The 125375-nt window shown below is 35.5% G+C and overlaps 3 protein-coding genes across 3 annotated transcripts; 2 read left to right on the top strand and 1 right to left on the bottom strand.

Annotated features, from left to right (window-relative positions):
* Positions 1-7277: 7277 nt before the first annotated feature.
* LOC100367567 (ubiquitin conjugation factor E4 A-like) lies at positions 7278-33841 on the bottom strand. The gene is made up of 18 exons (XM_085499369.1): positions 33737-33841; positions 30283-30574; positions 28996-29093; positions 28632-28787; positions 28293-28437; positions 27057-27259; positions 26328-26513; positions 26115-26232; positions 24570-24776; positions 23418-23672; positions 21683-22094; positions 21292-21484; positions 18449-18562; positions 17507-17681; positions 17317-17393; positions 14898-15146; positions 14105-14262; positions 7278-9471 (listed from the first exon to the last, which is right to left on the bottom strand). Exons 2-18 carry the CDS (start codon positions 30557-30559, stop codon positions 9285-9287), a joined length of 3210 nt encoding a protein of 1069 aa, XP_085355495.1. The 5' UTR covers positions 30560-30574; positions 33737-33841; the 3' UTR covers positions 7278-9284.
* Positions 33842-34047: 206 nt separating this feature from the next.
* Positions 34048-47290, top strand: LOC100367717 (26S proteasome regulatory subunit 6B). The gene is made up of 9 exons (XM_085499368.1): positions 34048-34126; positions 34350-34451; positions 40326-40512; positions 40857-41003; positions 41628-41831; positions 42912-43079; positions 43541-43617; positions 44355-44579; positions 47010-47290. Exons 1-9 carry the CDS (start codon positions 34094-34096, stop codon positions 47121-47123), a joined length of 1257 nt encoding a protein of 418 aa, XP_085355494.1. The 5' UTR covers positions 34048-34093; the 3' UTR covers positions 47124-47290.
* A 4236-nt stretch (positions 47291-51526) lies between these two features.
* On the top strand, positions 51527-122299 carry LOC102801859 (E3 ubiquitin-protein ligase CBL-B-like). Its single transcript, XM_085499366.1, has 11 exons — positions 51527-52045; positions 57554-57832; positions 61904-62041; positions 84503-84722; positions 88164-88184; positions 109318-109482; positions 110944-110991; positions 113511-113766; positions 114261-114527; positions 118302-118441; positions 119430-122299. Exons 1-11 carry the CDS (start codon positions 51531-51533, stop codon positions 119688-119690), a joined length of 2310 nt encoding a protein of 769 aa, XP_085355492.1. The 5' UTR covers positions 51527-51530; the 3' UTR covers positions 119691-122299.
* The last annotated feature ends 3076 nt before the right edge of the window (positions 122300-125375 follow it).

Here is a 125375-nt window from a genome sequence, read left to right as displayed (position 1 = left end):
CATAGACAGTTTGAAACTGCATTTGTCCAAAGTATTCATGAATGTCTATTTGTTTCACAATCTGACATGTAATTCTTTGTTATCCAAAATGAAGTGTGTTATTGTACAACACTTTTTACAATCTGACATATAATGCTTTCTCATCCAAAATGAAGTGTGTCACTGTACAACACTTTTTACAATCTGACATATAATGCTTTGTTATCCAAAATGAAGTGTGTCATTGTACAACACTTTTTTACAATCTGACATATAATGCTTTCTCATCCAAAATGAAGTGTGTCACTGTACAACACTTTTTACAATCTGACATATAATGCTTTGTTATCCAAAATGAAGTGTGTCACTGTACAAAACTTTTTACAATCTGACATATAATGCTTTGTCATCCAAAATGAAGTGTGTCATTGTACAACACTTTTTACAATCTGACATATGATGCTTTGTTATCCAAAATGAAGTGTGTCACTGTACAACACTTTTTACAATCTGACATATAATGCTTTGTCATCCAAAATGAAGTGTGTCATTGTTCAACACCTTTTTACAATCTGACATATATTTCTTTGTTTTCCAAAATGAAATGTGTCATTGTACAGCACTGTTTACAATCTGACATATAATGCTTTGTTATTCACTGCTCACAATCTGACATATAATGCTTTGTTTTCCAAGATGAAGTGTGTTATTGCAGAACACTTTTTACAATCTGACATATATTGCTTTGTTTTTCCGAAATGAAGTGTGTCATTGTACAACACTTTTCACAATCTGACATATATTGCTTTGTTATCCAAAATGAAGTGTGTCATTGTACAACAAATTTTACAATCTGACATATTTTGCTTTGCTATCCAAAATGAAGTGTGTATTGTACAACACTTTTTACAATCTGACATATATTGCTTTGCTGTCCAAAATGAAGTGTGTATTTATTGTACAACACTTTTTACAATCTGAGATATAATGCTTTCTCATCAAAGATGAAGTGTGTCATTGTACAACACTTGTCACAATCTGACATATATTGCTTTGTTTTCCAAAATGAAGTGTGTCATTGCACAACACTGTTTACAATCTGACATATAATGCTTTGTTTTTCAAAATGAAGTGTGTCATTGTACAACACTATTCACAATCTGACATATATTGCTTTGTTATCCAAAATGAAGTGTGTCATTGTACAAAACTTTTTACAATCTGACATATATTGCTTTGTTTTCTAAAATGAAGTGTGTCATTGTACAACACTTTTTACAATCTAACATATATTGCTTTGTCATCTAAAATGAAGTGTGTCATTGTACAACACTTTTTACAATCTGACATATATTGCTTTGCTATCCAAAATGAAGTGTGTCATTGTACAACACTTTTTACAATCTGACATATATTGCTTTGCTATCCAAAATGAAGTGTGTCATTGTACAAAACTTTTTACAATCTGACATATATTGCTTTGTTATCCAAAACGAAGTGTGCTATTGTTATTCACTGCTCACAATCTGACATACAATGCTTTGCTATCCAAAATTAAGTGCGTCATTGTACAACACTTTTTACAATCTGACATATATTGCTTTGTTATCTAAAATGAAGTGTGTCATTGTACAACACTTTTTACAATCTGACATATATTGCTTTGCTATCCAAAATGAAGTGTGTCATTGTATAACACTTTTTACAATCTAACATATATTGCTTTGTTATCTAAAATGAAGTGTGTCATTGTACAACACTTTTTACAATCTGACATATATTGCTTTGCTATCCAAAATGAAGTGTGTCATTGTACAAAACTTTTTACAATCTGACATATATTGCTTTGTTTTCCAAAATGAAGTGTGTTGTTGTACAACATTTTTTACAATCTGACATATATTGCTTTGTTTTCCAAAATGAAGTGTGTTATTGTACAACACTTTTTACAATCTGACATATTTTGCTTTGCTATCCAAAATGAAGTGTGTCATTGTACAAAACTTTTTACAATCTGACATATATTGCTTTGTTTTCCAAAATGAAGTGTGTCATTGTACAAAGCCTTTTACAATCTGACCTATATTGCTTTGTTATCCAAAATGAAGTGTGTCATTATACAAAACTTTTTACAATCTGACATATATTGCTTTGTTTTCTAAAATGAAGTGTGTCATTGTACAACACTTTTTACAATCTGACATATATTGCTTTGTTTTCCAAAATGAAGTGTGTTATTGTACAACACTTTTTACAATCTGACATATATTGCTTTGTTTTCCAAATTGAAGTGTGTTATTGTACAACACATTTTACAATCTGACATATATTGCTTTGTTTTCCAAAATGAAGTGTCTTATTGTACAACACATTTTACAATCTGACATATATTGCTTTGTTTTCCAAAATGAAGTGTGTTATTGTACACTGTTAAAAGTAATTCACGTAATATAACAATTCATCATGAGTTTATTATATTTTAATAACAATAAATAAAAAAAAGCAAACTATACCCTAATATGTTGACTCACATTTAATCAAGCTTTTTTTCAAAATGGACGATTACATTGATTACAGATTTTCATATTTGCTACTGAAGAAGCGGGTAAAATATATTTTGAATAACATTATTATATATATATTATCAAATCGTACAATAGTGAATTGAACCATTGTGTTCACGCGCCAGGTTGCATCAAGGCAGGGTGACGAGGTGTGGTGTCCCCACTGATACTTTATCTCTGAATAATCTTCTAACAAAACAAGCTCCGTATTACTGATCACGGTAGTGGACATGCGCTCTTTGGAAGAATATATACCCTGCAAGTAAGACAATTCAGGGAAAAACTAGATCACGTGACGTCATTTGAGGAAAGAAATGAGGATATGGATTAATGCTACTCATTTGAAAGTAAGAATAATTTTGGCATATTCCAAGATGGCGACTCCTAGGTTACAGTGGTGCATGTGGGAAAACTGTTAGTGCAGGAAGGATGTAAAATCAACAAAGATGTTATCATCGTTTATTTGACGAATTATGAACAAGACTTGAATTTGAGTGACAGCCAAGTTGACATTTAGTGGAAGTGTTAATTATAAAATACTCATAATATAGTTGTGTTTTGATATAACCCTCTACTAATCATCGGACTGATAGTAAACTCACATCATCATTTGCATATTATTTCGCTTTGTAATCTTCACTGGCGGATCCAGATATTCGATAAGGGGCGCGCTTCTTCCGAAGGCCACGTCCGCGCAGTGGCGCGCACCTCCAGTGGGCTGTTTTTTTTCAATTGTTTTTCTTTTTTGCGGGTTGTATCCGCGCGTGATATTTTAATTCTATGTGTGTGTGTGCTTGCTAACATTGTGTGACGTAAAACATTACCTTGGCATAAGGTTGTAACCAAGCGACAATATAAACAGCACCTTTGAAATTATCGATGCGGAAAGTGTTGAATTCAAGAAAATCGATTTAAAATCCCATGTGTTAATAAACAAACAATTCACTTAGCAGTTATCGCAACAAATTATATTTTGTCGATTTATCATCTGTTTTCGATTGACCACGATATAGCACTTCATCGTATAAAATACCGTTTCGGAATACGTGAGAAAACGTTAGATTTGTTTGAGGATTATTTACATGACCGTGTACAGTGCCTCCTTGTAAAAATATTTTTACATTGGGTTATAACAAAAGGTGTTATTTATAATATACTAGTTGTGAGAGGGCGCTACTCACTACCCAGATATAATCTTGCGTGATATGCTCGCCCTCAATGATGGAAAAACAGAAATAATTAAGTTCTCCTATATTTTTGCATTGGACCTTGTGTTGTTAAAATTGGCAATGTTTATATACATCATTTTCCCATAAAACCCAGCCCTGCGATATTAATGAATAGATTTTCTCCAGTGTTGCCACAGATTAGATGACCAAACAAGGTCACTATTACACACAAATGCTACTGCAGTATTCATAGACGTTCGCACACTTGTACACAATAAAATGCTATTGCTGTTAGAAACAAACACAGAGCTAGCACTGCAGTCAAACATATAGCCAAAGAATTTTCGAAAGACATTGTTATAACAGACAGTGAGGGCGTTAAGTGAAGAATTTTAAAAAATACACCATGTGAGCACTATATGCTGTAAAGTATAGAGGGCGCAAACACGGCTTGTTGTAATCGAAGAAGCGAAACGAAATGGGATTACACACATAATGAAAATTAAACTGTAATCAGTGAAAATGGGTTTATATTCACCTTTCAGTCGTCGTATATAACGTGATAAAACATTATTATTGCTGGGTTTTGAACCTAGATTGAAATATGGTTAAAATTGTGGGTTACAAGGGTGCTGACTTTATATAATGACCCAGACTGAAATATGGTAAAATTGTGGATTCCAAGGGTGCTGACTTTATATATGAACCTAGACTGAAATATGGTAAAATTGTGGGTTCCAAGGGTTCTGACTTTATATAATGACCTTGACTGAAATATGGTAAAATTGTGGGTTCCAAAGGTTCTGACTTTATATAATGACCTAGACTGAAATATGGTAATATTGTGGGTTCCAAGGGTGCTGACTTTATATAAGGACCAGACTGAAATATGGTAAAATAGTGGATTCCAAGGGTGCTGACTTTATATATGAACCTAGACTGAAATATGGTAAAATTGTGGGTTCCAAGGGTTCTGACTTTATATAATGACCTTGACTGAAATATGGTAAAATTGTGGGTTCCAAGGGTGCTGACTTTATATAATGACCTAGACTGAAATATGGTAATATTGTGGGTTCCAAGGGTGCTGACTTTATATTTGAACCTAGATTGAAATATGGAAAAATTGTGGGTTCCAAGGGTTCTGACTTTATATAATGACCTAGACTGAAATATGGTACTATTGTGGGTTCAAAGGGTGCTGACTTTATATAAGGACCAGACTGAAATATGGTAAAATTGTGGATTCCAAGGGTGCTGACTTTATATATGGACCTTATCTGAAATATGGTAAAATTGTGGGTTCCAAGGGTTCTGACTTTATATAATGACCTAGATTGAAATATGGTAATATTGTGGGTTCCAATGGTGCTGACTTTATATATGAACCTAGACTGAAATATGGTAAAATTGTGGGTTCCAAGGGTTCTGACTTTATATAATGACCTTGACTGAAATATGGTAAAATTGTGGGTTCCAAGGGTTCTGACTTTATATAATGACCTAGACTGAAATATGGTAATATTGTGGGTTCCAAGGGTGCTGACTTTATATAAAGACCAGACTGAAATATGGTAAAATTGTGGATTCCAAGGGTGCTGACTTTATATATGGACCTAGTCTGAAATATGGTAAAATTGTGGGTTCCAAGGGTTCTGACTTTATATAATGACCTTGACTGAAATATGGTAAAATTGTGGGTTCCAAGGGTTCTGACTTTATATAATGACCTAGACTGAAATATGGTAATATTGTGGGTTCCAAGGGTGCTGACTTTATATTTGAACCTAGATTGAAATATGGTAAAATTGTGGGTTCCAAGGGTTCTGACTTTATATAATGACCTAGACTGAAATATGGTACTATTGTGGGTTCAAAGGGTGCTGACTTTATATAAGGACCAGACTGAAATATGGTAAAATTGTGGATTCCAAGGGTGCTGACTTTATATATGGACCTAGTCTGAAATATGGTGAAATTGTGGGTTACAAGGGTGCTGACTTTATATATGGACCTAGACTGAAATATGGTGAAATTGTGGGTTACAAGGGTGCTGACTTTATATATGGACCTAGACATATTTATGATAATATTGTGGGTTCCAAGAGTACTGACTTTATATAATGACCTAGACTGAAATATGGTAAAATTTCGGGTTCCAAGGGTGCTGACTTTATATATGGATCTAGACTGAAATATGGTAATATTGTGGGTCCCAAGGGTGGTGACTTAATATATGGACATAGACTGAAATAAGGTAATATTGTGGGTTCCAAGGGTGCTAACTTTATATATGGACCTCGACTGAAATATGGTAATAATGTGGGTTCCAAGGGTGCCAACTTTATATAATAAGCTAGACTGAAATATGGTAATAATGTGGGTTCCAATGGTGCTGACTTTATATAATGACCTTGACTGAAATAAGGTAATATTGTGGGTTCCAAGGGTGCTAACTTTATATATGGACCTCGACTGAAATATGGTAATAATGTGGGTTCCAAGGGTGGTGACTTTATATAATAAGCTAGACTGAAATATGGTAATAATGTGGGTTCCAAGGGTGGTGACTTTATATAATAAGCTAGACTGAAATATGGTAATGATGTGGGTTCCAAGGGTGCTAACTTTATATATGGACCTAGACTGAAATATGGTAATAATGTGGGTTCCAAGGGTGGTGACTTTATATAATAAGCTAGACTGAAATATGGTAATAATGTGGGTTCCAAGGGTGCCGACTTTATATAATAAGCTAGACTGAAATAAGGTAATATTGTGGGTTCCAAGGGTGCCGACTTTATATAATAAGCTAGACTGAAATATGGTAATAATGTGGGTTCCAATGGTGCTGACTTTATATAATGACCTAGACTGAAATATGGTAATATTGTGGGTTTCAAGGGTGCTGACTTTATATATGGACCTAGACTGAAATAAGGTACTATTGTGGGTTCCAATGGTGCTGACTTTATATATGGACCTAGACTGAAATATGGTAATATTGTGGGTTCCAAGGGTGGTGACTTTATATATGGACCTAGACTGAAATAAGGTAATATTGTGGGTTCCAAGGGTGCTAACTTTATATATGGACCTTGACTGAAATATGGTAATAATGTGGGTTCCAAGGGTGCCGACTTTATATAATAAGCTAGACTGAAATATGGTAATAATGTGGGTTCCAATGGTGCTGACTTTATATAATGACCTAGACTGAAATATGGTAATATTGTGGGTTCCAAGGGTGCTGACTTTATATATGAACCTAGACTGAAATATGGTAAAATTGTGGGTTCCAAGGAGGGTGCTAACTTTATATATGGACCTAGACTGAAATAAGGTACTATTGTGGGTTCCAATGGTGCTCACATCATGTATAGACCTAGACTGAAATATGGTAATATTGTGGGTTTCAAGGGTAGTGGTGTGTTACAGTGTGGCTCATATTGCCGAAAACTTATCTTGAAATCTTGTGGATAACTTTTGTGTAGACACCTCATGCCACATTATCAGCTACTAAACGTAAATCTAAAAAGCTCAATTTAAACAAAAACAGCAAGACTGGATAACATTTTAAGTTTATCTAAAATCACAAAAATGAATATGTTCTCTGAATACAAGTATTTTTTACAGTAAAATTTAAGTTAAAAACATTCCATTCCTATTCAGTTCAAGCATCAGCCACATAAATCCTTATAAAGACATAATTACCATATAAGGAAAGATTTACCATATAAGGACATACTGACCATACAAGGACATATTTAACATAAACACATGTCACAGTGATACATCAATATTCATACAATTATAATATAATTCTACTTATTAAATGAGATATCTTGCACAAGAATATAAAGAGACTCGCACTAAGTGGTCAGAATGCGGTCTTCTTGTGGTTGTGAATAAAACTCATTATTGACTCTGTGTCAATCATGAAAATCTGAAGACCATGATTCCTTTTGTTGTAGTGTTTAGACCCTCAGAGAATCGACCATGGCTGCACTTCTGTCAATAATGTCCTTATCAGGTCATTAAAACTGAATGACTTTGTTTATTATTCAACCCTCACTTGACAAATGCATACAAGCCTGCACTTATGAATCAGAATCATTTTTACTAATCTACAAGATATAGCAAAAAATTTAAAATCCGGATTGATACGAGTGGAATGAACAAAATATGACTGACCAGCGGGAAAATGGTAAAATACTATAAGAGATAAAAAAGACAAGAAACTTTAATATCCTGTGGCTAAGCATTTTTGTACTGCATCCCACCAGGGTATTTCTGATATGAGCATTACTGTAGTTCGATTGACTAATGGTAACGACTCTAAACGATTCAAATTAGAACAGTCACTCATTTATCAACTCTGAGTGCTTACACCTGGTGGCATGAATACCCAATTTCAGGCTTTCCATGTGATATATTGCCCACATGGTTCTTTTGTCTGTTTGTATAGCATTGTATTCCCGTTTCTTGTCCAGTTACACTGACGAAGAGTTGAACGCGAAACGTCTGTCTCTTTTTTTATCTCTTGTAGTATTTTACCATTTTCCTCTGGTCGGTTATATTTTGTTCATTCTGCATTTTTATACTGCTGGCAGCATCACATTTTATTGTGTGTTTTTGTGTCTAGTTTGATACGAGTGGAAGTATACACATATTTATATTTGACATATCAAATGTTTATAAATTGTAAATGGAGACTGAAAACAACCAATTTCAGCAAATGAATCACTAATTTTTTAAACAAATTAGATGGGATCTACCTTTTGCATTCATGGCAGTGAATCATCCAAGCATTGAATAAACTTGCAAAGACTTGTGGGTAATGGGCATCACCAAATAGTTTCTATAGCAAAGCGCAGACATGTTTCATCAATATTTCGAAATGTCCATGAAACAAATTCATGCCGAAATGAAACATGGTGTATCTGTACATATCATTAATAAATTTGGGGCTTAATCCATGATTACAACAAGGGATACATGTCATCAACACTGACACACACAGCTGTCAATATAAGGAATATATTCCTGTCTGTAAGACTATGATCATCATTCATGTTAAGTCAAGTCGGTATGAATTTTCTTTGGTTATATTGGTCAAATGGTCAATAATACAAGAACATATTCAAATCATATTCAAAGACAAGAACATATTCAAATCATATTCAAAGACAAGAACATATTCAAAATATATTCAAAGACAAGAACATATTCAAATCATATTCAAAGACAAGAACATATTCAAATCATATTCAAAGACAAGAACATATTCAAATCATATTCAAAGACAAGAACATATTCAAATCATATTCAAAGACAAGAACATATTCAAATCATATTCAAAGACAGAGCTTACGTTCATATCCACATAAATATATCACCAAAATTCTGAAGAATATTGACTGTTCTATAATATTAACTTGAAAATTTTGCTAAAAAAGTTGGTTGGGATTCACTGTAAAATTAGTTAACAAGAATACATTAGCATAGATGTGTATAAATAATTAGCATAAATTAATGAAACTGATTTAGCTCATTGCTTGACCAATAATAATTAGAGTCTCTCAGTTTCATCATTGCTTGGAGCAGAGGCACCTTCTACCACTACCATATCTTCCTGTCCTGGTTCTTTGTTTGTTTGTTGGGCTTGCCTCCACTCAAATATTCTGGCTTTGAGTTCAGTGTCTGGTTTTACTTGATCCATGGTCAGAGGGCTTCGATTAAATGGATCTGTCATATCACTAAAAGAAGTTTGCAGAAAGCAAATTTATTTTCAAAAACAAATATGAGACTATATACAAAACCATGTAATTTGGGAAATGAATGGTGGGTAGTGATAAAATGAACGGTGGGTGATGAGATGATAAAATGAACTGAGGGTAATGATAAAATGAACTGTTGGTAATGACAAAATGAGCTGTGGGTGATGATAAAATGAACTGTTGGTAATGATAAAATGAACTGAGGGTAATGATAAAATGAACTGTGGGTAATGATAAAATGAACTGTGGGTAATGATAAAATGAACTGTGAGTAATGATAAAATGAACTGTGGGTAATGATAAAATGAACTGTGGGTGATGATAAAATGAACTGTGGATGATGATAAAATGAACTGTGGGTAATGATAAAATGAACGGTGGGTAATGATAAAATGAACTGAGGGTAATGATAAAATGAACTGTGGGTAATGATAAAATGAGCTGTGGGTGATGATAAAATGAACTGAGGGTAATGATAAAATGAACTGTGGGTAATGATAAAATGAACTGTGGGTAATGATAAAATGAACTGAGGGTAATGATAAAATGAACTGTGGGTAATGATAAAATGAACTGTGGGTAATGATAAAATGAACTGTGGATGATGATAAAATGAACTGTGGGTAATGATAAAATGAACGGTGGGTAATGATAAAATGAACTGTGGGTGATGATAAAATGAACTGTGGGTGATGATAAAATGAACTGTGGGTAATGATAAAATGAACTGTGAGTAATGATAAAATGAACTGTGGGTAATGATAAAATGAACTGTGGGTAATGATAAAATGAACTGTGGATGATGATAAAATGAACTGTGGGTAATGATGAAATGAATGGTGGGTAATGATAAAATGAACTGTGGGTGATGATAAAATGAACTGTGGGTGATGATAAAATGAGTGGTGGGTAATGATAAAATGAACTGTGAGTAATGATAAAATGAACTATGGGTAATGATAAAATGAACTATGGGTAATGATAAAATGAACTGAGGGTAATGATAAAATGAACTGTGGGTAATGATAAAATGAACTGTGGGTAATGATAAAATGAACTGAGGGTAATGATAAAATGAACGGTGGGTAATGATAAAATGAACGGTGGGTAATGATAAAATGAACTATGGGTAATGATAAAATGAACTGAGGGTAATGATAAAATGAACTGAGGGTAATGATAAAATGAACTGTGGGTAATGATAAAATGAACTGTGGGTAATGATAAAATGAACTGTTGGTAATGACAAAATGAGCTGTGGGTGATGATAAAATGAACTGTGGGTAATGATAAAATGAACTGTGGGTAATGATGAAATGAACTGTGGGTAATGATAAAATGAACTGAGGGTAATGATAAAATGAACTGTGGGTAATGATAAAATGAACTGTGGATGATGATAAAATGAACTGTGGGTAATGATAAAATGAACGGTGGGTAATGATAAAATGAACTGTGGGTGATGATAAAATGAACTGTGGGTGATGATAAAATGAGTGGTGGGTAATGATAAAATGAACTGTGAGTAATGATAAAATGAACGGTGGGTAATGATAAAATGAACTATGGGTAATGATAAAATGAACTGAGGGTAATGATAAAATGAACTGTGGGTAATGATAAAATGAACTGTGGGTAATGATAAAATGAACTGTGGGTAATGATAAAATGAACTGAGGGTAATGATAAAATGAACGGTGGGTAATGATAAAATGAACGGTGGGTAATGATAAAATGAACTATGGGTAATGATAAAATGAACTGAGGGTAATGATAAAATGAACTGAGGGTAATGATAAAATGAACTGTGGGTAATGATAAAATGAACTGTGGGTAATGATAAAATGAACTGTGGGTAATGATAAAATGAACTGTGGGTAATGATAAAATGAACTGTGGGTAATGATAAAATGAACTGTGGGTAATGATAAAATGAACTGTGGATGATTATAAAATGAACTGTGGGTAATGATAAAATGAACGGTGGGTAATGATAAAATGAACTATGGGTAATGATAAAATGAACTGTGGGTAATGATAAAATGAACTGTGGATGATGATAAAATGAACTGTGGGTAATGATAAAATGAACGGTGGGTAATGATAAAATGAACTATGGGTAATGATAAAATGAACTGAGGGTAATGATAAAATGAACTGTTGGTAATGATGAAATGAACTGTGGATGATGATAAAATAAACTGTGGGTAATGATAAAATGAACTGTGGGGGATGATAAAATGAACTGTGGGTAATGATAAAATGAACGGTGGGTAATGATAAAATGAACTGTGGATGATGATAAAATAAACTGTGGGTAATGATAAAATGAACTGTGAGGGGTGATAAAATGAACTGTGGGTAATGATAAAATGAACGGTGGGTAATGATAAAATGAACTGAGGGTAATGATAAAATGAACTGTTGGTAATGATAAAATGAACTGTGGATGATGATAAAATAAACTGTGGGTAATGATAAAATGAACTGTGGGGGATGATAAAATGAACTGTGGGGGATGATAAAATGAACTATGGGTAATGATAAAATGAACTGTGGGGGATGATGAAATGAACTGTGGGTAATGATAAAATGAACTGTGGGGGATGATGAAATGAACTGTGGATGATGATAAAATGAACGATGGGTAATGATAAAATGAACGGTGGGTAATGATAAAATGAACTATGGGTAATGATAAAATGAACTGAGGGTAATGATAAAATGAACTGAGGGTAATGATAAAATGAACTGTGGGTAATGATAAAATGAACTGTGGGTAATGGTAAAATGAACTGTGGATGATGATAAAATGAACTGTTGGTAATGATAAAATGAACTGTGGATGATGATAAAATAAACTGTGGGTAATGATAAAATGAACTGTGGGGGATGATAAAATGAACTGTGGGTAATGATAAAATGAACGGTGGGTAATGATAAAATGAACTGTGGATGATGATAAAATGAACTGTTGGTAATGATAAAATGAACTGTGGATGATGATAAAATAAACTGTGGGTAATGATAAAATGAACTGTGGGGGATGATAAAATGAACTGTGGGTAATGATAAAATGAACTGTGGATGATGATAAAATAAACTGTGGGTAATGATAAAATGAACTGTGGGGGATGATAAAATGAACTGTGGGTAATGATAAAATGAACTGTGGATGATGATAAAATAAACTGTGGATGATTATAAAATGAACTGTGGGTAATGATAAAATGAACTGTGGGTAATGATAAAATGAACTGTGGGGGATGATAAAATGAACTGAGGGTAATGATAAAATGAATGGTGGATAATGATAAAATGAACTGTGGGTAATGATAAAATGAACTGTGGGGGATGATAAAATGAACTGTGGATGATGATAAAATAAACTGTGGGTAATGATAAAATGAACTGTGGGGGATGATAAAATGAACTGTGGGTAATGATAAAATGAACTGTGGATGATGATAAAATAAACTGTGGGTAATGATAAAATGAACTGTGGGGGATGATAAAATGAACTGTGGGTAATGATAAAATGAACTGTGGATGATGATAAAATAAACTGTGGGTAATGATAAAATGAACTGTGGGGGATGATAAAATGAACTGTGGGTAATGATAAAATGAACTGTGGATGATGATAAAATAAACTGTGGATGATTATAAAATGAACTGTGGGTAATGATAAAATGAACTGTGGGTAATGATAAAATGAACTGTGGGGGATGATAAAATGAACTGAGGGTAATGATAAAATGAATGGTGGATAATGATAAAATGAACTGTGGGTAATGATAAAATGAACTGTGGGGGATGATAAAATGAACTGTGGATGATGATAAAATAAACTGTGGGTAATGATAAAATGAACTGTGGGGGATGATAAAATGAACTGTGGGTAATGATAAAATGAACTGTGGATGATGATAAAATAAACTGTGGGTAATGATAAAATGAACTGTGGGGGATGATAAAATGAACTGTGGGTAATGATAAAATGAACTGTGGATGATGATAAAATAAACTGTGGGTAATGATAAAATGAACTGTGGGGGATGATAAAATGAACTGTGGGTAATGATAAAATGAACTGTGGATGATGATAAAATAAACTGTGGATGATTATAAAATGAACTGTGGGTAATGATAAAATGAACTGTGGGTAATGATAAAATGAACTGTGGGGGATGATAAAATGAACTGAGGGTAATGATAAAATGAACTGTGGGTAATGATAAAATGAACTGTGGATGATGATAAAATAAACTGTGGATGATTATAAAATGAACTGTGGGTAATGATAAAATGAACTGTGGGTAATGATAAAATGAACTGTGGGTAATGATAAAATGAACTGTGGGTAATGATAAAATGAACTGTGGATGATGATAAAATAAACTGTGGATGATTATAAAATGAACTGTGGGTAATGATAAAATGAACTGTGGGTAATGATAAAATGAACTGTGGGTAATGATAAAATGAACTGTGGGGGATGATAAAATGAACTGAGGGTAATGATAAAATGAATGGTGGATAATGATAAAATGAACTGTGGGTAATGAAAAAGTGGACTTTGGCATTAAAATGGTTAAACATAACGATATACCTGAGTAAGTGTCTAGCAATAGTTGTTCTGTCTACAATATGACCAGATGTTGGTAATAGCACAGGGTCTATCATTAAGGTGTCCATAATAGGGTCAAGAAACTCCTCTGGTATTTCACCAAATAACTCTTCCTCCTTTTGTTGTTCAGTTGCAAACTCCTACAAATGTTTTTTTTTAAATTCAGTTAAATATATATTAATTATTGTCATTAAAGGGTTTACACCAAATCTCAGGATGTTATTCCAACCAGTTGATACAAGAAAGCCTCAAGAGATGACAGATCCTTGGCTTCTTTTTTTACAAGCACTGATTGAACGTCTGTATCTCCAATAGTGTTCCAGATTTGATAGTTGAGGTCACATGACCATATGTGGTTAATAATTATGTTGATCGGATTTAGTGTGCAATGTCTTCAATAAAGCACTGGTTGAATGTCTCTATCCACAATAGTGCCCAAGATATATTTATGCATTTTAATATGGTCATATAACCATATATGGTCATTAAACATGTTGATCAGATCTGTGTGAATGTTTTTATTTACAATGGTGCTCCTGACATGACTTTGTGCAGACATACAGTTGTATGGACGGATGCTGGTAACCACTATATCCCCCATGCACACTTGATACAAGGAGATAATAAACTCACCAATTTATAAATGAATTAATAAAACACAGACAATCCATGCATGGGTCTTGCTCAATAATTGAATAGTAAATTCTGTAATTACTAGAATCATCACAGTTGAATAATCATGATCAGCAGGTCATATGACATACATAATTTTTACCTTGACTTTCTTTGCCAGAATTTCCACTTCAATCACCAACTCAAATTTACCAATTTTTCTGAGTACTCTGATAGCTCTTGCAAATAAGTTATCACTGTATGACCTGCCATCACCTGATACAGCAGCACAGAAACTGTCTGAGTTACCAAGATTGATGTAAATTTGACAAATATCTGACACCAGTACTTGAGGTTTGAAATCTAGCTCACTGAAATCTTTTACTTTCAAGGACCCCATCTTCGGACCAACCTGAAAGAAACACAAATCAATAAGCTATGTATGGCACAGTCCCTGTTAGTTATCAAACTTAAAATATATAGTTTTGTTTATAATAATATAGTTCTAACGTAAACATGTCAGAGATATGGATCCAGAAGCTGATGGTTGATTATATTGATTTTTTTACACATTGAAATAATTGACATTCAGTCATCTTGTATCTGATCGAGTACTTGTCCATATTGAGAAATATTGCTCTGGAACAACATTAATTAAAACAAAATCAGCCATTTTGAATACATTTGTATATCTATAACATGATGTATAATGAATATATAAAATCTGAACATAATCAGTCAAATCATGTCAGAGATATGGCTCTAGAACCTCATTCATTAAAACAAAATCCAATTTTAAATCGACCTGAAAAACAAACAAAATGATGTGCCCAAGGTCCCATTAATGTCCAATATATGTACCAAGTTTGAACAAAATCCATCCATAATGCTTGATTTTGATGATTTTTCAGCACAAAAATGGCCACCATTCGGCCATCTTAAATCAGATCGTGAAACAAATTGATGTGCATATGTATAATATTAAGTATGTTGTATGTGGGAAGTGTAATCGGTCAAGTTATGTCTAAGATATAGGTCCGGACACACAAATGGATGCACACACGGAGGTTAATCCATAAGTTCTCATTTTCGGACTGTGTCCGAACGAGGACTAATTAGAGGTGATTAGAAGTAAACTACTTTTCACTCAGGCAGTATGATGATATGAGGTTATTATAAGACCAAAGGGTATGAAATATTGCCATATTGATAGAGGTATATGGGTATACCACTATACAATATTGTCATATTACTATGTTTATATCAAGTTATTACAACATAGCATCGTGCATTGTATTAAGCGAAGGTTTGAATCAAACCAACAATGGACTAAATCAATCAAGCAATGATCAAGAAATTATTATGCATACAACAAGTGACTGCCCCTCAAGTGACTGCCCCTCAAGTGACTGCCCCTCAAGTGACTGCCCCTCAATTTTGAAGCAAAATATCAAACTAGCAGCCTCTCGGTTGAGATATCTCCGCTGTTATCAATGCACATTGCAATTAAAGAACTGAAGATAGAAAATGAACAATATGTATAGTATTAAAGCAATCAGACTTTTTATAACTTTTTATCAAAAATATTCATTAAAATGAGATAATTGAAGAACAAAATCATCACAAAATGAACAAATCTGAAAGAGGTCTACCTGTAGTACCTTTGTAGTTTATCTAATATCAAAGCAATTAGACTTTCGGTTTTTAACAAGAAGTCGAAAATATCACTTTTTACCAAAAATGACAAAAATATTCATGAAAATTAGAGAATTAAAGATATCATCATGAAATGAACAAACCTGAGAGAGGACCACATGTAGTACCTAGATATGTAGTATCAAAGCAATTGGACCTGCAGTTTTTAACAAGAAGTCGAAAATATCACTTTTTACGAAAAATGACAAAAATATTCATGAAAATTAGAGAATTGAAGATATCATCAAGAAATAAACAAATCTTAGAGAGGTCCACATGTAGTACCTAGATATGTAATATCAAAGCAATTGGACTTTCATTTTTTAACAAGAAGTCGAAAATAACTGAAAGGGAACATCTTTTTTGGACAAAAAACATGTCAATACAAGATGGAATGCGATACAGACAAAGATTAAACATTACTGATAACAACCAAGAGGCTCGAATCAGGAAGGCTTGGCTATTATAAACTTCGTAAATAACATTCTTTTCAAGCGTAGACTTTATTCGAGTCTAATAAACGTAAATGAAATGTATTTTAACGAGTAATAATACGCAACAACAATTCGTATACAGCATTGGTTTTATTGGAGTTTTATGCTTTTCGACTTCATAGTGAATTATTTTTAGCGTCATATTTGAAATAACGCGCTCGATACAAGATGTCGGACAGGACAATTGGGGTCTGTAAAAAGTTTGTAGGTTCAGTCAGGCAATGTGTGGACCAAAACATCGCCCACTATTTGAAACATCGCCCATGGGCGGGGTTTAGGACGGACGGGGTATCAGCCGAATCCGGTAATATTAGTACTGATGCATTTTTATGTCCAAAAAAGCTAGCACTTTAAAAAATAAGAGGATGCAAAAAGGTTGTGTTATATTCTTACCAGATGCAGCAGGAAGTAATTGAGCATTGATGCCACTCTGTCTACCATTGTGGTATGGGTAAATATAGACTTGATTTCTGAAAACAACAACAAATACAAATAAAGTATGCTATGATGATTTGACACTTAAGATACTCTATTAATACAGCTATTCATTACTCAGAATAGGTATCATCAAGACAGCTATTACCTCTAGTAAGATAATCCAAAGTGTGCATTGTATCATTAGACATAATGTTGTGAAATCTAGCCAGCTGACCATAGCCATGAAGCATAGAATCCTGGCGTTGACGCTCTTGTCGTCCAAGATTGTCCCATTCTCCAGAATCATGAGCTCGTTGCATGTCTTTAACTTGAGTTAAAAACTGAAAAACAAGAAATCAATATAAATGACATCTCTATCTCTATGTCTAAATGACACATCTTAAGATATATGGTTATGAAAAATGGCACAAACCAATACTAGTGGTAAGTCTAATTGCAACAGTTTTTTAGATGGCATGGAAAAGAGACGGATCTGAATAGTGAAGAGTCTGGCATAGAAAAGAGGTGGGTCTGGGTGGTCCATAATCCCTTACTTGGAGACGATGGCGTGGAAGACAGATAGATCTGGGTGATCTTACATAAGGTAGCAAGCATAAAAGAAAAATGTCACTAGACATCCAACGACCCATTCTGAGGTTAGAATGGTAGATGACTCTGGGGAGACAACAGCATTTAGATGAGGTTGGAATGATTGAGAGTGCTCTATAGCCACATACATGTTACAAGGAAGAGGTTGCCATGAAAAAGAGATGAATTTGCGTGCATCATATACCCTTAAATGAGGTCAGCATAGATAAGAGATGTATCTGAGCACTCAATTAAACACTTTACAAGAGGAAGTCAGCATTATGAGATAATTATGAACAATACCATACATAAAAGAGAGCAAAGAAATAGAAAAGAAATGGCTCTGGGCACTTCACACACCCTTACAAATGAAGTCAGCTTAGAACAGATTTAAGCTTTCCATGGAAGAGAGATGCCACTGGGTACCCACAATCCCTTACATAAGGTTGGTAATATAATGAACAGAAACACTACACATGATATGGCACTAAATGTAGTGGCAAATGTAACCTATACATACCTGGAATGCTTCATCCAATAGGTAGATAGAATCATTCAGTAATAAGTTGATGAACCGTAAAAAAAGTGGAGCATTTGTATCTTCAATGTTCTCCTCTGCATATTTAGCTAGTTCCTATGAGAAACAAATTTACATAACAAAAACTGTTATTGGTTAAAATCATGGCTCCGTCTGTTTTCAGTATGTAAATGACACTCAAGGGTGAAACACCACTCGGGGGTGCTCAGCAAAATCACTCTTCTTATTTTTATCGATCTAGGTGAACTAGTTCAGTTACAAGAAAATGAAAAGATGAAGCTGTGGGTACTGGCCTGGATTAGTTCATTGGCGGATGTGAAGGGCCTGGATGGTCAAGATAACAGCGGGGTTCGTTCAAGGAGCTCATCAACAAATACATTCCCGGCAATATGTTGAGTGTGCTTTTCGAATTCAATATATGGCGCAAAAAATGTTACGTTCCTTGAAATATATCCCCGCAGTGAAATGATTGGGCACAGACAACATTGCATAAAAAAATATGTGCATGTCCGTGTTCAAGACCTTTTTGTAACGTATAGGTTGTGCATATATTCGTGTATATTGGGCATCAGGCAACTGAGTAAGCCCATGCCACACAGCCGTATCACAAAGTTTTTGTTTTGTTTTTTATTTTGTTGGCACCTTTTTTTCACATTGCATAACGTCATTATTGCCGAGCCGACAACCCGCATTATGGCAAATGTTGTACTGTGCGATAACTACATTGTATAGGTCATTCAAATAAACCACAATTATTTATGACGATGCAGTTTTTCATGCAAGCAAAGAGCTAAATAAGGAGCTCCATGATGCAAGTAAGAAAATGCTTTCAAAAGATTGCTTGGGCCCCATGAGCGTTTTACAATACGATTCAATAAGTCCTTTCAAATCGGATAATAGCATAATGCATGATGTTAGCTTACGGAATTAACACCTTTGGTTGAAATGATAACAACTGTGTACCAAGTAAACAACTGGGCAGACCATGCAAATTACATTTCCTATGATGCACTGGTGCAATCCCTAGGATTGCAGAGTCGTGCTTTAAAGGCTATGTAAACATAATTATAAGGATTTTTATAGTATATTATGAAAACAACTTATCACTAATATAACTAAAATAACTAACTTATTATTATAAATTTATCAAAAAAGCTGAAAATAAAGCAATGAAATTTCAATTTGCATAATTCCCATTAGGGTCACCACTAACAAAACTACTGGTAGTCTCAATATGATCATTGGACTCACCTGAAAAGCGTACATCTCCCTGATCACTGAATCAAGTCAGGACTACCGGGTTTTTAAGGTGAAATGAAGGGAAGATAAAAGGATCAAGAGGCAGATGGAGAAATAGAGAGGCATATGAAGAAATAGAGAGACATATGGAGAAATAGAGAGGTAGATGGAGGAATAGAGACAAATGGAAGAATAGAGGCAGATGGAAGAATAGAGGCAGATGGAGGAATAGAGGCAGATGGAGGAACAGAGAGGCAGATGGAGGAATAGAGGCAGATGGAGGAACAGAGAGGCAGATGGAGGAATAGAGGCAGATGGAGGAATAGAGAGGCAGATGGAGAAATAGAGGCAGACTGAGGAACAGAGGTAGATGGAGGAAAAGAGGCAGATGGAAGAATAGAGGCAGATGGAGGAATGGAGAAGCAGGTGGAGGAATAGAGGCAGGTGGAGGAATAGAGGCAGATGGAGAAATAGAGGCAGATGGAGGAATGGAGAGGCAGATGGAAGAATAGAGGCAGATGGAGGAATAGAAAGGTGGATGGAGGAATAGAGGCAGACTGAGGAATAGAGGCAGATGGAGGAATAGAGAGGCAGATGGAGGAATAGAGGCAGATGGAGAAATAGAGGCAGATGGAGGAATGGAGAGGCAGATGGAGGAATGGAGAGGCAGATGGAAGAATAGAGGCAGATGGAGAAATAGAAAGGTGGATGGAGGAATAGAGGCAGACTGAGGAATAGAGGCAGATGGAGGAATAGAGAGGCAGATGGAGGAATAGAGGCAGACTGAGGAATAGAGGCAGATGGAGGAATAGAGAGGCAGATGGAGGAATAGAGGCAGATGGAGGAATAGAGAGGCAGATGGAGAAATAGAGGCAGACTGAGGAACAGAGGTAGATGGAGGAAAAGAGGCAGATGGAAGAATAGAGGCAGATAGAGGAATAGACGCAGATGGAGGGATAGAGGCAGATGGAAGAATAGAGGCAGATGGAAGAATAGAGGCAGATGGAGGAATGGAGAAGCAGGTGGAGGAATAGAGACAGGTGGAGGAATAGAGGCAGATGGAGGAACAGAGAGGCAGATGGAGGAATAGAGAGGCAGATGGAGGAACAGAGAGGCAGATGGAGGAATAGAGAGGCAGATGGAGGAATAGAGGCAGATGGAGAAATAGAGGCAGATGGAGGAATGGAGAAGCAGATGGAAGAATAGAGGCAGATGGAGGAATAGAAAGGTGGATGGAGGAACAGAGGCAGATGGAAGAATAGAGGCAGATGGAGGAATAGAAAGGTGGATGGAGGAACAGAGGCAGATGGAGGAATAGAGAAGCAGATTGAGGAATAGAGAAGCAGATGGAGGAATAGAGAAGATGGAGGGATGAAGAGGCAGATGGAGGGATAGAGATGCAGATGGAGGGATGGAGAGGCAGATAGAGGGATGGAGAGGCAGATGGAGGGATGGAGAGGCAGATGGTTGAAGAAGATATTGTAAAGCAGATGGCAAGATGGAGAGACAGACTGATGGGCTAACTAGTATGTTAGACCAATTATATTCACATATAGTCTAAGTGAGAGACATGATTTATTGTTTACCTTGAAATTATTTTGATGCACATCAATGTTCCATATGTAGTCCATGATGCGGTACATTGGTCGGCGATAGTTAAATTTCTGTTCAAACTGGTTTGGATCACCAGTACACTCGATTGACACAAATACATGTATGAGGGCAGTAGACAACATCTTTGATAAACTATGTTCTTTGAATAACATTTCTGACTGGTAACTAGGAAACAAAATTGTTATGCTGGTTACAATGATAAGATAACATAGCTAAAATATTTTAATACCGACAGTGTGATAAGAAATGGAAAGATGTACGAAGACTTTAATGTCTACAGCAGAGATATGAAATAAAACATATTTTTGGTTAAAAATTAATCTTTCATTTTGAAGAAATTCCAGAAGATATTTAAAGACTTACAAAGTTGCTGCTATTCCTCGTTTGTTTTCCATAGGCATCAGTGCCTCCAGTGTCTCAGCAAGTTTTGCCCTCAAGTGTGGATTTTTCATTCGTTCTTGACTCCCCATGTACAGGGCAATGAATGACATAATGTGTCCTAATGAATCACCAGCAGTTGATAAAATGTTGTTATTGAATCGATGTATAACAGTCATTGAATCAACAATGTTGTCCACAAGCATTTCTGGAACACAACTAAGTATTCTGGGTACAATTTCCGGGACTGGTAATGTTGGTGCTACTAATATATCACTACTGTCAGTCACAGCAGAGTGTGATAAAAGGGCAGAAGTAGCAAGTATAAGGTCAAAGGTCATTTGTAAATATTGAGGTTCTAATAAAGCAGCTTTGGTACTCAGGAAAATCGTCATTCCTAAAAAAAAAAAAAGTCAGCCATAAATACTCAATAACAGAGAAAATCCAAATCTCAGGAATTATGTGAAAGCCTGTGATTAGTAATCCACCATACAGGTATCTCAGGAAGTATGAGTGATTAACATTTAAATCCCAGATTGATAATAATAAAGACAAATCGCTGAAATTGCAAATCTGGACTAAATTAGAAAATTTTCCAAAAATATTGTTTTCTAGTCATGTGAAACATAACTTCTGTAAGTACTACCTCATTTAACAGAGAAAAACAACAAATAGAATAAATGTATGTTAAATTCATTGATGGTGACAAATGTTTTGTGACTCACTGAACCCAACACATATATACAGTGTGTACATATGTGCCGATACTATCTTTGCCAATTGCATATATTACTTAATTCAAACAAATTTTGATTCCTAACTGTGCTTGTGCAGTAAACTAGTCATTGTCAGTGAAACAGTTCTAGTCTGTATTTAAAAGTATTTGATATAAGAACGCAAAGGGGAAACAGAAAAATAAAGAAAATTTTCTTAGAACAAAAACAATTTGCATGCACATAAAAACCATTATGTCTTGCCTTTGTGCCAATTTAAACAAAATCTGTTAAGTTTGTCAGAGAAAAGGCAGAGGACAATTATACAACAAAATGGTTACCAGATCATTGGGTCCCAAAAACAAAATTACGGGTAGTAAAAAAGTTAAATGGCTGTCAGTTGGCCTATTTGAATCAAAATGCCAAATAATACATGCATTAATAACGAAATCTAAGTGATTAAAATTCTTGTTGACGTGCTTTTTTTTAGACAAAAAATTATCTTCAGGCAAACAAATGAAAATGCATCAGTGATTCATCAGTGACTCATCCTATTTCATGTTCATACTGATTATTAATAACATCGGCCTAGGCATGCCCCAAAAATGGTTGATGATATGATTTTGTGATTTTATTTTTTGGGGTACAAAAATGGTTGCCAGTCAATGGTAACATAATTTTCTGTACTCAAATTATTTTGCTGAAAATTGTTTAGAACTGTCTTCTGAAATGCTGCCATATATATGCTGAAAAAAGTCTGAAAATGCAACTTTCTGCTTTTGTGTGCTGCTCAACAAATCAGATAAGCCACTACTTCTATTACTACAACACACACTCACAATGTACACTTACCACCTGTCAAATCAGAAAAGCCACCATTTCTATTTCTACAACACACTCACAATGTACACTTACCACCTGTCAAATCAGATAAGCCACAACACCTACATGTATGCCTACAACACACACTTACCATGTACACTTACATTGAGGAAGAGACAACTTACCTCTATCCATATCATCTCGTATATTTTGTATAACCGCAGGCTGAGCAGACTGTCGGCGTGCATCTTCATAACTGCGTTGTATCCGATTTAAATTACGAGCCAGTCTATTGAACTGGCTGAAGACACGATGGTATCCCATTCGTAAGCAGTGATGAGTCATCATAAAGATCTCCGTAGTAAAATTGTACAAAGGTTTTTTAGCGATAGGATCAGTGTTATCTTCCAGCTGACACAAACAAGTTTCTTTTCCTAATTCTGAAACAAAAATAAGAAACAATAGTATGAATGAAAATACAGAATTTTGGTGTCAGGATAAAAAAAATTTCCTATGGTTGCTTATACTGTGAATGACATAATTTTAGATGGAATGCTAACTAAATACTGTGAATGACGTAATTTATAAATGGCTGGACATATGTATCTGAAGATTTGTGGGAAGTTTGAGTGCGATTGGCTCAGTAATGTTAAGATACATGCACAGAGGCCAAACTATAGACGCAATACCAAATCTACAAAGTCTAGTAGAATATCCTAAATGTTTTTCACCTTGAAATCAGCTACAATATATGGAAATTCAGTGCTTATGGATCAGTCAATATATTGACAATGTGTATAAGCAAATCATTTATGAGGGTCGGCAAGGGGTATTTTCATAAGCTGTAATCAATTGTTTTTATTCTCTTAATGATGTAATTTAAATAAATAAAAAACGTAAATTCATAGACATGGGCAAGGTGTAAAATGTAATCAGCTGTTTTATTCGTCCGTAATTTGTACAAAGATATTAATTTTTGTAAGCATATAAGGCATTTTCCAAATTAAATGTTGTAATTCGTATGCAATTTCCAATTTTGATTCTTAAACTCAAATTATCAGACTGTGGGAGATAGAATAAGACTGAATATTTATTCAGCATGTATCCAGAAGTTGCCCTAAACAGTCAGTAGAGTGCGCTGTTTTGTGGTATCACCTTTTATCTGGCTAAAAATCCTAAGACCAGGACAGGATTCATGTCTTGTGAATAAACCCAATTTGTTGATTAGATAAATCAATGATGGGAATGACATAAGCTGTTGCATTGTGGGATGGTTTATTCAGCTATAATTGGTAACCAAGCATCTATAAACAATTTCTTCACTGAACTGATGTTACCTTTCATGTGTATGCCCATTTCTTTCCTTCGTACTTCAGTTTCCATGGTAGCAAGAGTATAACTAAAGTCAATCTTCAACAAATTCTGGTTGATAGAAGCTGTGAATGGTTGGCACAGTCGTAAAAGTACAGCTCCAAGATTCAACATAAAACTGTCAGACACAAATCTATTACGGCTCATCATTACCGACCAGATTTTTGTACGATCTAGGGATAACAAAAATCGTACTTATAACATAGCATAATTATTATTTGCCCATTGATAATCTAGATTTTATCAGAGGTACATTACTTGAGGTTTGCAACGTGCATAGTTCTGTAAGGTGACATCATATCAAGTCTCATCTCGTAGATAGCGAGACTGATGCTATGACCTTCTGACATGACATAGATGGTTTGTAATAAAACAATAAAACATGTATTACCACATTCATAGTGAACAAATGTAATACATCAAAAATGTACAGAAAATATAGTTCTTGTAATCTGTCATATCGTGAGCAGCTATTTTGATCCACCTGGACCTATCCAGTATCCTAACCAGTATCCTAGTTACCGTGGGCATGCACATTCGCATTTTTCTGAGTTAGGAACGCTTATGCGAGAGCAAGATTGAAACGGGATCTTGGTATCATGTCATGCTACTTGCCAACCCCAAGTAATGTACTTCTGATATTATAGAACAAATATGGATTCAGGATGGATACAAACTAACAATGCTGTATGTTACAATGTATTCCTTGTAATGCAAAATTGAGAATAAAAATCCTGAAACAATACAATGTATCTAAACAAAATTTAACACGGAATATACTAGCTAAATTTTAGATGAACAAGAACAATTAGGTCATCATAATTACAATTAATACTACATGTACTGTATTAATCTAAATGTTCCTTATATTAGTCAGGAATCAACATGGTAATGAATAAAAACAAAATGGCCACCAGTCAGCCATTTTTATTCGAAAAAATATGACATGCACCTCTTAGCCACATGCATAATCATAACACAATTTTTGAATAAAATGTTTATCTCTGAGGAACCGCCCCTGTCAAGTATCAGAATCCAGCAAATTTGAGGATCAAAATTGCCGCCAAACAGCAATTCTTGATCAAACTGTAACGGCAATTGACATGCATATGTACGTCATCATACATAGTCTTTGTTCTATGTGTGAATGTGATCGGCCGGAGAATGCAGAGATGTACGGAACTCAAATTAATAGGTCTCTGGTTTCCAACTTGATCTGGCATGGGGATAAAAATTACATGAATCAAAGTATGTGCCACATTTGAATAAAATGACTAACTAAGATCAAGTTCCAGAATGACAGAAATTCTTGATTTTTGATAATTTTTAGCACAAAAATGGTCAATATTCAGCCAGGTATTGCAGTTGTGATGTTTGAATGTGATCAGTTGAGGCATGTCAAACATGCATGTAAACATGGGTGTACACTTAGAGGTCATTGCTTTCAGACTGCATTCAAACAGGAACTACAAATTAAAGATTACTGAAATGTAAAAACAAAATGAACTCACCAACATTAGAGTGCAGACAGTTTCCAATCCACATCAAGAATTCATCTTTTATTTCAGATGAACATTTCAACATAGATAAAAATATCTGATATACTTTATCATTCATAACACTTAAAGGCTGTCAAATAAAAGAATAAAACAATTTTTAATTAAAGATTGTCACATGTCGATATTTTTACATTCGCCACGTTACTTACAAGCCATGTTACTCACCATCCATATACTGGCTTCTGTTGCCTGATGCTGTTGTTGTGATGAGCTTGAAGGTTTATCAAAAAACTCATAAGGTCCTGATTCATTATCAACGAGACATGATAAGTTCAATAATGCTCCAATGCAGTTTTTTTCAAAATCTTTCCCTCTGGTAAGATCTTGTGGGTTGATATGATCCAGTAGGACCTATGATATTTAAATCATACAGAACATGTATTATTCTTTGTTGTGAAAATAACTGCAGCCAATAAAACAAACAATCTCAGAAATCATACTTTATGATGTAACCAAAGAGAGTTGTTCAGTATATGAAACACATCAAATGCAGATAATAACTATTATATATTTGTCACCGTAACACCATAAGTTATGGCGTGCCGTAATTTTGCGGTATTTTATGGGGTATTTTCATCCTACCATATAAGGAAAAGCGCGTCAATCAATACTTCAGCTGCACTGTCTTTGTGCATACTTTGAGGTATTCTCGTAATAACCTAATACTATTGCAATCCTGACTGTTTACTTGAACATGAACCACATAGCATTGTAAAATAAGCAATAGAATACTGATGGTGAATCAATCATAGATTACCTGACTACCTAGCAACAGAACAAACTACATCATTCATAAAATACAATACATTATTAGCCGTAGTAATGCCTATATTGGATAATTTCCTGTATAAGCTATATGTCTATATGTTGTAGAGATTGTATAATTACACGTACCTTAGCAAGTAGAGGCTTCATTGTGAAGCATCTGACAATCTCACAGTAAATATAATTATTAGAATTAATCAAGGTCTTGAGAGAGGTGATTCTCTCATGCGTAATTTTTAATATTGGTAGAAACACATCACTGCATCTGTACTCTTCATCTGTTACTATAGCAGCACATACTGCATCCAGAAATGAAGAAAATACATCTAAATCTGCAATATAAAATATCTGTCAGTTAGCTGCAGCCATGCAAGGTAAACAAAATAGCCACCAGACGACCACCTTGAGTCAAATTTACAAATCAAAGTGACATGCATCAACTATCTACAATGGTTAATCCTTCCACCAAGTGACACACCTAAGATCATGTCAAAATTTGAGTCATTTTTTTATATCATTGACTGAATCACGAAATCACCCACGTGCATGCATAATTATCAGATAAGGTATTAAATATGTGTGAGGTTTGAAATGAATTGGTCCAGGGGGCCAGAAATACAGCTCCAGACACATGCATGGATGCACGCACGGATGCATGCACACAAAGACACACACAGACTTCATTCGACAGGGAATAAACATACTGTTGGGGGGACAATTTGATACTGAATAAGTATCTGGGACTCGTCGTTAAACTTGGTCCCCACGCTAGGTTCGAAATATTTAACTTGGGGTTTCACCTGGAATACTGCCGCAATGGACAGTTCGCGAGTTGACAGAATCACGATCACAGCGATAACACTGAACTCGACCACTTTATTATCACAGAATTCTTGAAGGAACCAAACACTAACACAATGTAACACAATGTCCAGTAGCAAGTACAAATCTATGTAGGTTTACAATGTAAAGTTCCAGGACAAAACTTACAGCAGACAGCTCACTGGTAAACAATAACACAACTCTCGAATTCTACCTTTTTTTGAATGGGGGGGTCCCCTATTGAGAGTAAAAGCCCGCAAAGAGTTCTGATTGGTTAAACAGCGATCACTCTCACATCATGAATAAATGGAACAGTAAAACGATATAATCGATGTACTATGTAAAAATACAATAAATGATAACGATATAAATGATATATTATTGATTGCAAATATTCTGAATGTATTATCGATAGTCTCAACGACACATACACAAAAAATAGAATATTAAATATAATCATGACAACCACAGCAACACACTAACACACATTCCACAAGTACCCGAATAGGACTGTGTGTGACAGATACTAATTACAATACATACCACCAGAATGGCACACATCGCTGAATAAACTGGCCATCTGTGAGTGAACATCAGTAATGCCAAATACTTCTGGTGTTGTTAATGCTGTCACAGTATAAGATATTATCAGTTTACAACATTTAGAAATCATAGCTGAACCTATAATCTGCAAAAAAAACATTGAGGTAGGCATAAATTAATTGCGCTAATTTAAATACTTTGCTTTTGCTTCTCTTTTCTAGTGATCTTTAATTTAAATACCCTCCTAACCTCCCTCCTGCAGTAACTTCGAATTTAAATACCCTCCTAACCTCCCTCCTGCAGTAACTTATAATTTGTATACCCTCATAGTAAGAATACCTTTTGTTTCGTTTCCTGTTGTGATCTTTTGTAACAAGACAGCAGATATCTCAGAGGTGACAATTCCTTAACATCATCTTCAATTTTTTCGACGGCTGTGCAAGTACGTACAAGATTCTTTTCCGGGTCATCCATTAACAGTCTTTCAAATAATCCCTAAGCATAAAATTAACACGGTATAAGAACCAATGTTTCTAACCAATATATAATAAAATGTTAATTCTTATCCAGAAATAAATAATCAACTAAATTCTGGTTGCCAGGAATGAATGAGAACACTGGCTATCGCTGCACTGATTGATATATATGATTATGTCCAGATAAGATATATACATTTACATATATACATTTAAGTATTGCTTACCTGGTCAAGATTGTCCCAGTCTAACCAGTAGTTTTCTATTGCTAGGTCAGGTAGATAGATACAATATGCCGGCATATTCTGGTCAGTGACAGGAGGATCTAAGTACAAGTCAAAGCACAGTCAGTCAGGTTTGGTGCTTTAACTACCAAGTCAGAGCATGACCAGTCAGGTTTAGTGTTTTGTTAAGGAGTAAGTCAAAGCACGGTCAGTCAGGTTTAGTGTTTTGTTAAGGAGTAAGTCAAAGCACGGTCAGTCAGGTTTGGTGCTTTAACTACCAAGTCAGAGCACGGGCAGTCGGGTTTGGAGTTTTGTTAAGGACCAAGTCAGACCATGGTCAGTCAGGTTTGGTGCTTTAACTACCAAGTCAAAGCATGACCAGTCAGGTTTGGTGCTTTGTTAAGGACAAAGTCAGACCATGGTCAGTCAGGTTTGGTGCTTTAACTACCAAGTCAGACCATGGCCAGTCAGGTTTGGTGCTTTAACTACCAAGTCAGACCATGGCCAGTCAGGTTTGGTGCTTTAACTACCAAGTCAGACCATGGCCAGTCAGGTTTGGTGCTTTAACTACCAAGTCAGACCATGGCCAGTCAGGTTTGGTGTTTTGTTAAGAACTATGTCAGAGCATGGCCAGTCAGGTTTGGTGCTTTGTTAAGGACTAAAGTCAGAGCACGGTCAGTCAGGTATGGTGCTTTAACTACCAAGTCAGAGCACGGGAAGTCAGGTTTGGAAATTTGTTGAGGAGTAAGTCAAAGCACGGTCAGTCAGGTTTGGTGCTGTAACTACCAAGTCAGAGCACGGACAGTCAGGTTTGGTGCTTTGTTAAGGACTAAGTCAGAGTATAGCCAGTCAGGTTTGGTGCTTTAACTACCAAGTCAGAGCACGGGCAGTCAGGTTTGGAGTTTTGTTAAGGACCAAGTCAGAGCATAGCCAGTCAGGTTTGGTGCTTTGTTAAAGACTAAGTCAGAGCATTGCCAGTCAGGTTTGGTGTTTTGTTAAGAACTAAGTCAGAGCATAGCCAGTCAGGTTTGGTGCTTTGTTAAGAACTAAGTCAGAGCACGGGCAGTAGTGAGTAAATGTAGAGAAAGATGTCCTATAAGGACATGGTGCATGACAAAGAAAATAAGTTTTCTTTTTAGCAATAAGACAGATGAGTACAATGCTGAGTTGTGCAAAGAAATTGATGAGACTGACACAGAGTCCCTCATTGTTGCTATAGAACATAGGAAAAGTTGCTCTGCCAATGAATATCACACCAAGTGTACGGACAACGGATGATTAATTTCTTACCTTTGTCAACTGTTATCAGGAATATCTTCTGTATAGAATTATTAATTTCCAATTTTTCAGTCGCGACTGCTTGTACTCCAAGTTCTATTTCACTACCATGTTCTGATATATTAATTTTCTCAGAGTCAGCCTCTGATAACAAAGTGCTCTCAACACTTTCATCCATACATTCTTCTAATGACTTTGCAGTGCCAGCTGTTGATGGTTGCAATAACGCAGCAAATGGGTTACTGGACAGGTCAATATTTGGATTTGGTAGTGGATAGGATGGATTCATATTGATATATCACATCTGCAATGTAACAACAAACAATATAATATTTAAATGTGACATTAGAATTTGTTTGTGAATGTTTGAATCACTCTGAGTTCAAACCACAGTAAATACATATTGAGTTTGGAGATTATATACATCATTTCAATTGTAGGTTTATGATAAAAGTATAGCATTTTATTCTTTCATTTCCCCTATGGCTATATTTTTTCTCTATTGGATATTATATTTTGTAAATTGTTCAACTTCACTTATAAGGGATTTTCTCTCACTCATGTATAGTTTATGTTTTAGCAAGAAATGTATTTCCCGCATTGCAGTCAAGATAGTTCAATGTTGATGCATTGTTTCTAATTAATATGTAGATTACTTCTACAACAAAAGAGGTGTTACCACTGCAAAACCAAGTGAGATTTATTTTGTCTGAGGTGACTGAACTTAATGTAAACATACTGATTAACTTATGATTACTACCTTATACTAAAATATGTTTGGATATTTAGAGTACTAACAAATTCCCACTTCCGATCTGGTTAGACTTCAAAATATACCACGAATACATGTATTTACTTTTGCGATATAATTTTCGGTAATGTGATGGTTCTTGAATATTTCAGCTTCGTCGTTCTGTACTTCATTTAGTAATTCAGACTTCCAAGATTGTGTAAGAACGAATAATTTCGTGATTTTGACACAGAAAATGCCTGGGCGAAATTATTTGCTGAAGGAAGGCTGCTTAGATATGTGCATTCTAACTTGCGGCTCATAATGTTTGTGATGCAAAGTCCATTCTATAAATGGTCAAATGTTTTTTGGTTGAAGTAAGAAACTAGGGGGCACTGACAGAGCATGGGTCTTATTTACGAACTCCTGAGCAACTACACAAATCATAAGAACAAGTTAACAGCTCCTAAGGTTGGTATACCCAGATTAACACCAGTTGTTAATGTCACATAAAACATTAATTCTCAACTCTGATGGAAAGAACCAGCTAATGCAACAAATCCCTACTCACTGTAATAACTACTCACTATGAAAGCCACTCACTGCGAAAGCCACTGCAAAGCTCATATTACTAACATCTGGTTCTCATTATCAGCAGTTAATTGCCTTCATTCTGTCCACTTATTTCTAGCTGTAAAAACTGTTTTATTTCATCGATTGATGAGATTCCAAAATTTGAAAATGATCAAATAAAAATTGTTTCAGTTATTTTAACCACAAGAAGAAGACAACTTTATTGAAATTTAATGATTATCTTGAAAATTAATCATAGAACACATAGATGCCAAAATCACATTTTTGCTAACAGAATGAATTCAAAATTGTAATATTCATTGTAATATTAAATGAAAGTCATTACATTCACCAAAACCAATGGCACATACTACTACCGGTAGATACATGTACTGTAAAACACGTCTTTTTCGCTAATGACTTCATTATAAATTCAAAATGGCGGACAAACAACGCCTTTTTCTCCACACACACACTTTGCAAACAACACAGAAAACGTAATAAACTGAAGTGCTTCCTTATTACATTTGACAGTTTTTCTTTGTTTTTATGGAGGTGATAACTGCGCATTTGTTTTGGCAGGTGACAGATCAGTATTGTGAAAACAGGAAATTAACAAAGACAAGAGATTCGCTAAAACAACATTTCGCTATTACGTCATTTTACCATAATTCGCTAAGATAGTATGTCGCTTTTTTTAACACGTCTTACAGTATTACGGTAAGCTATCTGTTTTTTTCAATAAATGTAAAAAAGTATTTTTGCAAAATAAGAACGAATGGACAATTCTTATATCAGATAAGCGCAAACTATGAACTCTCGAAAGCTGTGGTAGCATTAGCAAAAGTCATGACAACTTTTTTTGGAAGAGACTGACAATTAATTGATTAAGGTTATCATGTTTCTAATTTTCTGTTGGTTTCGCATATTAAGGAGTTTTATCAGCAAAATGTAGGACATTGTGTGGATACAGCAACTATCCAAAATTAATTATGTGATATAAAAGATGAATTCCACTTCATTACATTTTTCCCATTTATAAACAGCAAAAACAATAGCTATATCAGGGGTTTTTCTAGAAAAAAACTGCAAGAGGGAGCACTGCAATTCTGCGGCGCCATCAAGTAGGGGGAGATAGGGTTCTCCCGACCAGGATGTGGCGTTTTTGATAATTCAAAGTTAAAATGGAGCATTCTATGGTTTCCTTGTGCCAAAATTACTATCAGACAGGTCACAGTTTAAGACTATAGCCACATGTGACCCCTGGTCAATCAGAATTTTTTGGTTGCCAGAGGATCTGCTCCCCAGGGTAAGGGGGCGCATGGCCATGACATGAGAGTACTGCTCCCATGTTTCCTTGTTTAAAAAAATCCCTGTATATGAAGATGCTTCAAAATTCATCCTTAACATTATGAATCAAGACATGAAAAGAAATTAAATTTATTGTGATAATGATTGAAAATGACACATCTAGTGAAAAAGCTCTATTTATTAAACTTTAGTGACTTTATTGCCGATCTCTTCAAGGCAGTGTTGTGTCTATAATATACTTTCATTCTAGGTAAGCGGTGGAGAAAATGACATCACCAGCACCCAGAATTCAGGGGCGACAACTATGAGTTTAATCCAAGCATAGACCCGCAGCTCCTTGGCCCACAATAGCACTATCACTGATAAAAGGACTGTGCTTAGTCGTAATGTCCAACATCACGGTTAAACATGCAAGACAAGATTAAGCCAGCTTTATGCAAGTCGAGATCAAGCCAGCTTTTTGACTTTGAGCGAAACTAGATTCACAGTCTATACATCCCAATTCACTTGTACAGAAGTAAAGTTAGCTGCAGTACTGTAGCTCTGGATTTCGCTTGTGTCTGTTTTTGGCATTTTGTGTTGCATTTTGTGTTGCATCGGTTGATTCATTCGAACGAGCGAATCAACATACCGATGCAACAGAAAACGCCAAAAACGGACACCAGCGAAATCCAGAGCTACAGAACTGCAGCTGGAGTAAAGTGCGCATGGTGAAATTACTTCAGCTAAATTACCAGCTGTTGGATTCAATAACATCACTTGCGTCGACGATTTACTTTACACGACTTATAATAAAATAGTATTTGTTGGTTATACGCTACATATGTATGTGGTTCCAACAATCTTACCTACCTATAATCACGTTATCTTAAATAGTGACGGACATCTAAAACATATCAAGAACGTACGAAACCAATCTATTTGAAAAAACACGTCAAACTATGATCACCCGGAAGTAAGTTTAGTTTATCCTCTTTCGCAGAATATTAAAATCGGACAAGGCTCACTGGGCATATACGCTCTCTCATTACTACGATTTTTAAAATCCACATTTATTGCCATTATTATTATACTATATGAATGATATCAAAACAATCCGAGCTGATTGAACCTATATCAATTTCGTTTTAAGATTTAGATAAAAAAAATTGTAGGTTGAGTCTAAACATTGAGTCAAAGGTTAGAGGTTATTATCCGAGTCATTCCAAGATGGAGGAAATAGGAATTGTTGTCGCGGAGAAGGTGAGATGATGTATTATCTTAAATGTTCACAGCATTTATCCTCGTTCGATTGTTCTTGGTGTCAACATAAAATCCGATTAATAAGCAAGCTTACTTTGAATGCACGTAGTGTCGAGCAATTTTTTTTTTAAAAGAAGCAACTTTACTGTTTGTTGATAATTTGCTTTGTCATGTCACATACAACAACCACATGTTCAGATACAAATCTCGTTATTCGTTGTAGGAAGATACATCATCCACTATAGATACAAGACCAACAACTGCATTGTCAACAGAGACTACTTCAGATCCATTTGAAGCAGATGATTTGTATTCAAAATACAAGGTATGGTCACCACTGATGGTCATAGTTTTACACACACTTATTCACAGTTTCATTATTTTAATATGCATTATGTAAATATATCCCGGGTGCTATAGTATGATGGTAATTTTTATAATACTTTGTATCCCGCACGCCTTACTTTAACCCTCATCCTAACACTTAATTAAATTGTACAGTATATGCCTCAGAGGCAAAATACAATTGGCGTCAGTGTAGAATAGGGGTCCGTAGTAATCTCTTGAAAATACTGTTTTCGTGATACAAATTGTACATACCAAATACTTCCTTGATGATAAACTTCACAATGTTCTTAATAATTTAAAAAAAAAACTACACTAAGATTGACTAAACATGAAGAAAATGCCCCGATAGTCTGAATGAGTGAATTAGTAAATATGGGATTACTGTCATCATGGATGCTCATTATGTTACGTATGCATAAACAAATTATTGAAAAAGTTACTTTTGTACCCCCTAACCCTACCCCTACCCTCCAGCACTCCCCATTTAATTGCACATGCCCCTCCTAAGGACATCTATAGTTATCTAGAGGGGCATATAAAAATGAATTGGGTATCTGAGAGGGAGTTAGGGTTAGGGATGAGGGTACAAAAGGAACTCTTTCCCAAACGATGACGTCATGGTAAGTTACTGTTTGATAATTTTGAATAGAGTGTCTTTGCATTAGGTTTAGGAAGCAGGTATAAGGTACATACAAATAAAATATAGATTGTCAACAATCAGTGGTCCATACCTTCCCTAACCCTAATTTGTAATACATGTTGTGCATTGAATAAAAAAAAACAAAGTAATTCACAATATTGTTGTAAGAGGGCAGAACAAGTTTCAACCTCATTGTTGCCATTTTGGAGTCGACACAATCGAAGACAAACTTAGTTTGGTAATGTTTTTTTATTGACGGATACGACTTTGGGGTAGCCTTGGTCAGCAGGTGCTTGTGTTCACCTTCAGTCTTGACCTTGTTGACACCAGGATAAGTGCATTAAATTGCCATAACACCATTATCAGTGTTCCCCAGGCTTTTTGGGCATCATGGCTTGTGACTGACACTTGAACCACCAGTTGCTTTCGCTCCACCCATGGCACTTGAAGTGTGTCTGTCTCTTTAAAGTGGGAGTGTAGTCACCTGCACACGTGCGGGAATCGAGTCCCAAACGACACTAAAAACGCTTGTTTGTACAAAATGACACGCTTTGGCCATCTGATGCATGTGCAGGTGATGACTCCGCTGCTTTAAGTGAATGACGAACACATTTATGCAAATGTAAAGATGGGTCAATAATGTCTAAATGGTCTGAGGCATTGTTGATGGTGCCTAGTTTAAAACGGCATTGACACCTCTGGATTACCATAAATTCATTGATTGACTTTTTGTTGAAAACCACAAGTTCGATTGCTTTGATGTTATACATACACCGGATTCTGTCATAAATTCGCCCATCCGAAAAATCGCCCTGAGCGGTTTTACGGCTGGTGGAACCATAACCCATTGACACCTCTGGATTACCGTGAATTCATTGATTGACTTTTTGTTAAAAACCACAAGTTCGATTGCTTTGATGTTATACATATACCGGATTCTGCCATAAATTCGCCCATCCGAAAAATCGCCCCGAGTGGTTTTAAGGCTGGTGGAACCCTATCCCCTTATTTGGGGTTCAAATTTTTCAAACATTATCATCAAATATTTTTAGGGGGCTTATATTTTCATTGAAAAATTCACCTACGCCGACTCTCAACACCGGCAGTTGGACCATTCAAAAAGAAAGAAACTAAAATGGTATACATTTTTTTCTAGCTGGATTAATAAGTAGACAGCGCATCTTTCTCCAAAAAAATCACATCAAGGAACATCGTGCGCCAAATACAATTATTTTGTTTCATTTTATTAGTAACGAAAGTATATTCTAAAAGAAGTTTCAAATAACAACGAACGCAACTGCATTGCTTAGTAGCGAATGATCGTGGTAGTGCAAACCGGTCATGCTGCGTTTTACAATTGTTGATTATTACCTGGTAATGATTATAATAATGTGCAAAAAATAAATTCGTTGAATTGTTATGAAATGCAAATAAATTTCAACTTATTTCATCGTAAGCGAATGATTCCGATCGCATTTTCAACGCTCGATGCTGTAGAAATGAATATCCACCATGTTTTGACCTGGCCTGACAGGTCAAATTGATAATTAACTAATGAAAACGATGGATGATGCCAACGTGTTCAAATTACCATAACACATTTAAATATGTTAATGTTATTGAACCCAGCATGGAAGACATTTGCCGATGTTGTTGTACGATCTTTTGGCTTGGATTATGATGGGAAAGCGGCATGATTTGTTTTTAAATAAAAAAAATAGCTGTTTTCAAAAGATAAACTGAGCATTTGAAGAATAATTTAACATTATTTACAGCGATAACAACTCATTGTCGAAACGAAGCTAACCCATTCACGCTAGTCGCAATAAACATCAATACTCTTGAATAGACGTCAATGACTACGGCGAAACTTTTAGGCATCACAAAAGATTAAAATAACACCTTAAAAAACTGCAGAAAAATCACCCTGAGCGGTTTCTTGATCTCTATTTATTTTTTTAAAAACCCGAACTGCGTTTAACGGCCCTGGGCGAATTTACGGCAGAATTCGGTACAATGTGGGTATTACATGTAGACTTCTCTCAGATTTGTTTATTTCGTGATATCTTCAATTCCCTAATTTAGATGATTTGTCATTTTTGGTAAAAAGTGATATTTTCGACTTCTTGTTGAAAACCACAAGGGTGATTACTTTGATTTCCATTGGACCTGTTCAGTCGTCCTTTCAAGTGTTTGTCGCGTAATTTTGTACACCATTTTCCCATTTCAAGTTGAGTTATCAATCTATCGCAGTATTTCTTTACTCTGCCAAATAGATATTAATGCGCGTACCTCTTCGTCAAACCAGAAATTACAAATGATGTTGTTTCTGCCATAACTGAAATGAGAGGTTACTTGAGAAAGATGCTTGAGGGCGTTATTTCGGCCAATCCTATCAGAGCTAAACACCAAGGGTTTATTGGAGCCAAACTTGGCTTGAGCTGAATGCGTATACACAGCCATTTTTGCTGGCTCAAGCCATAGTGCTCTGATAAAATGCTGTTGTGTAAACGCATCAATATTCCAGCATGATAATAGCATGAACAAGTCATTCACTGCCAAGTCAACAAGCTACACGTCAAGTCCAGGCTGCACACAACCCATAGAAATTGATCACCGGACGCAGTAACTCTCGACGCATCTCCCTTTAGTATGTGGTATGCAAGCAATGCATTCGTGGGATAGACATGACTTTAACAAACTTTCACCATGCCTTTCAGAAAGGCGCTGATCGGGTGTAGAAAGTGTGCTGCCAGGGTTTTCACTGCATTGGTGCCATGATCAGGTGATTGTTCAGTTTGAAGCCGATGAGGATCAATATGCTAAATTGCGACGGAATACTGATGTCGCCGGACGGGAATCGCTTCTCTAAATTGCTGACCAATGCGTTGATGTATTTTTCATGGATCTGCTCTTTCAAGTATTTTTCGTCATCAGTGCGCTGTTTCACTACGATGGCAGACTTCTCAAGATTTGCGATAAATTCTGGCAATTTCTGTAAATTATCCACATCTACTGTCTTCATCTGTTGTATTGTAGAAATCGTAGACGTCACCAGTGGTTTTAGTCAACTGTATTTGAATTCCTGTGCCTGGAATGCTTTGGAAAGACGACTGACGTGGGGCAGCAAATCACACAACAGCAACATTGTAGCAATAAATTGGTAACTGGACAAGAGGTGGAAAGAAACGGCAGCTTTCACGTCACCTCATTCTTCTCCCTCTCAATCCAAACTGACCATGATACTGACTTAACCTTTTTTCAGTCTAGTTGTCGACATCTTGATACTTAGCCACCAAGTTGAAGACGGTTGGATGGGCTTCAGAACTTTTTCTCCTGGTGTTGTTGGAACTGCATATAGACCGGCCATATGTACTGCACTGTTGTCATAGTAGTCGTACAACTGCCGTAGAATTGTGTTGAATTTCTTGACAAATTGAACTGTGTTAGCTACTTGACATGATGCAAGTTGGAGGCAGTGACCGGAACAATGAATGCCTATAGCAGTAGTTGCAAGATCCTGGAGTTTCTTCACAACACCGTTATTTTCCCCGGTCATTACTGCTGCGCCATCAGTGCCAATCCCAACGAGTTGGTCAGCGCTAAGTTGTTTGCGTTCAATGTACTCGGCCACGTGTCTGGCGATCGTTGATGCATTGAGAGTGACGGTAGATGGCGGCTGGGCGATGTCACTTGACTTAAATGGCTCTATCATTTTAAGAAATCTGACACACAGTTGCCCAGATTCATTCAAAAATCGACATTTCAAAGTTAATTGTTCACTAATGCTGACGTTCGTCGTTTTGTCTAACATGATGGCAAAATACTCTGATTTCTTCAGATGTTCAATGGTGCTTTCTTCAATTGTGGATAATAATATTGCTAACATTTCCTTGATTGACTTGTCGCTGCAATACATCGCATTTTTGCTGACTCGTAGATTTTTCTTCACTGACAAACCAAGCTGTGAAAGTAGATCGAGTACTGGCTCGAAGTTTGTTGTGAGCGGGATACGTTGTTTTGCCAGGAAATCTAGAACGATGAAGGCCGATGTGATGGCGTCTCTGTTGACTTCAGGTTGAATGATTTCCCCAATGTTTTGACTAGCAGCGGCTGTCACCTCAAGTTTTGTGGCATCTCGATGACCTGTTTGTCTGTTTGTGCTCTTTGACAGTGCACAGTCTGATACGCCTGAATGGAGTTTTATTCCATGTATCTTGATCGTATGGACACATGTTGTACTTCTGACACAATTTTCAGTACAGTACCTCTGACCCACTTGGTTTGAAAACTTGAAGCTTGTTTACGTCAAGTAGGAGTCATAGATTTTCCACTGGCATCGTTGACTTTAGACTTTTTCTGTACTAGATCTTTTTTTTTGTCTTGGTCGACATTCTTGCGTTTACTTGAGGTTATAAATTTCAGCATAGCGTAAAGTTCGGCGTAATAGATTGCATCGGTAGGTAAACAATGTACTCTCGAGTTAGGCAGTGGAGGTTCTGGTGATGTATCTTTAGTCTTTTATGCACAGCATTTCATTTGCTGGCACTTTCACAGCTTGAATTTTCACTTCAATCATAGTGACTTTTTAATTCATGTGATCAGTCAGTCTCGACTGTGGTGTGATCACAAAATTCAACGACCGGCAATCAATGTTTCTCAGTTCCATTGCTTGAATGACAGCCCACAAGTAGCGGCGAGCTCTGATCACTTATCCTGATAAAGGCATGATATTTTTGCCGTCAGAACAATCACCGATCGCTAAAGAGGTGTCAAAACACCATAGCAACCCCATTCATTGATTTGGTCTTAACCAAAATCTGCACACCGGACTTCTGCGACGTTATCGTGAACCACCCAATCCAACATAAATGCGTACATTTCCAGTAAACAATTTATTTCTATATCCCTAATATGTTGGTTTTGGGGAAAATTGCATTGCTCCTAGGAATGAAGATTGGCGTTTCTCAAGTGACTGATATCCACTGACAATCTATGACGGCCTTGGCTTATACATTTTGTGTGTGAACTGATTTATGACTTGTATAAAATGGCAGCAGGTGTTCAACAATAATGTGTTATGTACTTTTCTAAACATTACAATGTACATTGTAAATACTTTTTATATGATGGACTGAGGCCCTGTATTGAAATAACAAACTAAGCAAACTAAGCACTGGAAGAAAACTTAAAACATCCTTAAATTTACAGAAACTGGGAATGCAGCTGGAATTCCTGGAAGTTCAAGAAGAATATATTAAAGATGAACAAAAGAATTTGAAAAAAGAATATCTTCATGCACAGGAAGAAGTGAAACGAATCCAAAGCGTTCCTTTAGTTATTGGTCAGTTTTTAGAAGCTGTTGATCAGAATACTGGTATAGTTGGCTCAACAACAGGTAGGGGTCACTTGGTGTTAAGTAATGTATTCTATTAACCAGTCACTGGTAGCATAGTGGTTGTTGCATCAGACCCATACCCTGGGTGAGAATGCCACAGACTCAATGGGAAGGCCAATTCCACTGGCAGAGATTCATTCACTATCAATTGTGACTTTGGGGGAACCTTGGTCAAGGTCCGCAAGTGTATTCTATTATGCATTAATCATCTCTGTATCTATTTGCTTTATTTTATTCACATAATAATGTAAATGCCCTGCCATAAAACAGAAAAACACCAAAAACCGTTTAACCTTCCATCATGTTGTCTATGTGGTCATGACAATGAAATGTGTTGTTTGCAGGTTCGAATTATTATATACGAATATTGAGTACTATAGACAGAGAGCTCTTGAAACCCAGTGCATCCGTAGCCCTACATAAACACAGCAATGCATTGGTAGATGTCTTACCACCAGAAGCAGATAGCAGTATTACAATGCTGAGTGCAGGTAACAATTGTCAACAGTTATCAACTTTATCATGTACTGTAGAATACTTTATTTTAGCTGAAACTATTTTTTGGGTGTTTTGCATGGAATTTATTTTCAATGATTTTCGACGAGTTGAATGTAAAAGATAGGAAAAACGGTATATTCACTGTATTTTATTTTCACTGAAACATTCCTTCAGCGAAAATAGCGAAAAATTAGTTCCAAGCGATAATAAAGTACATCTTTATTTCCCTGAAACTTTGATATCATTTAAACTTGGTAAATTGATGTATGTCATTTTGTTAAACAAACTACTGGATCTTAAATTTTCAACAGTGCTCTTCTGGAACCATATCTCATCCTGCATACGGAAATTTTTAAATACTAATTTTATTTGACCATAAAGCCTAATTAGTTCTGTGTACTTATGTTTTGTCTAAAGTCATGTGTAGAAATCAGCATATTTACAATGCCGTTAATTTTATCCATGAACCATTTAGACATTAAATATAAATGTATCCAACTGGTGACTATCGGTTTTGGTTATGCATTGATACAGTTACATTCCTTTAAAGCCCATACAACATCACAGTACACTCTCAATCTTTACAGAGTTTAAGTTTGATTCTCTTTTTTTTTCAGATGAAAGACCTGATGTTTGCTATTCAGATATTGGAGGCATGGATATGCAAAAACAGGAAATACGTGAAGCTGTAGAGTTGCCCTTAACGCATCATGACTTGTACAAACAGATTGGTATTGATCCACCGAGAGGGGTATTATTATTTGGGCCTCCAGGATGTGGCAAAACTATGTTAGCTAAAGCTGTAGCTCACCATACAACAGGTATGAGTAAACATATCACTTCATGTACAACTAAATATAGCTCACCACACAACTGGTATGGGTAAACATATCACTTCATGTACAACTAAATATAGCTCACCACACAACTGGTATGGGTAAACATATCACTTCATGTACAACTAAATATAGCTCACCACACAACTGGTATGGGTAAACATATCACTTCATGTACAACTAAATATAGCTCACCACACAACTGGTATGGGTAAACATATCACTTCATGTACAACTAAATATAGCTCACCACACAACTGGTATGGGTAAACATATCACTTCATGTACAACTAAATATAGCTCACCACACAACTGGTATGGGTAAACACATCACTTCATGTACAACTAAATATAGTTCACCACACAACAGACAACAGGTATGAGTAAACATATCACTTCATGTACAACTAAATATAGTTCACCACACAACAGACTACAGGTATGAGTAAACACATCACTTCATGTACAACTAAATATAGTTCACCACACAACAGACAACAGGTATGGATAAACACATCACTTTATGTACAACTAAATATAGTTCACCACACAACAGACAACAGGTATGGATAAACACATCACTTCATGTACAACTAAATATAGTTCACCACACAACAGACAACAGGTATGGGTAAACACATCACTTCATGTACAACTAAATATAGTTCACCACACAACTGGTATGGGCAAACACATCACTTCATGTACAACTAAATATAGTTCACCACACAACAGACAACAGGTATGGGTAAACACATCACTTCATGTACAACTAAATATAGTTCACCACACAACAGACAACAGGTATGGGTAAACACATCACTTCATGTACAACTAAATATAGTTCACCATACAACAGACAACAGGTATGGGTAAACACATCACTTCATGTACAACTAAATATAGTTCACCACACAACAGACAACAGGTTTGGGTAAACACATCACTTCATGTACAAATAAATAATTTAGTGTGTGCATCAACATGTATTATTAAACAAATGTGTTTGTCCTACAGTTTCAATGGCCAACATAATAATGTATTTTCTTTTTGTTATCTTTCCAGCTTCTTTTATCCGTGTTGTAGGTTCAGAGTTTGTACAAAAATATTTAGGTGAAGGTCCACGTATGGTGAGAGATGTGTTTAGATTAGCTAAAGAAAATGCACCTGCTATTATATTTATTGATGAAATTGATGCTATTGCTACCAAAAGATTTGATGCTCAAACTGGAGGTATATTTACTTTAAAGCGCGGTAGTCGTCGCGAGATATATGGGTCTCGTATAAACAAAGATGACGACTTTGACTGTTGCGCAGATCAACGAGTACAAACTGAGACGTTTCCAAGCTTTAATTAAGCAATTTTCAAAAGTATCGAAGGAGTCATCGGCGGAAATCAGTGCAAGTCGCGCCCAGGTCAAACCTCATACTTGTGATTTCCATTCGAAGAGCGCATTGGGTTTTGGGAAAATCAATGTCGCACATGCGCAGTGCGACGACTACCGCGCTTTAAAAGCTTTTGATTCTATTGCTGAGTACTAGCCTATGCTAGGTACCAGGTGAACATGTTCAGTTAGTCACTGTCAGATAAACGTGTATTTATTATCATTAGGTAGTACTGTTATGTTACTTGAGGAACGTTTCATATCTTATTGGTTTGTTGTGTGTGATTCAGTTTTTTCTGTCCATTGCAGCTGATAGAGAAGTGCAACGTATACTTTTAGAACTCCTAAACCAAATGGATGGATTTGACCAGACGGTTAATGTAAAGGTATAACTGTTTATTTCATTAACTAATTTTCAGATAATGTGCCTCATTAGCTAATGGTCATTTAAATCGCAGTTAATATACCACTAATCATCCACAGTGGTTGGAGAATTCTCCCAAATTTTATCCTTTCATGATATATAAAAAATGATTAGTTTCTTTTTGATGTATTCTTGAGTAAACCAATAGTTTGTTGTAAGGCCAGACTTTTTTTATTCCTTGTTTCTCGAGTTTTTATAAGGCAATTTTTGTGAGGATGTTGTAAGTGTCCAATAGTTTGTGTTGTGTTTAATATTATATGTTGTGAGTGTCCAATATTTTATGTTGTAATTGTCCAATAGTTTGTTGTAATTGTCCAATATTTTTTGTTGTGTCTAATATTATATGTTGTGTCCAATATTTTATGTTGTAATTGTCCAATATTTTATGTTGTGTCTAATATTATATGTTGTGTCCAATATTTTATGTTGTAATTGTCCAATATTTTATGTTGTGTCTAATATTATATGTTGTAAGTGTCCAATAGTTTGTTGTTAGTGTCCAATATTTTATGTTGTGTCTAATATTATATGTTGTAAGTGTCCAATAGTTTGTTGTTAGTGTCCAATATTTTATGTTGTAAGTGTTTAATATTTTTTGTTGTCCAATATTTAATGTTGTAAGTTAATCAGTTTCCATGATGGAAAATAATTCACTGATATGGACAATATTATAATTACTGTCATCATTGTTATCTCCAGGTTATCATGGCAACAAACAGAGCTGATACATTAGATCCCGCATTATTACGTCCAGGACGTTTGGATCGTAAAATTGAATTTCCTATGCCAGATCGCCGACAGAAAAGATTAATATTCAGTACCATATGTAACAGAATGAATTTGTCCGATGAAGTTGATTTAGAAGATTATGTAGCAAGGCCTGATAAAATATCTGGTGCAGATATCAATGCTATTTGCCAAGAGGTACTCGCATATTTACTTATTATTGTGTGCATTCCATTCAATTCATAGTCATTTAAAATGACACAGTCCTTGTTGGTACTTTTTGATTTTGCAGTTACTGCATAGGCATTAATGATTCAGTGGGTTTTAATTTTGCTAATAAGTAAAATTCACTACATTAAATCAATGTGAACATGTAAAATAACAATAGAACTCATTGTTTCTCTGCCAAATTCCTGAAATTAAAAAAAAAGGCTCAAATATCAAAATAGTGAAAATAAATGATTTTACAGTCCCCCCTCCCGTACCTTGATTGGACTAATGATAATTTAGTGGAGCACAATTGTCATCATTAACATATTTTCATCCGTATTTTCAGCTCTGTTTCTAATAAATAGGGCTTTTCTGGCCTGTTAAGGTAGAGATGCAGGTTGGGAGACTATATTTCTAATTGACTCTGATTACTGTAATTACATGAGTAAAATATACTTTTTACCAATCAAGTTATATATCATTTGAAAGAGTTTTATTTAAACTTTTGAGTTTTATGGTTTACAATAATGTACTATGATACCATATTAAGTGGTGTTGATTTTGGGTTAAAATCATGCATTTTAGGTGAAAGTGCACTTAAAACTATTTAACTTTTGAATGCATACTCTTGATTTTAATTTAAGAACACTTGTTTGAAACTTCTGTTTACTAGGAACATAATTATTTATTAGTGCTTCCATTGAAAAGTTTTTACACAGTGCTCTTTGAAACATTCACATTTTATAAATCGTTCACAGTTAACAGAGCCGCTAATTGGCAGCTCTATTGTTTCTGTTCCAGTAAAGACAGTGAAACCATACAAAGCCATTTATTTAGGATAGACCTGAATAGTGACCCCTGAAAATTTCATTGAAAACAAATGAACCGTCTAGAAGTTAAATAGTTTTAAAGTTGAAATTTTGAGTAAAAAATGAAACTGAGATAATCGCCATTTTGTAAAAAAAAAGTTTTAAAACAAATCATTCGCTTCATATATATACACATAGCGATCGCCATTGGGTGGGTTGAGTCTAAATTTACCTTCCCTCAAACCTTTAAAAAATACTTTGTATGATGCAGTTTCCGTGGACCATGTGAAGTTAGACGACCAGGTTGAAATGGGCCCTAATATTTTACTACGCTATTCGCAAACGCCGGTGAAACAAATTCGAAATAAAGTCACATTGAAAAGGGAACTATTGTAAATCGATGCAGGTTTCATTCAACTACAGACGAGACAGGTCAATGCAAATTAAACGAACTCTGACCTCTGGAAATACCTCATTCATAGAGTTTCCTAGTACCAGAGGTCGCCGATCACGACCATACAACATAGTTTGCGACATCGCTACCGGTGCATGCTAGCTGACAAGGGGGTTTCCGATTAAGGTAACCAAGATGGCATCGCAGAGTGCATGATTTTTCCGCGGTGTTTAAAAACAGCATCTCATTGTCGATTTTTCGGTAATTTCCAGGGTATTTTATTTTTAATTAACCAAGCATTTTATGTTTGTATATTTTAACACTGAAAAGTAAGTGATGACAATTGCATCGCAGTTCTATCAGCACGATAATCATTACATCGAAACAAAAAATGTTTACTTCAGTGTTAAAATGCTATTGGAGTAAAAATTTGTAAAAACATTTTTTAATTTCGCCCACAATGCGAAAAAGCTTGAAATCTATGCACCAAGAAAACAAAAGAAATTGTGGCCTTGTTTTGCACAAAAATTAAATCACCCTATCGACGCTACCTCCTACATGAAAATAAATGAAAAACCAATTTATTTAAGGGTGAAAAGTTTACTTATCAGTTACAAGTGTATGTTTTGTTTCATTCCGCTTGCGTGCTAGAAGCGTCTAAGTCTTGTCTGTTTTTTGTAGTTTGCTAGTTGATCGCGCTTGAGGTAAGTAAACAGAGAGCCAGGACAGGAAGTCGCACACCGGCTGTTCTGTAACTGAGACCAGCAATCATTTGCATATAACATCAACAGTGACTTGTCAATCAAAGAGCAACACAAACAAACTTTCGGGACTTTTAATCACATACGCTGCCTCGGTTCCCTATATTTTAAAATTGATTTTTGAGTATGTTCCAACAATGACAATGCTCCAAAATTGTAACACTATCTAGCCAAGACTGTCTAGGTGAGAAGAAGCAAAAAAAAAAAAAAAAAAAATCACAAAAAGTGCCCACGAACCTGCATCTCTACCTGAAATACAAGTCTTGTCTGTTTGTTTGTGGCAATATTTTACACACTAATGAGCTACTGTTATGTCGGTATGTGCTGAGAGTCTACCATTACTGTCAGTAAAGAGAGTACATTGGAAAATTGCTCAGTATTATTTTTAACTTGTTCATCATTCTAATCCTATTATTGTGAAAATAACCATTCTCTTCTGTTTTTTTCTTTGCAGGCTGGTATGCAAGCTGTAAGGGAAAATCGTTATGTAATCTTGGCTAAAGACTTTGAAAAAGGATACAAAAACAACATTAAAAAAGATGAACAAGAACATGAATTTTACAAATAACTGTTTAAACACAAATCAGCCAGTTAATTGTATACAAATATTGACTTGCAAACATTTAAACAGAAAAATTCCATCACATGATTCAAGTGTATAAGTTGACGAGATGTATTAAATAGTGTTCTTGTTTTCATAAAATAAATATCCATATGTAGTTCATTATTTGTAAATCATGATTTTTGCTTCTGTATCTCAGACATTTCTGAACTGATCACATATTTCACACACAAATGCATTTTTATTATGATCAAATTGAAAATGGCCCAATGACAGCCATTTTATACCTAAAAACAATCAATAGCCTAAGTTTTGCTATGTTGTACGTTGGAAATACACTGGAACAGAAAGCAAAATACTGTATACTAAAGCTAACAGGAATTTTTATAGAAAAATACTGCAAGACGGAGCACTTCAATTCAGCAGTGCCACCAAGTGGGGTTTTTCCTACCAGGGTGTGGAGTTTTTGATAATTCTAAGTTAAAATGGAGCATGGGGCCAAAATTAGTATCAGACAGATCACAGTTGAAGCCACATGTGATCTCTGGTCTATCAGAATTTTATGGTTGCCAGAGGATCTGCTCCTCAGGGTAAGGGTAAGGGGTGCATGGCCATGGCACGAGGGCGCTGCACCCCTGTTCCCTTATTTAAAAAAATCCCTGGCCTGTTAACATATCACTGCATGGACCCATTTATTTATATATGATTAAAAAAAAAGCTAACTGTACAAATGTAGCCAAGCACGTACTAGAGACGTACTAGTAATTCCAGATACAAATTGGACTCACAATGAGCTCTGTAGTACTTCCTATTATTCTGCAATCTGCACTTTGCATCGTTGTTTATTATCATGAAACTATGATGTATACCTTCCTGGTTACTGTACTGAGTAATCAAAGGCCTGGCGATTTGTGTATTCTTAACCTTATCCTGTGCTACCTGTTGTTCCCTTCTGTGACTGAATGCAATTGGGTCTAGCCAATATGCAAACATATGAGATTAGCTTAGCTAATAAAAATGAATATAATTCTGTTGATTTTTTTGATATATTTTGTTGGTGCACATTGATAAAATTCAAAATATTCAAAATTTTATTATTTCTAATTATTTTAATCCGTTTAATTAATGTAAGATTTCATCTCTCCAGGAGTGCAGCACACAAGCTTTATTTATGAGCTGTGTCTGTAAATTCTTTCCATATGCAATTTTAATAGGGAACATGGGCATGTTGAACCCGGCCTTTACAGAATCTCTATTTGCCCAACCAAATAGCTTATGCTTTTTCTACATTTATTTTCAAAGAGAATTCTTTCAGAGGAGAGAGAAGTTTTTCAGCTGACAGTATATCCCATAGAAAGTGGTCAAGTGATCAGCAACTTGTGATGTGACAACCCATAATATTTATACCCTGGATCTCACCATCTATAGTAGCTCCTGTTACAATATAAACAATATCAGTGAAAGGGGGTCCCCCTGCCTGACACCATTTGAAAGCATTACTTGGACCCCATGTACGAGTGTAACATACCATACGTTACTTGGACCCCATGTATTAGCGTAACATACCATACATTACTTGGACTCCACGTATTAGCGTAATATACCATACGATACTTTGACTCCATTCCGGACGATATATATAAACATAACCATAACCATCAACTATTTATGGCATAACATTTAGCACAGGAGAACATAACATACCACGTGCGATTCTTGCCATGTATTCTCCATGGGCCTCCAAGCATGTTTACTGTCTGGCAACCATCATCACCAGTGAAAACAAAAGCCGAAAACTCAAAGTTGAGTTTGTGCGGTTTTCTTTATTTCAGCTGTTTTCAGCTTATTTGTTATATTTATTCGTTTTATTTATTTATTAGTCCCCGTTCGGACGCAGTCCGAAAATGGGGACTTGTGTTTTGACCTCAGTGCGTCTGTGTGTGTGTCTGGGCCTGTATCTTAAAAATGCCTAGACCAATCACAATCAAACTTCACACATACATCATACATAATATTATACATATGCACATCAATTTGTTTCACGATCTGATTCAAGATGGCCGAATGGCGGCCATTTTTGTATTGAATAATCATCAAAATCAAGCATTTCTCGGCTGTTTACAGATGGATTTTGTTCAAACTTAGTATGTACATTGCACATTATTGTATCTTGATGCAAATAATTTTTTTTGTCAGATAAGATTAAAAATAGCTGACTGGCGGCCATTTTGTTTTAATGAATGTGGTTCTAGTGCCATATCTCTGACTTGCTTTGACTGATCATGTTAAAATTTTACATATTCATTATACATAATGTTATAGATACATACATGATTCAAAATGGCTGATTTTGTTTTAATTAATGCTGTTCCAGAGCAATATCTCTCAATATGGACAAGTACTCGTTTGACGATCAGATACAAATTTCAATCATTTTAATGTTAAACAATCATCACAATCATATTCCTGACATGGTTATATTCCAGCTATATTACTATAAACAAAACTGTATATCTTAAATTCGATAACTAACAGGGACTGTTCCATGCATGGCTTGTTTAATCAATTAACATGAATTGGAATTAAACAATGAAATACAGTGCACAAACAAGTAGACACATAAAAACACATAAACGAAAAGAACAAAAATTCATACCACCAACATCTAGGAGGTGTTGCTGTCAAGATTCAAAACAGATTTTCAAACATTGACTTAAAGAAATTGACGGGGATTTATTGCTCATGATAAATCTGAATTTGTCGTCATGGTTTATTTTTCTTTTAATCTTGTTTTAATGATTGATATTTATAGATATTTTCTCTGCTTCTATTAATAGAATGTTTCTTTGTTGAGCATAGCAGGACATCTCAAAATGTTGTTCATTTTCTATCTCATTTGTAATTGTGTTACAGAGACGTACTCTTTCATTTGCTGGTACCGTAACTGAGTATGCTGTTCTGTTTCAATCCTCAGTAAATGGTTACTCGAAGTTTATTTTTCCTGTTACATATTTCCACTATTGTCATAATCTCATTTTCAATGAATCACCTATGCTATTATTATTATTATTATTATTATTATTATTATTATTATTATTATTATTACTGTCTGGAGATATTATCAAATTAGGTGCATCCCATAGGAGGCCAAGATACGTTTTGTGGAAATGTTATCAGCCTATACTGGAAGAGACTACTAGTATCTGCTCTCGAACATGGTCAAATTTTATCAAAACAATACTGTTTACAAAAAATAGTTGTTGTAATTGTACTTTATAATTTATTACATTTAAATTAAAACGAGAAAAAAATACGAAAATTGAGCATAAAGTAACGACTTGAGAGGGCGCCCCTCTTAGTAAATATTATTGCCTTCTTTTGAGAATGAGGTGGCCCTAAGTTTTTTAAATTGATAATGATCTCCAGACATCAACACAGGTGATTGGTTAGCAAGTTTGCTGGTGTTCCTTTCATTCACGCGTCCACAGTAATCCGTCTTTGACATTGACTTTATAACATAACATACGAGAAAAAATAAAGAAAAACTAAAATATATTTTAAATAATTAAGATGAGAAAATAATAATACAAATAGCAAAATACATAGAGAACTGTTTCAAAACAAGAGAGGAAAAACTGAAAACAATATAGTCAGTTATCTCAAGATAAGGTCATGTACATGCATTAGTAAACCAAATATTCACCAACACAAATTTGGAAAACAATCCAATTTTCATTTTGTTTCCCCTACTTTTATTTGCTTGTCATTTTTTATTTTCCTGCGTGTATTTTTATTCTCACTTTAATTGTTTGTTTGTCTTTATTCACATCTGTATTGCATTTTAGTCAAAATCCTAATAGGGATACGAACGCAATAAATTACGTGCAGCAACATAATCATGTCTACGCACTGTGGTGTTTAGGCTTGTTGAATTCGAAAAACAAAATAAATTGAGGGCCTGCGTAGACAAACGTCTATGATGCATGTCGTCGCGCAGCGCGTCTTCGAATTTTATGTAAATAAACAATGTATTTTACACGAGTTGTATACGTCGCTATGAGTCCCATATCGACGGAACAGAGCGCGGCGCGACGACTGCCGCCCTTTAAAATTCAGGCGTGAAATGGCGAAGAGGAAGTATCCTTTAAAAATAAGATGACATTTATACTTTGGACTTCCTCTAGTTATCAAATGATATATTGGTCAATTCAGCGACATTTTTATTTGATTGATGGCTATGTGAAGCCATAAGCACAGTGGGTAACAAATAACCGGAAACTAAACGACATCGTCACGGAAAACACAAAACTTTTTACCTGATTCGTTAGTAAAAGTATAGAGCATTGTGGGTAATATGGCCTACCACGCCCACCATGACTGAGGTAAAAAAACAAGGAAGCATTAAAATCCAAGATGGCGGTGAACAGGAGTAAAGACCGCGGCCATTCGGGGTTCTTTTCCCGTATCGTAGCTCCACCGAGGGCTACAGCGGACAAAAAGAGTCTGGAGAAAGCTTGGAAACTAATGGATAAAGTGGTAAAGTCGTGTCAACACCCTAGGATGCATTTAAAGAACAGCCCGCCGTATATTCTCGATATCTTGCCTGACACTTACCAACACCTCAAATTGATCTGGTCAAAATATGAGGATCGACCGCAGTTTTTAAATGACTGCGAATATTTTCGCATTTTCCTGGATAATCTTATCCGTAAAACAAAGCAGGCTACTAAACTGTTCAAAGACGGGAAAGAGAAAATGTTCGAGGAGTCTTCCCAATATCGACGTAGTTTGACGAAGTTGTCTCTGATTTTCAGTCACATGCTTTCTGAACTCAAGGCGATATTTCCAAATGGACTTTACAATGGGGACAACTTTAGAATCACAAAAAACGACGCTTCTGATTTCTGGAAGAGATCGTTCGGTATTAGGTAAGTTCTTGGATCACCCATTTCCATATTACATGCTTCAATGTGCTCTGACATTGTACGCCGTGACTGTAAAACAAGGCGATGGCTATTCATTTCCTCTCGCTTACCCGGAAATGATGTCCTACCATTCGTGAGTTAACTCACATCCCTTCATATTTTGAATGCTAAAAAAAAAAAAATCTAAATTTCAGTTGACATTTCCCTAATGTGCGTCACGTATATAAAATAAACACTACTATAAAAGTTATGTAAGTAATTGTATTGTTATTGCAATTGACTCCACATAATGTGAAGGAACCATGTAGTGTAAATAAATGACAATATCAAAGACTAACATTGAAATGATATTTATAAACATATATATAGAATGTGTATCTAATGCATGTATTAATGTATATAGTATACATTTTGTGGTTGTCAAAAACGAAAAATGCTGATGCCAGGAGAGGTAAAAAATAACTTGATTTATCTGGCAACACAAAAACTTTCTCTATGGCTTGAGCTGAAACAGTGAGTGAAAATGCATGCAAACTAGCTGCTATAGAACAAAATGTGTCATATTTAGTGCATCGTAAAGGTAATACAAATTTACGATCGCACGTCTATATGATCATACAGTAAAATAGTCAAACCCCAAAGTTGTACAGAAAAGTGTCTCTAGCAAGGTGTTTGCCAGGATCACAACCCATTCTGGAAGGGGCCAGAATGTTTGATTTTCTGAGTAACACAAAAAACCCACCTGACATGCAGCCAAAAAAAAATGCATCCCTAATATTTGACAAGCCTAGTTCATGCCAAATACCTATTAACAGTAGTTCCTAATACCAGTTGCTTTCCATGAGGTTGCAAAACCCATGTTCTAACTGCAGTACACATACAATATTTAAATGTTGTTTAATTCACAAAAAATTAAGATGATGTGTAAGGTAAGCAGCATAAAATGACAGTGGATGCTGGCACAGGAGGATGTCTTATAGTAACACAAAAGGACAAACATGATCCCCAGTATGTTAAGTAAGTCCATCTGGTGCTTGCTGTAAAAATATTATGTAGTGGCATAAACTGTTGACAGTCCTCAGGCCTAATGTAATAATGTTTCCTAAACATTAAAATGCCGAAGGAGTTTGATTGGAAATGCGAACCATTTCACGCGAGAAACTTTAGTCCCGAGTTGATATGAATAATTCATAGTTGATGCAGATGAAGTAGATTATATTAACATAATGCATGCGAATTTGTTCTAAATGACCCCCTGAATGCGTTGGTTGTTCACGTCAAGATTTGTTTGTGACATGATATCAAAAACTGCTGTGGAAAGTGTCGCGATCGCGTATACTGTAGTACAGTCAAAGTGAATGCGTTGGTTGTTCACGTCAACATTTGTTTGTGACATGATATCAAAAACTGCTGTGGAAAGTGTCGCGATCGCATATACTTTAGTACAGTCAAAACAAACTTCGTAAGTCGTGGGCGATCCTAGTAGCCAGCAACCCTTGGCCCTTTTCACGATTGGCCACGATAAAATGATAGACATCTGCGCGACTATTCATTTGCATATGAAAGTACCCGGATCTGATAAGAAATCTTACCAGTGAATTGCAGAACAGGACAGTTGGTCGTGTCTAACGGCACTCCATACTTCTTGTCCCGGCGTTCGCAATTTATTCACGCCTATTATGTTTATACACAATATTTATTAATAATAACATATTAGTATTAGGTACGATAGACTGTCGACAGTCTAGTAGTGGCATTGAATGCAATGTATATTGTGCTATTGGAATAAAGCCAGTGATGCAGTCTAGTTAGTTGATAACACAAAAGGGGTTCAAGCTTTGATCCTAACAATAAAATCATATGGCATTTTGGGCCATAAAGATAACAACTCTTAACAATTGCTAAGTATATTTCATTCAAAAATTAAAAATTCTTGAGTTTTTTGACATTTTTTTGTGACGTCAGCGATTGGTCAATATTCAGGTGATTGTATTTGACCATATTACCCACAATTCTCCCTCACTTTTACTTTTCAAGCATTTCCCTGAACTCAATATTGTGCTTCCCGGACTCCCAATTAGAGACGAACCCTCATTTTAATTTATAATAAAGATACACAATGACATTTTATATTATTACTTCATTCAGACTTGTTACACGAAAATACTAATGCAGTCTCTGGATGCTGCCAAAAAACAAAAAAACTCGAGAAATTTTGAATGAAATAATATTAGCAATTGTACAAATGGTTATTCTCAGTCACAATTTTAATTTTACACTTTAAGGTAAGAAATGGTACATTGAAATCAACTTCCACCAATTCGTTACCAATCCTAGTATGTAAATCTCCAATCCAACACTATCTTCACACTCATGAAAAAGTATGCAAGTTGACTAGTACCATGGGGGTATCTTCCTACCAAAATGAATATTTGTATTTTGTTTTCTAGGTCCTTTCCCTCACATCTTTAACAAAATGAGTACTGGTAGTTCAAATGAAACTTCATTGACATGCAATGCAAAGCACTTCAAGCATTCCAATTTACCAATCAGCTGTGTTGTTCATTGATTTTTTTGGTACATACAGATAGTGTGAATACATGTACATGTATATATCAGCATTTCTGGTGGTAGGAGTTTTGCCAATGCTTATTTCATTTTGCGACACACTACAAATAAAGTATAAAAAATGCATAATTTAGAAAGTGATAATAGCTGTTGGTAAGTACTGTTACAGAGGAAAAGAAAAACACAATGTAGCCATGAGAGAATAAGTAGGCTGACCATTGGTGGCCATTTTGTTCCAAAAAAAGCATTTCCAGATTCATATCCGACATGCCTCAATCAAACAAGTTCAAACATACATCAAACATCTCAGTCAAATACATGTGCATTGTTGTGGCCATCAAATTAAAAATAGTTGTCTGGCAGTCTTCTCATTAACAAATGCAGTTCCACATATCTCATACATGCCTATTTAAATTTTACACATCAGGTTATACATCTCGCATCTATTCTATAATGTAAACAGGGGCTATGTCATCAACTATGACTTATTCATAGCAGTTACAGCCCTTTGTTATGAAAGCAACCCAGCTCTTTCAGGGAACGAAAATCATCGCTATCCATAGCTTGGCTAAGCTCGTGTAGATGGCTATATCTGAATATTTGTAAAAATATTATACAAATTACTTTCGGTCTCAGTTGAGCAATAATCTGCAATTTGTTTTAATTCGCTTGCCGTGTTATGATGTATCGGTAGCTACGAGGCCAACTCTATGAGCTGAACACAACAGTGAATCAAGAGAAACTGATTCAATCATTTCAAACAAGCTGCAACACCATTGAAATGACATGTCATAACATTGGCACTGTTTGAACCAAATTCCTTAACTTTCTATGTTTCGATTGTCTTATTTGCTAACACCACTAGCAGTGTGTTGAGTACTGTTTCAGCTGTTTCATTGTGGACCACAACATTTCTATAAAACACTACTGTCAGACCATTGTGTTACAATACTTGAAGATACACTATTAACTTATTTACAGTAATACAAATGTATACACTTACATCACAGTCCAATGTATTGGCTATTTATTTATTACTCGATGTCACAGCTTAGAGTCTTGGCTAATATGTTGCCTGCATATGAATGGAATCCAAATGCGTGTATGTGTTTAATTTCTGTAAATCAAGTATGTGGCAATTTTAAATAAAAAAAAAGTAAACAGTAGTCATTACAGCATTCGGTGTCAGCAGTCGTGGCTTTTGTTATTACTTCCTACTAACTTCAAACTGGTTTCAACGTGTCAGACCAATGTTGAGTGTTTCAAGTCGTCTTCGTGAATGAATTCACTTTGCCCTCTTGCTGACGTATTCTGCTGTAGATTTCATTGAGATTAACAACCAATAGAATTCTTTTAATCAGTTCTATTGAAACTTGTTTTGAACCGGCTATCATTGTCCCTGTAGCATCATCCCCCAAAAGTTGTTGGTGACCATGCATTGTTTGTTTCAGTGATGATTTCATAATCGTTTTTATCTGGCACCAAGCTAGTGTCAGGGTTTTTGGTGCCTGGGACCTTCCACAAAAATTCAATTTTTTTTTAATGTTTAGCCATTTAAAAGAAGTGAAATAATTGTAATAAAACTAATAGCAGTAAATGATTAACAGCAGACATGGCCGCAACAACTTGTCAACTTCAAAAAAGAAACATGAATAAAAACTTTTAAGTTTAAAAATTAATAAATTTGTTGCCCACATAAATTTGTTAAAATCTATTGCACACATTCAATAAGTGCTTTCAACTACTGCATATAGGACACGCTACAATTTTATTGACAACCACTTAGCAGTGGCTCAGACATTGGCATAATACTCCAGTGGTAAATTTGCGGTAAATGTAAATTCTAATAAAAATTCTTGTGTTTGGGACACCATGTTCACTGTCCATCATTTTCAGTGATGCAATTACATAATTCATATCTTGCAATGCAACGACCTATTTTTTATTTGTATGCTTACACTTATTATTTTGCGAAGGTAATCCAGTATGAACACGGGTTATTACGAACAGCTATAAGGTTTTATTGACAGCTATGGGGTTTTACAGACACCTATTGGGTTTTATGGAAAGCTATGGGGGTTTTACGAACAGCTATGGTGTTTTACGGACATCTATGGGATTTTATGGACATCTATGGGATTTTAAGGACATCTATGGGGTTTTATGGACATCTATGGGATTTTATGGACATCTATGGGATATTATGGACATCTATGAGGTTTTACAATCAGCTATTGTGTTTTTCATATAACTATGGTATTTGTGGACAGATATGAGGTTTTACGGGCAATTATAGGATTTTACGGACAGCTACAATGTTTTACAAACAGCTATGATGTTTTACAAACAGCTATTGGGTTTTCACTTACAGCTATTGGGTTTTCACTTACAGCTGTGGAGTTTTACGGACAGTTAGGGGGTTTTACGAATGACTAGGGTTTTACGGACAGATATGTTTTACAAACAGCTATGGCGTTTTATGGACAGTTATGAGGATTTACAAACAAGCTATTGGGTTTTATGAACAGCTATGGGGTTTTACGAACAGCTACGGGGTTTTACGGACAGTTGTGAGGTTTTACAGACACCTATGAGATTTTACAGACACCTATGAGATTTTACGGACAGCTTTGGGGTTTTTTACAGACAGCTATTTTTTTTACAAAGAGCTGTTGGGTTTTCACTTACAGCTATGGGGGTTTTATGGACATCTATGGGGTTTTACAGACAGTTAGGGGGTTTTACAGACAGCTATGGGGTTTAACGGGCAATTGTGGAGTTTCATGGACCCCTACTGTTCTAATAGCGTATTTTTAACCATAGATTTTTCTGCTTATTGATTTAAATTTGGTTCTTCTAATCTGCACAGAATATGGATACATACCAGATGTGTAATTGACTTGAATATCATTCATGAGAAATCCCATTATTTGTATTTTATAGGACTATTGTAGCATGGAAGACATTCCGACACACATTACATGAAGTTCACCCGATTGGCTCAAATTTAGAAGCTATGGCATTGAAATCTACCATAGATCTCACATGTAATGACTATATTTCAAACTTTGAATTTGATGTATTTACACGATTATTCCAACCATGGACTTCCCTACTGCGGAATTGGAATGCATTGGCAGTGACACATTCTGGTTATATGGCATTCCTGACATATGATGAAGTGAAACAAAGATTAATGAAATATATTAACAAGCCAGGAAGGTAAGTGTAGTGTTCATTATAATGTATTGTACCATATTAACAAGCCAGAAAGGTAAGTGTAGTGTTCATTATAATGTATTGTATCATATTAATAAGCCAGGAAGGTAAGTGTAGTGTTCATTATAATGTATTGTACCATATTAACAAGCCAGGAAGGTAAGTGTAGTGTTCATTATAATGTTTTGTACCATATTAACAAGCCAGGAAGGTAAGTGTAGTGTTCATTACAATGTATTGTACATGTACCATATTAACAAGCCAGAAAGATAAGTGTAGTGTTCATTATAATGTATTGTACCATATTAACAAGCCAGGAAGGTAAGTGTAGTGTTCATTATAATGTATTGTACCATATTAACAAGCCAGGAAGGTAAGTGTAGTGTTCATTAAAATGTATTGTGCCATATTAACAAGCCAGGAAGGTAAGTGTAGTGTTCATTATAATGTATTGTACCATATTAACAAGCCAGGAAGGTAAGTGTAGTGTTCATTATAATGTATTGTACCATATTAACAAGCCAGGAAGGTAAGTGTAGTGTTCATTAAAATGTATTGTGCCATATTAACAAGCCAGGAAGGTAAGTGTAGTGTTCATTACAATGTATTGTACCATATTAACAAGCCAGGAAGGTAAGTGTAGTGTTCATTATAATGTATTGTACCATATTAACAAGCCAGGAAGGTAAGTGTAGTGTTCATTAAAATGTATTGTGCCATATTAACAAGCCAGGAAGGTAAGTGTAGTGTTCATTATAATGTATTGTACCATATTAATTAACAAGCCAGGAAGGTAAGTGTAGTGTTCATTACAATGTATTGTACCATATTAATAAGCCAGGAAGGTAAGTGTAGTGTTCATTACAATGTATTGTACCATATTAATAAGCCAGGAAGGTAAGTGTAGTGTTCATTACAATGTATTGTACCATATTAACAAGCCAGGAAGGTAAGTGTAGTGTTCATTATAATGTATTGTACCATATTAATTAACAAGCCAGGAAGGTAAGTGTAGTGTTCATTACAATGTATTGTACCATATTAATAAGCCAGGAAGGTAAGTGTAGTGTTCATTACAATGTATTGTACCATATTAACAAGCCAGGAAGGTAAGTGTAGTGTTCATTATAATGTATTGTACCATATTAACAAGCCAGAAAGGTAAGTGTAGTGTTCATTATAATGTATTGTACCATATTAACAAGCCAGGAAGGTAAGTGTAGTGTTCATTATAATGTATTGTACCATATTAACAAGCCAGGAAGGTTAGTGTACATGTAGTGTTCATTATAATGTATTGTACCATATTAACAAGCCAGGAAGGTAAGTGTAATGTTCATTACAATGTATTGTACCATATTAACAAGCCAGGAAGGTAAGTGTAGTGTTCATTATAATGTATTGTACCATATTAACAAGCCAGGAAGGTAAGTGTAGTGTTCATTATAATGTATTGTACCATATTAACAAGCCAGAAAGGTAAGTGTAGTGTTCATTATAATGTATTGTACCATATTAACAAGCCAGGAAGGTAAGTGTAGTGTTCATTTTAATGTATTGTACCATATTAACAAGCCAGGAAGGTAAGTGTAGTGTTCATTATAATGTATTGTACCATATTAATTAACAAGCCAGAAAGGTAAGTGTAGTGTTCATTATAATGTATTGTACCATATTAACAAGCCAGAAAGGTAAGTGTAGTGTTCATTAAAATGTATTGTACCATATTAACAAGCCAGGAAGGTAAGTGTAGTGTTCATTATAATGTATTGTACCATATTAACAAGCCAGGAAGGTAAGTGTAGTGTTCATTATAATGTATTGTACCATATTAACAAACCAGGAAGGTAAGTGTAGTGTTCATTATAATGTATTGTACCATATTAACAAGCCAGGAAGGTTAGTGTACATGTAGTGTTCATTATAATGTATTGTACCATATTAACAAGCCAGGAAGGTAAGTGTAGTGTTCATTATAATGTATTGTACCATATTAACAAGCCAGGAAGGTAAGTGTAGTGTTCATTAAAATGTATTGTACCATATTAACAAGCCAGGAAGGTAAGTGTAGTGTACATTATAATGTATTGTACCATATTAACAAGCCAGGAAGGTAAGTGTAGTGTTCATTACAATGTATTGTACCATATTAACAAGCCAGGAAGGTAAGTGTAGTGTTCATTATAATGTATTGTACCATATTAACAAGCCAGGAAGGTAAGTGTAGTGTTCATTATAATGTATTGTACCATATTAACAAGCCAGGAAGGTAAGTGTAGTGTTCATTATAATGTATTGTACCATATTAACAAGCCAGGAAGGTAAGTGCAGTGTTCATAATGTAACAAAACAAGTGTTTCAAGAGCAAAAACAACTGAATTTACATTGGTTCACATGGTTTTCAAAAGAACTACAAATTTGTCTGTTGCACCTCAAATATTTCCACCCATTAAGTTAAATATATACAAAACAATATCCGACAATGGTATGTAGAGTTCTGTAAGTTGAGTGAAACAAATAATAAGAAACTAACAGGGTTTCACAAATGCATTTAATAGCAGGCCATTATGCTGTAACAACAGGCCAAAAAAAATAAAAAGGCTCTCAACAGGGGAACCAGGAAGTAAACAGCCAATTTGGGCTTGTAGCCAGCCATAATTCTGGTGAACAAATAACACCGAATAAACGACAAGATAAAGACTATGTCTAATTATAGTAAATACGTACTGCGTGCGTGACTCGAACCGGCGCTCGCGTACGGCACCTAATCGCCTAGCTTCACACCACTACACGTCTTCCCCTCGGCCACCGGGCATCCCCAAAAAAGGATGCTTAATAACCATTCCGCATTCTGGCCATGCTGTGTGGCGCGTATCGCGTGGACGGGTTTCATGTTCTCTGCACGTAATAAGCTTGGTATATTTCTGGTCAATGCTATTTTTGACTTCTTCTTGAAAACCGCTAGCCCGAATGCTTTGATACTTGGTATGTAGGTACCTTAGGTGGACCTCTCTGAGATTTGTTCATTTCATGATGATATCTTTAATTCTCTAATTTTCATGAATATTTTTGTCAATTTTGGTAAAAAGTGATATTTTCGTCTTGTTAAAAACCGCAAGTCTGACTGCTTTGATATATTACATATATAGGTACTACATGTGAACCTCTCTCAGATTTGTTCATTTCGTGATGATATCTTTAATTCTCTAATTTTCATGAATATTTTTGTCATTTTTGGTAAAAAGTGATATTTTCGACTTCTTGTTAAAAACCCGAAGTCTAATTGCTTTGATATTATATATACTACATAGGCATACAGGTAGACCTCTCTCAGATTTGTTCATTTCGTGATGATTCTGTTCTTCAATTATCTAATTTAATTATTATTTTTGATAAAAAGTTATAAAAAGTCTGATTGCTTCAATACTATACATATTGTTCATTTTCTAATGATATCTTCTGTTCTTTAATTGCAATTGCATTGATAACAGTGGAGCTATCTCAACCGACAGGCTGCTAGTTATGGACCCAAACAGAAAAACAGCAATTTTTGAATAAATTACTGTAAAATACTTGGAATTAATTTTTACTATTTTCGCTGAAGGAATGATTCAGTGAAAATATATTATATATTTATCTATATTTTACATTCAACTCATTAAAAATCAGTGAAAATAAATTCCATACAAAACTCTGAAAAAGTCTTTTCAGCCAAAAGTATTTTACAGTAATAATACTAAGAATTGAAAGGTGATGTTCAGATATTCAAATATATCGGAGTTCAAGAAAAGACATAATAAGCCAAGCTGGTTGAAATTATATGAAATAGCATTGGCCGACATTTTACTTCAATCAGTATTACCGGTATATGTCATTTATAAGTAACATTGTATTGCTGTCAACCAATGGTAACTGTTCCTAAGGATGCAATAAATTACTTATAATAATGTACAGTACTGTTTTAATGAGTGACGAAGGTAAAGATGCCTTATGTAAGCTCATAATATCTTTCATGAGCCATATGTTATGTGAATATTTACTGAGATTGCAATAGTTGTGTTGTTTTGTTTTCAGCTATATATTCCGGCTAAGCTGCACCAGACTGGGTCAGTGGGCGATTGGATATGTTACTACAGATGGCAGTATATTGCAGACAATACCACAAAATAAATCTTTATGTCAAGCTCTCATTGATGGTAATAGAGAACAATTGTAAGTTGACTATTGTTACATATATGCAATGTTGTGATTGACATCAACTTTAAGTGATCACCAACCAACATGTGTATGTGGTGAACACCAGCCAACATGTGTATATAGTGAACACCAACCAACATATGTATGTAGTGAACACCATCCAACATATGTATGTAGTGAACACCAACCAGCATATGTATGTAGTGAACACCATCCAACATATGTATGTAGTGAACACCAACCAGCATATGTATGTAGTGAACACCAACCAGCATATGTATGTAGTGAACACCAACCAACATGTGTATGTAGTGAACACCAACCAACATATGTATGTAGTGATCACCAACCAACATATGTATGTAGTGAACACCAACCAACATGTGTATGTAGTGAACACCAACCAACATGTGTATGTAGTGAACACCAACCAACATGTGTATGTAGTGAACACCAACCAACATATGTAGTGATCACCAACCAACATATGTATGTGGTGAACACCAACCAACATATGTATGTAGTGAACACCAACCAACATGTGTATGTAGTGAACACCAACCAACATGTGTATGTAGTGAACACCAACCAACATATGTATGTAGTGATCACCAACCAACATATGTATGTAGTGAACACCAACCAACATATGTATGTAGTGAACACCAACCAACATATGTATGTAGTGAACACCAACCAACACATGTATGTAGTGAACACCAACCAACATATGTACATGTATGTAGTGATCACCAACCAACATATGTATGTAGTGATCACCAACCAACATATGTATGTAGTGAACACCAACCAACATATATATGTGGTGAACACCAACCAGCATATGTATGTAGTGAACACCAACCAGCATATGTATGTAGTGAACACCATCCAACATATGTATGTAGTGATCACCAACCAACATATGTATGTAGTGAACACCAACCAACATGTGTATGTAGTGAACACCAACCAACATGTGTATGTAGTGAACACCAACCAACATATGTATGTAGTGATCACCAACCAACATATGTATGTAGTGAACACCAACCAACATATGTATGTAGTGAACACCAACCAACATATGTATGTAGTGAACACCAACCAACATATGTATGTAGTGATCACCAACCAACATATGTATGTAGTGAACACCAACCAACATATATATGTGGTGAACACCAACCAGCATATGTATGTGGTGAACACCAACCAGCATATGTATGTAGTGAACACCATCCAACATATGTATGTAGTGATCACCAACCAACATATGTATGTAGTGAACACCAACCAACATATCTATGTAGTAAACACCAACCAACATGTGTATGTAGTGAACACCAACCAACATGTGTATGTAGTGAACACCAACCAACATGTATGTAGTGAACACCAACCAACATATGTATGTAGTGAACACCAACCAACATGTGTATGTAGTGAACACCAACCAACATGTGTATGTAGTGAACACCAACCAACATATGTATGTAGTGAACACCATCCAACATATGTATGTAGTGAACACCAACCAGCATATGTATGTAGTGAACACCATCCAACATATGTATGTAGTGAACACCAACCAGCATATGTATGTAGTGAACACCAACCAGCATATGTATGTAGTGAACACCAACCAACATGTGTATGTAGTGAACACCAACCAACATATGTATGTAGTGATCACCAACCAACATATGTATGTAGTGAACACCAACCAACATATGTAGTGAACACCAACCAACATGTGTATGTAGTGAACACCAACCAACATGTGTATGTAGTGAACACCAACCAACATGTGTATGTAGTGAACACCAACCAACATATGTATGTAGTGAACACCAACCAACATATGTAGTGATCACCAACCAACATATGTATGTGGTGAACACCAACCAACATATGTATGTAGTGAACACCAACCAACATGTGTATGTAGTGAACACCAACCAACATGTGTATGTAGTGAACACCAACCAACATGTGTATGTAGTGAACACCAACCAACATATGTATGTAGTGAACACCAACCAACATATGTATGTAGTGATCACCAACCAACATATGTATGTAGTGAACACCAACCAACATATGTATGTAGTGAACACCAACCAACATATGTATGTAGTGAACACCAACCAACATATGTATGTAGTGAACACCAACCAACATATGTACATGTATGTAGTGATCACCAACCAACATATGTATGTAGTGATCACCAACCAACATATGTATGTAGTGAACACCAACCAACATATATATGTGGTGAACACCAACCAGCATATGTATGTAGTGAACACCAACCAGCATATGTATGTAGTGAACACCATCCAACATATGTATGTAGTGATCACCAACCAACATATGCATGTAGTGAACACCAACCAACATATCTATGTAGTAAACACCAACCAACATGTGTATGTAGTGAACACCAACCAACATGTGTATGTAGTGAACACCAACCAACATGTATGTAGTGAACACCAACCAACATGTATGTAGTGAACACCAACCAACATATGTATGTAGTGAACACCAACCAACATGTGTATGTAGTGAACACCAACCAACATGTGTATGTAGTGAACACCAACCAACATGTGTATGTAGTGAACACCAACCAACATGTGTATGTAGTGAACACCAACCAACATATGTATGTAGTGAACACCAACCAACATATGTATGTAGTGAACACCAACCAACATGTATGTAGTGATCACCAACCAACATGTATGTAGTGAACACCAACCAGCATATGTATGTAGTGAACACCAACCAACATATGTATGTAGTGAACACCAACCAACATATGTATGTAGTGAACACCAACCAGCATATGTATGTAGTGAACACCAACCAGCATATGTATGCAGTGAACACCAACCAGCATATGTATGTAGTGAACACCAACCAACATATGTACATGTATGTCGTGATCACCAACCAACATATGTACATGTATGTCGTGATCACCAACCAACATATGTATGTAGTGATCACCAACCAACATATGTATGTAGTGAACACCAACCAACATATGTATGTAGTGAACACCAACCAACATATGTATGTAGTGAACACCAACCAACATATGTATGTAGTGAACACCCACCAACATATGTATGTAGTGAATACCAACCAACATATGTATGTAGTGAATACCAACCAACATATGTATGTAGTGAACACCAACCAACATATGTATGTAGTGAACACCAACCAACATGTATGTAGTGAACACCAACCAACACATGTATGTAGTGATCACCAACCAACACATGTATGTAGTGATCACCAACCAACATAAGTATGTAGTGAACACCAACCAACATATGTATGTAGTGAACACCAACCAACATATGTATGTAGTGATCACCAACCAACATATGTATGTAGTGATCACCAACCAACATATGTATGTAGTGATCACCAACCAACATATGTACATGTATATAGTGAACACCAACCAACATATGTATGTAGTGATCACCAACCAACATATGTACATGTATGTCGTGATCACCAACCAACATATGTACATGTATGTCGTGATCACCAACCAACATATGTACATGTATGTCGTGATCACCAACCAACATATGTATGTAGTGATCACCAACCAACATATGTATGTAGTGAACACCAACCAACATATGTATGTAGTGAACACCCATCAACATATGTATGTAGTGAACACCAACCAACATATGTATGTAGTGAACACCAACCAACATATGTATGTAGTGAACACCAACCAACATATGTATGTAGTGAACACCAACCAACATATGTATGTAGTGAACACCAACCAACATATGTATGTAGTGAACACCAACCAACATATGTATGTAGTGAATACCAACCAACATATGTATGTAGTGAATACCAACCAACATATGTATGTAGTGAACACCAACCAACATATGTATGTAGTGAACACCAACCAACATGTATATAGTGAACACCAACCAACACATGTATGTAGTGATCACCAACCAACACATGTATGTAGTGAACACCAACCAACACATGTATGTAGTGAACACCAACCAACATATGTATGTAGTGATCACCAACCAACATATGTATGTAGTGATCACCAACCAACATATGTACATGTATATAGTGAACACCAACCAACATATGTATGTAGTGATCACCAACCAACATATGTACATGTATGTCGTGATCACCAACCAACATATGTACATGTATGTCGTGATCACCAACCAACATATGTATGTAGTGATCACCAACCAACATATGTATGTAGTGAACACCAACCAACATATGTATGTAGTGAACACCCATCAACATATGTATGTAGTGAACACCATCCAACATATATATGTAGTGATCACCAACCAACATATGTATCTAGTGAACACCAACCAACATATGTATGTAGTGAACACCAACCAACATATGTATGTAGTGAACACCATCCAACATATGTATGTAGTGATCACCAACCAACATCTGTATGTAGTGAACACCAACCAACATATGTATGTAGTGAACACCAACCAACATATGTATGTAGTGAACACCAACCAACATATGTATGTAGTGAACACCAACCAACATATGTATGTAGTGAACACCATCCAACATATGTATGTAGTGATCACCAACCAACATCTGTATGTAGTGAACACCAACCAACATATGTATGTAGTGATCACCAACCAACATATGTACATGTATGTCGTGATCACCAACCAACATATGTACATGTATGTCGTGAACACCAACCAACATATGTATGTAGTGAACACCAACCAACATATGTATGTAGTGAACACCAACCAACATATGTATGTAGTGAACACCCACCAACATATGTCTGTAGTGAACACCCACCAACATATGTATGTAGTGAACACCCACCAACATGTGTATGTAGTGAACACCAACCAACATATGTATGTAGTGAACACCAACCAACATATGTATGTAGTGAACACCAACCAACATATGTATGTAGTGAACACCATCCAACATATGTATGTAGTGATCACCAACCAACATCTGTATGTAGTGAACACCAACCAACATATGTATGTCGTGATCACCAACCAACATATGTACATGTATGTTGTGATCACCAACCAACATATGTACATGTATGTAGTGATCACCAACCAACATATGTATGTAGTGCACACCAACCAACATATGTAGTGAACACCAACCAACATATGTATGTAGTGAACACCCACCAACATATGTATGTAGTGAATACCAACCAACATATGTATGTAGTGAACACCAACCAACATATGTATGTAGTGAACACCAACCAACATATGTATGTAGTGAACACCAACCAACATATGTATGTAGTGAACACCCACCAACATATGTACATGTATGTAGTGATCACCATCCAACATATGTATGTAGTGATCACCAACCAACATATCTATGTAGTGAACACCAACCAACATGTGTATGGAGTGAACACCAACCAACATATGTATGTAGTGAACACCAACCAACATATCTATGTAGTAAACACCAACCAACATATGTATGTAATGAACACCAACCAACATATGTATGTAGTGAACACCAACCAACATATGTATGTAGTGAACACCAACCAACATGTGTATGTAGTGAACACCAACCAACATGTGTATGTAGTGAACACCAACCAACATATCTATGTAGTAAACACCAACCAACATGTGTATGTAGTGAACACCAACCAACATATGTATGTAGTGAACACCAACCAACATATGTATGTAGTGAACACCAACCAACATGTGTATGTAGTGAACGCAAACCAACATACATGTATGTATGTAGTGAACACCAACCAACATATGTATGTAGTGAACACCAACCAACATATGTATGTAGTGAACACCAACCAACATATGTACATGTATGTAGTGATCACCAACCAACATATGTAGTGAACACCAACCAACATATGTATGTAGTGAACACCAACCAACATATGTATGTAGTGAACCCCAACCAACATATGTATGTAGTGAACACCAACCAACATATGTATGTAGTGAACACCAACCAACATGTGTATGTAGTGAACATCAACCAACATATGTACATGTATGTAGTGATCACCAACCAACATATGTACATGTATGTAGTGATCACCAACCAACATATGTATGTAGTGAACACCAACCAGCATATGTATGTAGTGAACACCAACCAACATATGTATGTAGTGAACACCAACCAACATATGTATGTAGTGAACACCAACCAGCATATGTATGTAGTGAACACCAACCAGCATATGTATGCAGTGAACACCAACCAGCATATGTATGTAGTGAACACCAACCAGCATATGTATGTAGTGAACACCAACCAACATATGTACATGTATGTCGTGATCACCAACCAACATATGTACATGTATGTCGTGATCACCAACCAACATATGTATGTAGTGATCACCAACCAACATATGTATGTAGTGAACACCAACCAACATATGTATGTAGTGAACACCAATCAACATATGTATGTAGTGAACACCAACCAACATATGTATGTAGTGAACACCCACCAACATATGTATGTAGTGAATACCAACCAACATATGTATGTAGTGAATACCAACCAACATATGTATGTAGTGAACACCAACCAACATATGTATGTAGTGAACACCAACCAACATGTATGTAGTGAACACCAACCAACACATGTATGTAGTGATCACCAACCAACACATGTATGTAGTGATCATCAACCAACATAAGTATGTAGTGAACACCAACCAACATATGTATGTAGTGAACACCAACCAACATATGTATGTAGTGATCACCAACCAACATATGTATGTAGTGATCACCAGCCAACATATGTACATGTATATAGTGAACACCAACCAACAAATGTATGTCGTGATCACCAACCAACATATGTACATGTATGTCGTGATCACCAACCAACTTATGTACATGTATGTCGTGATCACCAACCAACATATGTACATGTATGTCGTGATCACCAACCAACATATGTATGTAGTGATCACCAACCAACATATGTATGTAGTGAACACCAACCAACATATGTATGTAGTGAACACCAACCAACATATGTATGTAGTGAACACCCATCAACATATGTATGTAGTGAACACCAACCAACATATGTATGTAGTGAACACCAACCAACATATGTATGTAGTGAACACCAACCAACATATGTATGTAGTGAACACCAACCAACATATGTATGTAGTGAACACCAACCAACATATGTATATAGTGAACACCAACCAACATATGTATGTAGTGAACACCATCCAACATATGTATGTAGTGAACACCAACCAACATATGTATGTAGTGAACACCCACCAACATTTGTATGTAGTGAATACCAACCAACATATGTATGTAGTGAATACCAACCAACATATGTATAGAGTGAACACCAACCAACATATGTATGTAGTGAACACCAACCAACACATGTATGTAGTGATCACCAACCAACACTTGTATGTAGTGATCACCAACCAACATATGTATGTAGTGATCACCAACCAACATATGTATGTAGTGATCACCAACCAACATATGTATGTAGTGAACACCAACCAACATATGTATGTAGTGAACACCAACCAACATATGTATGTAGTGAACACCAACCAACATATGTATGTAGTGATCACCAACCAACATATGTACATGTATGTCGTGATCACCAACCAACATATGTACATGTATGTCGTGATCACCAACCAACATATGTATGTAGTGATCACCAACCAACATATGTATGTAGTGAACACCAACCAACATATGTATGTAGTGAACACCCATCAACATATGTATGTAGTGAACACCAACCAACATATGTATGTAGTGAACACCAACCAACATATGTATGTAGTGAACACCAACCAACATATGTATGTAGTGAACACCAACCAACATATGTATGTAGTGAATACCAACCAACATATGTATGTAGTGAATACCAACCAACATATGTATGTAGTGAATACCAACCAACATATGTATGTAGTGAACACCAACCAACATGTATGTAGTGAACACCAACCAACACATGTATGTAGTGATCACCAACCAACACATGTATGTAGTGATCACCAACCAACATAAGTATGTAGTGAACACCAACCAACATATGTATGTAGTGAACACCAACCAACATATGTATGTAGTGAACACCAACCAACATATGTATGTAGTGATCACCAACCAACATATGTACATGTATGTAGTGAACACCAACCAACATATGTATGTAGTGATCACCAACCAACATATGTACATGTATGTCGTGATCACCAACCAACATATGTACATGTATGTCGTGATCACCAACCAACATATGTATGTAGTGATCACCAACCAACGTATGTATGTAGTGAACACCAACCAACATATGTATGTAGTGAACACCCATCAACATATGTATGTAGTGAACACCAACCAACATATGTATGTAGTGAACACCAACCAACATATGTATGTAGTGAACACCAACCAACATATGTATGTAGTGAACACCAACCAACATATGTATGTAGTGAACACCAACCAACATATGTATGTAGTGAACACCAACCAACATGTAGTGAACACCAACCAACATATGTATGTAGTGAACACCAACCAACATATGTATGTAGTGAACACCAACCAACATATGTATGTAGTGAACACCAACCAACATGTATGTAGTGAACACCAACCAACATATGTATGTAGTGAACACCAACCAACATATGTATGTAGTGAACACCAACCAACATATGTATGTAGTGAACACCATCCAACATATGTATGTAGTGACCACCAACCAACATATGTATGTAGTGAACACCAACCAACATATGTATGTAGTGAACACCAACCAACATATGTATGTAGTGAACACCCACCAACATATGTATGTAGTGAACACTCACCAACATATGTATGTAGTGAACACCCACCAACATATGTATGTAGTGAACACCAACCAACATATGTATGTAGTGAACACCAACCAACATATGTATGTAGTGAACACCATCCAACATATGTATGTAGTGATCACCAACCAACATCTGTATGTAGTGAACACCAACCAACATATGTATGTCGTGATCACCAACCAACATATGTACATGTATGTCGTGATCACCAACCAACATATGTACATGTATGTCGTGATCACCAACCAACATATAACAGCGTCCGGATAACTTTCGGAAATTCCGTCGCGTTTCGGAAAGATTTAATTTTCACAACTTTTGAATATTTATTCATACTTTTAGGCTAGTGAGGAGGTTATAATAATTTTTCATTTCACTTTAACTCTGTTTTTTTCACCCCTCAGACCCCTTTGAAAAGTCACTTCTGGCCATTGTAATGGCCACTTTTTTTCTAATGGCCAGAATACCAACCAGAAATTTTTTAATGGTCAAAATATTGGCCAGTATTTTCAAACTGGTAGTTATAAAGACCACTATTTTTACACTGGTCAGAATAATAGTAATTTTTTATTTAATGATGGAGTGGGTGACAATCTATTTTTTTAATGGGTATTATAATGATCATTTTATTTTTCATGTCACAGATATACCCGGTAATGGCACATGGGGATTGACAGCTCTCCTCTTTTTCCTCACTCGCTTCAGTTTGCTTCAATTTTAAGCCAGTACAATTGTAGGTAAACGTAAAATACAAGATTTTGAAAAATTTGAAATATGGAATTATATATCTTGAAAAAATATGACGTTTTGGGTTAATTTGTTTTTAAAATCACAACAAATCATGCACTTGATACTGTTGACTTAATAATATATAGTATAATGCAATAGGTTATTATTGAACATAGAAGATGACCCGTTTTCAAAATTCGGCCTAGACCCTTATCACGGGCGCTAACGAAGTGTGTGCAAACATTGAGCCCAGGCTAATCACCCAAAATACCATTGTACTTGATGTCCATTTGAAAATTTAACTATTATATTCATAACTATTCTTATAATTAAGAAAAATTTAGACTTTATTCATAAAAAAATAAACAAATCATTTGAGAACCAATGGATCTTAGACATGCATAATGATAATAGAAAACTAACCTTGGCTAAAAACAAACTAAGAACATACAGACTTTTCAAACAAGATTTAAAAATTGAAAATTACCTAATTAATATGCAGAACCATGGTCTTAGAAGGTTACTGTAGAATACTTTATTTTCGCTTGGAATTTATTTTCGCTATTTTCGCTGAAGGGATGATTCCGTGAAAATAAACTCCAGTGAAAATATTTTTTTTCCTATATTTCACATTAAACTCATTAAAAATCAGTGAAAATAAATTCCAAGCAAAATGCCCAAAAAGCCGTTTCAGCGAAAATTAATTCCAGCGAAAATAAAGTATTCCACAGTAATTGCAAAATTCAGGACAAGCAACCCTGACCTTAAAATTGAGAAAGGCAGACATAATAATGTGCGGCTGGATAAAAGAACATGTGATATGTGCAGCCAAAATATAGTTGAGGATGAGCAACATTTTGTAATGAAATGTCCAGCTTACAGTCACCATAGGGACAAATTATTCCTGACTGCACAAAATAAAATTCCAAATTTTGATAAAGAAAATAGTCAGAATAAATTCATTTTGATTATGGCAAACCATACTCTAGCACCAGCCTTAGCTGTCTTCTTAAAAAACAGCTATGGAACAAAACAGCAACAACTATCAGTGTATTAGGCCACATTTTGTGTTCATTCTATATTCTGTATTCACCATTGGCTGCAAATTGTATTTTTTTTGTTTTTGACTTTTTTTTTTTTAGAAAAGTTTTTCTTTTTTGTTTTCTTTTTTAGATTGTAGTTTTTTTTGTTTTGTTTTTTAATTTCTTTCTGTAAGACCCTTTTTATCCTTTCCTAAGGATTTTATGCGTCTAATAAAAAATATTCAATATTCATAACTATACTAAACTTGACAATCAATACAAGCACATTCTGTGACATTATTCTTGAGATAAAAATGGACTGACAATGAGACTCTGTACTACATCCTGTTCTTATAAAGGCAATATCCAGCATTTTAATACCTTGAACAAACAAACAAACAAGACATTCACTACTGAACCTTTGAAAAGTGTGCAACCCCAAAAATACTCAGCAACTGACTTTCCACCAAAAAAAGTCACATAAACAGCTGGTTACTCCAAAAAGTCACATAAACAGCGAGTTATTAATCCGAAAAAAGAGCCTGTCTTTATGAGTGGGGTTAAGCTCAAACATAAACAAAATTCCCATTTTAATAATGACAAAAAACTAAAGTTTAGTCTTCAAATACACCCAAACTATAACATTTTAAATTGAAACTTTTCATAACATGTGTTATAAACTGTAGAAGTTTATGTTGAAGGGTTGATGGAAGGTGATTTTAAAGTGGCTAAGACACAGTCAACTAAAAAATACCCATGATGCTCTGCTTTATTTTTATATTTTGCTATTTTCTCTATTATGAATGGTTTAATGTGATATGAAAATTATCTGTGAAAATATTCCACGACTACTGCATGTGTACAAAACTGGGTTGGGTGGTTCAGTAAGTTATATGGGGGAGGAGGTCTAGCATAGAGCTCCATGTGTGTAGCGCTAGCTGACTTAGCAGTGAATGGCATGTTTTTTTGTTCACATTATTATAATGCTGGACAATAATAGTGTTCATGCTACATGAAGTACTGGCTAAGATTTTAGCTGATGTTTGCATTTTGACTAGACCCAATTGCATCCATGCATTGGGAGGGCCAGTCCTTAGCACGGGGGCTAAGGGGTGCTGTTTACGAACGCAAAATTTCTGCTGCTGACATGTTTCAATCTAATTTATGAAGCGAAGTGCACTGGAACACGAGCGTAGACAGACCGACTTATTTGGATGCACAGGAACAGTATATAACGGCGTTACAGAATGCAGAGTTTTATTAGTGCATGTCGTAGACAGCGAACCAAATTGGCGTTGTTGTATGCTCTACTACAGCGACCCAATCAGTGTGGAAGCGTGTACGGAGTAATTAATGACTGGTGGGATACTACATGGAACTATAAACCACAGGAAGAACAACCACTTCGTTTCCTTTGAACTATGATAGTTGCCGCGATGTCGAATGTTTATTTTGACTGTTTGTTTCGTCGCATTAAAAAATAAGCCGATTTACGCAAATGAACGTTTATCTCAGGCTATCGGTCATTTTCGGAGTCAATCGAGCGACTTCGGGATATCACGTGATCGAGTTGTTTCGGTTATAGCATAAAAAACAATGGTGCCAAGACAAAAACACTGATAAATGAGCGACATTCAACAGGAAAAAAAAACACATTGCCACTTCTGGCGATCGAAGGGAAACACGGAATAAGTCGGGATATCTCAACAACAAATAGCATACCAAACCCCATGTTTCGCAAACTTTCGCAACCTTATTTTTTCAAGGATTGAAAAAAGCAATAAATAATCTAAAAACGACATTGAAAATTGTGAAAACTTGCTAAAACTCCGACCCGTTGCATGATTTCCGGTACACTGAAGGTCACGCTGCAGACCGACTTGTTTGCGCATACGTAGTGAATGAAATATTTTACTGCGCAGATATGAATTTTTTTTTTCAAGTTTTCTGTTTCCAGCAAAGCGGTTGATACAGGCGTATCGGCGGCAACTAACATGGAGTATGACTAATGTTGTGGAAACAAAAGCGAAAGCACTGTAAGATAAACTAAGACAAAGGTTTTTTTAATCCTCTTAGTTTCGTTGTTCTTCCTGGGGTTTATAGTTCCATGGATACTAGTAGACGACTTCCCCAGAAGTCGAAGATATGGTGTTTCGCATGCGCACGCATGCCGTTTTGGGTGTAACGTAAATTGCACATGTGATATTGCTTTTGAGTGTACCAATCAACATCACAAAAATTCCCTTTTAACAACTATCAGCAAACTAGTATCGGAAGCACCACAATGGTTTAAAAAAAAAACAATTGAAAAAACTGGTGATGATATTAATAAAAAAAATAAGCATTATAAATCAATAAAACATGGAAAAGGAATGAAAAAAAAAATATTAAGGGAGAGAAATATATGGTGGTTGTTTCGATAATTTGTGGTTGGTTTATTTCGGTTAACAGTGTAGTTATGGCACTGTACCATTGCTGTTTAATTGTTTGTTCATAATTGCTGCCTCCCTTGGGAAACAAGTTTGGGTGTTCTTAGCCAGTGCACAGACCCTCAACACTGTGGCCTGTGCTATAACTGTTGGGCCCTCCTGTGAGTGAACACAATTGGGTATAGCTGATATGCAAACATTTGGGATTCACTTATATCTTAGCCTGTACTTGGTCAAAGTTCCTCTTATGACTATGACTTGGTGTAGCCTGAAACCAGACTACTGTGGATTAGTGATGTTTTGTAATGGATTACCTCCCTGATGAGTACATTTAAATAACAATGGAAACTAGCATATCACTGGCAACACATATAAGGATTTTGGCAAATTTTCACCGTTATGTATGAAACTATTTTCACAACAACATTAATGTTTTACAATAAATTATATCAAACATATGTATAATTTAGTAGTATTAAAACTTTTTAAGTTTTTTTGAATTAAGAATGCACCAATCTTACTAGGAATCTATTCAAATCTAACCCTTAGTATGCTAATTTAATAATGGCTCATCAAAGGTATTGAATTACTGAACACACATCTTTGCATAGTTTCCAAAACTAAAATATTATTTCATGCTCTGGCCCCTCTCATGTAACAGTTTAAGAATACGTACATTATTTAAAATCATTTTAAAAATGCGACTGGAATGTCCAGGCCCAAACTTCTGCTGCTGCAACATCCGTCCATTCTAGCATATACATGCAATTGTTTCTCTGAGATTCTGCATGCAACCAGTTTATTTTTTGAACTGAATAACAGATTCCTAGAAGTTTATTTTGACATTTCCAAATAAAACTATATATAATTTAACAATTTCAGGAATAGATTAGATTGCTTGCTATTCCATTAGAAACTCTTACTTCCAAGTGTGATTTTCAACAAGCGTTCATATGTTTAGCTAACCAAAGGGAAACAAAAGCATAGTGACAGGAAGTCAACACAGCAGAAAGTATGACAAAGGTTTACACTTCCAAAAATGACTGGAAAGTAAATAATTTATAACCAAAGACCATCTATGCATAAACAACTAAAGATCTGGGAGGTACAGCTTTGCAAAGTAAAAAAGTCATATGGGGGGAGGGGGGGTTAAAACATTGCTTCAAACACAGTCCCTCTATCACTGTGCTTCAAAACATCATCTTAATTATTCAGCTCAGTGTACAAACACATAAAGTACAGAAATTGGATAATTAATGAAAACATTAGACAAAACAAGAATATGTAAGCAATATTAAAAGTATGCCATGTTTTGTTTTGTTTTTGAAAAATCATGATGTAGTGCACAGCCATACAGACTGTTTTAGTGGATAATAATATTTTAGGTTTGCAATGTCATACTCCTCCAGATATTCATCAAGTTTTCTTGAGAGGCGATTAGCTTAAGGAAGGGGCTGTGCAAAATGTTTTTTCTCCTCTTTGTTTTTGTGCTATTCTTTTTCTAGTGTAAAATATTTTTTCTCAAAGATGTAGGCGTGTCAAATTTGTTCATGTTTTTGATCTCTACAGGATTTTTTCAATAATATTTTCCTGTTAATTATTATTAAGAAGATGAAAGATTGTGGAGTGAGTGTGGGTGTGTACAAAAGGGTCAGCAAGAAGAACTATATAAGATAGCTGAAAGTCATGAAATACCAGTTGAAAGATGTCACTTTTATTTGAGGGAAAACCTAAAAAAAGGAATGTACAGTAACTCTACACACTTGGAACTTTCAAAATCTGTGTGCAAATGTAAAACTGATAAACATGCAAATGCTAAACCATTGCATCCATCAATACTGGTTAAACTTTTTTTTCCCCTTAACGTCACGTCCATAAATTCTGGTTCTTCAACTTCTTACGTTCCATTTATATAGTATTTCCTTTTTGACTCCCATGTGCGAAGCACAAAATGGGAGTCTTTGCAGTTAGTGTGTCTGTATGTGTGTATGTGTGTATGTGTGTATGTGTGTATGTGTGTATGTGTGTATGTGTGTATGTGTGTATGTGTGTATGTGTGTGTGTATGTGTGTATGTGTGTCCGACTGTTCCACTGCTATCTCAAGAACCATACATCGGTTTTTGATGAAACTTGGTGCATAGATGCTCTGGGCCAATGCGCAGATTTGATTAGGTTTTGGTAAAAATCCATGCTCGTTAATTACCTAATTTGCATGATAATTAGCTAATTTTTAGCTGTTCTATGACTGTTCCACTGATATCTAAAGAACCACTCATTGGATTTTGATGAAACTTGGTACATAGATGCTCTGAACATATGCGCAGATTTGATTAATTTTTGGTAAAAATCCGTGCATATTAATTACCTAATTTGCATGATAATTAGCTATTTTTTAGTGGTTCCATGACTGTTCCACTGATATCTAAACAACCACTCATTGGATTTTGATGAAACTTTGTACATAGATGCTCTGAACTAATGCTAGGTTTTGATTAGTTTTTGGTAATAATCCGTGGATACTAATTACCTAATTTGCATAATGATTAGTCAATTTTCGGTTTTTCCACTGATATCTCAAGTACTAATCATCACATTTCAATGAAACTTGGTACATAGATGTCATACGACACTGCACAGACCTGATAGTTTTTATGGTAATATCAGTACGTATTAATTACCTAATTTGCATAATTAATTAATTTTCAGCATTTGATATAAGTAGTTAGCATTACATTTCAATGAAACTTGGTACTTACATACTCAAGGACTATGCAGAGATTGATTGTTTTCGATAAATATTTGTGCATATTAATCACCTAATTTGCATAATTAGTTAATTTTCAGCTTTTCCACGGGTATCTCAAGTACTAATCATCGCATTTCAATGAAACTTGGTACATAGATCCTTTAGGACTATGCAGAGACCTGATTAGTTTTAGGGTAAATAATTGTGCATATTAATTACCTAATTTGCATAATTAATTTTCAGCTTTTCTACTGATATCTAAAGTACTAATCATCATATTTCAATGAATCTAGAATTATGCAGACCCAATTAGTTTCCGGTAAATATTTGTGCATATTAATCACCTAATTTGCATAATTAACCAACTTTCACACTGATATCTCAGGTACTATACATCACATATCAATGAATGTACATGGATGCTGTAGGACAATAGACAGACCTGAATAATTGTGGGTTAAAATCTGTACATATTAATTACCTAATTTGCATAATTAACCAATTTTAATCTTTCACACTGATATCTAAAGTACCGTAAAAACTCCAAAATTTCGACTGGTTTTAAATAATTTGTGTTAGAAATGTGACGTGTTTTTAGAGTCAAAATTAAGGTGCATTTTCGGACAGTCGAATTTTTCAGAATAGAAATCAGCAAAAAAAAATGGGGATGATAGACAGTGTGCTTCATTAGTTTTTAAAAAATGCAATGTCCGTCAATTGACGTAAACTTCCTCATGTTTCACGGTAAAAGCAAAGGTCGTGGCCAAGTTGTAACTCAAAATCTAAACAAAGTCATCAATCAGTGAGTATTATGACAAGCAAAACAAAACATCAAGACGCGGAGAAGAGGTCAGCACAAAACTAATAGGTCAAAAGACAAAGCTGTCTCGCACTACCTAGGAAAACTTGCGAATGTTCGAAGTACAGGTACCCATTGGACAAAAGATACATGGAAGTTTAGCAAACGATCTCCCCGACCCAGTGCAATGTATCCGGTTAGAATCAAAGCTCACGTGTCCCTTATTTGAGCACCGTACCGGTGATTTGAGGGACCAAATTCTGCCGTAAATTCGCCCTTGGATTAAAAAATATAATGGGATTTAAGAAAATAAAATGGGACTTTTAAGGTGTATTTTGGCGTCATTTTTCGGACATTTCAATCAATCCTGCCGGCTAAAATAGAGTCTAAGTTTTACCGTAGTCATTGACGTCTGTCTATTCAAGAGTACACGAGTATGATTTTTATCGTGACTAGCGTGAGCGGGTAAGCTTCCTTTCGAGAATGAGCTGTTATCACTGTGAACAATGTTAAATTATTCTTCAGATGACCAGTTTATTTTTTAAAAACAACTAATTTTTTTATTTAAAAAAAATCATGCCGTTTTCGCAACATCCAGCTTTTTGATTGGTTAATTAGCGATTTGACCTATTTGACCTAAGAGAACATGGCGGATATCCTACAGCATCAAACGTTTATACGAGACCGGAATCATTCACTTACGATGAAACTAAGTTGACTTTTATTTGTATTTCATAACCATTCAACAAATTTATTTTGTGTACATTATTATAATCACTACTGAGTACAGTAATAATCAACAATTCAGAAACGCAGCATGCCGAGATTTTTGTGTTCGTTTTTATTTGAAACTTCGTTTATTTAGAATATATTTTCGTTACCAATAAAATAAAAATCTCTCAGTCAATCAGAAACCCGGATTCATGCCTTTGAGAAAGGTCCCGTTTGAACGCTCACATCGGTTTTTTTTTTCGTTTGGGGGAAAACTAAAACTGGTCGCAATTTTCGAATAAGAATGAGTCGGCAATTTTTAGTGGAGTCGAAAATTTGGAGGTAAATAAAACACCGAAACCCGGCAAATAAATAGGCGGTCAAATTTTTAGAGGGGTCGAAATTTTGGAGTTTTCACGGTGCTAATTATTCCATTTCAATGAAACTTAGTACAAAGATGCTCTAGGACAATGTACAAACCTAATTAGTTTGGGGTAAAAATCTGTTCATATTAATTCCCTAATAAGCATAATAATTCATAATTTTTTGGTTCTAATCACATTTCAATTAAACTTGGAGACATAGATTTTCTGTTACATTGCGCAGACCTCATTAGTTTTACACTCAAATCTGGTCATATTAATTTTCTGATTTGCATAATTAGTTTTCAGCTAAGTAATTTCGAATTATATTTAATGTGTCTCCAATACTCTCAGCACATGGGAGTTCTTTCTAAGCTTTCTTTGATTTTAAATTGTCATTATCTGCAAAAAATAATTCAGATTGCTATTAGCTTACAATGACCAGTTTTTAATTAAGACACTTTGTAATCAATTTTGGAAACAAAAATGTGTGGTGTCTGTGTATTCTGGCATATTTCTGTCCTCACAAATAACAATGTGGATAAAATGACATCTTGTGATATGTCAATTTTTCCCCTATGCAACTCAGATATACTTCCAAAAAGATGATACCCGGTACATTCTGATTGAAAAAATATAAATATCAAATAAAACAGAATAACATCAAATTGTTTCCTAACCGAATATATTAAGGGGTTGTGCCATATATACACACAGTTCATCTCTTGAGAGACTAGGACAGTACACAGTCCCTCTGTGGACAGTACATTGCTGTACTTGGGAACCTAATTTCTGAGAACAATAGGGGGATTTAACTTCCTACAAGAGACAAAAGAATGTTATGTAACAATGCAGCTGCATGATTTTGTCTTTCAAAGTAGGAAGTTGTGTACATACAAAATTATAGAGTCCCTCCACAATGGGAATGCCACCATGCATGTACAACTTCATCGATCCCCAGGTACTTTCACAAAATAAATAATTGTATTATAATTATGATCCAATACAATACCATATTTGCTCTAAAATTACATTTGTGGATACTAAATCATGAAAATATTACATATTTCGACCGTTGAAGATCCCTGTAATTTACCTAAGCGCAATGTGCTGCTAATAGAGTAATTATGTTAAGTGTAATATTGTTTCTATATTTTTTTTTCAAAATCAAAAAAATGCTATTAAAAATATAAAAACAGTTTAGTTTGAAAAGTGAAATAATGGTATTCGGATGGTTATGATTTAAGCATGACCTTAGAAAACAGGGTCATGCAACTTCTGTCTGAGACAATGTGCAATGTGGGTTATAACCTCCTGTATAATCTCATTAATACATATACATGTACCTAGAAGATTTATACATCTGAAACAGTTTTTACTAGTATTCCCATTAGTCAGTGTATAACAAGTGCACTATGCTATATCTGTTCTAAATATGATGAAAAATCCACTTGTTATAATGACACAAATTTTCTTGGTCATTGTTTACTTTTAGGCAGTTTTGTTTCCTTGCAGAGAAAACTTACCATTTTTGTTTCCCTTTCCTGATTTCATAGTGGAATAAAAATTGTTAATTTTTAGTTTCACTCGCATCAATAGAATGGACTTGGCTATTCAAGTTTTGATCAAATTTAATTTTTCTGATTATATTCCAACCACAAAAGTGTCTCATTTTGTGTAGCTACACCCTGGCAGCCATGTTTGGCTTATGAAATAGAAAAAGATGTAACAGTGGTGTTGACATAGCTTTATTATCAGTTTCTCTAAGGTGTTAATTTGGGTAGAGGATTATAACTAAGGTTACATGAAAGGGGTAGCCACAGTAGTATGTCCCTGTTCTCTAAGGTCTATGATTTAAGTAATGTTATACATGTATAGACTAAATATTTTTTTGTCCCAGTTGAGCCAGAGTACCCATGATCAATTTGGCTGACCCAGAAACGCCCAGGACATTTACTGACTGAATATTACACCTTCATTATATTTTGTTTAAGTCTCGCCCATTTGCCTCCTGTATCTTCAATAGTAGTGTTCATGCTACACAAAGTACGGGCTAAGATTTAAGCTAATCTCATATGTTTGAGTTCATGCACAGAAGGAAACAATGGTTAGCACTGGGTAAGGAACGCCCAAACTTATTAAGAATAGGCAAAATCTTCAGAAATTTTAACTATGAGTGCTCAGTAAGAGTAACTAGGAAAGTTAGTTCTACAGTTATAAAACAATACCAAAGCAAATTCAGAAAGTGCAAATTGCAGAATAACAGGAAGTAGCACAGTCTCATCATCGGTAAATTTTTTCTTGAGTCAATCTCTCTATATGTGTTAGCGTTGATTGTCATGCAGGAAATGGCACACCAAAATAAAAAGTTATGAATATAGTAGTAAATCTCCTAAATGAACATTAAATACAATGGTTTTTTTAGCCGAGCTAAGCGTTCATGCATGTTTTGTTTTGCCTGTGCTAAGGCTTTGGACTGACCAGATTTACTCTGTACCTAGTATTTCTTAGCCTGTATTCATGCACATTTTTTTAGCACAGGGTAACGTATTGGACCTCTTAACCTTTGCTAAAGAGCTCTACGTGAATGCTACGAATAAGTGTCTTCTGTTTATTCCTACTTTAGGTGCATACATTCAGGTTCACTTCCCTTTTATATTGATCTCTACAACTCATTCAAATCAAATTGGGCTCAAAGATGAGCAAAGAATATTAGATTCAATAGAAATTTAGTTTAAATCCATGCTAAATTAAAAGTTATTTTGAGTATGAGTTTTACTTTTTTCTTTTGTGCGCAAAGAAAAATGAACTGTTGCACACTGTAGGCATATATCATCTATACTAGTTTACAGGAAAAAGGGATTCTGTATGGTATTTGATGTTATGGGCATAATATATATAATATATATAGTTAATACATGATTACTAAATTAGATTTCCCAGTGTACAGTACACTATTGCTGGTATTGTCTGAAGAGAAAAAAAAAACAATATACATAGTCTTCGAAAATTTAAAAAAAACAAACATTTTGCAGTCAGTTAAATTATTTTATTAAAATAATTTGAAAACATTGCCATGAATGGAAACAAATTTACGTTGATGTTTTTTTGCAGATTTCAGGAGTTGGAAATAAATTTTGTTTATACTTTTCTTGTATTAACAAACATAGGAGCTAATCCTCATTAACACCTACTTGAGCTTGTTGTTTGACAATTATGAATAATAATGAAGCATTACTTACACAGTGTGCCATGACTGAACAAAAACGAAAGCCCCAAAAGACTATCCTGCTACATAAACAACAACAAAAGTATCTAATATTGTATTGAAGTCATTGTAAAATGGTAAAATAATTACAAATTCATACCTTGATGTGCCAGTTGCAGTACTGCAATCGTCCTATGATTCAACACCATCTAAATACTCCGCAGGTTATGCTGTCCACCAGCAGTCACTGGCATCAGCGTTACTATGAAATTTCACTGGGGATCGAGGCAATATTCGCGAAATTTCATTTAAGTGTACTTGCAAGCGCCAGTAAAACTTGGGAAAAATAAATTCCCACACGTATATTGAGCTCACACGAGGTAGCAGGCTGTTTTCTGGGCCATTATATTTAGAGACATGAACAAAAATACTGGTCATTTTATGTATGTAATGAAAAATAAAATGACCATTATACTGCCCATCAAAAAAAAATGTTCATCAACTCCATCATTTAAAAAGCAATTGTAATTATTCTGACCAGTATAAAAAACATGGGTCATTAAAACCGCCATTTTAAAAACACTGGTAAATATTTTGGCCACTTAAAAAATTCTGGTCAATACTCTGGCCATTAAGAAAATAGTGGCCATTATAATGGCCAGAAGTGACTTTTTAAAGGGGTCTGAGGGGTGTAAAAACAGTGTTAAAGTGAAATGAAGAATTATTATAACCTTCTCACTAACCTAAAAGCACAAATAAATAATCAAAAATTTTGAAAATTAAAACTTTCCGAAACGCGACGGAATTTCCGAAAGTAATCCGGACGCTGTTATATGTACATGTATGTCGTGATCACCAACCAACATATGTACATGTATGTAGTGATCACCAACCAACATATGTATGTAGTGAACACCAACCAACATATGTATGTAGTGAACACCAACCAACATATGTAGTGAACACCAACCAACATATGTATGTAGTGAACACCCACCAACATATGTATGTAGTGAATACCAACCAACATATGTATGTAGTGAACACCAACCAACATATGTATGTAGTGAACACCAACCAACATGTATGTAGTGAACACCAACCAACATATGTATGTAGTGAACACCCACCAACATATGTACATGTATGTAGTGATCACCATCCAACATATGTATGTAGTGAACACCAACCAACATATGTATGTAGTGAACACCAACCAACATATGTATGTAGTGAACACCAACCAACATGTGTATGTAGTGAACACCAACCAACATGTGTATGGAGTGAACACCAACCAACATATGTATGTAGTGAACACCAACCAACATATCTATGTAGTAAACACCAACCAACATATTTATGTAGTGAACACCAACCAACATATGTATGTAGTGAACACCAACCAACATATGTATGTAGTGAACACCAACCAACATATGTATATATGTATCTGTAACCATGAATTATTGAAGTGTATTTTGTTTCCCAGTTATCTGTATCCTGATGGACATGAACCGAATCCAGACCTTACAGATATCTTGCATAAACCATCAGAGGAACACATTTTGGTATCTTACGAACAATATGAGCTCTACTGTGAAATGGGCACAACGTTCCAGCTTTGTAAAATATGTGCTGAGAATGATAAAGATGTACGTCTCGAGCCATGTGGTCATTTATTGTGCACACCGTGTCTTACAGCGTGGCAGGTGAGAAATGTCATTATTTTTTTTGACAAACATTTTTGGTGCAATATCTCTCATTTCATTAGTTTATTTCGAACCAAATAGTTTTAATTTCAATTAATTTAAACAAATTATGTTTGCTTATTTTGTGAATGTTCAAAGTGCTGTGCTAGAAGTGGTATGATGAAAGTAGGATTAACTGTTAGTAGCTCATTTAGTAAAGCACTCTTTTTGGTATTTTTCTGTTCTCTGGACAAATACATCAAGTAATATCATCAAAAATAATTAGTCGTTTTCACCACCTTTCTTTGCAAATTGTCCCCAGAGTTTTTTTGATCTGTACTCTGGATTAAATTACTGGTAGACTGAAAACCGCAGAATGATGTAAAATCCAATTTATTTTCTGTAAGTGTTATATATAGTCTACAATAATGTGGATCACATTGTTTTCACATTGTACATCTCAAATAGCAGACAAATATTAGTTATCAAGCTTCTTGTTTAAAAGCCGAATCTTAAATTTCAAATTTCCCCCAATACTTCTCAGCACACAGGAGATCTTTCTAAGCTTTCTTTGATTTGACTTGATTTTAAATTTCATCAGTTAGTTTTCTTCATATTAATCATGAAAAATAAATAGGTGATTTTCCGTACAATTGCGAGATCTCGCGAGATGCATGAAAGACGCGCGTTGAACGTCTGCCGCAAAAATCGAACGATTTGATTTTGAACTAGAATTTCTTTATTTCGTAGCTTACATTGACCGGCCGATCTTCGACAGAGGAATATTGCTTCCGAATACCCTTACTTAATCGAAATTGCCTATCATCAAATGTGGACAGCAAATTATTAAGCATGGAAATGTCCCCGAAATACTTCGTGTTTGTCGAATCCCACGCGATGTTTGACGCGACTACGACGCTATGACCTTTGTTTGTCCTGTTTTTACATTAGATTTCACGCATAACGCGTGATTCTCGCAGTGAACAGAAAATGGTCTATTTATGTTGGATGATTATGTGATTGTATTGGTGATGATCAAAGCTGTCATCTAGCTTCTTGTGTTCATGGTCTACATAATACACATCTACCTAGCATGCCATCACATTTCTGCATCATGTGAACTTTCTGTGTGTGTGTGTGTGTGTGTGTGTGCATGAAGAATAAGGCTTTGACAGCAGTGTTATTGCCAGTATGATTACTGGCTTGACTGCCAACCAAAATCATTTACTTAATTCACCTGTCTGCAATTTTATCATTGGGATAGCATAGCTCATCCAACAATGTGTGGTGGTCTTTTACAAATTTTTGATTTTGGAAATGATGATATAAAATGATGGTGGATTCTTTCTTGCATATTTTTTCTGAGGCGCACATATCAAGTTATTGGAAGCACATTTGCTGTCTGAATATTTTCACATGTTTGAGATTAGCTGCTTCTGTGTGTCTTATATGTGATTTGTCAATAGTTTAACATACACCACTGATTTACTGTATACAGTGACAACCATTAGTTAATTAAAAATTAGTTAATTACCAAAAATATATTGTTAATTGAGGTTATAATTATATACAAGTCATAACTATAAAAAATCATCATTTAAATTGATGTAAATTTGAGCCGCCACCCCCCAATCCTTTGTTTTATTGCTCCCTTAATAGCTTTGTGCATGTGCTAGTAATTTGCATACCACATGTCAACAGCAAAACAACATGTCCACCATTGGAAACTGCACATTTTTCTTGTTTTCTGTTATTTATTTTCCCGGTATTATGAAAATGTTTCTCTGGTGACAGAGTTTTGATTTACCAAAAAACTTTACTCATTGTGTCCACAGGCTACACTCACATTCCTTAGTTAATGTTGAGATTGTAAATAGTTTGATATATCTGAATAGTTTGATATATGGGCCTGAATCTAGAGTAAGATAATATTGAAATGAAATAAATAATCACTGATGTACATACGTGCATCCTTGATATATCGACTAAACACAAATCATAATTAAAATACTGTAGAATACTTTATTTTTCGTTTGCAATTTATTTTTGCTATTTTCGCTGAAGGGATGCTTCAGTGAAAATAAAATCCAGTGAATATACTTTATCAGTACATATTAATTACCTAATTTGCATAATTAATTAATTTTCAGCATTTGATATAAGTAGTGACCATTACATTTCAATGAAACTTGGTACTTACATACTCAAGGACTATGCAGAGATTGATTGTTTCTGATAAATATTTGTGCATATTAATCACCTAATTTGCATAATTAGTTAATTTTCAGCTTTTCCATGGGTATCTCAAGTACTAATAATCGCATTTCAATGAAACTTGGTACATAGATCCTTTAGGACTATGCAGAGACCTGATTAGTTTTAGGGTAAATAACTGTGCATATTAATTAACTAATTTGCATAATTAATTTTCAGCTTTTCTACTGATATCTAAAGTACTAATCATCACATTTCAATGAATCTAGAATTATGCAGACCCAATTAGTTTCCGGTAAATATTTGTGCATATTAATAACCTAATTTGCATAATTAACCAACGAAATGAATGAAATGAAACTTAGTACAAAGATGCTCTAGGACAATGTACAAACCTAATTAGTTTGGGGTAAAAATCTGTTCATATTAATTCCCTAATAAGCATAATAATTCATAAATTTTTGGTGCTAATCACATTTCAATTAAACTTGGAAACATAGATTTTCTGTTACATTGCGCAGACCTCATTAGTTTTACACTCAAATCTGTTCATATTAATTTTCTGATTTGCGTAATTAGTTTTCAGCTAAGTAATTTCGAATTATATTTAATGTGTCTCCAATACTCTCAGCACATGGGAGTTCTTTCTAAGCTTTCTTTGATTTCAGTTTGTGAAGATATTTTCAATTTTTGGATTTTTTTTAACTAAATGGTTGTCATATGGCAAGAACATATGACATGACAAATACAGAACGCTATCAACTTTGCAGGTAGATTTTCCAATGTTATCGTCTGGCTACACACTATTGTGTGCATGTCTTCAAATACCAAAACACTAATAGACTATCCAATGTCATCATCTGGCTATAAATTATTGTGTGCATGGCTTAAAATACCAAAATACTGATAGACTATCCATTGTTATCATCTGGCTACAAACTATTGTGTGCATGGCTTAAAATACCAAAACACTGATAGACTATAAAATGTTATCATCTGGCTACAAACTATTGTGTGCATGGTTTCAAATACCAAAACAGTGATAGACATGGCTTTCAAAACGCATTTTGGTTACAAGAGCGGTTGGGTCATTCATGTAGTTACTGTGTTAATGTTTCTTTCTCAATGCCCTCCGCCCTCAAGCCCACTCTGTTTCTCTCTTTTACCATAAGTTTGTTTACAAACACAATGTCTTGCTTTCTTTGGCTCTCTCAATAATGCTTTGCTTTTATTGCCGTTTTTTTACAGACAAGAATGAACCAAAATAAGGTGTGTATATAGCTTTGTTTTTAGTGCTTCCTCTGCATTTATTTTGTTTTCTGCTCTGTTTGAAATAAACCCTAATGCAAAATTTGATACACTGTAAGCAACTTAATTTTCACTTCTAGAAGTTTTTTTTTTATGTGATTTCAGGATATTTTGGTATTTGTCAATCTAAAATTTCATGTTTTTAACTGACTCGCATAATTTTTAAAAACATGTCTTGTGAAAATAAAGTAGTTTACAGTATTAACATGGCGTGGTGTAGTAGTTGTAGTATTACTTGGACAGTGACAGTATTCATGTGACATAGTGGTGTACTGTAGTAGTTGTAGTATTACTTGGACAGTGACAGTATTCATATGTGACATAGTGGTGTACTGTAGTAGTTGTAGTATTACTTGGACAGTGACTGTATTCATATGTGACATAGTGGTGTACTGTAGTAGTTGTAGTATTACTTGGACAGTGACAGTATTCATATGTGACATAGTGGTGTACTGTAGTAGTTGTAGTATTACTTGGACAGTGACAGTATTCATATGTGACATAGTGGTGTACTGTAGTAGTTGTAGTATTACATGGACAGTGACAGTATTCATATGTGACATAGTGGTGTACTGTAGTAGTTGTAGTATTACATGGACAGTGACAGTATTCATATGTGACATAGTGGTGTACTGTAGTAGTTGTAGTATTACATGGACAGTGACAGTATTCATATGTGACATAGTGGTGTACTGTAGTAGTTGTAGTATTACTTGGACAGTGACAGTATTCATATGTGACATAGTGGTGTACTGTAGTAGTTGTAGTATTACTTGGACAGTGTCAGTATTCATATGTGACATAGTGGTGTACTGTAGTAGTTGTAGTATTACTTGGACAGTGACAGTATTCATATGTGACATAGTGGTGTACTGTAGTAGTTGTAGTATTACTTGGACAGTGTCAGTATTCATATGTGACATAGTGGTGTACTGTAGTAGTTGTAGTATTACTTGGACAGTGACAGTATTCATATGTGACATAGTGGTGTACTGTAGTAGTTGTAGTATTACTTGGACAGTGTCAGTATTCATATGTGACATAGTGGTGTACTGTAGTAGTTGTAGTATTACTTGGACAGTGACAGTATTCATATGTGACATAGTGGTGTACTGTAGTAGTTGTAGTATTACTTGGACAGTGACAGTATTCATGTGACATAGTGGTGTACTGTAGTAGTTGTAGTATTACTTGGACAGTGACAGTATTCATATGTGACATAGTGGTGTACTGTAGTAGTTGTAGTATTATATGAACAGTGACAGTATTCATATGTGACATAGTGGTGTACTGTAGTAGTTGTAGTATTACTTGGACAGTGACAGTATTCATATGTGACATAGTGGTGTACTGTAGTAACTGTTGTAGTATTATATGAACAGTGACAGTATTCATATGTGACATAGTGGTGTACTGTAGTAGTTGTAGTATTACTTGGACAGTGACAGTATTCATATGTGACATAGTGGTGTACTGTAGTAGTTGTAGTATTACTTGGACAGTGACAGTATTCATGTGACATAGTGGTGTACTGTAGTAGTTGTAGTATTACATGGACAGTGACAGTATTCATATGTGACATAGTGGTGTACTGTAGTAGTTGTAGTATTACTTGGACAGTGACAGTATTCATATGTGACATAGTGGTGTACTGTAGTAGTTGTAGTATTACTTGGACAGTGTCAGTATTCATATGTGACATAGTGGTGTACTGTAGTAGTTGTAGTATTACTTGGACAGTGACAGTATTCATATGTGACATAGTGGTGTACTGTAGTAGTTGTAGTATTACATGGACAGTGACAGTATTCATATGTGACATAGTGGTGTACTGTAGTAGTTGTAGTATTACATGGACAGTGACAGTATTCATATGTGACATAGTGGTGTACTGTAGTAGTTGTAGTATTACTTGGACAGTGACAGTATTCATATGTGACATAGTGGTGTACTGTAGTAGTTGTAGTATTACTTGGACAGTGACAGTATTCATGTGACATAGTGGTGTACTGTAGTAGTTGTAGTATTACATGGACAGTGACAGTATTCATATGTGACATAGTGGTGTACTGTAGTAGTTGTAGTATTACTTGGACAGTGACAGTATTCATATGTGACATAGTGGTGTACTGTAGTAGTTGTAGTATTACATGGACAGTGACAGTATTCATATGTGACATAGTGGTGTACTGTAGTAGTTGTAGTATTACATGGATAGTGACAGTATTCATATGTGACATAGTGGTGTACTGTAGTAGTTGTAGTATTACATGGACAGTGACAGTATTCATATGTGACATAGTGGTGTACTGTAGTAGTTGTAGTATTACTTGGACAGTGACAGTATTCATATGTGACATAGTGGTGTACTGTAGTAGTTGTAGTATTACTTGGACAGTGACAGTATTCATGTGACATAGTGGTGTACTGTAGTAGTTGTAGTATTACTTGGACAGTGACAGTATTCATATGTGACATAGTGGTGTACTGTAGTAGTTGTAGTATTACATGGACAGTGACAGTATTCATATGTGACATAGTGGTGTACTGTAGTAGTTGTAGTATTACTTGGACAGTGACAGTATTCATATGCGACATAGTGGTGTACTGTAGTAGTTGTAGTATTACATGGACAGTGTCAGTATTCATATGTGACATAGTGGTGTACTGTAGTAGTTGTAGTATTACATGGACAGTGACAGTATTCATATGTGACATAGCGGTGTACTGTAGTAGTTGTAGTATTACTTGAACAGTGACAGTATTCATATGTGACATAGTGGTGTACTGTAGTAGTTGTAGTATTACATGGACAGTGACAGTATTCATATGTGACAGTGGTGTACTGTAGTAGTTGTAGTATTACATGGACAGTGACAGTATTCATATGTGACATAGTGGTGTACTGTAGTAGTTGTAGTATTACTTGGACAGTGTCAGTATTCATATGTGACATAGTGGTGTACTGTAGTAGTTGTAGTATTACATGGACAGTGACAGTATTCATATGTGACATAGTGGTGTACTGTAGTAGTTGTAGTATTACTTGGACAGTGACAGTATTCATATGTGACATAGTGGTGTACTGTAGTAGTTGTAGTATTACTTGGACAGTGACAGTATTCATATGTGACATAGTGGTGTACTGTAGTAGTTGTAGTATTACTTGGACAGTGTCAGTATTCATATGTGACATAGTGGTGTACTGTAGTAGTTGTAGTATTACATGGACAGTGTCAGTATTCATATGTGACATAGTGGTGTACTGTAGTAGTTGTAGTATTACATGGACAGTGACAGTATTCATATGTGACATAGTGGTGTACTGTAGTAGTTGTAGTATTACATGGACAGTGACAGTATTCATATGTGACATAGTGGTGTACTGTAGTAGTTGTAGTATTACTTGGACAGTGTCAGTATTCATATGTGACATAGTGGTGTACTGTAGTAGTTGTAGTATTACATGGACAGTGACAGTATTCATATGTGACATAGTGGTGTACTGTAGTAGTTGTAGTATTACATGGACAGTGTCAGTATTCATATCTGACATAGTGGTGTACTGTAGTAGTTGTAGTATTACTTGGACAGTGTCAGTATTCACATGTGACATAGTGGTGTACTGTAGTAGTTGTAGTATTACATGGACAGTGACAGTATTCATATGTAACATAGTGGTGTACTGTAGTAGTTGTAATATTACATGGACAGTGACAGTATTCATATGTGACATAGTGGTGTACTGTAGTAGTTGTAGTATTACTTGGACAGTGACAGTATTCATATGTGACATAGTGGTGTAGTAGTTGTAGTATTACTTGGACAGTGACAGTATTCATATGTGACATAGTGGTGTACTGTAGTAGTTGTAGTATTACATGGACAGTGACAGTATTCATATGTGACATAGTGGTGTACTGCAGTAGTTGTAGTATTACTTGGACAGTGACAGTATTCATATGTGACATAGTGGTGTACTGTAGTAGTTGTAGTATTACTTGGACAGTGACAGTATTCATATGTGACATAGTGGTGTACTGTAGTAGTTGTAGTATTACTTGGACAGTGACTGTATTCATATGTGACATAGTGAGTGGGTGTACTGTAATAGTTGTAGTATTACTTGGACAGTGACAGTATTCATATGTGACATAGTGGTGTACTGTAGTAGTTGTAGTGTTACTTGGACAGTGACAGTATTCATGTGACATAGTGGTGTACTGTAGTAGTTGTAGTATTACTTGGACAGTGACAGTATTCATACGTGACATAGTGGTGTACTGTAGTAGTTGTAGTATTACTTGGACAGTGTCAGTATTCATATGTGACATAGTGGTGTACTGTAGTAGTTGTAGTATTACTTGGACAGTGTCAGTATTCATATGTGACATAGTGGTGTACTGTAGTAGTTGTAGTATTACATGGACAGTGACAGTATTCATATGTGACATAGTGGTGTACTGTAGTAGTTGTAGTATTACTTGGACAGTGTCAGTATTCATATGTGACATAGTGGTGTACTGTAGTAGTTGTAGTATTACTTGGACAGTGTCAGTATTCATATGCGACATAGTGGTGTACTGTAGTAGTTGTAGTATTACATGGACAGTGTCAGTATTCATATGTGACATAGTGGTGTACTGTAGTAGTTGTAGTATTACATGGACAGTGACAGTATTCATATGTGACATAGTGGTGTACTGTAGTAGTTGTAGTATTACATGGACAGTGTCAGTATTCATATGTGACATAGTGGTGTACTGTAGTAGTTGTAGTATTACTTGGACAGTGACTGTATTCATATGTGACAAAATGAGTGGTGTACTGTAATAGTTGTAGTATTACTTGGACAGTGACAGTATTCATATGCGACATAGTGGTGTACTGTAGTAGTTGTAGTATTACATGGACAGTGTAAGTATTCATATGTGACATAGTGGTGTACTGTAGTAGTTGTAGTATTACATGGACAGTGACAGTATTCATATGTGACATAGTGGTGTACTGTAGTAGTTGTAGTATTACATGGACAGTGACAGTATTCATATGTGACATAGTGGTGTACTGTAGTAGTTGTAGTATTACATGGACAGTGTCAGTATTCATATGTGACATAGTGGTGTACTGTAGTAGTTGTAGTATTACTTGGACAGTGACTGTATTCATATGTGACAAAGTGAGTGGTGTACTGTAGTAGTTGTAGTATTACTTGGACAGCGACAGTATTCATATGTGACATAGTGGTGTACTGTAGTAGTTGTAGTGTTACTTGGACAGTGACAGTATTCATGTGACATAGTGGTGTACTGTAGTAGTTGTAGTATTACTTGGACAGTGACAGTATTCATATGTGACATAGTGGTGTACTGTAGTAGTTGTAGTATTACATGGACAGTGACAGTATTCATATGTGACATAGTGGTGTACTGTAGTAGTTGTAGTATTACTTGGACAGTGACAGTATTCATATGCGACATAGTGGTGTACTGTAGTAGTTGTAGTATTACATGGACAGTGTCAGTATTCATATGTGACATAGTGGTGTACTGTAGTAGTTGTAGTATTACATGGACAGTGACAGTATTCATATGTGACATAGTGGTGTACTGTAGTAGTTGTAGTATTACATGGACAGTGTCAGTATTCATATGTGACATAGTGGTGTACTGTAGTAGTTGTAGTATTACTTGGACAGTGACTGTATTCATATGTGACAAAGTGAGTGGTGTACTGTAATAGTTGTAGTATTACTTGGACAGTGACAGTATTCATATGCGACATAGTGGTGTACTGTAGTAGTTGTAGTATTACATGGACAGTGTCAGTATTCATATGTGACATAGTGGTGTACTGTAGTAGTTGTAGTATTACATGGCCAGTGACAGTATTCATATGTGACATAGTGGTGTACTGTAGTAGTTGTAGTATTACATGGACAGTGACAGTATTCATATGTGACATAGTGGTGTACTGTAGTAGTTGTAGTATTACTTGGACAGTGTCAGTATTCATATGTGACATAGTGGTGTACTGTAGTAGTTGTAGTATTACTTGGACAGTGACAGTATTCATATGTGACATAGTGGTGTACTGTAGTAGTTGTAGTATTACTTGGACAGTGTCAGTATTCATATGTGACATAGTGGTGTACTGTAGTAGTTGTAGTATTACTTGGACAGTGACAGTATTCATATGTGACATAGTGGTGTACTGTAGTAGTTGTAGTATTACTTGGACAGTGTCAGTATTCATATGTGACATAGTGGTGTACTGTAGTAGTTGTAGTATTACTTGGACAGTGACAGTATTCATATGTGACATAGTGGTGTACTGTAGTAGTTGTAGTATTACTTGGACAGTGACAGTATTCATGTGACATAGTGGTGTACTGTAGTAGTTGTAGTATTACTTGGACAGTGACAGTATTCATATGTGACATAGTGGTGTACTGTAGTAGTTGTAGTATTATATGAACAGTGACAGTATTCATATGTGACATAGTGGTGTACTGTAGTAGTTGTAGTATTACTTGGACAGTGACAGTATTCATATGTGACATAGTGGTGTACTGTAGTAACTGTTGTAGTATTATATGAACAGTGACAGTATTCATATGTGACATAGTGGTGTACTGTAGTAGTTGTAGTATTACTTGGACAGTGACAGTATTCATATGTGACATAGTGGTGTACTGTAGTAGTTGTAGTATTACTTGGACAGTGACAGTATTCATGTGACATAGTGGTGTACTGTAGTAGTTGTAGTATTACATGGACAGTGACAGTATTCATATGTGACATAGTGGTGTACTGTAGTAGTTGTAGTATTACTTGGACAGTGACAGTATTCATATGTGACATAGTGGTGTACTGTAGTAGTTGTAGTATTACTTGGACAGTGTCAGTATTCATATGTGACATAGTGGTGTACTGTAGTAGTTGTAGTATTACTTGGACAGTGACAGTATTCATATGTGACATAGTGGTGTACTGTAGTAGTTGTAGTATTACATGGACAGTGACAGTATTCATATGTGACATAGTGGTGTACTGTAGTAGTTGTAGTATTACATGGACAGTGACAGTATTCATATGTGACATAGTGGTGTACTGTAGTAGTTGTAGTATTACTTGGACAGTGACAGTATTCATATGTGACATAGTGGTGTACTGTAGTAGTTGTAGTATTACTTGGACAGTGACAGTATTCATGTGACATAGTGGTGTACTGTAGTAGTTGTAGTATTACATGGACAGTGACAGTATTCATATGTGACATAGTGGTGTACTGTAGTAGTTGTAGTATTACTTGGACAGTGACAGTATTCATATGTGACATAGTGGTGTACTGTAGTAGTTGTAGTATTACATGGACAGTGACAGTATTCATATGTGACATAGTGGTGTACTGTAGTAGTTGTAGTATTACATGGATAGTGACAGTATTCATATGTGACATAGTGGTGTACTGTAGTAGTTGTAGTATTACATGGACAGTGACAGTATTCATATGTGACATAGTGGTGTACTGTAGTAGTTGTAGTATTACTTGGACAGTGACAGTATTCATATGTGACATAGTGGTGTACTGTAGTAGTTGTAGTATTACTTGGACAGTGACAGTATTCATGTGACATAGTGGTGTACTGTAGTAGTTGTAGTATTACTTGGACAGTGACAGTATTCATATGTGACATAGTGGTGTACTGTAGTAGTTGTAGTATTACATGGACAGTGACAGTATTCATATGTGACATAGTGGTGTACTGTAGTAGTTGTAGTATTACTTGGACAGTGACAGTATTCATATGCGACATAGTGGTGTACTGTAGTAGTTGTAGTATTACATGGACAGTGTCAGTATTCATATGTGACATAGTGGTGTACTGTAGTAGTTGTAGTATTACATGGACAGTGACAGTATTCATATGTGACATAGCGGTGTACTGTAGTAGTTGTAGTATTACTTGAACAGTGACAGTATTCATATGTGACATAGTGGTGTACTGTAGTAGTTGTAGTATTACATGGACAGTGACAGTATTCATATGTGACAGTGGTGTACTGTAGTAGTTGTAGTATTACATGGACAGTGACAGTATTCATATGTGACATAGTGGTGTACTGTAGTAGTTGTAGTATTACTTGGACAGTGTCAGTATTCATATGTGACATAGTGGTGTACTGTAGTAGTTGTAGTATTACATGGACAGTGACAGTATTCATATGTGACATAGTGGTGTACTGTAGTAGTTGTAGTATTACTTGGACAGTGACAGTATTCATATGTGACATAGTGGTGTACTGTAGTAGTTGTAGTATTACTTGGACAGTGACAGTATTCATATGTGACATAGTGGTGTACTGTAGTAGTTGTAGTATTACTTGGACAGTGTCAGTATTCATATGTGACATAGTGGTGTACTGTAGTAGTTGTAGTATTACATGGACAGTGTCAGTATTCATATGTGACATAGTGGTGTACTGTAGTAGTTGTAGTATTACATGGACAGTGACAGTATTCATATGTGACATAGTGGTGTACTGTAGTAGTTGTAGTATTACATGGACAGTGACAGTATTCATATGTGACATAGTGGTGTACTGTAGTAGTTGTAGTATTACTTGGACAGTGTCAGTATTCATATGTGACATAGTGGTGTACTGTAGTAGTTGTAGTATTACATGGACAGTGACAGTATTCATATGTGACATAGTGGTGTACTGTAGTAGTTGTAGTATTACATGGACAGTGTCAGTATTCATATCTGACATAGTGGTGTACTGTAGTAGTTGTAGTATTACTTGGACAGTGTCAGTATTCACATGTGACATAGTGGTGTACTGTAGTAGTTGTAGTATTACATGGACAGTGACAGTATTCATATGTAACATAGTGGTGTACTGTAGTAGTTGTAATATTACATGGACAGTGACAGTATTCATATGTGACATAGTGGTGTACTGTAGTAGTTGTAGTATTACTTGGACAGTGACAGTATTCATATGTGACATAGTGGTGTAGTAGTTGTAGTATTACTTGGACAGTGACAGTATTCATATGTGACATAGTGGTGTACTGTAGTAGTTGTAGTATTACATGGACAGTGACAGTATTCATATGTGACATAGTGGTGTACTGCAGTAGTTGTAGTATTACTTGGACAGTGACAGTATTCATATGTGACATAGTGGTGTACTGTAGTAGTTGTAGTATTACTTGGACAGTGACAGTATTCATATGTGACATAGTGGTGTACTGTAGTAGTTGTAGTATTACTTGGACAGTGACTGTATTCATATGTGACATAGTGAGTGGGTGTACTGTAATAGTTGTAGTATTACTTGGACAGTGACAGTATTCATATGTGACATAGTGGTGTACTGTAGTAGTTGTAGTGTTACTTGGACAGTGACAGTATTCATGTGACATAGTGGTGTACTGTAGTAGTTGTAGTATTACTTGGACAGTGACAGTATTCATACGTGACATAGTGGTGTACTGTAGTAGTTGTAGTATTACTTGGACAGTGTCAGTATTCATATGTGACATAGTGGTGTACTGTAGTAGTTGTAGTATTACTTGGACAGTGTCAGTATTCATATGTGACATAGTGGTGTACTGTAGTAGTTGTAGTATTACATGGACAGTGACAGTATTCATATGTGACATAGTGGTGTACTGTAGTAGTTGTAGTATTACTTGGACAGTGTCAGTATTCATATGTGACATAGTGGTGTACTGTAGTAGTTGTAGTATTACTTGGACAGTGTCAGTATTCATATGCGACATAGTGGTGTACTGTAGTAGTTGTAGTATTACATGGACAGTGTCAGTATTCATATGTGACATAGTGGTGTACTGTAGTAGTTGTAGTATTACATGGACAGTGACAGTATTCATATGTGACATAGTGGTGTACTGTAGTAGTTGTAGTATTACATGGACAGTGTCAGTATTCATATGTGACATAGTGGTGTACTGTAGTAGTTGTAGTATTACTTGGACAGTGACTGTATTCATATGTGACAAAATGAGTGGTGTACTGTAATAGTTGTAGTATTACTTGGACAGTGACAGTATTCATATGCGACATAGTGGTGTACTGTAGTAGTTGTAGTATTACATGGACAGTGTAAGTATTCATATGTGACATAGTGGTGTACTGTAGTAGTTGTAGTATTACATGGACAGTGACAGTATTCATATGTGACATAGTGGTGTACTGTAGTAGTTGTAGTATTACATGGACAGTGACAGTATTCATATGTGACATAGTGGTGTACTGTAGTAGTTGTAGTATTACATGGACAGTGTCAGTATTCATATGTGACATAGTGGTGTACTGTAGTAGTTGTAGTATTACTTGGACAGTGACTGTATTCATATGTGACAAAGTGAGTGGTGTACTGTATTAGTTGTAGTATTACTTGGACAGCGACAGTATTCATATGTGACATAGTGGTGTACTGTAGTAGTTGTAGTGTTACTTGGACAGTGACAGTATTCATGTGACATAGTGGTGTACTGTAGTAGTTGTAGTATTACTTGGACAGTGACAGTATTCATATGTGACATAGTGGTGTACTGTAGTAGTTGTAGTATTACATGGACAGTGACAGTATTCATATGTGACATAGTGGTGTACTGTAGTAGTTGTAGTATTACTTGGACAGTGACAGTATTCATATGCGACATAGTGGTGTACTGTAGTAGTTGTAGTATTACATGGACAGTGTCAGTATTCATATGTGACATAGTGGTGTACTGTAGTAGTTGTAGTATTACATGGACAGTGACAGTATTCATATGTGACATAGTGGTGTACTGTAGTAGTTGTAGTATTACATGGACAGTGTCAGTATTCATATGTGACATAGTGGTGTACTGTAGTAGTTGTAGTATTACTTGGACAGTGACTGTATTCATATGTGACAAAGTGAGTGGTGTACTGTAATAGTTGTAGTATTACTTGGACAGTGACAGTATTCATATGCGACATAGTGGTGTACTGTAGTAGTTGTAGTATTACATGGACAGTGTCAGTATTCATATGTGACATAGTGGTGTACTGTAGTAGTTGTAGTATTACATGGCCAGTGACAGTATTCATATGTGACATAGTGGTGTACTGTAGTAGTTGTAGTATTACATGGACAGTGACAGTATTCATATGTGACATAGTGGTGTACTGTAGTAGTTGTAGTATTACATGGACAGTGACAGTATTCATATGTGACATAGTGGTGTACTGTAGTAGTTGTAGTATTACATGGACAGTGTCAGTATTCATATGTGACATAGTGGTGTACTGTAGTAGTTGTAGTATTACTTGGACAGTGACTGTATTCATATGTGACAAAGTGAGTGGTGTACTGTAGTAGTTGTAGTATTACTTGGACAGCGACAGTATTCATATGTGACATAGTGGTGTACTGTAGTAGTTGTAGTGTTACTTGGACAGTGACAGTATTCATGTGACATAGTGGTGTACTGTAGTAGTTGTAGTATTACTTGGACAGTGACAGTATTCATACGTGACATAGTGGTGTACTGTAGTAGTTGTAGTATTACTTGGACAGTGACAGTATTCATATGTGACATAGTGGTGTACTGTAGTAGTTGTAGTATTACTTGGACAGTGTCAGTATTCATATGTGACATAGTGGTGTACTGTAGTAGTTGTAGTATTACATGGACAGTGACAGTATTCATATGTGACATACAGTACTCATTTCGCCGAACCTCCCGCCCGCTTCCGGATTTCGATCGCTTTTTTTTCGCTCGCTTTGTTCAATTCGACCGCGCAATTTCCGCTTTTTTTTCGACCGCGCAAATCCGGAAGTATCCGTTCGCGCAATCGCTCGCTCGCTCGCCTGACAGCGCAACCGCCCGCTCGCTCGCCTGACAGCGCAACCGCCCGCTCGCTCGCCTGACAGCGCAACCGCCCGCATTTACAGTTCATTACCTACTGTTTCATGTACAAGTGTATCATTTTTCTTTTTTATGATGTTAAAATAAGAATAAATACAATCAGAAATTTATAGAACGACCGTTGAAAAAATACGGTGGATCACACGGCCATATAAAATTGGTAATAATACATACGCGTAGTAATAATGTCCACCATAAACAAGATCGAACCAAACATGTGAAATCAAATACGACACTGACACAGACACAACTAATATGAAATAAAACCATTCTATTTTTGGTGGAGAGCGAAAAATGTCTACTGTAGAGTACGGTATTCGTTGAGTAACCGTGTGTAGGGTGATGGTTGTCATGTACGCATGGTTTGGGTTTAACACGGGTCAAGTTGTAGTTATGTTAAAATCCGTGGCACCTATAACAATTGAAGAATATCTGCAGGAATAGTAAGACTGTGAAAATAAACGACTGATCGATTGTTATAGAATGACCGCAGTGTACAATTTGTCAAACAAATACAATACTTGCAAATGTAATGTCGGCCAGCGCCCATCTTACTTGTCCGAAGTTGTCGAAGCCAACATCAATGGAGATCGCGTTATTTAACTAGGCGGCTGGCAAGCGGACTAACACGTTACATAAACTTGTTGAATTACAATTATGGTTTTTATTTTTGCGCCCAATGTCTCGTTATAAAATAAAGGATTCAAATTTTGCAGGGTATTCCGTTTTTTGCGAACTCTGGGCGAAATACTTTCATCAGCTGTACGTAGTTCACTTACAGCCAAAACAAAGTTAGCTTGGACATTAAGTTGTGAGACGCGACAAAACAAACGCTGCCAGTGATAGATAGATAAAAGAACAAAATAAACGCAATCAAAGGCGCCGACCACACGCTTTGGAAATAAATAGAACACGTTGCGAAGAGGAATCGCACCTGCATCTTGACTACGTCTCCGGTCATGAGCAGGGTTTGCCGCGTCTTAGAAAAATTGAAAGTTAAAAAGAAATCAGTGTCGGGGAACCATTCACAATGTTTGCATGAAAAGTCCCACGCGAAAGCGTTTTTTTTCTTCCTGTTACAAACACTATGGTATCTGAATCCCGATTAATTCATAAATATGAATCGGTAAGGGTCAATTTCCTGCAATCCTTCAAGATTAAATTTGCCTCCGAAAATCTTTCTAACGATGACCTGGAAGATTGCCATGATTGAGTGCCACCATTTCTGTTATAAGATTTATTCAGTATAATAATACAAATGTTCACCCCAACAGAGGTGGACATACAGTTTTAGCGACCCGAAGAGCTCATTGTCAACTGAGGCGAAGCACTACGATAAAGACTTTCCGTTCCCAATAAATAATAATAAAAAAAAAAACTTCTCGTTTCTTTCGTTTTGGGGGAAAAAAACCTGATTTTGACAAAATAATTTAGAAATTGATATTAAGAATAATTAATAACGAAATCCATATGTACCCATATTTTTTTTTCATAATTACTGATTACACACGAATATTACAGAAAAAAATAATTTGCTATATTATCTATATTTGTGCCTTTTATTTGTCTTGAATCGTGACTGAAAGAAGCTTGATGAAATTACAAACTATGTAGTGTATTCGACAACTCATGTATGAACAACAATTTTAATAAATATGATTTTACTTGGTAAAATTACTGTATTTTTCTACATAAAAACAAAAGAATTTCATAATGTCTTTGTTATCATGATAGCGTTGTTGGTAATAGTTGAAAATGATACAGCCACGTGAACCTGCTTATATGAGATCAAAGGAGTCTCTGTTTAGCCGTATACAGCCGTATACATCTAACTGCGTCATCGCTAAGTTTCCTTGTGGACCACGAGCTCTGTTCCTTGTTTGCACGTTATCATGTTCACACAATCGCAGACATTATTTGTAAGGGTGCCCTTTGAAATGGCACATTTTCTCGATGTTTTAGCGAGTACTCCGCGGGTATATGGCTTGTTCTCACATTAGGATAATTTTCCTCGAGTTCACTCATCGCTTTCCCACATGCACTTCTCGTTCTTTGCTGCTAACTTTTTTGCACTCTAATATGGTGTTGTTTTTGTCTTTCTAAACATCGAGTTTATTTTTGACATTCAACGAGATCGCTTGAATTTTGAATTTGATGACGGTTCGAATTTATCCACTTTTACAGTGATCAACATTGCGTTCGAGTAGAGTTACTAGTAATTACAAGCCTGATTTACATTTTTCTTGCGGTGTTTTTTGTCAATGTATTAAATATAAGTGCTTTGGGAAATAACATAATTATATTGCGCGAGTGAAAGAGTTTGGTGAGACTGTCACAACATGTTATTTATTTCCAACGCGCGTGGTCGGCGCCTCTGATTGCGTTTATTTTGTATTTTTGTTTTCAAAATGTATCACTGGCTGCGTTTGTTTTGTTTTCCTCAACAAATTAACTGTTCCGAGATCTCTTTCATTTTTCGTCCGGCTGCTGCCAATCCAATAATTCGTCGCCGCATGTACTCAGACAAGCGATTAATCGTCACAGTCATTATACTAGTAGTTTAAGTCCAATTGATTTGTAGAAATTCAGCTATGCGATAATTATATGTGCAGTTTTGTTTTGCGCACCCAGACACGAGCAAAAGTTAACCAATAGATTTTCTGAACTACAGCATTCGTATTACTTATGCAAATTGAGTAAGGGTCATAGTGTGAGTTGCGTTCGCAAATAACAAAGTGTCAAATTATTTTGAGCGCCGTTCGGAATAAATTTAGTCAAAATCACACACAGAAACACACACACAACACACAAATACTAGTACTCAATACATATCGCGATTGACCAGTTATATATAGTTGAACTACACACACAAGGACGTAAATATGTAAATACAGGTCACAGTTCGACTTGCGTAGCAAACGTTACAATACAATGTGTCAAGTGATTTGAAGGCGTCTTTGTTCCAACACAGAGAAGCAAAAGGCGTTGTGTTTTGAATCGTCATTAAAACCTAAATTTATTACAAATAAAAACTTAAGTTTATACATACAATGTACGATCATTGTTACTCCAGCGGTCGGTTGGCAAGCGGACGATGTTTCTGAAGCCAGCCATAGCAGGAGCGAGCGAGCGAACAAAAGCGAACGCGAGCGAGCGGAAAAAAAGCGGTCAGTTTCCGTTCGGAAAGCAGCGAGCGGTCGGAAATTAAGCGATAAGGGGTCGGAAAAAAAGCGATAAGGGGTCGGAAAAAAAGCGATAAAAGCGGGAGGTTGAGCGGAATGAGTACTGTAGTGGTGTACTGTAGTAGTTGTAGTATTACATGGACAGTGACAGTATTCATATGTGACATAGTGGTGTACTGTAGTAGTTGTAGTATTACTTGGACAGTGACAGTATTCATATGTGACATAGTGGTGTACTGTAGTAGTTGTAGTATTACTTGGACAGTAACTGTATTCATATGTGACATAGTGAGTGGTGTACTGTAATAGTTGTAGTATTACTTGGACAGTGACAGTATTCATATGTGACATAGTGGTGTACTGTAGTAGTTGTAGTATTACTTGGACAGTGACAGTATTCATGTGACATAGTGGTGTACTGTAGTAGTTGTAGTATTACTTGGACAGTGACAGTATTCATATGTGACATAGTGGTGTACTGTAGTAGTTGTAGTATTACTTGGACAGTGACAGTATTCATATGTGACATAGTGGTGTACTGTAGTAGTTGTAGTATTACTTGGACAGTGTCAGTATTCATATGTGACATAGTGGTGTACTGTAGTAGTTGTAGTATTACTTGGACAGTGTCAGTATTCATATGTGACATAGTGGTGTACTGTAGTAGTTGTAGTATTACATGGACAGTGACAGTATTCATATGTGACATAGTGGTGTACTGTAGTAGTTGTAGTATTACATGGACAGTGACAGTATTCATATGTGACATAGTGGTGTACTGTAGTAGTTGTAGTATTACTTGGACAGTGACAGTATTCATATGTGACATAGTGGTGTACTGTAGTAGTTGTAGTATTACATGGACAGTGACAGTATTCATATGTGACATAGTGGTGTACTGTAGTAGTTGTAGTATTACATGGACAGTGACAGTATTCATATGTGACATAGTGGTGTACTGTAGTAGTTGTAGTATTACTTGGACAGTGACAGTATTCATATGTGACATAGTGGTGTACTGTAGTAGTTGTAGTATTACATGGACAGTGACAGTATTCATATGTGACATAGTGGTGTACTGTAGTAGTTGTAGTATTACATGGACAGTGACAGTATTCATATGTGACATAGTGGTGTACTGTAGTAGTTGTAGTATTACTTGGACAGTGACAGTATTCATATGTGACATAGTGGTGTACTGTAGTAGTTGTAGTATTACATGGACAGTGACAGTATTCATATGTGACATAGTGGTGTACTGTAGTAGTTGTAGTATTACATGGACAGTGTCAGTATTCATATGTGACATAGTGGTGTACTGTAGTAGTTGTAGTATTACATGGACAGTGACTGTATTCATATGTGACATAGTGAGTGGTGTACTGTAATAGTTGTAGTATTACTTGGACAGTGACAGTATTCATATGTGACATAGTGGTGTACTGTAGTAGTTGTAGTATTACTTGGACAGTGACAGTATTCATGTGACATAGTGGTGTACTGTAGTAGTTGTAGTATTACTTGGACAGTGACAGTATTCATATGTGACATAGTAGTGTACTGTAGTAGTTGTAGTATTACATGGACAGTGACAGTATTCATATGTGACATAGTGGTGTACTGTAGTAGTTGTAGTATTACATGGACAGTGACAGTATTCATATGTGACATAGTGGTGTACTGTAGTAGTTGTAGTATTACTTGGACAGTGACAGTATTCATATGTGACATAGTGGTGTACTGTAGTAGTTGTAGTATTACTTGGACAGTGACAGTATTCATATGTGACATAGTGGTGTACTGTAGTAGTTGTAGTATTACTTGGACAGTGACAGTATTCATATGTGACATAGTGATGTACTGTAGTAGTTGTAGTATTACTTGGACAGTGTCAGTATTCATATGTGACATAGTGGTGTACTGTAATAGTTGTAGTATTACTTGGACAGTGACAGTATTCATATGTGACATAGTGGTGTACTGTAGTAGTTGTAGTAATAGTTGGACAGTGACAGTATTCATATGTGACATAGTGGTGTACTGTAGTAGTTGTAGTATTACTTGGACAGTGACAGTATTTATACGTGAAGTAGTGGTACTTTAAGGTGCTCAGACATGTTTCTTGTATGTGTATTGCTGGTGTTGCATGGCTAATTGTGTTAATTTAAAGGAAAGGTCAGTCAAATAATGAAATTTGATGAGATAGTGCACAAATAAAGCTCAGAGTGCACACTGAAGTATAATCCTCTGACGCAGATTTATGTGACGATGCTCCCTTGCTGTTGAGGCACATTGCCCCAAAATATATAAAATGGTTTTACAATTGCGTCTTTCCTGGTTGGACATTTCCTTTCCCAATGGAGGTCAAACTGAAAAAAATTAGGACCAAGATTATCCACTCATGATAGCACTACTGACTTGAGGGGCCTGAATGTATAAGAATTATTTAAATATTTGTTTCTTAGAAAATAGATTACTTACTAACCAAATTTGTTAGTAATATGATGTCATGCCACAATAATGTAAACTATCACTAGATTATAGAACTATCTTATTCATAGTCTCTGAATTCACAGATGCACTATAAGGATAGGATAGGATAAATAAAATTAATTCTTAATGACACAGTGGGGGATAGATCATACCTGTTAAAACTAAATACTTATTGATACTGCTTATATTGACAATGCATGCATTATTAACAGTCTTGAATCTGCTTTTGTTTGCTTGCTGTTGTGATAAAAATGTTCTAAACAATATTGTAAAACTCCTATGTCAGCCTATTTCTGTAAAATTTATGTTTTTACTATACCTTGTACATCAGCAGTAATATAAGTTTATTATACATCTGTCACTGTAACGCCATAAGTTGCAGTGTGCCGTAATTTTGCGGTATTTTGCGGGGTATTTTCATCCTACCATATTAAGAAATGTGAATTCCAAATAAGGATTGATTACATGCGTAAGCGTCCTCTAATAATGAAAACAAACATGCTGCCACAAAGATGTTAGCTGATTCTGTTCTAAATATTTTGAATTTTGGCGGTCCCATGGTGTATCCTTGGAAGGAAAAGATGTATAATAATAAGGTTATTACGAGAATACCTCAAAGTATGCACTCACAGTACGTTGCGCGTTGGTCGATACTCTAGCTGTACTGTCTTCATGCATACTTTGAGGTATCCTCGTAATAATATATTTTATTTTGATTTCGTAAACTTTCATCTCAATTGCTTTAATACTTGATATGTTGATACCTTAAGTGAACCTCTATCACATTTGTTGGTCTCCATTTGGACTCCGAGATTGACCTCTGTGTGTGCATCTCTGTATTCAGCCATATCTCCACATGTTTCAGTTGATAAAGCTCAAACTTTACACTTACATCAGACATTGTATATTAGATATATGCATTTGTTTCATGGAATCAGATCTTAGTTGCGTGTGGATGGATTTGGTTTGAACTTGATAGTACATTGAACTCAATGGGACATTGATGCACATCATTTTATTTTTGGGTGGAGTTCAAAATAGCCAACTGGTGGCCATTTTGTTTCAAAGAATGCAGTTTCGGATCTGACATGCATGGACAGATCAGGTTTGAACTTCACACATACATCATATTTGACATATGTACATGCATTTGTTTCATGATTCATTTCAACATGGCCAAATGTCATTTATATTGAGGTCAACAATTTATCAAAATCACACATTTTCACATTCCGGAACTGGATCTCAGTCTTGCATGGACGAATGTTGTTCAGCCTGGGTACATACATTGCACAGAATATGACTATGATACACTGTCAAATGTCTGACTGGCATATAATTTTCTTAATAATGCCTCTTTGACTTACCTGCACCAATCAAGTTCGAACTTCATGCATTCATCACATCGGACAAATGCACATGCATTTTTGTCACCATCTAATCCAAAATGGCTGACAGGTGGCCATCTTCATTTGAATGATTGCAGCTCCACGGGGCCATATTTAAACACGTCAGTAGTACGGCATACCAGCATAGGATACATTGAGTATATGTTGTATGGTATAAGCATAGGATACATTGAGTATATGTTGTATGGTATACCAGCATAGCATACATTGAGTATATGTAGTATGGTATACCAGCATAGCATACATTGAGTATATGTAGTATGGTATACCAGCATAGGATACATTGAGTATATGTTGTATGGTATACCAGCATAGCATACATTGAGTATATGTAGTATGGTATACCAGCATAGGATACATTGAGTATATGTAGTATGGTATACCAGCATAGCATACATTGAGTATATGTTGTATGGTATACCAGCATAGCATACATTGAGTATATGTAGTATGGTATACCAGCATAGGATACATTGAGTATATGTAGTATGGTATACCAGCATAGGATACATTGAGTTTATGTAGTATGGCATACCAGCATAGGATACATTGAGTATATGTAGTATGGTATACCAGCATAGGATACATTGAGTATATGTAGTATGGTATACCAGCATAGGATACATTGAGTATATGTAGTATGGTATACCAGCATATGATACATTGAGTATATGTAGTATGGTATACCAGCATAGCATACATTGAGTATATGTTGTATGGTATACCAGCATAGCATACATTGAGTATATGTTGTATGGTATACCAGCATCGGATACATTGAGTATATGTAGTATGGTATACCAGCATAGGATACATTGAGTATATGTTGTATGGTATACCAGCATAGCATACATTGAGTATATGTTGTATGGTATACCAGCATAGCATACATTGAGTATATGTTGTATGGTATACCAGCATCGGATACATTGAGTATATGTAGTATGGTATACCAGCATAGGATACATTGAGTATATGTAGTATGGTATACCAGCATAGGATACATTGAGTATATGTAGTATGGCATACCAGCATAGGATACATTGAGTATATGTAGTATGGAACACCAGCATAGGATACATTGAGTATATGTTGTATGGTATACCAGCATAGGATACATTGAGTATATGTAGTATGGCATACCAGCATAGGATACATTGAGTATATGTTGTATGGTATACCAGCATAGCATACATTGAGTATATGTTGTATGGCATACCAGCATAGGATACATTGAGTATATGTAGTATGGTATACCAGCATAGGATACATTGAGTATATGTTGTATGGCATACCAGCATAGGATACATTGAGTATATGTTGTATGGTATACCAGCATAGGATACATTGAGTATATGTTGTATGGCATACCAGCATAGGATACATTGAGTATATGTTGTATGGTATACTAGCATAGGATACATTGAGTATATGTAGTATAGTATACCAACATAGGATACATTGAGTATATGTAGTATGGCATACCAGCATAGGATACATTGAGTATATGTTGTATGGTATACCAGCATAGGATACATTGAGTATATGTTGTATGGTATACCAGCATAGGATACATTGAGTATATGTTGTATGGCATACCAGCATAGGATACATTGAGTATATGTTGTATGGTATACCAGCATAGGATACATTGAGTATATGTAGTATGGCATACCAGCATAGGATACATTGAGTATATGTAGTATGGAACACCAGCATAGGATATATTGAGTATATGTAGTATGGTATACCAGCATAGGATACATTCAGTATATGTTGTATGGTATACCAGCATAGGATACATTGAGTATATGTAGTATGGCAAACCAGCATAGGATACATTGAGTATATGTTGTATGGCATGCCAGCATAGGATACCTTGAGTATATGTAGTATGGCATACCAGCATAGGATACATTGAGTATATGTTGTATGGCATGCCAGCATAGGATACATTGAGTATATGTTGTATCTATTATTTGAGGGTATGTATTTTCCAAATGTTCAATTTAACTTGAATGCTATTATTTAATTCCACTGCTTACTGTTCTGTAATTTGTTGGTATATTATAGGATGCTGATGGTCAGGGTTGTCCATTCTGTCGAGCAGAGATCAAAGGTACTGAGCTTATCGTCGTGGATGCATTTCACCCAAACAAAGTTGTTCGCTCTCCTGCTTACAACTCAAATAGGAACAGTGCCTCATTTTTTGATGCAGACGAAGATGATCTTTTTGAGGTAAGAAAAACAGTGTACTGTGTGTTTAACATTGTAATTTAGAAAAAAAAGGCAGTGAGGCAGTATGAGGTCTTTGACTCGCACATAAATTAAGGTCAGTGTTGGTTGGCCCACTGATATATTTTGGTCAGTGTTTGTTTGCCCACAGATATATCATGTTTCATTTCAAAGCTTAGAATTTATGTAGAAATGCCTTCTTGTGGCTATTTTAGACATTAAATTGGGTTATACCCAGTACTGTCTACTGTAGACAACATGTCTACTGGTTAGGGATTATTTTTCTGTTTTCAATCAAACTTGGTGTGCTGACAATATGTATTGGGTTGCTGGTGCATGTTCATTCAAGATGGCTGTACTGGTGGCTTATTTCATGATGCATTTCTGTCATGCAATGGCTAATTATGTTCAAACTTGCAGAAAATATTATAAGTTACTTATGCACTTATTTTTTTTTTGATCTGATCACATTAGGCCGACTGGCAGCCATTTTGGTAATAAAATCATCATATCTTAAAACTTGAACCTGTCCTATGGTGGTTATTAGAAATGACTGGTTCATTTTATCTAACTTGGTTTTTTTTACAATTGTGTTAGAGGTGCATGTTTTTAGTCTGTAGTCTTATAGTTTCACATCCATGTGTGCATTTTAATGCATCACACATTGTAACAGACATTCATCTGCATAATAATTAATGATTCAATTCAGGATTGGTCTAATGTGGTGGCATTTTAGTCATGAAATTTCAGAGAAATCAAGCATTTCTGCCATTAGTGAACTTGATCTCGGTTGTGCATACACATATTTTATTATTTTTTTTGTATACATTATAATATGGTCAGCGATATCAATTCCAATATATAAGCCTAGCTTCTGAGGTGTCGATGTCACATACGGAATGATAAGTGTCTGAATACTAATGCATTGTTATACGTATTTTTTACCTGGCAAAATGGCGGTCACACTGAGTGTGAACTGCTGTAATAATAGCGATAATCCCGGACGTACGTTGGCTAGTGGAAGTGTAACACTCGTTTTTAATGTTTGAATTAGTAACAGACATTGAATAATAAATGCTCTTCGTTCTTATTTGTTAAGATCCTGTTTTAAATTTATTTACAAACACATATAAATGAAAGGTCAAAGTTGAATACTAAGTAATTCGTCTGCGAGGAGAACGTGAATAATAAAATGCATGAATTAGACGAAATTTGCTTTCCCACAAAAATTTCATTGCGCAAAAATTTCCTGTCCTCCTGTATTCAAATTCAAAATGGCTGATTGAATTCAGATTTGTTAACTATTGTTAACAACCGGAACTCTCCTGTCATAACATGACCTTATGATACTGTCTTTAGTGTTTACATGACATCTTTAATGTATATTGATTGTGTTGAACATACCATGTTACTAATGTTAATGTATTAGATCAATTTTTTTCTTTTATCTGCACCCACTACTAGGAGCCTTCACAGTGGGCCCCAACATTATTACAACAGCCTTCACTCAAGGTCAGTCATTAATGTCTTTTTGTAGAGTTGCATGACACGATTGGTCAAAATAATCATCTCATTTGCATAAATTAATATTCATGATCAATGAAAAACTCGTCTTTTCTGTAAAATTGTGCCAAAATGCTTTCCGATGGCATACATGATAGTTCTAAATTGACTGATTCTGTCGTTACGAGCTGAAAAAATAATCGAAAAACTTGTGTTTTTTGAGACACAGCTTTGATCATCAGACTCCAGCAAACTGTTGAAAGTAATCACAGGTTTTTTCTTTACCCTGATCATAGCAAGTTAAGAAATACTATTGCTCAAAATTGCTCAAAATGTTTTCATTGACTTTTGTCAGTGACAAGTTACCTAATTAGTATGTATTTCAAGAAACCACAGTGTGTGTGTATGCGCAGTTTGAAATGAAACAATTTTGAACGCAATAAAATCACGCGTAGAACTCAGGCTCCGGCAAGATATTTTATCGTTGCACTGGCTGTCTGTTGAATTGTATTGCAATAGACATAATTTTAGAGCCTGCAAGTTTCTACGAAATGTTTCTAAGTTTTGTCGAGGATTATTTCGTAAAGAAATCGCTGAAATTATTTCATATGTTCGTAAAAGGGATGTTGTTGCTTTGACAATGGGCTATGGACGACTGACACCGAAACGTTCCATTCAGATCAGATGGTGCCCTCTTGTGTCAACCCCCCCTCTATCAGGTTCAAATGAAACACCAGAGTAGTGTCGTAGTGTAATACTTGCAATTAGTCAATTCATTATGATCAGGTTTGTAAAAAATGCCTTGATTAGCAGGGTGATTATTAGACAGTATGGGCAGCAGTTTGTGTACATCTGTACATCAAATTTGTTGTCATTACTAGAACAGGGCCACATGATTAGAAATGTTTTTGTGAAATTTTAAATGCTATGTTAATGTTGTTGTCATCACTAATGATTAATATTTGAAGATGAATATGTGTTTCTTTGATCAAATGTCAATCTTTTTCTATTTTCTGCTGTCTGAATGCATGTTTAATTTGTACACTGAGTTATCAAAATATCTTCTTCATCATTTTAATCAATTAGAGGTGTTTTTGTGGCTAACACTGAAGACAATATGTAGTATTGCTAGAAACAGCAAATATTGACATGAGAGCAAATATAGATAATACTTTGAGTGGTGCAAAACATTATCTTCAGTATTACCTTATTTGACTGATATACCCCCTGTCAGAAACCTCTGTGCTTATTTGTATTAAATCGCCTATTTTTTATCTGGGGTAAGAATTTTTCTGTTATAAACTTCAACACTGTGGATCACTTTGCAGAGCTATTAAGTTATTTTCACAGAAATGTCAAAAGTAGAACAATAGATCAATTGTATGTCCATATACAAGTATCAGAAATGGATGTTTTTGTAAATAAATGAGAACATACATTTTTATCATGGTACAATCATAGAATCTTTACTGCAATAGAAATACATTCAAGTGATCAAAAACTTTTCTAGATGATACATGCAATGTGAATGCTTCCTACATGGAATCATAACATCTATCATAATGGCATTAAAAGTATACTATTGACAGTCGGCAAGCTTCAGAATTGTCAATCTAAATCCTACTGCTTGTAGCGTTGTCATGAAGTGTATTCTTGATCATAGATCATACATACAGTTTGGTCAAGCGAATCTCAGTGATTAAATTACAAGATGACAACTTACCAGTGGCGAAATATCAATTATGTCGCCATCTTGTCTTTCCCATTATAGTGCATGTCATAATTTTCTGTGGCTACCATCATGTGACCAGTTTCAACAAAATGACGACTCCTCAACCCTTAGCTCTCGCATCTCATGTTTATCTAAATTAGCCATTTGTAGATTCACTCTGCCCATGCAATTGTGTCTAAAGCAATATTTTAGTAACATTTGGTCATTTTTGTGTTATTATATTTAAAAAAAAAAATAACAGCTATTGCTGTTTTAAACAATTTCCAATTCTACAGTATATTAGTCACCACGCTTTATGTCTTGTATTTTGAATATATTTAAAATATTCTCTATTTTTACATGGGTGTTTATTTTTCTAAGCTTTCTTTGATTACTTTATTGGCAATTTGCCAAAGTCGGGGTTTAAGAATTCTTATTTGCTTTTTGTCATTTGGAATCTTTTGTGCTTTTTTGAATTTCTGCAGTCTTTACTAATTTACATTCATCTTTAAATAAATTGTGGCTCCTGGTGTCTAAAATGAAAGACCTAGTTTCAGTAAGCAAATTGCACTTGTTGAATTGTACTTGTACATTGTACTCAGCAGAATCACTCTTTCAATAATCAGAATGCATGAAGTAATGTATTATTTTGTCACACACAATTATGAATATTTTTTATAATTTTAGACATTCTGGTATATAGAATTTGAAAAATACATGTAGTCAACAATCACAAATAGAATTCTCTGTCAAAATTTGCAAATCTATAATTTTAGATATTTCAATGACTTTGGCAGTTGTGTTTTTACTATTCCAGGTAACAGGTGCAGCTGGTGCTGCTGGAGGAGGAGGAGGAGGAGGAGTAACTGCCAAAAGTAAAGCAATCAACAGAGGACCACTTCCTCCTATTCCACCACCAAGAAGGCCCACGCCCACATCATCACCGCAACCTTCTCCACATAGTTCACCTCAACTTCCAAGGCGAAATATTGCAGAAGCGGCAACGAATCCAATGCCCCAGTTGCCACCAAGAAATATTATGGATAACTTAGACTCTCTTGATGCTGTGACAGGTAGGGTATTATACATTGCAGCAAACATGAAAAAAAAAAAGACTTGTGTGATCATAATAATGTATTATTCATATCTCATGACCAATACTACAATATCAGTTTTTGGCGATCCGCTCCGCTAGGATTGCCCTTAAAAACGCTTTTGTGTGTATGTGTGATACCAGTGTTTTCACATATTAACTCTTCTGTGATTTTTTTGGCTGGGCCGATTTCGCTCAAACTTGGCAGCTAATTTGAGTGATGCCTTACATATTAATACTTTTTACATATTAGAAATATTTGAATTATTATAATTGTTGACTCCCTAAGAAATATAGTGTAAAATACAAACATATAGAGATCTTGACATATTTTCAGATTGTCAGCCAAGATAATAAAACTTTAACCTTCTTAAATAGACCAATCAGATAACTTTGTATTATTTCACTGCTTTATTACAAGAAGCAACCATGATATGTGGGATTTACTAAATTGTTATGTGTATCAATTCATAGGTGCTAGAAATCAACAAGCAGAGGAACCATCAAGTAGCGATGTAACAGAAAATACTTCCAGAAGTAATGGACAAACACCCCAGTCACATTACAAGAACTCTCCCTATGACAAACTGTCAGATGCAACCACAGCTCTCAAGTTGCAATCCAACGGTAGTGCGTCTTACAATACTCAATCTAACAGTTCAAGTACTAATCCCATTTATGAAAGTTTATCTGATGCTAGCAGTAGTGTCATACCTAGTCATAGCACATCAACTAAAATAGGTAAAGGTGCATGTATTAACTTATGTCATCATAAGGCACTAATTTTAAAATTTCCCTGATTCCGGTATTTGTAACCTTGGTAATATACTATTTTGTTCCATTTCCCATGTGATTACTTGTATAGATGTGTTGTAGTATATATACGTGCGTAGCTTGTTTATTTAAATTACACATCATGTGTTCATCTGTCTTTCCAGACCTATATCTTGGCCAAGCCTTGGTCAATTACACACATATCATATGTCATCATATTTACACCCATTCATTTCATAATTCAAGATGGCCGAATGGCGACCATTAAAAATTAATCAGAATAATTTCTACCATCCGAAACTGGATCTTGTTCGTGTGTGGATGGGACCTTGTTCAATGTTGGTACAATCATTATGCAACCTTGATGCATGTCATTTTGTTTTTCCCGAATGTATTTAAAATGAGTGATAAGTGGCCCTTAGGTTTCAGAGCTATATCTTGGACTTTCCATAAACTTTAGATATACATATTCATTTGACAATTTAATTCAAGATGGCTGAATGGTGGCCATTTTAACCTTTTCACCACCAGTTCCCTCTTTTTATCACAAATTCACAAAATAGTTCTATTTATAGTCAGTCTACACTATCCTTCAATTTTTTTTTATAGCAAAAACAGAAAATTAACTCAAATTTTGTCTGTTCTAAAATTAGGGTTCTTTTCAGAAATATTAAAGAATATAAGAAAAAAAGTGCAGAAAAATTTGGGCAAGAAAGTCTGGTGGTGAAAAGGTTAATGTTAAAAATTCATCAAAATCAAGCATTTCTGCCATTCTGGAACTGTTTATCCTCGGGGGCGGACATCCCGGCATTTTCTACCGCCTGGCAACCCTCGCGGTGAAAACAAAGACAAAAACTCGCAGAAAACGATACTTTGCGATGGTTGTTGAGAGTCCCCTGAACAGTGTAATAAGATTAGCCCTACGTGTGTAACATATATGAATTTGGTTGTTCAGGATTACCTCAACGTTGAGTTTGTGTTGTTTTCTTGAATGTTCACCGGCTCGACTGGCGTTCCACAGCAGCGCGCACAAAGCCCATAGAAATACGTGGTACAGTGATGCGCGTCTTAGCAACGTAGAACGTCCGTGACGTAGCTCCGCCCCCGAGGATAGCCTGGTTACCTTCCTATTATTTCACATACATGTACTAGTCTGAAAACGTTGGTGGCCATTTTGTCCTTGCCCATATTATATTAATATGAAAGGCAAAAATATGGCTGGCTGACGCCCATTTTTTATGTAAGAGCACTAGAAATTGGTTGGTATGGTGATCATACATATTGGGTTATAGTTGCATGTCATATTTTTTCTGTGATTCAAACTAATATGGCTGACTGGTAGCCAGTTTGTTTTTCATGATACCCAGTTTTACTTTTCCATGAATGCAATGAACATTTCTGTTTAAATTTTGTACAAAGACAGTATACCAATAGATACATCAACATGAACATTATTTTTGTAATTTGATTCAATATGACTGCCCAATGTCCAATTCTCGTGTAAAAGCACTACATCATAATTTTCTACAAATCCATCTCCTATTAATGGTTTCAATCTAATCTCAATGACTTCATCAGCATCAAATTGATGTGTCAGATCACAAAATTTGGGACAGGGACTGTGTCATTAACAATGACTTGTTATCTTCAAATTTTATATATGCATTATACATCATGGTAAAGATATATAGATGTCATTTTTATGTTCCAACTATATTACTATAAACAAAACTATATATCTTAAATTTGATAACTAACGAGGACTGTGCCATGCATGGCTTGTTTAATTAGGGGCGCAAGCCCGAAGGGCTAGGCCCCTATTGTTATTGTTCGTTTTTTTCATTTTTCCTTCTTTCTGACGTAATTTTCTTTCGTCAAGTTGTTTGAGAAAACCGATGAACGGAATAGTCTGAAATGTTGCATACTTTGTAGTCTCTATTGTGAACTGGTGCATAAGACTTTTAGAATTTTGATTGGTCAATTAGTTCGGCAGCCATATTGGATTGAAGTTAAACAGGAAGTGGGTATTTGACCACTTTCTGAGGGTCTAGGCGATCAGGGTTTTTTATGGCATATAGTACAACTCATGTGTAATAGATATATGAAAAAAATTCTAAACGTAAACCTCAACTTTTTCCGCCATGTTTTTTCTCCCCAAAACGGCAAAAACACTTAAAAATCTTCTTCTTCAGAACCGCTGAGTAAAATGCTCTCATATTTAGTACTTAACTTCTATATATGAAGCACATTTCTGTTTGAAAAAAATGTTATGATTGGTCACATGGTTTGACCGCCATTTTGGATTTCTTCTAGATCAAGCCACAATTATGTGATCATCTTCTAATCAGCTAAATTGCAGCTCTATAGTGAACTCTTTCAGATATCGAAGAAAAAAATTCAGATTAGTCACATGGTTTGGCCGCCATCTTGGATTTTAGGTAAAAATGACCAAAAGTTTGGCCATTTGTTTTTCAAAGGTGCTTCAACCTATCAACTAGATATGTTGTATATATCATGTTTGGCCATTGCTCCATTTGAAACAAATAATATAGTTTTCATCAGTCACATGATGTGGCCGCCATCTTGGATATTGTGCAAACAGAAATTGTTCAATTATATGTGTTGTATTGGTCCAATTGGAATAAAATTGTGTGCGTGTATTCTTTCCCCTGAATGGCATATGCATAACTGCTATATCTTAAACACTGTTGTAGTTAGGAAGATGAAACCTTCTGAATTATGATGAAGTTAAACGAGACATTTGACTAAAATAACAAATGACCATATATGGTCATGTGAACTCATTAATATGCATAACTGTCATATCTGAAACACTGTTGTAGAACGAGACATGCAACCAGTGCTATAATGAAAACATCAAACAAAAGATGTAACTGACATAAAACAATACCATTTATGATTATGTAACCTCATAAATATGCATTACCACATGGCTCATTATATATTCTCAAAAGCATATTTTGATAACCAACATTGAACCAACTGCATGTTATTTTGACCTCATTATTTATGGAATATAAATGTATGCTCCAAAGCTTGGGCCCCGGTGACGCCGCTTGCAGCTTTAATTTGTCATTGTTATCATCATTGTCATCAGTGGGTTAGCAGTGTTCTCTACATGGGGTTCTACCTGGACGACCTTCCCACTGAGTTTTATGGTGGTCCAGTGTCTGTTAACACCTTGCCCACCAACATACTTCTGCCAGCTGAGCAGTTGTCATTGTTATATTATGGTTTGTGAACAGCTAGCTGTGTTCTTCCCTAGCCCTCATAAAATAGTAGTTTCCTATCCCTTTTCGCTGTCAAAAAATAAACAATCATGGTTGGAAGTCTGCAATCAGTTTATTCCTGTTAAAACAGCTAAACAGTTTTTTTCCATGTATCGATTGTGTAAATTCCCTTGTGTGTATCAAACTATCCATATGCTTTGGTGTCTTGGGCTTTCTAATCTCTAATCTGTAATTTTAATCTCTAATTTTCACTTTGCATAACAATTAATTAATAAAATATCACTTTGCATAACAATTAATTAATAAAATAACACTTTGCATAACAATTAATTAATAAAATAACACTTTCTATTGTGTAAATTAAATACAGGTAAAAATGTTGAGTTGACTTTGTGGAGAGATAATATATGTGAAGTTTTTAGAGCTGAGGGGAAGTTCTACATTTGCTGAGTGGCAGTGATAGCTTTTCTGATTATATTTTGTTTTGTAGCTCACAGCGTTCCTGTAGAATATGATGTATCACCTGCATTGCGGCCACAGTTGTCACCTCCTACAATTATATTACCAGATACTGACTATGATACACCACCAGCACCAAGGCTAGCTTTGTCACAAGAGAACCATGATCCTGTAAGTTTATTTGTTCACTTTTTATTAACTCCGCTGTCATCGAAGATGACTGATCGGAGCTCATGGGTTGACCACAACTTTATATTTCAGGAGGTATGTACGACCTAGAAAATATCACCTGTACTCGCTACAAATATCACTCGTACTTGCTACAAATATCACCCGTACTCGCTATTTTCTGAAAAGTACACCACATACTTTTCATCGTCAACTCAACATTACAATCGGCCAGTGTATGCGGATAACATTGCGAAGGTCGCAAATAAATGCAGCTTGAACTACTATTTCCATGTAGTGCTTTTTGTTTATTATTCATTTGAGTGTTTATATCAAAAAAACACCTATTTACTATGATAAAACGCATTTGAACGTACGTTATTGTACACAAGGGAATCCAGCTGTTGATCAAACTGGCATTCCTGTAGTACTGAGGTCCCGTACCCATTTTAATGAATTATGTTAACCAATCGCAAATGATTCATTTCACCCCTTGCATACACCCGTTTTCCTGGCCTTTGTTTTACCACTCGCAAACAACACATTTGACCCCTCGCATAGGCCTTTTGTGCCACTCGCAAATGATACATTTTACCACTCGCATATGCCGTTTTTACCACTCGCATATGGCATATTTTGCTACTTGCAACTCGCAAATTGGTAGTCGCATATGGCATATTTTCTAGGTCGTATACACCTCGTTTCAGCTTCAAACTTCCTGTACACTCACATCATCAATTATACATATCCGTGCATTACATACACATACGTTTCCTCTTACGGGATATGCCCTTTCAGTGATGATGGCCACAATTACTAAACTGTCATAGATTCCTCATCTCCTATCAACCTAGTAACTGTCACTGCCCTCTGCACTTGTCAATAACAGCGGAGCTCCACCAGCCGCAAGGTCACTTGTTCTGATTGATTGAGCTCTGGTAGCATAATGACAGTGATTGTTCAACTATATTTTTTATTACATTTAATATAGAATACAGAAATTCAAGCAGTGACTGATGACCCAATGTATTCTGTGCCACATAAATCCAAAAAGAAAGCTTGTGAGCCTACAGTGACAGAGCATTCTACAGAGTGTAGTGGTAACGCTGCTGAAGCACTCACTGCAATAGAGACATTACTCAATGAAGGATACTCAAGGGATGCTGTCATCAGAGCCTTAGGAATAGCTCAAAATAATATCACCATGGCTAGAAATATTTTACGTGAATTTGCACCATCTCATATTCGCTAAATTGTTTTGCTGAATTATAGAGTGCGGTTTTTTAAATCATGTAATTTTGATTATCCCATTTGATATGTGATGAATGCTGGTCACAGTGTGACTGTACATTTCTACATACATGAAACATGGTATTGTGATACTGTTTAACAGCACATATATACTCATATATCATAATTTTTCTGCATGGTCCCTCACACAGGTCATTACAATTCCTATATACGCTATACAGAAACAAGAAACATTCCAAGCACTAAAATAAAACAATTAGGTTACAGTGTAGGTAATTGTTGCTTAATGCAATATAAATAAATATACATGTAATGTAAACATACTAGTTATATTAGAACAAACATGTATACACTGTGATCACCTGGAATACTTGACACTAGCTGTGGTTATATTAGAACTAACATGTATATACTGTGATCACCTGGAATACTTGACACTAGCTGTGGTTATATCAGAACTAACGTGTATACACTGTAATCACCTGGAATACTTGACACTAGCTGTGGTTATATCAGAACTAACATGTATACACTGTGATTACCTGGAATACTTGACACTGGCTGTGGTTATATTAGAACTAACATGTATACACTGTGATCACCTGGAATACTTGACACTGGCTGTGGTTATATTAGAACAAACATGTATACACTGTGATCACCTGGAATACTTGACACTAGCTGTGGTTATATCAGAACTAACATGTATACACTGTGATCACCTGGAATACTTGACACTGGCTGTGGTTATATTAGAACTAACATGTATACACTGAGATCACCTGGAATACTTGACACTAACTGTGGTTGTATCAGAACTAACATGTATACACTGTGATCACCTGGAATACTTGACACTAGCTGTGGTTATATTTGAACAAACATGTATACACTGTGATCACCTGGAATACTTGACACTATCTGTGGTTATATTAGAACTAACATGTATACACTGTGATCACCTGGAATACTTGACACGAGCTATATTTCAGTTGTCATCACATCTGATTGTAGACTGTAGATTCACTCGATCACCAGAAATCACACATTGCTGAATTTGAATTACTTGATACAGTCCGGTCAGAATTCATTGAAACTTTTGTGATATGAGTTAGGAAATGTGCATGTCTATTGAGCCTTCATATGTTTGCCAATGTCTAACTGTATGACAGTATTCATGGCCATTGGCAGCAAGGTGCTTTTGTGGACAAGCACATGTTTGATATCTGCATTGCCAAGCTGAAATTTCACATCAGCATAACATTTTTTCTGTTTTATTTATTCTGATTTATAGAGAAATAAAATAGCAAAGAATGATTCTGCCTAGATATGTCATGAGGATGGATTATTTTTGTTTACTTTTAGAATGGCAGCACATGGCTGCTCAGTGAAACTATAGTACTTGTCAATCCTGATCACGCTGACCATCATTATGTGTAATATTTTTACTGTTGACAACAATTCCCTTATTAAGAAATTCATTCTACTTTTTTGAAGTACAAGTTTTTGTTTGATAGACACAATATTAACTTTTCTAAATCTTCAGTAATTACACATTATACCTCTTGAACTTGATGCTTCAGCCACACCATGCCGTCTCCACCCACACCATGTTATATCTACCCATACCATGTCATATCTACCCACACCATGCAGTCTCTGCCCACATGTCTCCATGCCCACGTCTTCACCCACACTTTGCTGTCTTCACCCACACTTTGCTGTCTTCACCCACACCTTGCTGCCTTCACCCACACCTTGCTGCCTTCACCCACACCTTGCTGCCTTCACCCACACCTTGCTGTCTTCACCCACACTTTACTGTCTTCACCCACACCTTGCTGTCTCCACCCACACCTTGCTGTCTCCAGCAACATCAAACCGTCTCCATTCACAGTGACACCAAGATATTTTCAACCACACTGTTCTTGAATGTGGGTCTGCCTGCATGAATTTTATTCAAAATGTGTGCATTCATTGTACACCATTAAAAAAAATGTGTACATATATCACTGTTCAATTATATTGATGGACTGCAATGTATCCATGTCTGTCCATGACTATCTTTGTACCCGTTAATTCTTTGACCCCAATTAATCAAATTTAGTATTAAATTGAAATATTGAAAATGATAGTAAGTTTTTCATTTGAGTTCAAAGTTTCTTGTAGGAAAACAATACGACTTGTAATGATTTCAAATCCAGCAATATTTAGCGACTGGAAAAGCATGATTTAAACTCAACTATGTATATAATGATGTATAGTGCCAATAACTCATTTGTACATTTTACATAGCTGCATTAGTTATTAAAAAAACATGTATATACTTTAGATGTATTTGTTAAGTCAAGTGCCTTAATTTTTCACACAAACATAATCCAGAACTAGCGTTGTAGTATTCATTTACACTGGCATTATTTTTGCATTTTCATTTTTCATCATTTTTGTATTTTATTTGCTTTGGTATATATTTATCCCAGGTGAGCACCATGTAAATGTACTGCAAAATCTGAGTGATTTTTTTTTTCACACTCCACACCATATGCAGATGATTACCATGAATTGATTCCATCATTTTAGAAAATAAAAGCACTCTAAATGCTGAATAAATGTTTATTTATATAAATATTTGGAAACAATACATAAATTTAAAATGAAGGTTGAAAATAACAAATTAACATCTAAGCCAATATGACACATCACTGACACTCAGAAACTTGTCATGCTCATTCCTTGGTGCACCCATCAACACAGGAAATCAAACTTGATTTTTTGAATTCCATTTGTTACTCTACAAAATCAGTTCTTTTAGAATGCACACTGTCGGTGTCCATGTATAATTCTACAGCATTTAGTTTGACTCATTAATGTTGTTCCTGCTGCATGAACAACTTAACCATTCTGTACCAAACTGTAGTGACAATACTACCATTAACATTTTATGGGATTTATTTTCTATATATATCATCCATGATTGATGTGATGAAAACTACTTCTGATTTGAATGTAGTGTGGGGCTCTGCCGGGGTAAATGTGTGATAAATATTATAAAAATGTTCATGGCTTTCTGGAATGCTTAACAGTTCACTTTCAAAGTGAAAATATTTTTTTTTTTTTTAACTGAGTTAGAAGTGACAGAGGCGCACAGTTTTTGAGAAAGTTAAAAATTTCTTTCAATAGTTACCAAACATATTTACACGCAAGATATTTTTTAGAATTTTTGCAGCAAACATTGAATAATTAAAAAATAAAAATTAATGGTCATCTCTTTTTGTATGCTTCACCACGGCATGCTTCAATACAGTATTGCTTATATAAGGTAGTGTTTTTTTATATCTGTAATGTATACAGAATTCATTTAATCTTACAAATGTATTGTAGGCATAATTCATAATCAAGTACAATTTGAATTTGTAAATATGTGTGAAAATTATCCTTCATTGTTCTGTGCATTGTAACAATTCTTTTTCCATTTATAGATTTACTTTGTAAATCCCATACTGATAGCAATTATGTTAATTTCATATGTACTTGATGGGTGGATCTTTCTTAGTTTTTTTTTAGTGAAGCTCAGCTCGCAATCATGTTTTTCTATTTGTATTAATTCATCCAAATGGTGATGTGAGATGACCAAACTATTCATGTCTCCTCCTGTAACAGCAACATTGCGATGTGTCTTGCTGTTTGTCATGTAGTGATGGGAAGGCTACCAAAGTGACATAAGTTTCACTGTGCTGTGTCTTGTAATCGGAAGGCTACCAAAGTTACATAATAAGCTACACTGTGCTGCTTCCTGCTACTTATGTCACTAATGGAAATACTACCCAAATTAACATCAGCAGCATCACTGCGCCATCTCCTGCTTCAAGTGGGGTTGATAGTGTCACAAAAGCTACCATATAGACATATTCAGCAACATTTTAATGTGCTAGCCAGGTAGATAATGTCATCAATGGGAAGGCTACCAAAGTGATATTATCAGAAACATTGCAATGTTTTCTGCTGCTAGCCAGGTAGATGATGTCATCAATGGGAAGGCTACCAAAGTGATATTATCAGAAACATTGCAATGTTTTCTGCTACTAGCCAGGTAGATAATGTCATCAATGGGAAGGCTACCGAAGCGATATTATTAGAAACATTGCTATGCTTTCTGCTACTAGCCAGGTAGATAATGTCATCAATGGGAAGGCTACCAAAGTGATATTATCAGAAACATTGCTATGTTTTCTGCTGCTAGCCAGGTAGATAATTTCATCAATAGGAAGGCTACCAAAGTGATATTATCAGAAACATTGAAATGTTTTCTGCTGCTAGCCAGGTAGATAATGTCATCAATGGGAAGGCTACCAAAGTGATATTATCAGAAACATTGCAATGTTTTCTGCTGCTAGCCAGGTAGATAATGTCATCAATGGGAAGGCTACCAAAGTGATATTATCAGAAACATTGCAATGTTTTCTGCTGCTAGCCAGGTAGATGATGTCATCAATGGGAAGGCTACCAAAGTGATATTATCAGAAACATTGCAATGTTTTCTGCTACTAGCCAGGTAGATAATGTCATCAATGGGAAGGCTACCGAAGTGATATTATCAGAAACATTGCTATGCTTTCTGCTACTAGCCAGGTAGATAATGTCATCAATGGGAAGGTTACCAAAGTGATATTATCAGAAACATTGCTATGTTTTCTGCTGCTAGCCAGGTAGATAATTTCATCAATAGGAAGGCTACCAAAGTGATATTATCAGAAACATTGAAATGTTTTCTGCTGCTAGCCAGGTAGATAATGTCATCAATGGGAAGGCTACCAAAGTGATATTAGCAGAAACATTGCAACATTTTCTGCAACTAGCCAGGTAGATAATGTCATCAATGGGAAGGCTACCAAAGTGATATTATCAGAAACGTTGCAATGTTTTCTGCTGCTAGCCAGGTAGATAATGTCATCAATGGGAAGGATACCAAAGTGATATTATCAGAAACATTGCTATGTTTTCTGCTGCTAGCCAGGTAGATAATGTCATCAATAGGAAGGCTACCAAAGTGATATTATCAGAAACATTGCTATGTTTTCTGCTGCTAGCCAGGTAGATAATGTCATTCAATGGGACGGCTACCAAAGTGATATTATCAGAAACATTGCTATGTTTTCTGCTGCTAGCTAGGTAGATAATGTCATCAATAGGAAGGCTACCAAAGTGATATTATCAGAAACATTGCAATGTTTTCTGCTGCTAGCCAGGTAGATAATGTCATCAATAGGAAGGCTACCAAAGTGATATTATCAGAAACATTGCAATGTTTTCTGCTGCTAGCCAGGTAGATAATGTCATCAATGGGGAGGCTACCAAAGTGATATTATCAGAAACATTGCAATGTTTTCTGCTGCTAGCCAGGTAGATAATGTCATCAATGGGAAGGCTACAAACGTGATATTATCAGAAATATTGCAATGTTTTCTGCTACTAGCCATGTAGATAATGTCATCAATGGGAAGGCTACAAAAGTGATATTATCAGAAACATTGCAATGTTTTCTGCTGCTAGCCAGGTAGATAATGTCATCAATGGGAAGGATACCAAAGTGATATTATCAGAAACATTGCAACATTTTCTGCTGCTAGCCAGGTAGATAATGTCATCAATAGGAAGGCTACAAAAGTGATATTATCAGAAACATTGC

The sequence above is a fragment of the Saccoglossus kowalevskii genome, chromosome 5, assembly GCF_978046115.1.
Source record: "Saccoglossus kowalevskii chromosome 5, keSacKowa6.1, whole genome shotgun sequence".
Lineage (NCBI taxonomy): Eukaryota > Metazoa > Hemichordata > Enteropneusta > Harrimaniidae > Saccoglossus > Saccoglossus kowalevskii.
Note: the sequence above shows the minus strand (reverse complement) of the source record. Positions and strands in the feature narration are given on the sequence as shown.

Bases quoted from the DNA above. Each gene is read 5' to 3' on its own strand.
- LOC100367567 (XM_085499369.1), bottom strand. From the start codon at position 30,559: ATGAATCCATCCTATCCACTACCAAATCCAAATATTGACCTGTCCAGT. The intron at 28,438-28,631 runs GTATTCTTACTA...TTTTTTTTGCAG, and splicing joins AACAGGAAACGAAACAAAAG to ATTATAGGTTCAGCTATGAT. The intron at 23,673-24,569 runs GTAACATCAGTT...TTTTTGTTTCAG, and splicing joins AATGGGCATACACATGAAAG to AATTAGGAAAAGAAACTTGT.
- LOC100367717 (XM_085499368.1), top strand. From the start codon at position 34,094: ATGGAGGAAATAGGAATTGTTGTCGCGGAGAAG. The intron at 34,452-40,325 runs GTATGGTCACCA...TTAAATTTACAG, and splicing joins ATTTGTATTCAAAATACAAG to AAACTGGGAATGCAGCTGGA. The intron at 44,580-47,009 runs GTACTCGCATAT...TTTTCTTTGCAG, and splicing joins TCAATGCTATTTGCCAAGAG to GCTGGTATGCAAGCTGTAAG.
- LOC102801859 (XM_085499366.1), top strand. From the start codon at position 51,531: ATGGCGGTGAACAGGAGTAAAGACCGCGGCCATTCGGGGTTCTTTTCC. The intron at 88,185-109,317 runs GTGTGTATATAG...GGTATATTATAG, and splicing joins CAAGAATGAACCAAAATAAG to GATGCTGATGGTCAGGGTTG. The intron at 110,992-113,510 runs GTCAGTCATTAA...TTACTATTCCAG, and splicing joins TACAACAGCCTTCACTCAAG to GTAACAGGTGCAGCTGGTGC.